Source organism: Podarcis melisellensis (assembly GCF_964234715.1).
Source record: "Podarcis melisellensis genome assembly, chromosome: 18".
Taxonomy (NCBI): domain Eukaryota; kingdom Metazoa; phylum Chordata; class Lepidosauria; order Squamata; family Lacertidae; genus Podarcis; species Podarcis melisellensis.
Genome location: NC_138536.1, coordinates 4,565,908 through 4,707,298, shown reverse-complemented (window position 1 = coordinate 4,707,298; position 141,391 = coordinate 4,565,908). Strand labels below are relative to the sequence as shown.

The following is a 141,391-nucleotide window of genomic DNA, read 5'->3' as shown; positions in this document are numbered from 1 at the left end:
CCTGTAGGCTTGGCCTTTATTGATCTGTTGCAACAGGGTGCTCCCCTCACTTGCAGGAGAGAGGAAGGACCCAGAAAAATGGCATGCAAGGCCTTGTAAAGACTTTTGAAATTACCACCCTGTAGATCAAGACCACCCCCACAAACATCATGCATACATCACAGAAGGGGTGTAACCAAAACCACCCCTCAGATACATCACACCTACATCACAGAAAAGGCAGTCTAAAACAGAAATCTTAATGTTGTTTTTCTCCTGTTGTTGTTTATCTCCTGTCTGGCAGGTTACTTGATTGGATTGCCTGGGGAGCCTGGCCAGTCTTTTGTAATGATAAATACTTAGTTCCTGGGCCAGGTCACAGGCTCACACCCTATTCAAACACAGACATGCCCTTAAGACAGGATTTGTGAAGGAAAAGACAATGGGGAGGCTTTTCCACTTTGACCTTGCAGAGAAAACATTTGCTCAGTTTAGGAATCAAAATGGCTTCAGGTCGGTCTTCCTGTGCTGATCTATGTACGTGCGGTTATGAACATTGCCATATATCTAAGACCTCAAAATTCCTATCACAAAACCAACGCCACCCCCTCCTGCCATCCACAGGGATACAGCCACAACATTGTTCATTTCACAAAATTACAAGGGGGTTGGGAACCACTATGTAAAACCGTACATAAAAGTTTTCTGCTCCACTGCGCCATCTAGTGTTGCATGTTAGTAATGCATAAAAACACTGGGTTTTTTTTTTTTTTTACTAATGTAACTGAGTCCTTGGAGTGTATTTTTCAATGTAATAGAATTTGAAATATTTAACTCTTCCCCCCCACCTTAGTTTTTATTACTTTCGGTTTCCCCTTCTGTTGAAATGTATCAGAAACACAAATAAAACCAACAAGCAAATAAATTGACTGGTTCAGTGTTAGGGCAACTGGAGTGAGCAAGTAAATGGGCGTAAAACATGGGCTTGTATGAAAATACTGTAACCCCATGGCTGCCTCTTTTAGAGTAAACGAGTCAACAAGTAAACGAGTCGCTTGGATAGTTTTATGGATCAGTACAAAAAGTTGCTGGATCTCGAGCATGCCTGCTGCTTCTCCATATCTTATCTTGCCATATAATAAATTGTAAGGGTGTCATCACGCTACTCCAATGGTCTGGCAGCTTCCAGAATGCAGCTTCCTATGCCTGGTGGAAGAGGACCCTATTATCTCCCGATTGGACAACTAAAATGTGCTCTACGTGGGGCTACCTTTGAAGGTGACCCGGAAACTGCAATTAATCCAGAATACGGGAGCTAGACTGGGGACTGGGAGTGGCCGCCGGGACCACATAACACCGGTCCTGAGAGATCTGCATTGGCTCCCAGTACGTCTCCGAGCACAATTCAAAGTGCTGACCTTTAAAGCCCTAAACGGCCCAGTATATACTCCACCTCCATCGTTCTGCCCGGACACTGAGGTCCAGTGCTGAGGACCTTCTGGCGGTTCCCTCATTGCGAGAAGTGAGGTTACAGGGAACCAGACAGAGGGCCTTCTCGGTGGTGGCGCCCGCCCTGTGGAACGCCCTCCCTTCAGATGTAAAGGAAATAAGCAGCTATCTTCTTTTTAAAAGACACTGAAGGCAGCCTGTTTAGGGAAGTTTTTAATATTTAATGCTGTATTGTTTTTAACACTTGATTGGGAGCCGCCCAGAGTGGCTGGGGAAACCCAGCCAGATGGACGGGGTATAAATAATAAATTATTATTATTATTATTATTATTATTATTATTATTGGCGCAATCATGGGGCTGAATGGGAAAGGTGGCAGCACTTCGGACGCAGGGACGGAGCGAAAATGCAACCCAGGAAATCCCACCATGTTCCCTCACCGGAGTCCTTGGTATGGATGGTCAAAATGGTTCCGTTTGTGCTCCCTCCATCGTTGGCGACGGCGATGAAGACCGTCACGGCGGAGCTAGGAGCCAGGCCTTCAATGAGGTAGCCATGTACGGAGCTGTCCAGGACCACCGCCGCTGGAAAACAAGACAAAGGGGCTGCCCCTGAGGCAAGAAGGCGGCTACAAAATGGCTACCAGCTCTGCATCCACACTCAGAGGAGGTTGCGATGCTTTTGAAGACCAGTTGCAAGAAACAGCAATCAGAAGCTGCGCCACGGTTTCCGAACATTTCAGAAGTCAAACTGGAATGGATTAAGTTTGGCGCTTTTGTTTTTGCTATTTATTTTGCGTTTTTGTGGCTTTGTCGGCTCATTGGTTTTTGTGACTGTGTGGAACCCAGTTCAGCTACTGATGGATTGACTGCGTGACTGTGGAAATGGATAAAAGCCCCCCGTCCAAACAATGACTATCATCAGTGCAGGTAAGGGGAAAAAATAAATTTAATTTTTGTCATCTACAACACTGACTTATTTATTTTATAGTGCAGTACAGTCGTACCTCGGGTTAAGTACTTAATTCGTTCTGGAGGTCTGTTCTTAACCTGAAACTGTTCTTAACCTGAAGCACCACTTTAGCTAATGGGACCTCCTGCTGCTACCACGCGATTTCTGTTCTCATCCTGAAGTTCTTAACCCGAGGTAATATTTCTGGGTTAGGGGAGTCTGTAACCTGAAGCGTCTGTAACCTGAAGCGTATGTAACCTGAGGTACCACTGTACATTGATTGTTGCTTACATTTTATGGATCAGTGGTCTCGTTAGATAGTAAAATTAATGTCAAATTGCTGTTTTAGGGGTTGTTTTTAAAAGTCTGGGACGGATTGATCCATTTTGCATTGCTTTCTATGGGAAAGCGTGCCTTGGTTTTGGAACGCTTTGGTTTTGTTCTGCTTGTGCGTGGGGGGGGGGGTCAGCGTTAAAAATATACAACAAAGTTTCTCAAGGAGCTGAGATTTCTGCAGGGGCAACTTAGGCCCTCATCTAGCACCTGAGATCTTTGCGCGAGTTACTTCGACCCATTCAAACATGCCTTTCACATCCTTAAGGGAGGGGTCAGCAAATTTTTTCAGCAGGGGGCCGGTCCACCGTCCCTCAGACCTTGTGGGGGGCCAGACTATACAGTGGTACCTCAGGTTAAGTACTTAATTCGTTCCGGAGGTCCGTTCTTAACCTGAAACTGTTCTTAACTTGAAGCACCACCAGTGGCGTAGCGTGGGTTGTCAGCACCCAGGGCAAGGCAAGTAATTTGCGCCCCCTAACCCATGGATTTTAGCAGGGGGCAGAGAGCTGCGAGTGCAAGCGCGCCCCCCCAGATGTTGCGCCCGGTGCGGCCGGCCCCCCCTGCACCCCCCACGCTACGCCACTGAGCACCACTTTAGCTAATGGTGCCTCCTGCTGCTGCTGTGCCGCCGAAGCACAATTTCTGTTCTCATCCTGAAGCAAAGTTCTTAACCTGAAGCACTATTTCTGGGTTAACGGAGTCTGTAACCTGAGGGACCACTGTATTTTTTGGGGGGGAAATGAACGAATTCCTATGCCCCACAAATAACCCAGAGATGAATTTTAAATAAAAGGACACATTCTACTCATGTAAATATACGCTGATTCCCGGACCGTCCGCAGGCCGGATTGAGAAGGCGATTGGGCCGGATCCGGTCCCCGGGCCTTAGTTTGCCTACCCATGCCTTATGGTCTAGAAACTTGGTGTGTCTTTTAAAAAGCAACCACAGCCACATTTTTTGTGATGGGGGGCGTGTTCCCTGTCAGAACAGAACAAAGCACACTCTTACTTTGCTCGTCTTCCCCCTCTTTTTTGTAGAAGACGGTGTAGTTTCGTATCACCCCTCCGCATTCCTCCAAAGGGAGAATCTCCCACTGCAACTCGACCCGGGACTTCCAGACTCGGACGGGATATAGAGTCGGCGCACGGAGTGGAGCTGGAGAAAGAGGGAAGAAGGAGGGAAAGGGGGAAGAGGGCGAAACATGAGTATCCGTTTATAGACACACAAACTGAACTCTGCATCTACCGTATTTTTCGCCCCATAAGACGCACCTTGTTTTTAGAAGAGGAAAACAAGAAAAAAAATATTCTGAACAAAACAGTGGATGTATGACTTTTGTGGTTCATGCTGTGACCACAGACATGATATGTGATTTGGCGGTGAGTATTTCTCCTCAAGTATAGTAAAAGCTGTGGTTTTCCCAGCAGTGATGTATGGAAGTGAAAGCTGGACCATCAAGAAGGCCGATTGCCAAAGAATGGATGCTTTTGAATTCTGGCGCTGGAGGAGACTCTTGAGAGTCCCATGGACTGCAAGAAGATCCAACCTCTCCATTCTGAAGGAAATCAGCCCTGAGTGCTCACTGGAAGGACAGATCCTGAAGCTGAGGCTCCAAGACTTTGGCCACCTCAGGAGAAGAGAAGACTCCCTGGAAAAGACCCTGATGCTGGGAAAGATGGAGGGCGCAAGGAGAAGGGGACGACGGAGGACGAGATGGTGGGACAGTGTTCTTGAAGCTACCAGCATGAGTTTGACCAAACTGTGGGAGGCAGTGGAAGACAGGAGGGCCTGGCGTGCTCTGGTCCAGGGGGTCACGAAGAGGCGGACACGACTAAACGACTAAACAACAACAACAAATAAGTTTCGATGGGTGGAATAATGGAATACTTTCTGGTCCCACTTACCAATCTGTTTGGAGTAAGCACTGGTTGAACCCGAAGCCCAGATCTTACCGTCTATGAGGGCGAAAACTTTTAGTTCATAGAGCTTTCCTGGCACGATTGTTTCTGGAGACGAATAAAGAGATTCCATAAGAGAGAAATTAGCGCAAAACTGTTGGGTTTCCCTGCTCCCCCCATCACCAGAATTCTTCTGACGCAACCAAGAACCGCATTAGCTTCTTTTGCTGCTGCGTCACACGGTTGTCTCACCTGTAATGAGCGCATGGCCAACGCTCGCTGGCTGATAACTCCAGGATATATCTCTGCCCTCTTTCGCAGGTAGTTGACCCCATTCAAATATGTAGGCTGTGACTGGGTTGCTAGGGAGGGGCCAGCGTAAGAGGAGGCTGTGGTCTCCTGCTGGAGACACCAGGATGGGCAGCGGGGACAGGAGAGCTAGGAGCAAAAAAAAGAAGAGCGTCACGGAATGCTCACCAACACTCCAAAACGTCAGTTTGGTCAGAAGATCCAAAGTTTGGGAGCAACAGCTGAGAAGGCCTTCTCCCTCATTGCCCACCCCCAAGCGTGCCATGGAACAGAGCTTCCCCCCAAAAGTCTCAGGGCCTGTGCAGGTTTGTACAAGGTAAAGGACCCCTGGACGGTTAAGTCCAGTCAAGGGTGACTATGGGGTTGCGGCACTCATCTTGCTTTTGGGCCGAGGGAGCCAGCATTTGTCCGCAGACAGCTTTCCGGGTCGTGTGGCCGGCAGGACTAAACTGCTTCTGGCGCAACGGGACATGTGATGGAAACCAGAGTGCACGGAAACGCTGTTTAGCTTCCCACTGCAGTGGTACCTATTTATCTACTTGCACCGGCGTGCTTTCGAACTGCTAGGTTGGCAGGAGCTGGGAGAGAGCGACAGGAGGTCACTCCATTGTGGGGATTCGAACCGCCAACCTTCTGAACAGCAAGCCCAGGAGGATGGGTGGTTTAGACCACAGCGCCACCCACTTCCCTATGGGAGGATGCGGTCCTTCTGATAGCCTGGGCCTAAGGAATGTGTCCTTGAAGTCTTCTTGCTTGACCAAAGCTCTTGCTGTGCGAATGTGAGGAGAATCCAGCCTACTGAACAAAGATAAAAATGGCATTTCCTGCCCACCTAGCAGTTCGAAAGCACGTCAAAGTGCAAGTAGATAAATAGGTACCACTCTGGCGGGAAGGTAAATGGCGTTTCCGTGCGCTGCTCTGGTTCGCCAGAAGCGGCTTAGTCCTGCTGGCCACATGACCCGGAAGCTGTACGCCGGCTTCCTCGGCCAGTAAAGCGAGATGAGCGCCGCAACCCCAGAGTCGGCCACGACTGGACCTAATGGTCAGGGGTTTCTTTACCTAAAAATGGCATTTGCTGTTCCCCACCCTCCTACTTCACCTTCTTGACTGCCAGATGGCGGAACCACAAGTTTGGTCGGAGGAGACATGCCCACCATGTTGGTGGCCACCACAAGGAACGTAAATTCCTCTCCTGCCGGGAGGAGAAGGCTACACTGCAGGTCTGGAGTGAAGCATTGCAGCATCGCCGGCTCCTCTCTCTTTTGTGAGTGAAGGCTGTATCCCAGAATCTCGCCGTTTGCCTCCTTTGGGGTCAAGGGCTGAAAGGAGGAAGCAAAAGGAAATGTTTGCAACTGTTATAAGAAAAGAAACTGCTCCTTTTCCCCTTTTGTGGAATCCAAGAAAGACCTACATTGCCTCCCAGTTTGTTTCCAAGCACAATTCAATGTGTTGGTGCTGACCTTGAAAGCCATAAACGGCCCAGTATCCCTGAAGGAACGTCTCCACCCCCATCATTCTGCCCGGACACTAAGGTCCAGCACCGAAGGCCTTCTGGCAGTTCCCTCACTGCGAGAAGCCAAGTTACAGGGAACCAGGCACAGGGCCTTCTCGGTGGTGGCGCCCGCCCTGTGGAACACCCTCCCACCAGATGTCAAAGAGAACAACAACTACCAGACTTTTAAAAGACATCTGAAGGAAGCCCTGTTTAGGGAAGCTTTTATCGTTTGATGCATTACTGTATTTTAATATGTTGTTGGAAGCCACCCAGAGTGGCTGGGGAAGTCCAGCCAGATGGGCGGGGTATAAATAATAAATTATTATTATTATTATTGAGTCCTTATGTAGGTTCTCTATTGGTAGGAGAAAATAACAGAGGACAACCAGAGAATATTGAGAAGCAAAGCAGCTAGTAAGCCTGATCTTTATTAAACTGTTGCAACAGGGTCCCCTGCTCACCCCACGCAGGGAGGGAGGAGAGGAATCCAGAACATTGTTGTGCAAGCTCTTATATATACTTTTGAAACTGCCCACCCTGTAGCCCAAGACCACCACCCAAAACATCATGCATACATCACAGAAAGAAGTGGTCTCCAGCAGAAATTTGAGTGTGTTGCTTCCCTCCTGTCTGCCAGGATACCTGATACTTTAATGCCTTATCTGATTGCCTTTTCTGGGTAGCCGGGCCATTCCGTTTACCTTCCCGTCGCAGCAGTACCTATTTATCTACTTGCCCTGGTGTGCTTTCGAACTGCTAGGCGCTGTGGGTTAAACCACAGAGCCTAGGACTTGCCGATCAGAAGGTCAGCGGTTTGAATCCCCACAATGACGGGGTGAGCTCCCATTGCTCGGTCCCTGCTCCTGCCCACCTAGCAGTTCGAAAGCACGTCAAAAGTGCAAGTAGATAAATAGGTACCACTCTGGCGGGAAGGTAAATGGCGTTTCCGTGCGCTGCTCTGGTTCGCCAGAAGCGGCTTAGTCCTGCTGGCCACATGACCCGGAAGCTGTATGCCGGCTCCCTCGGCCAGTAAAGCGAGATGAGCTCCGCAACCCTAGAGTCGGCCACGACTGGACCTTATGGTCAGGGGTCCCTTTACCTTTACTTTACATCATATACACCAAATGCGGCCCTTCGGGACCTCAAGACGCTGACTTTGTGTGGTGAATCTTTCACCCGTCTAGCAACAGGCTTGCGCTCAGACAATGAATTTGGCACCGTGCCGCCTGCACATTCCAGGACCCTTTTACTCCACGGTGTCGGTGCATTGGGCATCGCTCCCTACCTTCCACATGAGGACAACCATTCTGTTTCCATAGCCATCGGCGTGTCCTAATTTTCTCCAAAGAGCTGGCCCTGTCGACGGAACTGCAGCAGAAACAAAACGCCGAGATTCAGTACAGGCCTAGGACCCTCGTACCTACGGGACCACCTCTCCTGGTATGTCCCACGGAGGACCTTACGGTCTTCAAACAAAAACATCTTGGAGGTCCCAGGCCACAGGGAGGTTAGGCTGGCCTCGACCAGAGCCAGGGCCTTTTCGGCTGTGGCCCCGATCTGGTGGAATGCTTTGCCACAAGAGACTAAGACCCTGCAGGACTTGACATCTTTCCGCAGGGCCTGCAAGACAGAGCTGTTCCACCAGGCCTTTGGCCAGGGCACAGCCTGACTCCCTCCTTTGGCAATCTTCACAGAACTCTAGCCCAATGGTAGCCATTAATTTGATTTGAACTGATTTTATAATGAATTGATTTTAGAATGCTGTATTATTTTACTGTTGTGAGCCGCTCTGAGCCCGGCTTCGGCTGGGGAGGGCGGGATATACCGAATTTTTGGCTCTATAAGACGCACCAGACCACAAGACGCATCTAGTTTTTGGAGGAGGAAAACAATAAAAATAATATTCTGAATCTCAGAAGCCAGAACAACAAGAGAGATCGTTGCGCAGTGAAAGCAGCAATCCCTCTGGCTGTTCTGGCTTCTGGGATAGCTGCGCAGCCTGCATTCGCTCCATAAGACGCACACACATTTCCCCTTACCTTTTAGGAGGGAAAAAGTGTGTCTTATAGAGCAAAAAATACAGTAATGAATTGATTTCAGAATGCTGTATTATTTTACTGTTGTTAGCCACTCTGAGCCCAGCTTCGGCTGGGGAGGGCGGGATATAAATAAAATTTTATTATTATTAGATCAGAGAAAACACTTTATTCACCCAGTGTAAACTACAGAATTCTCTCCACCGCCACCCCTGGGAGGCCGTAAATTTGGCCACCAAACTGGGATGACTTTGAAAGAAGATTAGACAAATTCACGGAGGAAAAGGCCAGAGGCTATGTCTCCCAAGTTGGACTCAACAGTTCTTCCTTATACCAGTCACTGGGAGCCGCAGGATGGGAGAGCTGTGTTCGAATCCTGCAGGAGGCAGAAAGAGATACACGACATTATGAAATTAGAGCAGGCACAGGCAAACTCGGCCCTCCAGATGTTTTGGGACTACAGCTCCCATCCTCCCTAGCTAACAGGGCCAGTGGTCAGGGATGATGGGAGTTGTAGTCCCAAAACATCTGGAGGGCCGAGTTTGCCTATGCCTGAATTAGAGGCACAATTGGCCCTCCCATTCTTGCGAGAATCTGAGAGCCCGTGTCGTAGATTCATAGAATTGTAGATGTCAGGGAACTGCCATCGGCTCAGGGGCGAGAGGGGAAAAGCCAAATGGATTACAGAGAGCCCCCAAAGATCGTGGGAAGCAGCTCCTCCTCAGCGGAGGAGAGTAATCACGCCTCCAGTGGAGAGGAGCTTCAGGGCTCGGAGGAGACGAGGCAGTGCCAGGATACTGGCCTGGGCAAAGTGGGGAGGAGAGAGGTACTCCGTTGCCCATGCCCTCCCTGCGCAGTAGGCTTCCGCCCCGAGAGGGGAGGCACAGACTGGGCGTCAAGAAACTACTCTGCTGGGGAAGGTTTAAGGACCGCCCACTCACGGATTCTGCCAGTGAATGAGCCAACTACGGGAGAGTGGCGCTAAAGTTTATTTTGGCATCAAAAACAAGGCTTCACAGCTGAGCAGGGAGGCATTAAAGCCCTAAACGGCCTCGGTCCTGTATCCCTGAAGGAGCGTCTCCACCCCCATCGTTCAGCCCGGACACTGAGATCCAGCGCCGAGGGCCTTCTGGCGGTTCCCTCATTGCGAGAAGTGAGGTTACAGGGAACCAGGCAGAGGGCCTTCTCGGTAGTGGCACCCGCCCTGTGGAACACCCTCTCTTCAGATGTGAAGGAACTAAGCAGTTATCTTCTCTTTAAAAGACATCTGAAGGCAGCCCTGTTCAGGGAAGTTTTTAATATTTAAGGTTGTATTGTTTTTAACACTTGATTGGCAGCCGCCCAGCGTGGCTGGGGGAACTCAGCCAGATGGGCGGGGTATAAATAATAAATTATTAATAATAATAAATTATTATTATTATTATTATTATTATTATTATTATTATTATTATTATTTGCCTACTTGCTCTTGAGCAACCCCTTAACCCCTTGGAACCTTAACAGTAGAGCTGGGAGGGTATCCCAGGGCCATTCAGACCAACCCCCTGCGATGCAGCGTCGCCTCTAAGCATAGCAGAGATACCTTACCTTCGGGCAGGGTCCTCACAAATCTCTCACGGCTCCAGTCACTCCAGAACGGACGCCCGCCGCTGATGGTGAAGGAAACTTCATGGAGATATTTTGCCCTCACTCGGACAGAGTAGTTGGTGAAGGGGGCGACGTGGCAGATGTTTGCGAAGCCAGGGGCATTTTCAGACAATGTAAAATTGACCTTTGCGGGAGGAGAAATATTGGGGAGTGGGGAGCACGCTTTAGTACTTGGTTTGTTTTTAAAGCTGAGCTGCCACTGCAAATTGAGGCGGATGAAAAATCGTATTTTTTGCTCTCTAAGACTCACTTTTCCCCTCCTAAAAAGTAAGGGGAAATGTGTGTGCGTCTTATGGAGCGAATGCAGGCTGCGCAGCTATCCCAGAAGCCAGAACAGCAAGAGGGATTGCTGCTTTCGCTGCCCAGTGATCCCCCTTCCTGTTCTGGCTTCTGAGATTCAGAATATTTTTTTCTTGTTTTCCTCCTCCAAAAACTAGGTGCATCTTGTGGTCTGGTGTGTCTTATAGAGCGAAAAATACGGTACTCTTATTCGGTTGGTAAGTAAAGGCAGATCTACCTGATTTGCCAAATCACAGCCATCCTTTGAAATTGGTACATGTCTGGATTTTGCAACGAGGCCCTCCAACAAAGTAATGCGTACAAAAAAAAGCACTTGATAAGGTAAAGTGTGCCCATAAATGCATGCATTCATGAAAACGGCATGCAAAATGCATTATATTATGTGAAATTGCGTAGCCAAAATGTGAATATTAGGGCGAACGGCTTCCAAAGATTTGTCAGGAGAAATTAGCACTACAGTGCTGATGAGGTTTAATGAGGACTTTAAAAAAAGAAGAAAAGCTGGAATTTAAGACTCGGGACTGGTGTTATATGGTCTTGGTGGCCACTCCCAGCCCCCAGTCTAGCTGCCGCATTCTGGATTAGTTGCAGTTACCAGGTCACCTTCAAAGGGAGCCCCACGTAGAGCGCATGGCAGTAGTCCAAGCGGGAGATAACTAGAACATGCACCCTAACACCCATTTCCATGCCTTTCTGAAGGCAGCCCTGTTTAGGGAAGTTTTTAATATTTGATGTTTTATTCTGTTTTTAATCTTGTTGGGAGCTGCCCAGTGTGGCTGGGGAAGCCCAGCTGGATGGACGGCATATAAATAATAAATTATTATTATTATTACCTTCCTCTAATCTTTCTCAGGATGTGTATACACCATTCATTTAAAGTACATTCACTGCCCTGGGAACCGTACCTTGCCCCTCATAGAGCTACGATTCCCCAGAACCCTCAATAAACTGCAGTTCTCAGGATTCTTAGAGGGCCGTGTGATTTGACTTTGCATGGGATATAGTCAGATTTGCGATACGATACGATAATCTTTATTGTCATTGTCCCATACAGATCAACGAAATTGAAAATCTATGTCAGACATTCAGAAACCAACCAGCCTGCTATCCCAGCTATCCCAGCCTAGTGAGCCCCCTTAAAACTCTGATACCCCATAATTAAATATACTCCCATAGAGACTACCTTAAAAAGGTAAAGGGACCCCTGACCATTAGGTCCAGTCGTGACCGACTCTGGGGTTGTGGCGCTTATCTCGCTTTATTGGCCGAGGGAGCCGGCGTACAGCTTCTGGGTCATGTGGCCAGCAGGACTAAGCCGCTTCTGGCGAACCAGAGCAGCGCACGGAAACGCCGTTTACTTTCCCGCCGGAGTGGTACCTATTTATCTACTTGCACTTTGATGTGCTTTCGAACTGCTAGGTTGGCAGGAGCAGGGACCGAGCAACAGGAGCTCACCCTGTTGCGGGGATTCGAACCGCTGACCTTCTGATCGGCAAGTCCTGGGCTCAGTGGTTTAACCCACAGCGCCACCTGTGTCCCTTACCCTGCGTTTAAAACCAAATCGCATTTGGATAGAAACTGTTTCTCAGGCGGCTAGTCCTAGTCTTTATAACCCTGTACCTTCTTCCAGAAGGCAGAAGCTGAAAGAGATCATTTCTGGGGTGCGCACTATCCTGCACTATTTCTGCAGCTTTCTTATGGCACCTGGAAACGTAGATTTGATCCAAGGTGGGAAGAGTGCACCCAATTATTCTCTCCGCAGTCTGGACAGCATTGTTTCCCCCCCTGGCTGTGCAGCTCCCAAACCACACGGACAGACCATAAGTTAATACACTCTCAACAGTACAATTTGCAAGCCCCCTTGGGGCAGGGACCTGTCTTTCAATCAAACGTCAAGGCACAGAGCGCTACACAAATACGTAGCAACAGATCTGCGCCACAGAAGCCATGGGGCAGGGGATCCTGTTTGCTCACCTGCTTCCAAGTCGTCTCTGCCACATCGCGGAACTGGATCTCGTACTCTGTCTCTAACACAGACAGCACCTCATCGCCGGGGATGTTCCATTCTAGGTAGAAGCACCGCGACTTGTTTGCTTCGGCGATGCTAACCTCAGGTGCGCTCAGTTTCACTAGATGTGGGATGGGAAGAGAAAGTTGTGCAATAATGATAATACAGTGGTCCCTCGGTTCCCAAACTTAATCCTTTCCGGAAGTCTGTTCCAAAACCAAAGCGTTCTAAAACCAAGGCACCCTTACCCATTGAAAGCAATGCAAAATGGATTAATCCGTTCCAGACTTTTAAAAACAACCCCTAAAACAGCAATTTACCAGTAACATGAAATTTACTATCTAACAAGACCACTGAGCCATAAAATGAAAGCAATGAACAATGTACTGTACTATAAAATAAATAAGACAGTATTGATAAAATAAAATCTATTTATCTAGAATCATAGAATCATAGAGTTGGAAGAGACCACAAGCGCCATCGAGTCCAACCCCCTGCCAAGCAGGAAACACCATCAGAGCACTCCTGACATATGGTTGTCAAGCCTCTGCTTAAAGACCTCCAAAGAAGGAGACTCCACCACACTCCTTGGCAGCAAATTCCACTGTCAAAGAGCTCTTACTGTCAGGAAGTTCTTCCTAATGTTTCGGTGGAATCTTCTTTCTGGTAGTTTGGATCCATTGCTCCGTGTCTGCTTCTCTGGAGCAGCAGAAAACAACCTTTCTCCCTCCTCTATGTGACATCCTTTTATATATTTGAACATGGCTATCATATCACCCCTTAACCTCCTCTTCTCCAGGCTAAACATGCCCAGCTCCCTTAGCCGTTCCTCATAAGGCATCGTTTCCAGGCCTTTGACCATTTTGGTTGCCCTCCTCTGGACACGTTCCAGTTTGTCAGTGTCCTTCTTGAACTGTGGTGCCCAGAACTGGACACAGTACTCCAGGTGAGGTCTGACCAGAGCAGAATACAGTGGCACTATTACTTCCCTTGATCTAGATGCTATACTCCTATTGATGCAGCCCAGAATTGCATTGGCTTTTTTAGCTGCCGCGTCACACTGTTGGCTCATGTCAAGTTTGTGGTCAACCAAGACTCCTAGATCCTTATCTAGATATCTCTCTCTTATCTGCACTGATGATAGTCATTGTTTGAATGGGGGGCTTTTATCTATTTCTGCAGTCACACAATCAATCAATCAATCAATCAATCAATCAATCAGTAGCTGAACTGGGTTCCACACAGTCACAAAAACAAGTCACAAAAACGAAGTCACATGCCACAGTTACAAGTTAGTCCCATAAAATGAAGAACAAGTCACAGTAAAAAAAAAACGGAAAAGCCACACGAACAAAAACACACAAAAATAGCGAAAACAAAAGCTCCAAAAATCACCTCTGTGTTGTGTGGGTGCTCAGAACTCAAAAGCTGACAGACTCAACAGGAACCCTCTGATTAGCAGCGGGTGACTCAATTTACAAATGGAACACACTCAACAGGAAGTGGAACATGTTCTGCTTCCAAGGCAAAGTTCACAAACCGGAACACCTACATCCAGGTTTGAAGTGTTCTATTTACACGTTGTTCATAAACTAAGCTGATCTACCTAATTTGCCAAATGACAGCCATCCTTTGAAATTGGTACATGTCTGAATTTTGCAATGCGGCCCTCCAACAAAGTAATGCGTACAGACAAAAAAAGCACTTGATAAGGTAATGTGTCCCTATCAATGCATGCATTCATGAAAATGGCATGCAAAATGCATTATATTATGTGAAATTGCATAGCCAAAACGTGAATATTAGGGCAAATAGTTCCCAGAGATTTGTCAGGAGAAATTAGCACGGCCTAGGACCCTCATACCTACGGGACCGCCTCTCCCGGTATGCCCCACGGAGAGCCTCAAAGTCCATAAATAGCAACACCCTAGTGGTCCCTGGCCCTAAGGAAGTTAGATTAGCTTCAACCAGAGCCAGGGCCTTTTCAACTCTGGCCCCGACTTGGTGGAACGCTCTGTCTCATGAGACCAGGGCCCTGCAGTATCTGATTTCTTTCCGCAGGGCCTGTAAGACAGAGTTGTTCCATCTAGCCTTTGGCTTGGAGCCAATTTGATTCCCTCCCCCTCTTTCTTTTTCCTTTGTCCTTTCTCCTGTGATGAGGCTGCATTTTAATAATATTTTAATGTTTCAATATTTTAATTGTTGTATTTTAATCTTGTTTTTAAGTTATATTCATTCAACTTGTTTTTATTATTGCTTGTTAGCCACCCTGAGCCTGGCTTTGGCTGGGGAGGGCGGGGTATAAATAATAATAATAATAATAATAATAATAATAATAATAATAATAATAATAAAAACAATGCTGATGAGGGTTTGTGAGGACTTAAAATAAATCAATCAAATGGACTGGAACTTAAGACTATAAACTTTAGAAACTGACCCACCTCCTTCCACTCTGATTTTCTCCAGTCAGCAGGAAAGGCGAGAAGACAAGTCTTCTCTTTTTTTAAAATAAATAATTTTTATTCATTTTCCAAACAAATTTTAAACAATCAACAAATTATTTTGCACTCATTCTTCAATTTTTGACTTTCCTCAGTTTCTCTGTCAATCTTTCGTAAAAATTTCTATTTATTGACGCATTTCTAAACATGTTATTGCCCTTCCCAACTCCTTTTCCTCTTACTCTCTTTTTTGCAATATTTCTTACTATCTCACAGAGTCTCTTCAAAACCAACAAGCGTTGTCTGTACATCACATATATTTTTCAGATATTCTGTAAATTTCCCCCAGTCCTCGATAAACTTTTGGTCTTTCTGATATTGAATCTTCCCAGTCAATTTGTCCAATTCTGCATATTCAGTCAATTTCCTTCTCCATTCTTCCACTGTTGGAATTTCTTCCTGTTTCCATCTTTGGGCCAGAAGTATCCTTGCGGCAGTCACTGCATATTGAAACAGTTTACAGTCTCTCTTATTAATTTCGTTTCCTACCATTCCTAATAGAAAGGCCTCTGGTTTTTTAACAAGTCTTCTCAGTGGCTAAAAAGCTCCCCTTTCATGCCGATTGGGTGGCTCTCAGGCAATGGAGGCAGATTCCCTGCTAGAACCCGGTTGCAGAATTAGCAAAGGGGTCTTTCACGCCCTGCCCTGTAACCCTGAACAGCCAGTGGACCAAAGGAGAGGGATCCACTTGTTTTGCCATCTAGCCAACTTGTTCTGCTCAAAGCATCAGGGTGTACTGGTCAAGCAATGACTGGGCAGATCCAGGTTCGAATTCCCTACACAACCATGAAGCTCAGTGGGTAATGGAAGACACCGGGGACACACCCTTTCTCTCTTTTTCAGCCTAGCCTACCTCGCAGTGAAGGAATGGGTTTCCCAAATCTAAAATCTGACTGGGCAGTCAGTCTGAAACGGGCCCCAAAATCCCATTCTCCCTTCTCCAAGGGTGCATTAGCTAAAAACCATTAACTTGAGCTCTTGAGCAAATGTATAACAGGAACCTATCTGTATAAACAGAGCTCTCTCCTTTATCAGTCCGTGACGCCTAATGAATGGCCTTGTCAGTTCCAAAGTGGAGCAGGGATGACACATCTGGGTCTTATCTTACATCCTGACCACACTGACACACAGACCTTGTCAGCCCCCCCCCCGGGAATGGCGCCAGGAGTGCTCTTAGAGTTGGTGACCTTCTTACCCCAAGATAAGGAATACAGGAACAGGAACACCCTTTTATGGTCAAGAGTACAGGAGCAGGAACATCTGTGATGTCAACTTACGTGTATAAGCTTACGTGTCTGGATTCCTGGGGAAGGGGGGAGAGGGTGCCTGGAGGATATATATACTGCATGGAATCTCTCATTTCTTTGGACTTGCTGTGGACTGGCCACGCAAGTGCCTTTCTGCTGCTCCGGAGAGCAGAATAAACTCTTTCTCTGAATCAACCTCTAAAAAGGCTACGGTATTGTTAGGTTGGAGTTTTCCCGAGATTTGCTCTCTAGCATTAAAGAACATGAAGAAGATCTGCAGAAGGGACCTGGAAAAGAGTTAAGAGCCTCGGACATAAGATCTCCAGGTTGATGGACTATATGGAATTGACGGAAAGGACTGGCAGAATCCGAAACCAAGTGAGAGGAGTTGGTGGAAGAAGATTGGAAAATTTAAAGTTTATATATAGAAATATTGTAAAATTAATGAGTGATAGAAAAATGGTGGAATGATATTTTATGGATTTAGCAGAAATGTTATAAGGAGTTAAGCATATATAAGTATTTTAGTTTTAATGGAAAATAAGGTTAAAAAATACGTTATTTATAATATGATAGAGAATAGAGAAAGATGGAAAGGATTTGCTGAAATAATTAGTAGAAGTGGGATACAAAAAGGGAGGTGAGAGGAGGTCGAGGAAACAAGGGAATGAAAGAAAGAGTATCGAAAAGGAGGGATGTATGTTTTTAAATTGTTTTTGTTTTGTTTTATTTAGGGTTAGGGTTAGGGATTCGGTTTTGTTTAGTTTAGTTTAATGTGTTTAGTTCAATGATTTTAGGTTGTGTTTTGTATTGTCTATATATTGTATTGTATTGTCTTTTTTTCTATTGTTATTTTTCCTTTTGTCTTCTTTCCTGTTAAAAGTAATATTTTTTTTTTTTTTAAGGCTACAGCAGGGTTGTTGTGGAGAGGGCAAGGAGACTTTCCTTACTTACCTATGCTCATTCCATGGATGCACATTTCCGGAGCGCTCACTTGGACGCCTCGACTCTCGGCAGTTAGGTTTATTTTGTAGAAAGCAAAGAGGTTCTCCACCGGGACGCCGCATGTGCTGTCTCCCTGGGTGGCGGCACAGCTTCTCGTGTGGCCAAAATCCATTTGACAGCGGCCAGCTTCTCTGGAAAAAATAAACAGGTGGGAGGACTCCTTAGCAGCTGCGGGTTCAAGGGGCAGGGGTGAGCCCCGGAGCCCTCCTTTAGAAATTTCCCAGAATGCCCTATCTGCAGCGTTGCTTCAGGGGATTGTGGGAAATTAAAAAATGGCAGCTCCAAGCTGCTCTGTAGGTAGAGCCTCTGTAGGTAAGAGAAAATTCTTACACCCAGCATGGGGAATCCTGTAGCTTGCCAGATGTTTTGCGGGACTACAGAAAGAGAAACACCATCCCTTATCCCAGCTGGTTGGAGCTGATGAGAGCGGGAGGCCCCAGAACATTTTGTTTTATTAGTTTTGAAAAATGTACAACAGAAAGGATCGATAAAAGTTCTTATCAAAATAAAAATAAACATTCGTTTGTTCTTTGGTTGATACTTGTTTTGTACACCATTCTGAAATTCAATTTACCGTATTTCTCGCTCTATAAGACGCGCCAGACCACAAGACGCAACTAGTTTTTGGAGGATGAAAACAAGAAAAAAAATATTCTGAATTTCAGAAGCCAGAACAGCAAGAGGGATCTCTGCGCAGTGAAAGCAGCAATCCCTCTTGCTGTTCTGGCTTCTGGGATAGCCGTGCAGCCTGCATTCGCTCCATAAGACGCACACACATTTCCCCTTACTTTTTAGGAGGGAAGAAGTGAATCTTATAGAGCAAAAAATATGGTAACATGACCTCCAATCTTCCCATTGTGTTCCGAGTCCTTAAATATGCACTTAATTTTATTTTCAGTCTGCTTTGGATGGGATGGTTTCTCCCTTCCAACCTTTCAATTAAAATTATGGCGGCTATTGTAGCGTACATGAGGATATCCCTAAACTTTTTTGGGATTTCATTACCCATAATTCCTAGCAGGAAGGCTTCGGGTTTTTTAGGGAAGGAACATTTGAAAATGTTGATGAATTCATTGTAAATCGCTCCCCAAAATTGTCCAATCTTTTGACAGTTCCACCATATGTGGATGCATGTACCTTCAGTCTCCAGACACAGTGCCCAGGTTTGCACTGCAGGGAGGTCACTTTTGGCTGATCATGCAGTGTTTTGACTTCACGCTCAGAGGCGCACGCCATTGTCTCCCAAGGTATGGGTGCCAACATTGCTGCAGTTGCCTTGCCAAGGTCAAGGTCAAGGGTCCCTGGACAGTTAAGTCCAGCCAAAGGCGACTATGGGGTTGCGGCGCTCATCTCTCTTTCAGGCCAAGGGAGCCGGCGTTTGTCCTCAGACAGCTTTCTGGGTCATGTGGCCAGCAGGACTAAACCGCTTTTGGCGCATAACGGAAACCAGAGCGCATGGAAACACTCTTTACCTTCCCGCTGCAGTGGTACCTATTTATCTACTCACTCTGGTGTGCTTTCGAACTGCTAGGTTGGCAGGAGCTGGGACAGAGCAATGGGAGCTCACCCCGTCATGGGGATTCGAACTGCCGACCTTCTGATCGGCAAGCCCAGGAGGCTCAGTGGTTTAGACCACAACGCCACCTGCTTGTCTAGCTAAGCATTGAAGGAGAGATTGCTGCTTACAGTGGAACCCAGGTAGACAAAATTGTCAACCACCTCAAGCAATGACAACAATAATATTCCAACGTGCTGATTGTACGACACTGTGTGGTCCTATATCTCTGCCATCCCAGAGGCAGGCAGGAGACTTACTCTGTGATGTGGAGCCTGTATGTAGTTTCAGGACCCATATCCAGCAACGGGTTCCAGTAGCATGTGATGTTTTTAGCCCAGAAGCTGACACAGTATTCAAGCTTCAGGCTCCTTGGAGCCAGTCCTGAGAAATACAAGGAGAAAAATGAAATATAGAAACTTTTACTTATACTCCCCCCGGACACACACCTGGTACCCTCCAAATCATTCAATTCAAATTGTTGGTGCTGACCTTTATCTCCCGCTTGGACTACTGCAATGCGCTCTACGTGGGGCTGCCTTTGAAGGTGAACCAGAAACTACAACTAATCCAGAATGCCGCAGTCAGACTGGTGACTGGGAGCAGCCACCGAGACCATATAACACCAGTCTTGAAAGACCTTGGATCCCAGTACTTTTCCAGGCACAATTCAAAGTGTTGGTGCTGACCTTGAAAGCCTTAAATGGCCCAGTATCCCTGAAGGAGCGTCTCCACCTCCATCGTTCAGCCCAGACACCGGGGTCCATTTCCCGAGGGCCTTCTGGCGGTTCCCTCCCTGCGAGAAGTGAGGTTACAGGGAACCAGGCAGAGGGCCTTCTCGGTGGTGGTGCCTGCCCTGTGGAACGCCCTCCCATCAAGTGTCAAGGAAATAAACAACTATCCGACTTTTAGAAGACATCTGAAGGCATCCCTGTTTAGGGACGTTTTTAATGTCTGATGTTTTGTCGCTTTTTTGTTGTTATTATTAATATTCTGTTGGGAGCTGCCCAGAGTGGTTGGGGAAACCCAGTCAGATGGGCAGGGTATAAATAAATTATCTATTATTATTATTATTATTATTATTATTATTATTATTATTATTATTATACTCCACGCAGTCACAACAGTTCAGCCAATCCATGTCAGAGGCTCTCTGCTGCACAGTTCAGTACTAAATTGTCAGGTGGGTGGGTTGGGTTTCAAATAAGGGAGACTACTATGGATAATTCAGAGCACGCCTTTCCTTTTGGCCTCAGTTTCCTTTTGCGGGATGTTATGTACTGAGTTGAATAGGATCCAGAATGCAGCAGTCTGACTGGTCCTAGAACAATAGGATCCAGAATGCAGCAGTCTGATTGGTCCTAGAACAATAGGGTCCAGAATGCAGCAGTCTGATTGGTCCTAGAACAATAGGATCCAGAATGCAGCAGTCTGATTGGTCCTAGAACAATAGGATCCAGAATGCAGCAGTCTGATTGGTCCTAGAACAATAGGATCCAGAATGCAGCAGTCTGATTGGTCCTAGAACAATAGGATCCAGAATGCAGCAGTCTGACTGGTCCTAGAACAATAGGATCCAGAATGCAGCAGTCTGATTGGTCCTAGAACAATAGGGTCCAGAATGCAGCAGTCTGATTGGTCCTAGAACAATAGGATCCAGAATGCAGCAGTCTGATTGGTCCTAGAACAATAGGATCCAGAATGCAGCAGTCTGATTGGTCCTAGAACAATAGGATCCAGAATGCAGCAGTCTGATTGGTCCTAGAACAATAGGATCCAAAAGGCAGCAGTCTGATTGGTCCTAGAACAATAGGGTCCAGAATGCAGCAGTCCGATTGGTCCTAGAACAATAGGATCCAGAATGCAGCAGTCTGATTGGTCCACAGGAGCCACCGAATCTAGCTCCAGGTGGAGGTGAATCCCCAACCTGATTGGCCTACAGGTGAATCCCGGAATTAGCCAATTATGTGGGGCCCATTGCGTAAATAATGTATATAAAGCAGACATTCTGGGGGAACTTCCATTCCTTGCTACCATGAGCTGAATAAAGAGCATGAAATCCACACTCGACTCTGAGTATATTTCACAGGACAAGCAAATAAATTCCCCCCACCCGCAAACAAGCAGGCGATTGGGCTTTGGTTCGACAAATTCTGTGATCCTAGGCATCGCAATTGCCTCGCTCCCTAGCTAGCCATCCAGATTAATGGGATGATGACCGCAAATTAACCTGGGAGTGTTTTTCTTCCGGAAACGGTGATTAATAATAAACAGGAGAGGGGTGGGAGGTGATTCTGTGTTGTGTATCGGCACAGGGAACAGATGGGAGGATTAACAGGGGGGCGCTGGGGCTGGGGGGGGGGACGACTCAAGAGAACCTGGTGAGGGAAGTTGCAGCGTCAAAGGCCGCTGTTTCCGGAGGTAAGAGCGTGAGCAACAGGCTGGGAAGCCTGATCTGCTTGCTGCCAAACAATTTCATGCCACAAAGTGCATGCGGCTGGAGAACGAGCCGTCGCCAGGGCGAAAGCTGGATCTGCGAGTGAGGCCCTTCGCGAGCACTTTAAAGGGTTTTGTGTGGGGAGCTCTGATTCTGCTAAGGGCATAAAGGTAAAGGTAAAGGGACCCCTGACCGTTAGGTCCAGTCGTGGCTGACTCTGGGGTTGCGACGTTCATCTCGCTTTATTGGCCGAGGGAGCCGGCGTACAGCTTCCGGGTCAGTGGCCAGCAGGACTAAGCCGCTTCTGGCAAACCAGAGCAGCGCACGGAAACACCGTTTACCTTCCCGCCGGAGTGGTACCTATTTATCTACTTGCACTTTGACGTGCTTTCGAACTGCTATGTTGACAGGAGCAGGGACCGAGCAACGGGAGCTCACCCCGTCATTGTGGGGATTCGAACCGCCAACCTTCTGATCGGCAAGTCCTAGGCTCTGTGGTTTAACCCACAGCGCCACCCGCCTCCCCTAAGGGCATATGCAAGACCATATCCAGTCCAACCCCCTCCCTATGTTTCAAAAGCCAAGCCACGGACTCCCTACTTTTGAAAACCATGATATATCTATGGTAGTTTTAGTTATGTGAATGGTGCCACAAACTCCCTTGGGGTCCGCAGACCACCATTTGGGAACCACTGTTCTAGATGAGGTTGCCTGAGTTGGCCAAGCTCATTTGACTGCAGCAAGAAACAGCATTTAGCACCATCAGTCCTGTATTTTGGAACGCTCTGCCAAATTCAGCAGGTGTTCCAACTCTTCAATCCCTGAAGGGGCTGCACTCCCTCTAAAGGAGCAAGTGTGTCAAAAAGCAGAGACATCACCTTGCCGACAAAGGTCCGTATAGTTAAAGCTCTGGTTTTCCCAGTAGTGATGTATGGAAGTGAGAGCTGGACCATAAAGAAGGCTGATCGCCGAAGAATGGATGCTTTTGAATTCTGGTGCTGGAGGAGACTCTGGAGAGTCCCATGGACTGCAAGAAGATCAAACCTCTCCATTCTGAAGGAAATCAGCCCTGAGTGCTCACTGGAAAGACAGATCCTGAAGCTGAGGCTCCAAGACTTTGTCCACCTCAGGAGAAGAGAAGACTCCCTGGGAAAGACCCTGATGTTGGGAAAGATGGAGGGTACAAGGAGAAGGGGACGACGGAGGACGAGATGGTTGGACCGTGTTCTTGAAGCTACCAGCATGAGTTTGACCAAACGGTGGGAGGCAGTGGAAGACAGGACTGCCTGGCGTGCTCTGGTCCAGGGGGTCACGAAGAGGCGGACACGACTAAACGACTAAACAACAATTATCATTAATAATTATACTTCAGAGAAGTGTGGATTTCAAAGGAGAGCTGTGTTTCTGGTTCAGGAACTAGAAGGCTGATTTTGCTCAGCTTATGTGAAAAGCTGCGACCCGAACCAAATTCTCCCCCATACCTGCCCGGAGGGAGCGTTGTACAGATGGAGCAAAAGTTTTGATCCAATCTGTTTACTAGGCATTGAATTGCAGGCCTTTCCAGCCTCGTTGCGGCAGATTTTGCCGCTGATTAATCTCTACACACACACACACCTGCCTGCTCCCGGAAAATCACTCAGAAAGCCCCTTTCCTCTCTGGAGATGGGGTCTGACGGAGGCCGTTCTCCCCAAAGATCTGCAGAGATTGCTGGCTGCTCTCCACCAATTTGCAACCATGGACACAATGTTCTCCTGGCTTTCAGGAAGCAAAACAGAGATGTACGCAACACGGAAGGAGCGTGCCTTGGACAGGGATGGGTTCTGGAGAGTGGGGGCAGTGGCGGCCGCCCTCCCCAGCAGCCCCACATCTGCGCCCGACTAAGTGGGCAAAAGCGTATCGTTTTACACGGCCCGAGCAAAAAATAACCTTTCCAAACCTGTCAACAAAGGCTGGGGGGGGGGGGAGGAGACAGGTCGGAGGTGATGCCACAACTGTGAAGGCTCTTTTCTTGGAGACCTGTTTGCGCCTCCCCTGTGGTGCGGGACAGCGCCTTCCGGCTGAAAGCAATTTTCACCCTCCAGGCTCTGAGTTGGGGGGGACGGACACTGGCTTTCTCAGCCATCAGGGCTGCTTTGGGGGAGTGGGAACATGTGGTCCCAAAGGAAGCAAAGGCGATATGGATAGCACATGGGGGGGTGTTGTAATCACCCAGGGAAAATTCAATCAAAGCAAAACTCAATTTCCCCTCCTCCCGCGGTTTGGCTTGCAAAATGAGCGGGAAGATTTGCAATGCAGACTTTTGGAAGTGAGAGCTGGACCGTAAAGAAGGCTGATGGCCGAAGAATGGATGCTTTTGAATTCTGGTGCTGGAGGAGACTCTTGAGAGTCCCATGGACTGCAAGAAGATCAAACTGATCTGTTCTGAAGGAAATCAGCCCTGAGTGCTCACTGGAAGGACAGATCCTGAAGCTGAGGCTCCAAGACTTTGGCCACCTCAGGAGAAGAGAAGACTCCCTGGAAAAGACCCTGATGCTGGGAAAGATGGAGGGCGCAAGGAGAAGGGGGCGACAGAGGACGAGATGGTTGGATAGTGTTCTCGAAGCTACCAGCATGAGTTTGACCAAACTGCGGGAGGCAGTGGAAGACAAGAGTGCCTGGCGTGCTCTGGTCCAGGGCGTCACGAAGAGGCGGACACAATGAAATGACTAAACAACAAAAGCCTTTGCCAACCTGTTGGCAATGTTGTCAAACTACAACTCCCGGGCTGGCACTGACAGGAGTCATAGTCCAACAATGACCGGAGGGCGCCAGTTGGCGAATGCTGTGCCAAACGAGAGCGAGGACATCGGCTTGAAATAATGGGCATCTGTTAAACCACAGGCTGACTTTCAGCCTCTATTTAAATGATGTTAATTTGCATTCTGGCCTGGTAAACAGCGCCACCTGTCAGCAGCGTGATGTCCCGCTTCAGGGGTACCTATTTATCTACTTGCACTGGCATGCTTTCTAACTGCTAGGTTGGGGACGCGGGGGACGCTTAAGGGATGTGTCCAAGGAAAGGGGGGCAATTGACAGGCCCCCAGCCGGCTCCAGCCCACCGGCTGGCAGCCAGGCGAACAGAAGGGCAAAGAGAGGCCATGTAAAGCGAATTTAAAGGTAAAGGGACCCCTGACCATTAGGTCCAGTCATGACCGACTCTGGGGTTGCGGCGCTCATCTCGCTTTACTGGCCAAGGGACTAAGCCGCTTCTGGTGAACCAGAGCAGTGCACGGAAACACCGTTTACCTTCCTACCTATTTATCTACTTGCACTTTGACATGCTTTCGAACTGCTAGGTTGGCAGGAGCAGGGACTGAGCAACCGGAGCTCACCCCCTCGCGGGGATTCAAACCGCCGACCTTCTGAGGCAAGCCCTGGGCTCTGTGGTTTAACCCACAGCACCACCCGTGTCCCTTTACAGGCATTTTACTCAGCATCAGGACAAACATGTCTGCTTCCCTTCACGTCCAAGCAGCAGGAAGCATAAACAAAGGCTATACACAAACGGAGCTTCCCAGCAAGCTGTGCTGGAGAGTAAACAGGCATGTGACATACAGCAATCATGTCTGTTCCTTTTAAGGTGGAAGGGAACATCAATATCCTAACAGGCGCTGTGGTCTAAACCACTGAGCCTCTTGAGCTTGCCAATCAGAAGATTGGTGGTTTGAATTGCTGCGATGGAGTGAGCTCCCGTTCCATTAGTACAGTGGTGCCCCGCTAGACGAAAGGGTTTTCCGTTTTGGAGGCGCTTCGCAAAACGAATTTCCTTATGGGCTTGCTTCGCAAGACGAAAATGTCTTGCAAGTTCCTGCGGTTTCCCCCCCCCCTTTTCCTAAACCGCTAAGCTGATCCGCTGATAAGCCGCTTAACAGCTGATCGCTAAAAGCCGCTAAACGGCTAATAGCGCTAATCCGCTAAGCTTTCAATGGGTTTGCTTCGCAAGACGGAAAAACCACTAAACGAAGAGCCTCACAGAACGGATTAATTTCGTCTTGCGAGGCACCACTGTAGTTTGAAAGCATGCCAGTGCAAGTAGATAAATAGGTACCACTCCGGCGGGAAGATAAACAGCATTCTGTGCGCTCTGGTTTCCATCACAGTGTCCTGTTGTGCCAGAAGCGGTTTAGTCCTGCTGGCCACATGACCTGGAAAGCTGTCTGCGGACAAATGTCGGCTCCCTCGGCCTGAAAGAGAGATGAGCGCCACCACCCCATAGTCGCCTTTGATTGGACTTAACCGTCATGGGGTCCTTTACCTTTTATATGAAGATGCAAGCATACAGTTGCATTATCTCCATGGAAGATGGAGCAAGCTTGCTTTCTGCTGCTGCCCAATCGCCTTCTCAATCCGGCCCATGGATGGTCCAGGAATCAGCGTGTTTTTACATGAGTAGAATGTGTCCTTTTATTTAAAATAATAATAATAATATTTATACCCCGCCTATCTGGTTGGGTTTCCCCAGCCACTCTGGGCAGCTTCCAACAGAATATTAAAATACAATAACCTATTAAACATTAAACGCTTCCCTATACAGGGCTGCCTTCAGATGTCTTCTAAAAGTCTGGTTGTTCTTGTTCTCTTTGACATCTGGTGGGAGGGCGTTCCACAGGGCGGGTGCCACCACCGAGAAGGCCTTCTGCCTGGTTCCCTGTACTCACAGCGAGGGAACCGCCAGAAGGCCCTTGGCGCTGGACCTCAGTGTCCGGGCAGAACGATGGGGGTGGAGATGCTCCTTCAGGTATACCGGACTGAGGCTGTTTAGGGCTTGAAAGGTCAGCACCAACACTTTGAATTGTGCTCAGAAACATCCCGGGAGCCAATGGAGGTCTTTCAGGACCAGTGTTATATGGTCTTGGCAGCCACTCCCAGTGCCCAGTCTAGCTGCCAGATTCTGGATTAATTGCAGTTACCAGGTCACCTTCAAAGGTAGCCCCGTCTAGAGCGCATTGCAGTAGTCCAAGCAGCAGATAACCAGAGCATGCACCACTCTGGCGAGACAGTCTGCGGGCAGGGAGGGTCTCTGGATTATTTGTGGGGCATAGCACCTCTGAGTTATTTGTGGGGAATAGCAATTCATTTATTTCCCCCCCAAAAATATAGTCCGGCCCCCCACAAGGTCTGAGGGAGAGTGGACCGGCCCAGTGCTGAAAAAGTTTGCTGTCCCCTGGACTAGAGCTTCACGTTCTGCTTCCGTTTCCATGGCATTGCCTTGTTGTTTTCACCTTGCACAGCTCTCGGCGCTTTTCCTTTTTAAATATCATCCGGTTGGTAAATGCTCTAAATTAAAAACAGACAAACACAAAACTGCTTCTGCATCTCTGTTCTTACCTGAGCAGGAGACGGACGTGAGGAAAATCAGTACACATCTCAGAATCAGCTGCATCCTGAAGGTCCCACCAGCTTTGGAGAGATGGCAATGGAGGGATTAACAAGAGCATCTTGTAGAATCATAGAGAGATGGAAGGGTCCCCCAAAGGTCATTTAGCCCAACCCCCTGAAATGTAGGGGCTCAGTTGCACTTTTGTTGTTGTTGCCTGTTGGCACAGGCTGAAGTTGCTTCGAAATGGAAAAGTGGAAGCATGGGAGAGGTTTATTATTGTCTCTGTATAAGTTTTCTGTTTCACAATTTAAAGTACAGTCTTACCTCGGGTTACCGAAGCTTCAGGTTGCGTTTTTTTGGGTAAAAGGTAAAGGGACCCCTGACCATTAGGTCCAGTCGTGGCCGACTCTGGGGTTGCGGCGCTCATCTCGCTTTACTGGTCATGTGGCCAGCAGGACTAAGCCGTTCTGGCAAACCAGAGCAGCGCACGGAAACGCCGTTTACCTTCCCACCAGAGTGGTACCTATTGATCTACTTGCACTTTGACGTGCTTTCGAACTGCTAGGTTGGCAGGAGCAGGGACCGAGCAACGGGAGCTCACCCCGTCATTGCGGGGATTCGAACCGCCGACCTTTTGATCGGCAGGTCCTAGGCTCTGTGGTTTAACCCACAGCGCCACCTGGACCACCAAAACCCAGAAGTACCAGAACGGGTTACTTCTGGGTTTTGGTGGTCACACATGCGCAGAAGCTCTAAATCAGGCTTTGTGCATGTGCAGAAGCGTCAAATCGCAACCTGCACGTGCGCAGGTGCACAGCTGTGGGTTGCGAATGTGCATCCCACACAGATCACGTTCACAACCTGAGTGTCCACTGTACTCATTTTTACATCCTTTAGATACCAATGGGTTCCCTTCTCTTTCCAGGGTTCATTTTTCCATATCACAAATCCCTGCGTATTTTACAGAAACTATACCATTCAGTATTCCATTATTACATCCATCAAAGCTCATTTACACTACAGTGGTACCTCGGGTTACATACGCTTCAGGTTACAGACTCCACTAACCCAGAAATAGTACCTCGGGTTAAGAACTTTGCTTCAGGGTGAGAACAGAAATCGTGCTCCAGTGGCGCGGCAGCAGCGGGAGGCCCCATTAGCTAAAGTGGTGCTTCAGGTTAAGAACAGTTTCAGGTTAAGAACGGATCTCAGGAATGAATTAAGTACTTAACTGGAGGTACCGCTGTATTGAATTTATCTTAACAGCGTTTTCAGCTGTACACAGTCATTTCCCATATATTCATTAAACGTTTTCCAATCTTCTCTAAACACATTTTCTTCTTGTTCTCTTATTCCATATGTTGAGTCTGCAAGCTGCACATATTCCATCAACTTAAGTTGCTACTCTTCTTTGGTTGGGACCTCGCTCGCTTCCCATTTGGGGGCTAACCAAACACAGTAGGTAAAGGTAAAGGGACCCCTGACCATTAGGTCCAGTCGTGGCCGACTCTGGGGTTGCGGTGCTCATCTTGCTTTATTGGCCAAGGGAGCCGGCGTACAGCTTCCAGGTCATGTGGCCAGCAGGACTGAGCCGCTTCTGGCGAACCAGAGCAGCGCACGGAAAGGCCGTTTACCTTCCCGCTGGAGAGATATCTATTTATCTACTTGCACTTTGATGTGCTTTCAAACTGCTAGGTTGGCAGGAGCAGGGACCTCACGCCGTCGCGGGGATTTGAACTGCCGACCTGATCGGCAAGTCCTAGGCTCTGTGGTTTAACCCACAGCGCCACCAAATGCAGTGGTGGAATACACAAACAACCTTTATTTATGAAAGGTTTATTATTGGAGCCAATCAGCCATGGCCTCCTTTTGGGCGGTCCGATCCATCCCGGCTCTTAAAAGACCGCAAGCTTGGCGCGAGTCAACAGTGTGATGCAGCAGCAAAAAAGGCTAATGCTATTCTAGGCTGCATCCATAGGAGTGCAGTGTCCCAGCCAAGGGAAGTCGCAATTCTGATCTATTCTACCTTGGGTCAGACCACATCTGGAATACTGTGTCCAGTTCTGGGCACCCCAATTTAAGAAGGATATTGACAAACTGGAAGGTGTGCAGAACTGGGCTACCAAAATGATGTTTCTCAGGCAGCTAGTCCTAGTCTTTATAACCCTGTACCTTCTTCCAGAAGGCAGAAGCTGAAAGAGATCATTTCCGGGGTGCGCGCTATCCTGCGCTATCTCTGCAGCTTTCTTATGGCACCTGGAAGCACAGATTTGATCCACCACAAATCGACCCCATCCTCTTTTAATGCCATCCAAAGTGGTGGCCCTGTGGCAGGGAGTTCCGCAGGCTAAACACACGCCGCGTGGAGGACTTCCTCTTAACAACTGCGCTGGAAATCGGGTTCGGAACCGCCTCCCGCCCCAGATAATCGCCACACCTTGCAAAATGACGGATAAGCATCGCTAAGAAACCAACTTTACGCACAGAACAGCTCACCGTTTCGTATGCTCTCTCGTACAGCCGCCAGTGCGCTCTTGCGCCGCTTTCAACACCATCCAACTCCCAGCCTGTTGCGTTGGGCTGTTGGCTCCTCTTTTTCTTCCAAATCACGAGACTTTTCGGGGGGGGGGAGCTGTTACCTGTGAGCCGCGAGCCCTGCCGCAGGAGAGATCGCCTTTCCCCACGAAACGAAAGAACAGGTCGCGCTTAGTTCCCGGGTCAAAGGAGGACGCTAAAAACCCTCTTTGCCACGGCAAGAGAGTCTCTCTGCAAAAAATTCAGCGGCCCCGGGGCGGTGGGAATAAATTCTGCACCTTTTCTGAGCATCTAAAACTGGTCCCGGGTTAAACGAAACCCAGCCCCCTCTCAGACTCAGCAAGAAAAATAAGGTTTTGCTCCCATTTAGGGTTAGCCGGTGGTTTTCTTTTCGCCCCCCTCCCGCAGCATCTCATCCCGGGATGACAGGTGAATGGATCGCATTCAGAAAGGTGCTTTTGTAAGATGCATGCTGAAGGGGCGTGGTCTGCGGCTCCGGGCCAATCACAGGGGAGGAGGGGGAGGAGCCCCCCCCAAAAGTTCCTCTCTTCCTTACTATGTAAAATCATAGAATCATTTTTTGTTGTTTGGTCGTTTAGTTGTGTCCGCCTCTTCGTGACCCCCTGGACCAGAGCACGCCAGGCCCTCCTGTCTTCCACTGCCTCCCGCAGTTTGGTCAAACTCATGCTGGTCGCTTCGAGAACACTGTCCCACCATCTCGTCCTCCGTCGTCCCCTTCTCCTTGCGCCCTCCATCTTTCCCAACATCAGGGTCTTTTCCAGGGAGTCTTCTCTTCTCATGAGGTGGCCAAAGTCTTAGAGCCTCAGCTTCACGATCTGTCCTTCCAGTGAGCACTCAGGGCTGATTTCCTTCAGAATGGAGAGGTTTGATCTTCTTGCAGTCCATGGGACTCTCCAGAGTCTCCTCCAGCACCAGAATTCAAAAGCATCCATTCTTCGGCGATCAGCCTTCTTTATGGTCCAGCTCTCACTTCCATACATCAGTACTGAGAAAACCATAGCTTTAACTATACAGACTTTTGTTGGCAAGGCGATGTCTCTGCATAGAATCATAAGTAAAGGTAAAGGGACCCCTGACCATTAGGTCCAGTCGTGACCGACTCTGGGGTTGCGGCGCTCATCTCGCTTTACTGGCCGAGGGAGCCGGAGTACAGCTTCCGGGTCCTGTGGCCAGCAGGACTAAGCCGCTTCTGGCGAACCAGAGCAGCGCACAGAAATGCCATTTTCCTTCTCGCCAGAGCGGTACCTATTTATCTACTTGCACTTGGACGTGCTTTCGAACTGCTAGGTGGGCAGGAGCAGGGACCGAGCAACGGGAGCTCACCCCGTGACGGGGATTCGAACCGCCGACCTTCTGATCGGCAAGCCCTACGCTCTGTGGTTTAACCCACAGGGCCATTTGCGTGGAAAGTTATTTGGTGATTGGTTGTCACAAAGCAGACCGTGCCTGTCTCTCCATCTTCCCACCTCTCTATACAAATACACACCGCTGATTTAATTCGGGGGAGATGCAACCTTTGCTCGTGATATAAATTGCATTCCATTACCCATCATCCTTAAAATATCCTTGATTTCCCTTCTTCTCTTTCCAGGGTTCATTTTACATATCATAAATCCCTGCATATTTTACAAAAAACTAAACCATCCAGTATTCCATTATTACATCCATCAAAACTTATCCACATTGTTGAACCCTCCCAACATTTTCAAGTGTACACAATTTCCCCCCATGTATTCAGTAAACGTTTCCCAATGTTCTCTAAATGTTATTGTTCTCTTATTCTATAAGTTAAGTCTGCAAGCTGGTGCAAGTTCTTTTAAATTGTGTTTAATAGTGTGTTTTGATGCTATAAAGGGACGCGGGTGGCGCTGTGGGTTAAACCACAGAGCCTAGGGCTTGCTGATCAGAAGGTCGGCGCTTCGAATCCCCACAATGACGGGGTGATCTCCTGTTGCTCCGTCCCAACTCCTGCCAGCCTAGCAGTTCGAAAGCACGTCAAAGTGCAAGTAGATAAATAGGTACCGCTCCAGCGGGAAGGAAAACAGTGTTTCTGTGTGCTCTGGTTTCCGTCACGGTGTCCCGTTGCACCAGAAGCAGTTTAGTCCTGCCGGCCACATGATCCGGAAAGCTGTCTGTGAGCAAACACTGGCTCCCTCGGCCTGAAAGCGAGATGAGCGCCGCAACCCCATAGTCGCCTTGGACTGGACTTAGCCATCCAGGGGTCCTTTACCTTTTTAAGTTTTTACCTTAAAGTGGCTTGATATGGCTTGAAATGTACAGCTCAGACGGGACCTTTCAGGAATCTGTTCAGGCTACCGAAGACAGCAGGATATGCAGTGGTACCTCGGGTTAAGAACTTAATCTGTTCCAGAGGTCCGTTCTTAACCTGAAACTGTTCTTAACCTGAGGTACCACTTTAGCTAATGGGGCCTCCTGCTACCACTGTGCAATTTCTGTTCTCATCCTGAAGCAAAGTTCTTAACCTGAGGTACTATTTCTGGGTTAGCGGAGTCTGTAACCTGAAGCGTCTGTAACCTGAGGTACCACTGTATTTTCCACTTAGTGCTGACTTACAGTAGCCAGAACTTTACCTGACAGAGGGGTGTTTTTCTTCCGTTTCTGCGCAGATGTTTTTTTGTTCGTGTTGCCTTAATTATAGCTGCAAATGATTCATTGACAACGCAGACCTGGATGGACTTATAGTGACTCAAAATGGAATCCTACGCTGCACTTAACCTTAGCATCTCCCTCCGACACCACGCCGGCAGAGATTCCCCCTACGCACCTTCCATTGAGAGGCACGAAGACAGCTTAGATTTGAGTGGTTTTAAAAAGCGTTTAGGGATGCGGGCGGCGCTGTGGGTTAAACCACAGAGCCTAGGACTTGCCGATCAGAAGGTCGGTGGTTCGAATCCCCGCAATGACGGGGTGAGCTCCCGTTGCTCAGTCCCTGCTCCTGCCAACCTAGCAGTTCGAAAGCATGTCCAAGTGCAAGTAGATAAATTGGTACCGCTCCGGCGGGAAGGTAAACGGCGTTTCCGTGCGCTGCTCTGGTTCACCAGAAGCGGCTTAGTCCTGCTGGCCACATGACACAGAAGCTGTATGCCGGCTCCCTCGGCCAATAAAGCGAGATGAGCCCAAAACCCCAGAATCGGTCACAACTGGACCTAATGGTCAGGGGTCCCTTTACCTTTAAAAAGCGTTTAAGAAAGCACTGCACATCTTAGGGTAGGAGATTCAAGAGGATGGTCCAGGTGCCATTAATGTAAAACTCGTGCCAACTTTATAGACCCTCCAAGTGTTCCTGTCTTCCAGGGGCGTCCCTGATTTAGAGAAGCCGTCTCACTTTCTGATTTGACCCTGGAATGTCCCACTTTTCCTTCGGACCGTGGTTTTTGACCAGTGTTCCCTGGCATCCTAGGGTGCCTTGAAGGATGGTCAGGGCTGCTGCAGGCAACACTAGCCCATAGCTGTCAACTTACAGATTTGAAAATAAGGGACCAGCAGCCTCGAAAATAAGGGATCAGCAGCCAAAATAAGGGATTTTCCAAGCACAGCTATGTTCAACTTCTGAGCCCCTCCGAGCCAAAGGCAGAAAGCCCAGCCAGCAGCCAAACGAAGCCTCAAGCGGTGGTTCCCACAGCGCAGCAACCCGGCAAAGGGGATGCAGCAAGGAAAACCACCGTCACCTCTCTGCTGGGAAGCGCTGAGCAAAGGCGATTTGATTGGCACAAGGCATGCAAGCTCCACCACCCCCAGTCGTCCTTAGACTCCTTATTGGGTGAGCAACGCAGCCAAGCAACACAGTTGGAGCCTCCCTCCTCCCTGGCCGGCAGCGAGGGAGGAAGGGAGAGGAGCTGCTTCCTTTGAAACCTGGGAAATGTAAGGGTCAATAAGGGACAGCAGCGGGACACGGTGCTGGGATAAGGGACTTTCCTGCCAAATAAGGGACGATTGACAGCTATGCACTGGCTTCTATCCCTCTTTCCTTCCTCTGATGCCCTCTGGCGTCTCTGTCTCCCAAAGGCTTGCACAGCTGTTTTTTTGCAGCAGCCCCGGCTGCAAGCTCCCAGTGCGAATGGCGCCTCTGGGGCTGGCCAGGGGGTGCTGGGCACCAGGAGCTGAGGTGGCCTTGGAGTAAGCAAGCAAGCTAGTCTGTGGCGATCCTGTTTTTGCCAATTCCGTCTTTGACCGTGTAATTGCTGACCTGTGACAGGTGTGTGGGAAGAAGCTAATGTCTCTGGGTGAAGCAAATCAGCGAGGGTTTCTGAACCCCCATGAACATCTCGCTCAACTTCAGCGTCCCTCACCTGTGAATATTTGTGAACATTCCGTGTTGGCCTTTTTGACCGGAGTCATTTATGAACCGCTCTGCTGGCCAGTTTGGTAGAATTTGTTTCCCAGAATTTCAAGGGTGGATTTTCTGCTGCTTCATAAATGGTCTAGGCTGGGGTGGTTGGGAAGAAGGCAACGTCTCTGGGTGAAGCAGAAAATGTGTGAGAGGGGTTTGTGCAAGAGGGAACCACATTTTGAGCTCCTCAGAGGGAAGGCGGGATATAATTGTAATAAATACGTACCAGTGGGAAATTTCTCCTGTTTCGTTACTGGGAGATGCCTGGTTTGGCTTATTTATTTCCAGGTGGCCTTGGGGCCTTCTGCAATGCGCTCTACGTGGGGCTACCTTTGAAGGTGACCCGGAAACTACAACTAATCCAGAACCCGGCAGCTAGACTGGGAGCGGCCACCGAGACCATATAACACCGGTCCTGAAAGACCTACATTGGTTCCCAGTATGTTTCCGAGCACAATTCAAAGTGTTGGTGCTGACCTTGAAAGCCCTAAATGGCCTCGGTCCAGTATAGCTGAAGGAGCATCTCCACCCCCATCGTTCTACCCGGACACTGAGGTCCAGTGCCGAGGGCCTTCTGGTGGTTCCCTCGCTGCGAGAAGCCAAGTTGCAGGGAACCAGGCAGAGGGCCTTCTCGGTGGTGGCACCCACCCTGTGGAACACCCTCCCACCAGATGTCAAAGAGAACAACTACCACCAGACTTTTAGAAGACATCTGAAGGCAGCCCTGTTCAGGGAAGCTTTTAATGTTTGATGTATTATAGTATTTTAATATTTTTTTGGAAGCTGCCCAAAGTGGCTGGGAAGGCCAGCCAGATGGGCAGGGTATAAATAAATTATTATTATTATTATTATTATTATTAAATACGTACCAGTGGGAAATTTCTCCTGTTTTGTTACTGGAAGACACATGGTTTGGCTTATTTATTTTCAGGTGGTCTTGGGGTCTTCTGCTCTCCTTCAGGAGCTTCCGAGGGCGTTGAAGGCCCCCCAGAAACTAGTGGGATTAGGGTAGAAAGTAATTGAGGGGTGGGGAGAGAGAGAGGGGAAGACTCGTACGTGTGACAGACTCCGAGATCTCCCTGTTCCCGGTGACGACAGCCTTCAAATAATGCAACAGAGGAACAGCTTGGAGGGGTTTGCCGGTGTCAAAATACGCACGGAAAATGATGATGCCCTGCTCCCCTCCCCATTTTCCCTTCCAGAGAAACCCCTTACGGCTCCAGAAAGAGGCCTGCTCAGATTGGGTGCCAAAAGGATGCCCGCGAGGTCCCCCTCGAGAGGTTGGAGAAGCAGCAAAGCATAATTCAATGCAAATGAGAACTTATTTGCATTTGCATAACTCTACGATCGCCAGGAAGGGATGTGGGTCAAACCACAGAGCCTAGGACTTGCCGATCAGAAGGTTGGCAGTTTGAATCCCTGCGACGGGGTGAGCTCCCGTTGCTCTGCCCCTGCTCCTGCCCACCTGTCAAAGTGCAAGTAGATAAATAGGTACCGCTCTGGCGGGAAGGTAAACAGCGTTTCCGTGCGCTGCTCTGGTTCGCCAGAAACGGCTTAGGCCTGCTGGCCACATGACCCGGAAGCTGTACGCCGGCTCCATCGGCCAGTAAAGCGAGATGAGCGCCGCAACCCCAGAGTTGGCCACGACTGGACCTAATGGTCAGGGGTCCCTTTACCTTTAAGCACAACTTTGTAACCAAATTACCATTTTAAGCCTGCCTGAACAAAGTTGCTTGTTGTGTGTTACTCTTCCAACAAGTACTCCGAGTGAGTAACTTGTTATTTTCACCTTTCATGAGACGGTTTGTGTGGTGACATGGTCCATGCTCTGGTTATCTCCAGCTTGGGCTACTGCAATGCGCTCTACGTGGGGCTGCCTTTGAAGGTGACCCAGAAACTACAACTAATCCAGAATGTGGCAGCTAGACTGGGGACTGGAAGCAGCCACTGAGACCACATAACATCCGGTCCTGAAAGACCTTGGCTCCCAGTACGTTTCTGAGCACAATTCAAAGTGCTGGTGCTGATCTTGAGAACCCTAAACAGCTTCAGCCCAGTATACCTGAAGGAGCGTCTCCACCCCCATCGTCCAGCCCGGACACTGAGGGCCAGCTCTGAGGGCCTTCTGGCCATTCCCTCCCTGCGAGAAGTGAGGTTACAGGGAACCAGGCAGAGGGCCTTCTCGGTGGTGGCGCCCACCCTGTGGAACGCCCTCCCTTCAAGATATCAAGGAAATAAACAACTATCTGACTTTTAGAAGACATCTGAAAACAGCCCTCTTTAGGGAAGTGTTTAATGTTTGATCTTTTATTGTGTTTTTAGTGTTCTGTTGGGAGCCACCCAGAGTGGCTGGGGAAACCCAGCCAGATGGGCAGGGTATAAATAAGAAGTTGTTGTTGTTTAAAGAGGGAGAAAAGGGGGGGGAAATACCAGGCGAATTCAGTCTGCCTTAAAGCATCCTGGATTATTTAAACCAAAAGGCTTATCCAAGCTGCAAAGGGATGGCACTCTGCTGAACTCACAAACGTTTAGAAGGACGATACCTAATAAATAGTTCCTTTCCTAGCATCTTTTCACATCCCTACAATTATGATACAGTGGTACCTCGGGTTAAGTTCTTAATTCGTTCCGGAGGTCCGTTCTTAACCTGAAACTGTTCTTAACCTGAAGCACCACTTTAGCTAATGGGGCCTCCCGTTGTTGCCACGCCGCCGGAGCACAATTTCTGTTCTCATCCTGAAGCACAGTTCTTAACCCGAGGTACTATTTCTGGGTTAGCGGACTCTGTAACCTGAAGCGTATGTAACACGAGGTACCACTGTATTGGCAAGGTTGGGATGCAACCATTGCCACTTACTCTTTGGAGTAATGAATAAGTTTACGGACAGAGCAGCATCTTATGCAGTGGGTGCAAAGTTTTTCTGGGTTGAGGGCCGGATTCACTTTCTGAGCAGCTTCCCGAGGGCCGAACGCCAATGGAGAGCAGAGCGATGCAATTTTTACCTTTGCACAGAAGGCCACCTTCTACAAATAAACATCCTCCGCATCCATCACCCAGGTGAGGAGGAAGAATGATCAGTTTTTGGAGTCACATTTCCAGCGAGACACAAAAAAACACTTGAGGAGGGGGCAGGGCAGGCGAGGGGCGTGGCCCGTGGAAAGGGGTGTGTCCTGGCAAAAGGGGAGTGGCACCAGGAGAGTACCAAGGGCCAGAGAGTTTTGGAGGGCCACATTCAGCCACTAAGACACCGTAACCCAAGGTTCCACGGTGGTATACCGAAGGATCAAAACGCTTCCCCCTACGTTTGGATACAGCCAGATACCATTTTGAATCAAGATAGCAGATGGGAGCACCAAACCTAACCAAATTTTGCCCCATGGCCCCTTCCGATCTCCTGGCCAAACTTTGCATGACAGTTCCTGGGATTGAGGAGCAGGAGCTCGCCTGCGTTTTGGACGCCGTTGTTGAATCGAGGGGAGGTTTTTTGCTGTTAGAATTCCAGAGCGAAAGAAGAAGAGTTTGGATTTGATATCCCGCTTTATCACTACCCGAAGGAGTCTCAAAGCGGATCACATTCTCCTTTCCCTTCCTCCCCCACAACAAACACTCTGTGAGGTGAGTGAGGCTGAGAGACTTCAGAGAAGTGTGACTGGCCCAAGGTCACCCGGCAGCTGCAGGTGGAGGAGCGGGGAATCGAACCCGGTTCACCAGATTACAAGTCCACCGCTCTTAACCACTACACCACACTGGCTCTCAGCAGAAAGCAACTGCTGCTGGCATTATCTGCGGGAGGAGAAAAAAGTAAATAAAAACTCGACTCTTTCGTCTGTTTTTTCCCCCTCCGTTGTCGTTTCCTCCAACGTAGGCTTTATAATTAATTAAATAAATAAATGAAGGGTATTCAAGGCAGTTTTCACTTCACAGTGGAGAGACCCTTCCGCGCTTCTCACCAGAACGTGTCAATGGCGCGCCCGGGGTGTGGTGTTTCATCGGAATCACACTTCGTTCACGACATCCCTTCCCCTCCCCGAGAGGCGGAAGGAAGGGAAAGAGGAGAGAAAAGCTGTTGGTCTGTCTCTCCCTTTCGTGGAACACCCTGTCGCCCCAAGACACACACATGTTTCCGCGGCATATATATATATCTATCTATATATATCCCGCTTCCCCACAACCTGTAAACAAACATTTTTCTGCGGGGAGAGGGGTGGTGGGAAAGAATACATTTATAAATTAGACATATTAAAATATGAAATTGGGTGGGGGGGGAGAGAGAGAGAAGGGAGAGAAATGAAATAGGAGATAGGTAACAAGATGGCAGAGAGTCGGTGGAGAGAAAGTCTCCTAAAGGTTGCAAGAAAGGATCCCTCAAATAAATAATAAAAAAGGGATATTATGAACAGGTGAGGGTGCTTCGTGGGCAGCTATGTGGGTCGAATTTCACTTCCACCCTTTTTTACAGAGGCTGTTTGGGCAAATGGGGTGGGGAAACATATCCCTGGGTGCAACGCAGTGGACACACACAAACCCATTTTCTTAAAAGTTCCAGGAACCGGAGATCTCCCCGTTCCGTCTGACCACCAGTGTAGTCAATGGAACAGCCGTAAGTTCTGGGACTTTTAGAGGCAGCTGGCCGGGGAAAGGATGTGCAGTTCACACCTGGGTGACTTGAGGAAATGGGCCAGGTACCACTGCGTTTTCACCCCAGGGATGGAGACGTAACTGTTTTCCTAAGGTCTCCTCTATGGTCTATAGGGGAATGCCGAGAGATTTGAGTGGGGGAGAATTGAGTCAAAGGCTCCTTCCCGACCCTGCAAAGGAAATTATGCAACCCTACAGCAGCACCTCTGGCCTGTATCCAGGAAGAAAACTGCACCCCTGAGAGCTGTGAACGGGCTTGTCTGGGGGAAGGTCCAGATTGGACTGGCGTGAACTGAAGGAAGCAAAAGTGGGGGGGGGGTAGGTGGGCAGAGAGGGAAGAGGAAGCAGAAGACTTAAGGCCCGGCGGAATGCGTGGCCCTACTTCAGCTGCAAAATGCTACACCAAAGGAAAGCTGCAAACCAGAGCAGCACGGCTGGTGTTCAAGCCACTAGTCCTCATTGACGCCTGGTAGTCAAGACGGCCACAGGGGCAGCCGACTTGCGAGCGCAGGGTGGTATTAGATACCTGTTGCACAACTCACTTATTGGAGTTTTCCGGCAGCTGCGTCTTCGCCAAGTGCTGTGAATTTTCAAAGTAGGATGCACGTTTGAGTCGCACTAGAGCTGGTGCAACAACACAACGTGCTCCGTTTGATGGGTCTGCGACCATGAGCCCCACATTTAGTAATAAACGAGAACTCTCTAGCTCTCTTAATCTGCCGCCTGACTCCCTGAGCCGGCACGACAATTGTGCAAGACTCTCCCCTGACTTTTGCACGAACCGTGCAACAGGAGGCTCGTTCGCTTACCACGATTGCTGCCGCTAGCACCACACGAGGCCAACGAAGCGCTTATTGGAGCCTGCAACCCATGGCTGCCACCTGGAAACTGCGGGGTGGTGTGTGGGGTGGGGAACCAAGGTTTATGCAGGGAGACGGACACAGGAGAGAGGTTGTCTCCCCACCTTATCAGCTCCCGCAGTTTGGAAGAAAAGCCCCTAGTGGCATGACCAAGAAAGAGTGAATGGCCGGGTGGATGACCGATGCTCAGGGCGAAATTAGGTTAAGGGTATGAATGCTGCCACAAACCACCATCGCTCTGCACCACAAAATGAAAACGATGGGGGGGGGGGAAGGGATATATTGGATTACCAGCAACAGGAAAAGCAGCTTCCCCATGGCTGAGGTTGAGAAAAATGGAAGAAGAGGGAGACAAGGAGGTTTGAATGGCCACGGAGTCCACCCCCATCGTCCTCGTAGTATTTTGCCAGCTGGCCAAACCGGGCAAGGTTGGGGGGACAGGACGGGGCACCTGCTTTTCATGCTCTCTCTCACACACAGAACGCATGTACACCTCCCTCCCCGGAGTCTCAGTTTGGCACTCCAACCGGCGGCCCTGTGCTCCTGTCGCCACCCGACTGCCTCTCTTCCGGCCAAAGCAAACACGCAGATTCTTGCTGGCTTTCGGAAGCCTGACCGCCACGGCGAACGTCAACCCCTGGAGCGCCCCACCCCACACCCCGCCTGAGAGCTGCGGAGTTCTGGCAACAGGGCCTGGGAGCCTTCTTCCGTTCTGCCCCTCCACGTCTTTCCCATCCTGTCACCCGGAAGCCGATGCATCTTCGGAAGGCTGCGACGTGCGGATTACCGTCTTCGCAATGCAGGCTGCTGTTGGAGGAGATGAAGTTTCTCCCTCTGCCCAGAAGGCTGGTCCCGATAAGAGGGTGCCTTAAAAAAAGGCCTGGAGCGGTGTGCTTGCGTAGGGACGAAAGCGGGAGCAGGGTGGCGATTCCACCCACTCTATGGCAAACCAGGACGCGGCCGCAAGGTTTGGCAAAAAGGAACGTCCCCCGCCGCTACTGAAAACGAAACAGAGGTGCCACCACAACTGAAGGTAAGTGCCCAAACCAGCTTGCTCTGCACCTTCAGGACCAGTTGTGTTCCACGTCCGCTCGTGCCGTGCGTGAAAGCTTTCCGCCCCACAGATACAGCTCCTTCTCTAAAAGTGCTCCTGGCAACCCTCTCTATCTCTGCGGCCTCCCGCATTACGCCGGGGGGTTTTCTCGGCTGGCGATGCTGGAAATCCAGCTTGCCCAGCGCAGGGTTGTTGGGGAGGAAGACTTTGTCTGCCCCCTGCATGGCTTTGCCCCCCATCTACAATGGCCCCATGGGGGTCACAGGTTCCCCTCCATCGGCTTTCTCTCTCTCTTTTGCAAAGCTGTGCGAGAGAGTACGACAGAGGCGTTTGGTTTCGCCAGAGGGACGTCGAGCACAGGGGCAGGAAGAGCAGTGGGCGCCCCTTCCGCCCCCTGCGATTTGGAAAAGCGAGGACCCGACGGCTCTTGACCGGCACTCGTGGCCCCGGGGGAGTGTGCGGGGGAAGGGTGACGATAGGCTGACCCGTCTCCGTGTCCCCTCCCCAAAGGGCAATTCCATTCAGTCCTGCCAGAGTCAGCTTTCGTCCATCAGCGGACCCCTACGCAGAGGCTGCAGTCACTGAGACAAGGACTCTGAGTGACCCCTGGGAGCTGGGCAGGCGTGCTGAGTGGCCAGGAAGCTATTTACATCTCCAATGCCGAGGAGGCTGAAATCCGGGACCGATAAGGACACTTGAGCGGGGGCCACCAACGTCTCTGGATCCCTGTCCAGTCCCACGTGGCCGGAAATTAAAGGCAGCCCCTCCGCGACGTTCCCGGGGAGGGTGAAGTCCACGGCAAGGGCATTCCCCGAGCACCGCAGTGGCTCCTGTTTGCCGGCTGCGGCCACCTGGTAGAAGCCGGCTTCGGGGGGGTTCGGCGGGTGCTGCAGGAAAGCGGGCGCCCGGCTGCCGGCGGCGGCTTCCTCGGCAGGGTCGAAGGAACAGTTTGTTTCAGAAGGGGTGCTGTACTCGTAGCCGTGGCCTGACTCACTCGTGCTGCCCAAACTGCACGCTGCGCTCTCGATGCTCAAAGGTTCTGTGCAGGGGGGAAGACACACAAAAGCTTGGTTCACACATCACAGGTACTTGATTTCAACTACTGCACACTCTAAAAACGGGAGTCACCAAGACAGGGCCTTTTCCGTGGCAGTGCCCCAGCTGGGGAATGCCCTCCCCCACAGCAAGGTTGCTACAGTGGTACCTCGGGTTAAGTACCGTATTTTTCTCTTATTTTTCGCTCTATAGATGCACCAGACCACAAGACGCACCTAGTTTTTGGAGGAGGAAAACAAGGGAAAAAAATATTCTGAATCTCAGAAGCCAGAATAGCAAGAGGGATCGCTACACAGTGAAAGCAGCAATCCCTCTTGCTGTTCTGGCTTCTGGGATAGCTGCGCAGCCTGCATTCGCTCCATAAGATGCACACACATTTCCCCTTACTTTTTAGGAGGGGAAAAGTGAGTCTTATAGAGCAAAAAAATACGGTACTTGATTTCAACTACTGTACACTCTAAAAATGGGAGTCACCAAGACAGGGCCTTTTTGGTGGCGATGCCCCAGCTGGGGAATGCCCTCCCCCCTAGCAAGGTTGCAATTTCGGGAGAAAACGGATTTATACTAATTGAACCAAAATATCTTTTGAATTCCCAAAGTCATGTTAGAACATTTTCACCTCCCTCATTTTTGGAATCTGAAAGCTGAAAAATCCAACATGTCCATCACTGTAGGGTGATGACAGCGTTACACTTTCATGATACAGCAGTACCTCATTTTGCGACCGGGATCCGTTCCGGAGCCCCGATCGCTGGCAGAAAAGGACGTTGGACAAAGCGCCGCGGTCTGCGCTTCTGCGTATGCGACAAATCTGGAAGTAACCTGTTCCAGTATTTCTGGGTTTGCTGCAGATGTTCGACAGAATGATACAGTGGTACCTCGGTTTATATACGCTTCAGGTTACATATGCTTCAGGTTACAAACTCCGCTAAGCCAGAAACAGTGCTTCAGGTTAAGAACAGTTTCAGGTTAAGAACAGACCTCCGGAATGGATTAAGTACTTAACCCGAGGTACCACTGTACTTGATATAACAAGAGAGTGATTTGTCATTTTTGCCGGTACTGTTGAGTTACTTGTGCACTGCTTAAAGGTAAAGGGTAAAAGGACCCCTGACCTTTAGATCCAGTTGTGACCGACTCTGGGGTTGCAGCGGTCATCTCGCTTTACTGGCCGAGGGAGTTGGCGTACAGCTTCCGGGTCATGTGGCCAGCAGGACTAAGCCGCTTCTGGCGAACCAGAGCAGCGCACGGAAACGCCGTTGACCTTCCCGCCGGAGCGGTACCTATTTATCTACTTGCACTTTGATGTGCTTTCGAACTGCTAGGTTGGCAGGAGCAGGGACCGAGCAACGGGAGCTCACCCCGTTGCGGGGATTCGAACCGCCGACCTTCTGATCGGCAAGTCCTAGGCTCTGTGGTTTAACCCACAGCACCACCCACACCCCTGTACACTGCTTAGACTACTGAAATTAAGCAGCAGCGTAAGTTGTAGTAAATGACAAATAAACGTGCTTTTCTAGGACTCGGGAGTTTTGAAAGCTGAACAAGGGCAATTCCGACCAGCCTACCTGTGCTTTCGATTGCCAGGTGATCTGGGTTGAAACGAGAGTCAAGGCATCCAGTGGATGATGGGATGGGTGGGGAACCTCGCGAACGACTGGCACTTTCTACTTCGCCACCATCCAAAAAATTGTCCACGTAATCCCTACAGGTGGGAGGCAAGCAAAACAAAACACATTTGTAGATTATGATGTCCTTCTCTGCATTAACCGATTACGGGGTGGGGGGTGGGGGAGTGGTTATCAAGGGGCATCCATTCCCCACATTTTCAGGCCTAAAGGTAAAGGTAAAGGGACCGCTGACCATTAGGTCCAGTCGTGGCCGACTCTGAGGTTGCGGCGCTCATCTCGCTTTACTGGCCGAGGGAGCCGGCGTACAGCTTCTGGGTCATGTGGCCAGCAGGACTAAGCCGCTTCTGGCGAACCAGAGGAGCGCATGGAAATGCCGTTTACCTTTCCACCAGAGCGGTACCTATTTATCTACTTGCACTTTGACATGCTTTTGAACTGCGAGGTTGGCAGGAGCAGGGAGCTCACCCCGTCACGGGGATTCGAACCGCCGACCTTCTGATCGGCAAGTCCTAGGCTCTGTGGTTTAACCCACAGCACCACCCGCGTCCCTATTTTCAGGCCTACACATTTGGAACTACAAGCGGTAACAAACAAACACACTCTGAGAATAGCGCCTGCATGTTTTGCATTCTATATCAGGTTCTACAAATCCTAGTCACTCTTTTTATTTTTAAGAACAGTAATATTAGCTGGGGGGTGCCCTCCTGCAGAGTGGGGAGCAGCCCGCGACCGTGCAGCATGTGTGGCACAGGAAGAGGCAAATATCACCCGTGTCGAAGCAACGATTCTTCAACATCAACTTCGTTGGACTGGTCATGTTGTGCAGATGCCTGATTATCATCTTCCAAAGCAACTACTCTACCCCAAACTTAAGAATGGAAAGCGTAATGCTGGTGGTCAACAAAAGAGGTTGAAAGACTCTCTCAAGGCAAATCTTTAAAAACGTGGTATAAACACCGACAACTGGGAAACAGTGGACTGCGAGTGCTCCAGCTGGAGAACAGCCTTTACCAAAGGTGTCATGGGCTTTGAAGATGCTCGAGCTCAGGACGAAAGGGAGAAATGTGCTAAGAGGAAGGCACGCTTGGCAAACCCTCACCGGGATCAACTCCAGAGCGCACGGAAACACCGTTTACCTTCCCGCCGCAGCAGTACCTCTTTATCTACTTGCACTGGTGTGTTTTCGAACTGCTAGGTTGGCAAGAGCTGAGACAGAGCAATGGGAGCTCACCCCGTCACGGGGATACGAACCGCCGACCTTCTGATCGGAAAGCCCAAGAGGCTCAGTGGTTTAGACCACAGAACCACCTGCGTCCCAGTTGTCCAGGGTGTGTGTGTTGCTCCTCCTGCTAAAGCTAAAATGCTTCCAGATTAAATCTAGGCACCTGCCAGTTTTCCTCTCCAACTTCCAAATCTCTCTCTCCCTCCTTCCTCTCCCTTCTTTCTGCTTCCTAGCTCTTTCTCTCCCTTCTGCTTCCTAGTGTTCCTCTCCCCCCATCTTCCCCTCTCTTGTTTCCTGGCCTTCAGCTCCCTCATTGCTTCTTTGTTCCAGCTCCCCTTCTCCAAATCAAGCCCCCGGGCCTGCGATTCACCCGGTGCTGTGGACACAGGCCCCAGCGCTCCACCCAGCTCCCACGATACTCCAGGGTGGCGGTAGGGGAACATACTTCTTCCTTCCAAACCGCGTCTGCTGGGTAAAGTAGTCGTAGCGCTCCGATTTCTTCCACATGTAATAGTACTCCACACATTCGCCTACCGACCGGGTGCGGACCTGCAGGAAAAAGGGAGGAGAGGGAAAAGGTTAGGACAAGTCACGGCTTCTGGAACACCTCTCAGGAGCGTCGTTTGTGTAGGGATTGCCATACGTCCGGGATTTCGAAGTGACATCCAGGGGCAATTCCCGGAAGGTGGCGGTTTGTCCTGGATCTTTGGCAAGTAAACTGAGAAACTGCGGATTTTTTTGGTGGGAAAAATAAAAAGCTCACCAACTTTGGGGGGGGGGGTCCTGGGTTTTTTTTTTTACTTTTTGAAATATGGCAAATATGGCTTGTGTTAACAGAGCACACGGCCCAGAATCCTATAGGAAGCACTAGGCTTACAAAACATTTTTTTCAAGGGTGGGTGAAGGGGCAGGATGCCCGAGAGATTAATAATCAGGGTGCAAAGGGTTCTCTCCAACAAAAAAGAATAATACTTTACATTTCTGTAGCACACAGGTTACCAATATTTTTAGGCCCATGGGCCCACCTGACTTTGGGGTGTGTGTGTGTGTCATGAAAGCCACCCATAGGGTTGCCAGTTCAGGAGCATCCCAGCCCCTGCGATTTTGGTGCCCAAACTTGAGACCCAAGTTCCCGCTGGGCTGAACCTTGCAAGCTGCATTCAGTCTTCTTAATTAAGCAAAATTGCAAAAGAATAAAGACATTCCAGCCCACCTGAAGGAAAACTTTGTGTCAGCCCTGGAGGTCTTGAGACCGACCCCACCCATCCCCTCCCCTCTCCTAGAGACAGAAATAGAGAAAGCTCATACAGTGGTCCCTCGGGTTAAATACGCTTCAGGTTACAGACTCCGCTAACCCAGAAATAGTACCTCGGGTTAAAAACTTTGCTTCAGGATGAGAACAGAAATTGTGCTCTGGTGGCGCGGCAGCAGCAGGAGGCCCCATTAGCTAAAGTGGTGCTTCAGGTTAAGAACAGTTTCAGGTTAAGAACGGACCTCTGGAACGAATTAAGTACTTAACCCGAGGTACCACTGTACAGTAATACCTTGGATCCCGAATGGATGTTTTGGCTCCCGAACGACTGAACCCAGAATGAGTGTTCCGGTTTGCGAACTTTTTTGGACCCCAAACGTCCGACGGGTCTTCCACAGCGCTTTGGAAGTCGAATGGACTTCCGGAACAGATTCCGTTCGACTTTCGAGGTATGACTGTACACACATACATGCACACTTTATTTTCCAAGGGCCCTGGGTGTGAGACCCAGTACAATTGCTCCGAGCCTTGAAAAGCACATCGAGCTAGAAGCAGAAGTTGCAAACCGTGTCCGTCTCCCAGAAATCCTCCTCCAGCTCTGTGGGCATTTAAAAGGGTTATTCCTCTTTTCCTGGGCTTCACATGTGATTGCAGGGAGACCAGCTGTCCCGGCCGACATACACACGACGGCCAACTACCTTGTTTGCTTGGATGAGGTGGAAGTTCTTTCCGTGGACCCGGAACCCGTGTTCGAAATTTCTGCATTCCTCTTCGCTCCAGGCACAGAGCTCATCTGTAGCGGAGGCAACAAGGGGAATTATTTGTGAGAGACGCCTGCTGAAAGTTTGCAGAACTTCTCCAATAGACGTTTCTCTGTGTGACTGAAGAGTTCTCCATAGCTGTCAACCGTCCCTTATTTGGTGGGAAAGTCCCTTATCCCAGTGCCGTGTCCCGCTGCTGTCCCTTATTGATGATGTCCCTTAAATTTCCCAGGTTTCAAAGGAAGCAGCTCCTCTCCCTCCCTCCCTGCCGGCCAGGGAGGAGGGAGGCTCCAACTGGGTTGCTTGGCTGCGTTGCTCACCCAATAAGGAGTCTGAGAACGACTGGGGGGGTGGAGCTTGCATGCCTTGTGCCAATCAAATCGCCTTTGCTCAGCGCTTCCCAGCGGAGAGGTGATGGTGGTTTTCCTTGCTGCATCCCCTTTGCTGGGTTGCTGTGCTATGGGAACCACCGCTTGAGGCATCAATTGGCTGCTGGCTGGGCTTTCTGCCTTTGGCTCGGAGGGGCTCAGAAGTTGAACATACCTGTGCCCCTTGGAAAATCCCTTATTTTGGCTGCTGATCCCTTATTTTCGAGGCTGCTTATTTTCAAATCTGTAAGTTGACAGCTATGGAGTTCTCCCCGTCCCCACCTCCACTAAGCTCCTTGGAGAGTGTGTTGATACTGTCTCACTTGGAAAAGTCAACAGGGCTGGGGAGGGGGGTTATTCCCTCCACCCCGGAATCTCTCACCTCGAATGACCTTCACGTTGAACCGGAGTCTCCGCAGCGCCTCTTCGGCGTTGAAGTTGCACTTCACCAGTTCGTACAGCGCCTATGGAGCAAAGAGAAGCATGTCTAAGAGAAGCGGGGAACTTCAGCCCAGTCCTGTGGAACACCCTGCCACTAGAGTTCCAGCAGGAACCTTCTGTGACAATTTTTAAAATGCTTGCCGAAAACCTTTCTGTTCCACCAGGCCTATGCAGGAGATTAAGATCACATCCTTCCAAACAGTTAATAGATAACCTGTTGCTAACTTGTTAATGGTTTTATGGTATGTTTTTGTGTTTGTATTGCTGTAATTGCTATAAAAGGGACACAGGTGGCGCTGTGGGTTAAACCACAGAGCCTAAGACTTGCCGATCAGAAGGTCGGCGGTTCGAATCCCCGCGACGGGGTGAGCTCCCGTTGCTCAGTCCCTGCTCCTGCCAACCTAGCAGTTCGAAAGCACATCAAAGTGCAAGTAGATAAATAGGTACCGCTCCGGCGGGAAGGTAAACGGTGTTTCCGTGTGCTGCTCTGGTTCGCCAGAAGCGGCTTAGTCCTGCTGGCCACATGACCTGGAAGCTGTACGCCGGCTCCCTCGGCCAATAAAGCGAGATGAGCGCCGCAACCCCAGAGTCGGCCACGACTGGACCTAATGGTCAGGGGTCCCTTTACCTTTAATTGCTATAAATAATAAAACCATTATTGTTGTTAATTAATTGTCCAACAACAGCTGGGGGCCCAAGTTCGAGAAACACTGCTTTACAGGATACTTTGGGGGAAGACGTGACTGTTTAAAGTGGCATGAAACGGCTTTAAAAATATAGAGTGCAGGTGGGGCCTAAGAAGAGGAAAGAACGGAGCAGACTCAGGCAGAGAGGCGGCAGGCAGACTCTTCTGCGACGGCAAGGGCTGGGGCTCATAGGAGCTTTCAAGCTGGATTTGTATCTCACGGCACACTGCCATCTCACGCGCTGTTTGGGAATGTACACTGAACTCACTTGCTCATTGTCCTTGACCGTGTCCCCGTCTGCAAGGCTGGCGTTCGAGACTTCGTCCCACCTTCTCTTTATGGCTCGGTAAAGAAACTCTTCCACTTCCCTCTCGGGGAGGATGTTTGGGTCCCAAAGAAGCTGGTCGTCGTTTTCGTAGACTGGGAGAGAGGAAACATCGGAGGGCGGGTCTGAGATTGACAACCCTGAGCAAATACTTTTACCTTCCACTGATCCGGCAGGCGTGGGACGTGGGCGGCGCTGTGGGTTAAACCACAGAGCCCAGGGCTTGCCGATCAGAAGGTCGGCGGTTCGAACCCCTGCGACGGGGTGAGCTCCCGTTCCTCGGTCCCTGCTCCTGCCAACCTAGCAGTTCGAAAGCATGTCAAAGTGCAAGTAGATAAATAGGTACTGCTCTGGGGGGAAGGTAAACGGCGTTTCCGTGCGCTGCTCTGGTTCGCCAGAAGCGGCTTAGTCATGCTGGCCACATGATCCGGAAGCTGTACAATAAAGCAAGATGAGCGCTGCAACCCCAGGGTCAGCCACGACTGGACCTAATGGTCAGGGGTCCCCTTTACCTTTTCCTAAACCGGCTGGCGGCCGAGTGACACAGACTGTGGGGCGGACACCCTCCCCTTCAAAGCCACCCCAGAACCAAGTGGGTTGTGGCGACAGGAGGAACGGAAAGGCGCATGCCTCCTCCACCGAGCCCGCTCGCCCACAGGGAATCCCTGCTCATCTGTGGCGACCAGGCGAGGAATCAAATGTGAAGGATGTTTTTATATATATAAAAGTTCCTTCTCTTAGAAAGAGGACGCTGGCATTTCCCAAGGAGCCAAATTCTACTCTCCCTTGGTGCTCTTGGAACACACACACACACACACACACACACAAACACACAAAATGCTGGCTGGGATGAAGATAACGTCCAGAGCATGCCAGGGCCCAATGGATGAAGTTTGCCTACCTTTTTCGCCATGCCTGTTCAGGTGGAGGAGGGGAACAGCCGCCTGGTATTGAGGACCAACCATGATCTCCTGTGAGCAAGATAATAACAAATAACAACAGCAGGATCATTCAATTGGCAGTAGTTGTGTGCCAATCTTTCCTCGCCTCTCCTGTTTCTGGGAGGTAAGCTGGGAGGGGAGAACCTCTTCCATATCTATCTATCTATCTATCTATCTATCTATCTATCTATCTATCTATCTATCTATCTATGTAAAGGTAAAGGGACCCCTGACCATTAGGTCCAGTCACGGCCGACTCTGGGGTTGCGGCGCTCATCTCGCTTTAATGGCCGAGGGAGCCGGCGTACAGCTTCCGGGTCATGTGGCCAGCAGGACTAAGCCGCTTCTGGCGAACCAGAGCAGCGCACGGAAACGCCGTTTACCTTCCCACCGGAGTGGTACCTATTTATCTACTTGCACTTTGACATGCTTTCAAACTGCTAGGTGGGCAGGAGCAGGGACTGAGCAACGGGAGCTCACGCTGTCACAGGGATTCGAACTGCTGACCTTCCAATCGGCAAGTCCTAGGCTCTGTGGTTTAACCCACAGCGCCACCCGCGTCCCATATCTATCTATCTAGATATAGATAACAACAACAACAACAACATTTTATTATTTATACCCTGCCCATCTGGCTGGGTTTCCCCAGCTACCCTGGGCGTCTCCCAACAGAATATTAAAAAAACGATAAAATATCAAACATTAAAAACTCCCCTAAACAGGGCTGCCTTTCAGATGTCTTCTAAAAGTCAGATACAGTTGTTTATTTCCTTGACATCTGATGGGAGGGAGCGGCCACCGAGAAGGCCCTCTGCCTGTTTCCCTGCAACCTCATTTCACGCAGCAAGGGAACCGCCAGAAGGCCCTCGGAGCTGGACCTCAGTGTCTGGGCTGGACAATGGGGGTGGAGACGCTCCTTCGGGGATACTGAGCCGTTTAGGGCTTTAAAGGTCAGCACCAACACTTTGAATTGTGCTCGGAAACGACCTGGGAGCCAATATAGGTCTTTCAGGACTGGTGTTACATGGTCTTGGCAGCCATTCCCCAGTCTAGCTGCTGCATTCTGGATTAGTTGTAGTTTCTGGGTCACCTTCAAAGGTAGCCCCACATAGAGGTCAATAGGCGAGACAGCTTTTTTGTTCCTTGCCCGGAACAGGGGTGATCCCCCAACCATTTTCCTGACTGCTTATTTATCCGTTCCTGAAGGAACGGAAGAAACCGGTGAATGCCGTGAGAGAGGTCCCACCACAAACCTTGGGAAAACCAAGATGGGCAAAGTTTCTAGGAAGTGTTTTAAGTATGATTGTAAGCCAGCAAGGGATCAAAGACCTGCCCCGTAAAACCTAGTCCTACTGAGATCAACCAGATCCTTTCGGTCTCCAATCTGCCTGGTGGAAAAGCCGGTTAGAGATGGGAGAAGGGGCAGCCCCCATATCTATTTAAGATTCAGCAGATCTGCAAAACCTAACCAAGTTGTGAAAACGTCTGCTCAAAAAACAGCCAGAGCCTAATGGGCATTCTCTTGGGAGAAAAGCAATGACAAACCTAGACAGCATCTTAAAAAGCAGAGACATCACCTTGCCAACAAAGGTCCGTATAGTTAAAGCTCTGGTTTTCCCAGTAGTGATGTATGGAAGTGAGAGCTGGACCATCAAGAAGGCTGATCACCAGAGAATTGATGCTTTTGAATTCTGGTGCTGGAGGAGACTCTTGAGAGTCCCATGGACTGCAAGACGATCAAACCTCTCCATTCTGAAGGAAATCAGCCCTGAGTGCTCACTGGAAGGACAGATCCTGAAGCTGAGGCTCCAAGACTTTGGCCACCTCATGAGAAGAGAAGACTTCCTGGAAAAGACCCTGATGCTGGGAAAGATGGAGGGCGCAAGGAGAAGGGGACGACAGAGGACGAGATGGTGGGACAGTGTTCTCGAAGCTACCAGCATGAGTTTGACCGAACTGCGGGAGGCAGTGGAAGACAGGAGTGCCTGGTGTGCTCTGGTCCAGGGGGTCACGAAGAGGCGGACACGACTAAGCGACTAAACAATAACAACAATGGGCAATTGGCTAACAGCACTCCTGAATGTTTCAATACTGGCCAAATACTGTAATAGGTGAAAGAAGCTTCTCTTAGCTTTCCTCTTAGCCAGGGCCCCCTCCCTGTTTCCCACCTGTCCCGGCGGGGGACGGTGAGCACCGGCCACCAGACGCGAAGGCCTACCTTCTTGCATTCGTTGGCGGGGATGGCGTCTTCTTCCGAGTCCTCGGCCGAGAAGGAGGCACACGGGGAGGAGCAGCGGCCTTTGCCTCCATCAGCCAGGAAGTTTGCTTTTTTTTCCGGAAAGGGAGGAAGGTGAAGAGACATGCTCAATGCCTGGAAGGCGTAAGGAGCGCGCGAGAGGGGCCCTGTGTCCGGAGCAGGCCAGAGGCCCTTCAATTCCGCTGTCCTCTTTGCCATAGGGGTTTACTAGAAGCCCGCAGGCAGAGAGCTGGCGAGGTGAACTGGGCCTGAGAGAGACTAGGGTTCAAATCCACCGCACTCGGACACATGAAGCTCACTGGGGGACCCAAGGGGGCTCTCAGCCTAGTCCTCCTTGCAGAGTCGTCGTGGAGATTAAACAGAGAGGAGTACCTGGGAGAGACATGAGCTCAAATCCCCTCCCAGCCACATGAAGCTCACTGGGTTAGCAATGATGGGCTGGTCCCTGCCTCTCCGTATAAGCCTATCTCACAGGGCTGTTGTGGGGATTAAGTGAGGGGGGGGGGGAAGAACCACGTCTGCCCCCTTGAATTCCTTGGGAGGTAAAAAGGTGGGGTATACCACATTTTTTGCTCTGCAAGACTCACTTTTTCCCTCCTAAAAAGTAAGGGGGAATGTGTGTGCATTTTATGGAGCGAATGCAGGCTGCACAGCTATCCCAGAAGCCAGAACAGCAAGAGGGATTGCTGCTTTCGCTGCGCAGAGATCCCTCTTGCTGTTCTGGCTTCTGAGATTCAGAATATTTTTTCCCTTGTTTTCCTCCTCCAAAAACTAGGTGCGTCTTGTGGTCTGGTGCGTCTTATACAGAGAAAAATACAGTAACTATAACGAAGGAAGGAATTTGGGTGCAGACTGCACCTGAATGTGGCATTTCCACTCAGCTTGATGGCTAGCTGCCAGTCTTGTTGCTGCTGCTGTCATTTCATGTGTTTATATGCTGCCTTTTCCCCATTATTATTATTATTATTATTATTATATTACTATTACTTCTCGTGTTTATATCCTGCCTTTCACCCAAGTTAGGATTTGAGGTGGCTCCCCCATAGTTTCAAAGCGTTGTTGTAAAATACAAAGAAACAGAAACAAAACCTGTTAGGAAAGAGCCAGCAATTAATAATAATAATAATAATTTATTTATACCCTGCCCATCTGGCTGGGTTTCCCAAGCCACTCTAGGTGGCTTCCAACTGAATATTAAAAACAATACAGCTTCAAACATTAAAAACTTCCTTAAACAGGGCCGCCTTCTGTTATCTTTTAAAAGTAAAATAGTTGTTTATTTCCTTCACATCTGAAGGGTGGTGGCACCATTCCACAGGGTGGGTGCCACCACCGAGAAGGCCCTCTGTCTGGTTCCCTGTAACCTCACTTCTCGCAATGAGGGAACCGCCAGAAGGCCCTCAGCGCTGGATCTCAGTGTCCGGGCAGAACGATGGGGGTGGAGACGCTCCTTCAGGAATACAGGACCGAGGCCGTTTAGAGCTTTCAAGGTGAGCACCAACACTTTGAATTGTGCTCGGAAACGTACTGGGAGCCAATGCAGATCTCTCAGGATCGGTGTTATGTGATCTCGGTGGCTGCTCCCAGTCCCCAGTCTAGCTGCTGCGTTCTGAATTAGTTGTAGTTTCCGGGTCACTTTTAAAGGTAGCCCCACATGCGGTTCTAGGCCGCATAGAGCTTTAAAGGTCAAAACCAGCACCTTAAACCTGACCATGTACTCCACTGGGAGCCAGTGCAGCTGGTAAAGCACTGGATGAGTGTGATCCCACGGCAAGGACCCCGTAAGGAGCCTCGCCGCGGCATTCTGCACCCGCTGGAGTTTCTGGGTCTGCGAATAATAATAATAATAATAATAATAATAATAATAATAATAATAATTTATTATTTATACCCCGCCCATCTGGCTGGGTTTCCCCAGCCACTCTGGGCGGCTTCCAACAAAACACTAAAATACAATAACCTATTAAACATTAAAAGCTTCTCTAAACTGGGCTGCCTTCAGATGTCTTCTAAACGTTTGGTAGTTATTTTTCTCTTTGACATCTGGTGGGAGGGCGTTCCACAGGGAGGGAGCCACCACCGAGAAGGCCCTCTGCCTGGTTCCCTGTAACCTCACTTCTCGCAGGGAGGGAACCGCCAGAAGGCCCTCGGTGCTGGACCTCAGTGTCCGGGCTGGACGATGGGGGTGGAGACACTCCTTCAGGTATACTGGGCCATTTAGGTCTTTCAAGGTCAGCACCAACACTTTGAATTGTGCTCGGAAACATCCTGGGAGCCAATGTAGGTCTCACAGATGTCAAAGGGAACAACAACTACCAGAGTTTTAGAAGACATCTGAAGGCAGCCCTGTTTAGGGAAGCTTTTAATGTTTGATGCATTACTGTATTTTAATATGCACCTTAGCATCCAGCCGAGAGACGCAAAAGCAGGGGAAGGATCCCCGCTGGCCTTTCCTTTGCGTGTGTGTGAAATACGACTATGCCTTTGCTCCCTTTTTCTCGAGGCATCTACACAGAGAAAACTTACATCCCATCTGGTTGGGGAAAAGGTCTGATGCGTCGTGGGAGGTGACAGAAGGGGTCAGGTCGTCGGCCGAAGACTGTGTCTCCTCTTCTTCTTCCCCAGAAAGCAGGTCCTTCGCTATCTGCTCCTGGCCAGAAGGAAGGAAGGAAGGGTGTTGTTGTTTTTAAATTATTTTATTTTGACAAAGTAGCATTCATTAAAAAATAAGAATAAAAATGTGCACCCCACCACCAAGACCATTCCATTGTAACTATCCAACCTCCCAAAATGTCAACACCTCTTCCAATGGTTTGACCCTTTTCCGTTTTAAAAGTACAAATTCTACATACACCTTCCACATCTCCTCCAAATCATTTCTCCTGTGTATTCCCCGCCTTACCTTAATGGCACATGTTAAGGTAAAGGGACCCCTGACCATTAGGTCCAGTCGCGGCCGACTCTGGGGTTGCAGCAATCATCTCGCTTTATTGGCCAAGGGAGCCGGCATACAGCTTCCAGGTCATGTGGCCAGCAGGACTAAGCCACTTCTGGCGAACCAGAGCAGCGCACAGAAACGCCGTTTACCTTCCCGCCAGATTTATCTACTTGCACTTCTACCTATTTATCTACTTGCACTTTGATGTGTTTTCGAACTGCTAGGTTGGCAGGAGCAGGGACCGAGCAACAGGAGCTCACCCCCTGGTGGGGATTCTAACTGCCGACCTTCTGATCGTCAAGCCCTAGGCTCTGTGGTTTAACCCACTGCGCCACCCGCGTCCCAATGGCACATGTTAATTTATCATTAAGAGCTATAACCCACACCTCTTCATACCATTTTTCCATTTTATATCCTGCTTGCCCCTTCCTCTTCCTAGCTATCATAATTTGTGCAGCTGTCAAGAAAATTTGTGAGCGAGTCTTTCCTAGCCTGCGAACCTTCCATCCCGTCGTAAATTGATAAGAATATTACCTCTGGACTTTCGGTCAGCTTTAACCCAGGTTTTTTTTAAACGCACACACAAACACACCATTATTTTATGATGGAAGCATTGATTTAATATTCGCCTTCTAGCCCCTAAATGGCTTTAGAAATCAGAATTCCCCAACTCGGTGGCTTACGCAACAACTTCCCACTAGTCCCAGCTGGCATGGCCCTTTTAGAGAGAGAACACGGCCATTGGATTCTCCTCCTCCATGAATCTGTCTAATCTTCTTTTAAAGCCATCCAAGATGGCTGCGTCTTGTGGCAGGGAGTTCCATAGTTTAACAGTGTGCTGCGTGAAAAGAGGCTTCCTTTTATCTGCCCTTCCAACACTCGGCTGCGCTGGACGTCCACAGCTTCCCGAGAAAAACTGTTCTCCCCTTGATTCTATAAATTGTATTTTATATATATATATATATATTGCAAACTGCCCTGCGATCTTCAGAGGAAGGGCAGTACAGATCTTTAACAAATAACAATGATGATGGTGATGACGATACAGTGGACCCTCTGGATACGAACTTGATTCGTTCCGGGGGTCCTTAAAGGTAAAGGGACCCCTGACCATTAGGTCCAGTCGTGGCCGACTCTGGGGTTGCAGTGTTCGTCTCGCTTTACTGGCCGAGGGAGCTGGCGTACAGCTTCCGGATATTTGGCCAGCAGGACTAAGCCGCTTCTGGCGAAACAGAGCAGCGCATGGAAACGCCGTTTACCTTCCCGCCGGAATGGTACCTATTTATCTACTTGCACTTTGGCATGCTTTCGAACTGCTAGGTGGGCAGGAGCTGGGACCGAGCAACGGGAGCTCACCCCGTCATTGCGGGGATTCGAACCGCCAACCTTCTGATCGGCAAGTCCTAGGCTCTGTGGTTTAACCCACAGCGCCACCCGTGTCCCTTACGTACCCCGAAAAGCCTGCAACATGAGGCGCCACTTCCGTGCCCGTGTGAAGCATGCTTCTGCGCGTGCAGTGAAACCTGGAAGTATATACTACCGGGCTTGCTGCGTTCGCAACCCGAAAGTTACGTTACCCAAAGGTAGCATAACCCGAGGGTCCACTGTAATAAATACCGTGCCACCTCTTAACTTGCCTTTTCCCTAAGCTAAAAAAGTCCAAACCGCCACACACTTTCCTCATTGGGGAGTCACCCCACAGCCTTTCTGCAAAGGGGAGGGGGCACTTCAAAGGGCTTGTGGGTCCTTGTGCTTCTCCAGTGTTCAAAACTCCCATTGTTCTAGGCGCAATATGCAACAGGGAATTTCATTAGTGCTATCCGTTTCCGAGCTCTGGGCCTAAGATATTAGATTAAAACTGCAGAGTGGAAGGAAAGGAGGAGCTTTTTTCTGCCTCCCTACTTCTAGCTACCGGAGGAGAGACCCTCTTAAGAATATTAGGGGGGTGGACAGGGGAAGGACTAGACAGTGTGAAAAAAACGAACACAATATTTTAGCTGCAGTTCGTTCATTTTCAGCTTTGTATGAGAAGAGAAGACTCCCTGGAAAAGACCCTGATGTTGGGAAAGATGGAGGGCACAAGGAGAAGGGGACGACGGAGCAGGAGATGGTGGGACAGTGTTCTCGAAGCTACAAACATGAGTCTGACCAAACTGCGGGAGGCAGTGGAAGACAGGAGGGCCTGGCATGCTCTGGTCCAGGGGGTCGGACACAACTAAACGACTAAACAACAACAAAAGTATATGTATTAGGACAATCCTTGTTGACAAAGGTCCGTATAGTTAAAGCTAAGGTTTTCCCAGCAGTTATGTATGGAAGTGAGAGCTGGACCATGAAGAAGGCTGATCGCCAAAGAATTGATGCTTTTGAATTCTGGTGCTGGAGGAGACTCTTGAGAGTCCCATGGACTGCAAGAAGATCAAACCTCTCCATTCAGAAGGAAATCAGCCCTGAGTGCTCACTGGAAGGACAGATCCTGAAGCTGAGGCTCCAAGACTTTGGCCACCTCATAAGAGAAGAGAAGACTCCCTGGAAAAGACCCTGATGTTGGGAAAGATGGAGGGCACAAGGAGAAGGGGACGACAGAGGACAAGATGGTGGGACAGTGTTCTTGAAGCTACAAACATGAGTTTGACCAAACTGCGGGAGGCAGTGGAAGACAGGAGTGTCAGGCGTGCTCTGGTCCAGGGGGTCACGAAGAGGCGGACACGACTAAACAACAACAACAACAAATTCTTGTTGCGCCCACCACCTAGGTTTAAGGTGCCATTATCATATCTCGGTTTCTGTCGCTGTGCTTCTCCCCTTAAAGGGGACCCTCATGAGGACTAGGAGCAGGGAAAGGCGGCTGGCAGGGGAAACGGGACTTACCTTATCCAGGGTCATGTCTGGAAGGTTGGGCGAGGCATCGTTGCTCTCGCTGTCCTGCTCGGAGATGGGGTCAGAGGCCTCGTAGCCGTAGAGCGCAAGCAATTCCTCAAACGGCATTTCAGAGTTCTGAAGGGCAGGAGAACTTCGTCAGGAAGGAAAGGGGCTCCCTACCTCCCCCCAAGCTACGCCGGCCGGGCAGAGCATCAAGGGGGCAGACTTGGCAGCTGAACCAGCCTGCATGTCATGGTAAACTATAGGGAGATAGGAAGCTGCCTTGACGCAGTGAGGCTGCTGGACCCACCCAGGGGTGTCATATACAGTGGTACCTCGGGTTAAGTACTTAATTCGTTCCAGAGGTCTGTTCTTAACCTGAAACTGTTCTTAACCTGAAGCACCACTTTAGCTAATGGGGCCTCCCGCTGCCACCAATTTCTGTACTTATCCTGAAGCTAAGTTCTTAACCCGAAGCACTATTTCTGGGTTAGCGGAGTGTGTAACCTGAAGCGTATGTAACATGAAGCGTGTGTAACCCGAGGTATCACTGTAATTTTTTTCTTAAATTTACATCCTTAAGATATCAATGACTTCCCTTCTACTCTTTCCATGGTTCATTTTACATATCATAAATGGTAAAGGGACCCCTGACCATTAGGTCCAGTCGTGGCCGACTCTGGGGTTGCGGCGCTCATCTTGCTTTATTGGCCGAGGGAGCCGGCGTACAGCTTCCGGGTCATGTGGCCAGCAGGACTAAGCCGCTTCTGGCGAACCAGAGCAGCGCACGGAAACGACGTTTACCTTCCCGCCAGAGCGGTACCTATTTATCTACTTGCACTTTGACGTGCTTTCGGACTGCTAGGTTGGCAGGAGCAGGGACCGAGCAACGGGAGCTCACCCCGTCATTGCAGGGATTCGAACCACTGACCTTCTGATCGGCAAGTCCTAGACTCTGTGGTTTAACCCACAGCGCCACCCGCGTCCCACATTTACATGTCATAAATCCCTGCATATTTAGAAAAACTACACCATTCTGTATTCCATTACTGCATCCATCAAAACCTGTCTACACTGTTCAATTCATCTTAATGCTGCAGGCATTTCCAGCTGTACACAGCTATTTCCCTTATATTCAATAAACATTTCCCAATCTTCCCTAAATGTATGTCCTTCTTGTTCTCTTAGTCTATATGTTAAGTCTGCAAGTTGTGTATATTCCGTCAACTTAAGTTGCCATTCTTCTTTAGTCGGGACCTCGCTCGTTTTCTGTTTCTGGGCTAACGAAACACGGGCCACAGTAGTAGCATACATAAATAACCTTTTTTGGAATAACACCACATAACACCAGTCTTGCCCCGGAAGCGGATCGGAATTGGAAGTTAATTTACTTCTGCTTCCCTCCCCACCTTTCCCCTTTCTTTCTCTTCCCTCCTTTTCCTTCATCCTTTTTTTTTCTATCTCTCTCTGGACTCAGCTGCAAAGAGAATGTTTTAAGCGTGTTTTACGTGCATTACACAAATGGGACACGCAATTGCGAGCTTAATTGCAAATTCAATATACTGTATTTTTCTAAGCGTTTTTTTAAAAAGCATCTTCATCATGTTTTTTGTACGCGTCTAGATTCCACCTCTATCACTCTTTTTTGGTTTGGGCTTGTGTTTTTATTTAGATTAGCCTTTCGATAAAAACACCGTATTTTTTGCTCTCTAAGATGCACCAGACCATAAGACGCACCTAGTTTTTGGAGGAGGAAAACAAGAAAAAAAATATTCTGAGTCTCAGAAGCCAGAACAGCAAGAGGGATCTCTGCGCAGCGAAAGCAGCGATCCCTCTTGCTGTTCTGGCTTCTGGGATAGCTGCGCAGCCTGCATTCGCTCCATAAGACGCACACACACATTTCCCCTTACTTTTTAGGAGGGGGAAAATGAGTCTTATAGAGCAAAAAATACGGTATATTTGACGATAACCTTTGTACAGTCATACCTCTTGTTACGTTCGGTTCAGGTTATGTTCTTTCAGGATACATCCTTCGCCGGAAGTAATGGAATGGGTGACTTCCGGGCTTCGCCACTTGTGCATGCGCAGATGCTCAAAATGACGTCACGCGCATGCACAGAAGCGGTGAATTGCGACCCGCGCGGACGCGGATTGTGTTCTGCTCAGGTTGCGAACGGGGCTCCGGAACAGGGGGTTGACTGTATTTCTTTTTCCAAACTTTAATAAAATCTATTCAAAAGAGAGGGAGAAAAAGCAAACATAAAGTGCCTTACCTGGGAGGCATTGAAGCTCTTCTCTGGCTCCTCCAAAGGCTTCGCTTTCCCCTGTGTGTGTTCCTGCCGCTGATCTTCCTCAGTCTCTTCCCGTACCCCGTAGTTCTGGGAAAGGATCTCAGCCAGGTTGAAGCGGTGGTCACCTGAGCCCATAGACACCACTGCATGGAGCAACGGTTGGAACAATTAAGCAGCTTCATTTCGAAGAACGCTCCTCACACGAGCGGCGACATAGCACCAGGGCTGGGAGGTAAATCTCCTGCCTGGCTGTTTTATTGATTAAAAAAGGGGGTGTTGCTTTTGCAAAACGACCCTTCGCCGTAGCCGCCATGGCAAGGGAAATTTGCAGCAAAATACAGTAGCAAATTTGCAGCCGTGCATATACAGTCGTGCCTTGGATCTCAAACGCCTTGGCTCCTGAACAAATCGGCTCCCCAACGAACGAAACCCGGAAGTAAGTGTTCCGGTTTTTGGAAGCCGAATGTCCGGCACGGCTTCAAATTGGCTGTAGGAGCTTCCTGCAGCCAATCACAAGCCGTGCTTTGGTTTCCGAACGTTTTAGAAGTAGGACGGACTTCCGGAATGGATTCCGTTCGACTTCCAAGGTGCGACTGTATAGCGATGGTTGAAATATGCAGCAAAATATAGCAAAAGTTGAAAAAGAAATCTTAAAAGGAGAGGGTTAGTCGAGTCAATCTAAACATAGATCAAAACAACCGTCTGATGTTGGGCACCTTTCTTAGGGGAGGTGATTCTGCAAGGCGTGGGGCCACCACAGAAAAGGCTCTGATACCAACACCAGCGCTAGGGTACCAATCCATCTCTTACCAAAGGGCTGTGTTAGAAACTCAGATAATATAAGCTAATTGTCAAATGCCACCTTGAACTTTTATGTTTGCCACAATGGAATGTCTAGACGTTTCCCCCCGAAAATGAAATCTCTTCTTCTTCCTTTCATTTATATGAAATGAAGGCTTTTTATTTAGGGGGGGGGGAATCGTTAAAGCAGCTTGCAACACAACTTTAAATAAAACCCAAAATAAAACAAATTCAGTCTTCAAGGAAGATATTTCAGATCCTTCTCTAAGCGACATTTTGCTTTCCTCATACTTGTTTACCTACTTACCGTATTTTTCGCTCTATAGGACGCACTTTCCCCCCTCCAAAAATGAAGGGGAAATGTGTGTGCGTCCTATGGAGCGAATGCAAGCTCCTTGGCTTCAGTGATAGCAATGCGAAGCCTCTGAAGCGCAGAGGGAGCGCTCCCTCCGTGCTCCGGAGGCTACGCATTGCTTTCGCTGAAGCCTGGAGAGCGAGAGGGGTCAGTGCGCAACGACCCCTCTCGCTCTCCAGGCTTCAGGGATAGCTGCCACGAATTCCCGCTGCGCTCCACAGGCTTCAGGTTCCTTTTGCTGAAGCCGGGAGAGCAAGACTCTCCTGGCTTCAGCAGAGAGGGAGATCTGCGCAGCGCCCCTTCAGCCAAGTGGGAGGAGAAATGGAAGGGGCTCCGTATCTCCTGCTGCTTCGCTGAAGGGGCACTGAGCAGAGAGGGGGAGAATTTTTTCCCCTTGTTCTCCCTCTCTAAAACAAGGTGCGTCCTATGGTCCGGTGCGTCCTATAGAGCGAAAAATACGGTGATTTATAGAACTGCACCCTAGCAGAAGGACTCTAGGAAGCCCGTGGGGTATAGTGATTAGAGTGTCAAACTAGGACCTGGGAGATCAGGGTTCGAATCCGCCTTCCATCATGGAGCTCACTGGGTGAGCTTGGAGTCAGTTCACAGCCTCCTAACCTACCTCACAGGGTCTTTGTAGGGAGTAACTGAGGAGGGGGGAGTGAGCCATGTACACCTTGGAGAAAGGAGTGGGAGAGAAATGCAATAAATAAGTTCTTCTCGTGATCTGCTTAAGAACGCTGAAGGGGCCAGCCAGACGGAGACGTCAGTTGCCAACCCAGCACCCAGAGATCTCCACGTGTTTGCAGTTGGACCCGTGTCAGCCGCAGAACACACCTGGCTAATGTCTAACACTGTCCCTAATCTAAGAGGAGGAATTCCCCCTGTCTCGGGAGGAACTGTAAACGGGCTACCTTTGAAGGTGACCCGGGAACTACAACTAATCCAGAATGCGGCAGCCAGACTGGGGACTGCGAGCGGCCGCCAAGATAATATAACACCAGTCCTGAAAGACCTACACTGGCTCCCAGTATGTTTCCGAGCACAATTCAAAGTGTTGGTGCTGACCTTTAAAGCCCTAAACGGCCTCGGCCCAGTATACCTAAAGGAGCGTCTCCACCTCCATCGTTCTGCCCGGACACTGAGGTCCAGTGCCGAGGGCCTTCTGGTGGTTCCCTCACTGTGAGAAGCCAAGTTACAGGGAACCAGGCAGAGGGCCTTCTCGGTGGTGGCGCCCGCCCTGTGGAATGCCCTCCCATCAGATGTCAAAGAGAAAAACAACTACCAAACTTTTAGAAGACATCTGAAGGCAGCCCTGTTTAGGGAAGCTTTTAATGTTTAATAAATTGTATTTTAATGTTTTGTTGGAAGCCACCCAAAGTGGCTGGGGAAACCCAGCCAGATGGGCGGGGTATAAATAATAAATTATTATTATTATTATTATTATTATTATTATTATTATTATTAGAGACATTCTTCCATCTCTTGCATTCCTCCATTTCAGGAAAGGGGAAAGCCTTTTCTGAACAGGGAGTAGGGAGCCCGACAAGGTCCTCACCCTGGTTCAGAGCCGATGGAAACCAGGGACAAGGTGGATGAATACAGGGCGGATGCTCAGCAACCCACCTTCCCGCAGAGGTGAGAGCCAGGTGACGGAGGAGGGGGGAAAGGCAGAGGTCCTGCAGCACCTGGGGTGCTAGGTAGATTCAAGATCTCCGTACCTGCCGTGGTATGAAGGCTGGGTCTCCCAGGACATAAGTTCCGTGCAGGGTAGGACACAATCCTTGGACTCTGCCTCCCAACTGAGGCCTTAAAAAAGAAAAGCAGGACACATGGTTAGTATTTATCTATGCCTTTCTAGGATTCAAAGGGACGTGGGTGGCACTGTGGGTTAAACCACAGAGCCTAGGACTTGCCGATCAGAAGGTCGGCGGTTTGAATCCCCGCAACGGGGTGAGCTCTCGTTGCTCGGTCCCTGCTCCTGCCAACCTAGCAGTTCGAAAGCATGTCAAAGTACAATTAGATAATTGGTAACACTCTGGCGGGAAGGCGTCCGGCCGTGCCATAAGAAAACAGCCGTTGAGGTTGTGACCCTTCCTCATTTTCTCCTTTTTGTCCCCCTCCTCCAACCATCCGGTTCTCCGCCACCTTCCATAGTAAAGGGACCCCTGACCATTAGGTCCAGTCGTGGCCGACTCTGGAGTTGCGCACTCATCTCGCTCTATAGGCCGAAGGAGCCGGCGTTTGTCCGCAGACAGCTTCCGGGTCATGTGGCCAGCATGACTAAGCCGCTTCTGGCGAACCAGAGCAGCGCACGGAAACGCCATTTACCTTCCTGCTGGAGCGGTACCTATTTATCTACTTGCACTTTGACGTGCTTTCGAACTGCTAGGTTGGCCGCAGTTGGCAGCCACCTTCCCTGCCCCAGTCTTAATCCTCCACCGTTCCTTCACAATACAGTGGTACCTCGGGTTAAGTACTTAATTCGTTCCGGAGGTCCGTTCATAACCCAAAACTGTTCTTAACCTTAACCACTTTAGCTAATGGGGCCTCCTGCTGCTGCCGGAGCACAATTTCTGTTCTTAAGCCGAGGTACTATTTCTGGGTTAGCGGAGTCTGTAAACTGAAGCGTCTGTAACCCGAGGTACCACTGTAGTCAATGGGCCTGAGCGGTTTTAAGAAGCGCACGAAGGAAACAGTCACCTTGCTGCAGAAGGGCACCGACATCAAAAGCTGCCCAGCCCAGAGTGGGCATGTCGCAGGGCGCACCTTGCCCTCTTAAGCAGAGAGAGCTTATGCAGAGATGGAGCGCCGGATTTTACAAGGCAACCATGGGAATAAGAGCTCCCTGCCTACCAGGAAAACTTTGCAAAGGAGGCTGCCTCCCAACTTCAAGGAAGGCACTCAATATGTGCTGCAATGCGCTAGTCCCTAGTGTCTCATTAGTGGCCGGCGGTGTATTCTCACTAGAGACCACCCTGTCTGCTTGCGGAAAGAATCCAATGGATGCCAAGAAAGGGAGTCGGAACAAGAGTTTCGACCTGAGAGTTTCCATGAGAGGCTCTCCTCTTCTCAGAGCAGGGGCTGGGGTTTCTTGGCAGCTATTTTATTTATTTATTGACGTTATCCCCCCACTTTTATTTGGAAAGGCTGGTGGTGACTCCAAACTAGACATGCACCATATCTGAATAGTGGAAATCCTGTAAAAACTCTTCCTCGCAGAATATTTCCTCCAACGTGCGATATTTTCCTCCCCCCCCCCCCAATTTTTTTTATTAGTTTTCACAATATTATAAACAAACACATAAAACAGACAAACATAAATCATAGCCTTGTTGAAAATGACAGTTATTAACTTTGTTAAGTGACTTCCTCGCTTCCCCTTGGTTGAATTTCATTGCATGTCCTTCTAACGGTTTTCCAAATCCCAATTTTTATGAAATTTAACTTCAACATTAATATCCTTAGATGTTCACCTTATGGAATTAAACATATTACCGTATTTTTTTGCTCTATAAGACGCACCAGACCACAAGACGCACCTAGTTTTTGGAGGAGGAAAACAAGAAAAAAAATATTCTGAATCTCAGAAGCCAGAACAGCAAGAGGGATCGCTGCGCAGTGAAAGCAGCAATCCCTCTTGCTGTTCTGGCTTCTGGGATAGCTGCGCAGCCTGCATTCGCTCCATAAGACGCACACACATTTCCCCTTACTTTTTAGGAGGGAAAAAAGTGAGTCTTATTAGAGCAAAAAATACGGTAATTCATCACTTAACATAAATAAAATCATAAGCCCATTAAGTATCTGCAAACTAACGTGCGATATTTTCCAAGGATCCATTACTAATATATCCTTGCTTTCTTTTTTTCAACAGAAGTCGAGATTCCAGGGCTTCTATTGCAGAATCACCACCGAGGGGGGAAATCCCACCAAAATGCTACCAGTTACAGCTCATCTCCCCTTCTTTGTAAATTTATGGGGGAGGGAAAGCGACTAATAATTAAGACCCTGGCTTTGAACACTTTGCATGCACATTTTTTTAGGGCACATCTGATTTCTGTAACTTCCGAGGTGCTGGAGCAGTTCTTAATATTGCGCTTTCAAAACTAATATTGTGTTTAAATGGCTGTAACCCACCCTGGGAACTTATGATTTTAAATTGTGATTAAAAATAACGAACCATGATTCAGACAACCAAAACGATGAGAAGGTTCTGGGGACAAACTCTTAACTTGGTGATCATTTAGTGCTTATCAGCGGTGGTGGCAGATTTCAGAAGAGTCTTGGGTCAGATACCCTGAGCTGAGGCTCCCTTCCCGAGTTAAAAGCAGTGTTAGACACTCATATATAAGCTAGGCGCCAAATGGCTCCTTAAACCTGAGTTAAAGGTAAAGGGACCCCTGAACATTAGGTCCAGTCGTGGCCGACTCTGGGGTTGCGGTGCTCATCTCGCTTTATTGGCCGAGGGAGCCGGCGTACAGCTTCCGGGTCATGTGGCCAGCAGGACTAAGCCACTTCTGGCGAACCAGAGCAGCTCATGGAAACGCCTTCTACCTTCCCACTGGAGTGGTACCTATTTATCTACTTGCACTTTGACGTGCTTTCGAACTGCTAGGTTGGCAGGAGCTGGGACTGAGCAATGGGAGCTCACCCTGTCGCGGGGATTTGAACCACCGACCTTCTGATCGGCAAGTCCTAGGCTCTGTGGTTTAACCCACAGCGTCACCCGCGTCCCTTAAACCAGGGTTACAAAACGGAACACCCAGTTGCCATTTGGGGGGCTGGGCAGCTCAAAAGTTGTCTTTTTCAATACGACTTTTTGGCTCCCAAAATTCATTCTGATTGTGCGCGTGAAATATAACAGATAGAAATTCTACAGGGTGGGGTACGATTGTGTGGAAATGGTCCAGATCCAAGTTACCCCCAGACAGGCACCTCCAGGTGGTGGAGACGTCAGGCCTCCGGCCATCCTGGCAGCTGGGCATCTTCCCTTAGTCACAAGTGGCCAATAGTAAAGGTAAAGGGACCCCTGACCATTAGGTCCAGTCGTGGCCGACTCTGGGGTTGTGGCGCTCATCTCGCTTTATTGTCCGAGGGAGCCGGCATACAGCTTCCGGGTCATGTGGCCAGCAGGACTAAGCCGCTTCTGGCGAACCAGAGCAGCGCACGGAAACGGCGTTTACCTTCCCGCCGGAGCGGTACCTATTGATCTACTTGCACTTTGACGTGCTTTCGAACTGCTAGGTTGGCAGGAGCAGGGACCGAGCAACGGGAGCTCACCCCGTCATTGCGGGGATTCGAACCACGACCTTCTGATCAGCAAGCGCTAGGCTCTGTGGTTTAACCCACAGCGCCACCTGGGCCTCCAGGTGCAAAACCACAGAAGGGAGGAGAGTTGCCTTCCGGTCCTGTAGACATCTGCTTGGCCCTTGTGAGGAAAAAGGATGCTGGAGCAAATGGACCACTAGCCTGATCCAGTAGGCTCTTCTTATGTTCTTATGAGAGGCACAGGGCAAGCGGGGTGTATTAAAACATCTCCTCACTCTAGCATTTCCTTGCTTCCATGTTCCATTGGATCACCTGAATGCAGCCCCTGTGCTTCTGTCTTCATTTGAAAACAACAAAGCGATTTCCCTTCCACTACTGATGTGGTAGGGAACTTCCAGATAATGTGGGACTCCAATTCCCATCAGTCTCGGTCAGCATTGCTAACGGTCGGGGATGATAGGAGTTGTAGTCCAGCAACAAACCTAGATAGCATCTTAAAAAGTAGAGACATCAACTTGCCAACAAAGGTCCGTATAGTTCAAGTTCTGGTTTTCCCAGTAGTGATGTATGGAAGTGAGAGCTGGACCTTAAGGAAGGCTAATCGCCAAAGAATTGATGCTTTTGAATTCTGGTGCTGGAGGAGACTCTGGAGAGTCCCATGGACTGCAAGAAGATCAAACATCTCCATTCTGAAGGAAACCAGCCCTGAGTGCTCACTGGAAGGAGAGATCCTGAAGCTGAGGCTCCAAGACTTTGGCCACCTCATGAGAAGAGAAGACTCCCTGGAAAAGACCCTGATGTTGGGAAAGATGATCCTGATTCCCGAAGGAGTAGGATCCAGAAACGACAACCATTTCCCCCCACTCTGTTTCCATGGACCTCTTGAAGCACTTTTACAGCAACAACCAGCACGGGACAAAGAGGGTGATGATGGGCCCTTGATGCCACACAATGTTAGCATTCTCATGGACATCGAGGTTCCACCAGAGATGACTTCCAAAACCTACAAAGTTGGCCCAACCTCAGCCACAACACCCTCCCTCTGGAAATCTTTATCCCACTTCGGGAGGCCTTACAGCAGGGGTGTCAAAGTGGTGCCTTCCACATTTTTTTGGGGGGGGGGGACTACAACTCCCATCATCCCGGTCCACTGCCGCACTAACAGAGGACGATGAGATTTGTAGTCCCCACAACTTCCGTAAGGTATTAATTGGCTGCCCATGCCTTGGAGGACCAAACATGTGTATGTCTGTGTTTTCCAGGGGGAGCACATGGAACCAGTGGTGCAATTTGGCACCCAAATCAGAAGCATGGGTAGAGTCCATTTTCAAGAACCGACGCGACCCCTGTGTTTACACCTGCGTTCTGCACACCCCAAAAAAACTTAGGGAGAGCAAATGTACAGGGCACAGAACCAACAACGGCAACTTTTAAGTGAAACACTCACAATCCAACGTGATTGTACGACTTAATAATAATATTTACATGCCGCCCATCTGACTTCCTCCATTATCACCTATTTTCTGTTTCTGGTGACCAAACAAAAAAAGAAATTCCTCTACCATTTTCTAATCATCGCTTCTCAGTCATATTTCCATACGATCTCGGCCTCCAACTGTACCCCCCCCCCCACAAACGCCTGCAACCATCAAGGCAGGCCCCCCCAAACATGACCCACCAGCAGCAGCTTCCAGCAAGGGGTCCCAAACAAAGTTGGTTTGACCCTTCGAAAGCACCTGCAGTTTAACACCACCCTTAATTCTTCGCAGACCTAGTTGCATTAGGGTTCAGCCCCCAAGTGTCACAAGCCATCACAACATTTGTTTCATTGCACCTTGCTCGATAAGTCACTTTGGGGTGTTTTGGGGGTTTGGGGGTGGGATGTGATATATATGCACATTTATCGGGCCTTAAATCACTCTTGAGGGTGGCGCTGTGGGTTAAACCACAGAGCCTAGGGCTTGCCCATCAGAAGGTCGGCGGTTCGAATCCCCACAACGGGGTGAGCTCCCGTCGCTCGGTCCCTGCCAACCTAGCAGTTCGAAAACACGTCAAAGTGCAAGTAGATAAATAGGTACCACTCCGGCGGGAAGGTAAACGGCGTTTCCGTGCGCTGCTCTGGTTCGCCAGAAGTGGCCTAGTCCTGCTGGCCACATGACCCAAAAGCTGTACGCCGGCTCCCTCGGCCAATAAAGCGAGATGAACGCCACAACCCCAGAGTCGGCCACGACTGGACCTAATGGTCAGGGGTCCCTTTACCTTTTAAATCACTCATGGGATGTTGCCTACTGCCTCCTTAGCCTCAGGTATGCCTCTACCACTTCCCACACCGATCGCTTTCTGCCCCCCAATTCCAGCCTCTGTTGCACCACCCCCTAGCCCCCAAAGCAGCAAAATATTCTCCACCAACGACACTCCCAAATTTGCCCTTTTGTATAAAAAGTCAATCATGCCTCTTCCAGAATCCACTGCCAGATAGACTCTTAATTGCACCCTTCCCCAGTATGGCTTTTTTCAGGGTCGTTCCCGTTATTTCCTCATCCCCCCCCAAAAAGCATGGCAATTCGAACTCATAACCTCGGTCCAGCCACACCCCTTGAAACTCCTCTCAAGTCGCATGAACTTGACCCCACAAGTGCTGCAGTGCGACCCTCGAAGTCTCGGCTGGCCCCGAAAGACCCCAAATTTGTTCCCTCCAGAGCTCCAGCTGTTTTCGTTGCTCTCCTGTGCAACCCCAAAAGCTTGCTCTATGCAACCCCCAAAATTGCACCGTCTCTACCAGCAACCTCCCCTGTGGCCTAGCAGACTGCCCCCCCAAAAACCCCCTCTGCAAAGCCAAGTCCTTACAGGTATAATCTGCATGCACCCCACAAAATTCCAGCTGCTGCTGCACAGCCACTACTTAACCCCCCAAAAATATCCAATGCAAAGTTCCGCACACACCACTCATAAAAACACACTTCTCTGAACCCCTAAATCTTTGCTAGGCTTCACCCCAAAACCCAAATTGTCTCCGTAGCTGTCAGCTGCCCCCTAAGCCATCGCTGCCCCCCATAAACGTATCCGCAGCCCAACAGCACCCCAAAACCGAACCCCCACAAAAAAGTCCAGCCGCTTCACAACTAGCAGAACCCCAAAGTTTTTGTTGCCCCCCAAGAAAAGCCCACCCCCCATTCCTGCACCCCAAAGTTTTTACTGAGACCTCCCCCCCAAAAAGAAAACACATTCCTGATTTCTCATAGCCGGGGGCTGCACCCCCAAATCGTTGCAGCGCCCCAGAAAGACCCCCTGGGAGCCCCAAACTTGTCACGTCGTCGACACTCCTGGGCCCCCTAAGTGTGGGCTGGACCCCCTAAAAGTGTGGGTTGGACCCCCACCCCCCCAAAAAAAACTCCAGCTGCCAAATCCAGCCCCAGAAAAGTCACAACTGCTCCATCCTCGCCCCTGCACCCCAGTGCTGACCCCCCCTCAAAAATCAACCCCCCCAAATAAGAGGCACGGCTTCACCTGCCTACCTGGAAGAAGACCCCCCCCCAAAAAAAACCACACACACACCCCACCACTTCTCCCTCAAGCAGCCCCCCCCCAGAACAAATGCAATGCCCACCCCACCCCCCACCTCGGTGCCCCCCTCTCCCTTTTTGGGGTGGGGAGGGGGGTGGAGGAGAGACCCGACTTTTTTCTCTCGCCCCCCCCCCGCGCTTGACACTCAAACACACACTCACCTCCGCCATAGCCGAGAGTGCGAACGGCCGAGGGGGGGGGGAGAGCCCCGGATGTGGAGCCGCCCGCTGATTGGCTCCTACGCGCAGGAGATGGAAGGGGGAGGGGGGAGGAGGCAAGAGGGAAGGGAGGAGGGGGGTAGATTCTGGGGGGGGGGAAGGAGGGAGGGAGGGAGGCGGGAGGGGAAGGCGCGAGGCAGGTGAGGGAGGAGGCAGGTGGGGTGAAAAGGGAGGCGAAGGGTTAAATATGGGGAGAAGTGAGGTAAAATGTGGGGGGAGCGGGGGGAAAGTGGGGAGGCTGAGGGGAAATGCGAGGTGGGGTGAAAAGGGAAATATGGGGAGAAGTGAGGTAAAATGTGGGGGGAGCGGGGGGAAAGTGGGGAGGCTGAGGGGAAATGCGAGGTGGGGTGAAAAGGGAAATATGGGGAGAAGTGAGGTAAAATGTGGGGGGAGCGGGGGGAAAGTGGGGAGGCTGAGGGGAAATGCGAGGTGGGGTGAAAAGGGAAATATGGGGAGAAGTGAGGTAAAATGTGGGGGGAGCGGGGGGAAAGTGGGGAGGCTGAGGGGAAATGCGAGGTGGGGTGAAAAGGGAAATATGGGGAGAAGTGAGGTAAAATGTGGGGGGAGCGGGGGGAAAGTGGGGAGGCTGAGGGGAAATGCGAGGTGGGGTGAAAAGGGAAATATGGGGAGAAGTGAGGTAAAATGTGGGGGGAGCGGGGGGGAAAGTGGGGAGGCTGAGGTGAAATGCGAGGTGGGGTGAAAAGGGAGGCGAAGGGTTAAATATGGGGAGAAGTGAGGTAAAATGTGGGGGGAGCGGGGGGGAAGTGGGGAGGCTGAGGTGAAATGCGAGGTGGGGTGAAAAGGGAGGCGAAGGGTTAAATGTGGGGAGAAGTGAGGTAAAATGTGGGGGAGCGGGGGGGGAAGTGGGGAGGCTGAGGTGAAATGCGAGGTGGGGTGAAAAGGGAGGCGAAGGGTTAAATGTGGGGAGAAGTGAGGTAAAATGGGGGAGCGGGGGGAAAGTGGGGAGGCTGAGGTGAAATGCGAGCTGGGGTGAAAAGGGAGGCGAAGGGTTAAATGTGGGGAGAAGTGAGGTAAAATGTGGGGGGAGCGGGGGGAAAGTGGGGAGGCTGAGGTGAAATGCGAGGTGGGGTGAAAAGGGAGGCGAAGGGTTAAATATGGGGAGAAGTGAGGTAAAATGTGGGGGAGAGGGGGGGAAGTGGGGAGGCTGAGGTGAAATGCGAGGTGGGGTGAAAAGGGAGGCGAAGGGTTAAATATGGGGAGAAGTGAGGTAAAATGTGGGGGGAGCGGGGGGGGGGAAAGTGGGGAGGCTGAGGTGAAATGCGAGGTGGGGTGAAAAGGGAAATATGGGGAGAACTGAGGTAAAATGTGGGGGGAGCGGGGGGGAAAGTGGGGAGGCTGAGGTGAAATGCGAGGTGGGGTGAAAAGGGAAGCGAAGGGTTAAATATGGGGAGAAGTGAGGTAAAATGTGGGGGGAGCGGGGGGCAAGTGGGGAGGCTGAGGGGAAATGCGAGGTGGGGTGAAAAGGGAAGCGAAGGGTTAAATATGGGGAGAAGTGAGGTAAAATGTGGGGGGAGAGGGGGGAAGTGGGGAGGCTGAGGTGAAATGCGAGGTGGGGTGAAAAGGGAGGCGAAGGGTTAAATATGGGGAGAAGTGAGGTAAAATGTGGGGGGAACGGGGGGGGGGGAAGTGGGGAGGCTGAGGTGAAATGCGAGGTGGGGTGAAAAGGGAGGCGAAGGGTTAAATATGGGGAGAAGTGAGGTAAAATGTGGGGGGAGAGGGGGGGAAGTGGGGAGGCTGAGGTGAAATGCGAGGTGGGGTGAAAAGGGAGGCGAAGGGTTAAATATGGGGAGAAGTGAGGTAAAATGTGGGGGGAACGGGGGGGGGAAAGTGGGGAGGCTGAGGTGAAATGCGAGGTGGGGTGAAAAGGGAAATATGGGGAGAACTGAGGTAAAATGTGGGGGGAGCGGGGGAAGTGGGGAGGCTGAGGTGAAATGCGAGGTGGGGTGAAAAGGGAAGCGAAGGGTTAAATATGGGGAGAAGTGAGGTAAAATGTGGGGGGGAGGGAAGAAAAGTGGGAATGTGAGGGGAAAGTGGGGAGGCTGAGGTAAAATGCGAGGTGGGGTGAAAAGGGAAGCAAAGGGTTAAATATGGGGAGAAGTGAGGTAAAATGTGGGGGGAGCGGGGGGGGAGGTGGGGAGGCTGAGGTGAAATGCGAGGTGGGGTGAAAAGGGAAGCGAAGGGTTAAATATGGGGAGAAGTGAGGTAAAATGTGGGGGAGCGGGGGGGGAAGTGGGGAGGCTGAGGTGAAATGCGAGGTGGGGTGAAAAGGGAGGCGAAGGGTTAAATATGGGGAGAAGTGAGGTAAAATGTGGGGGAGCGGGGGGGGAAGTGGGGAGGCTGAGGTGAAATGCGAGGTGGGGTGAAAAGGGAGGCGAAGGGTTAAATATGGGGAGAAGTGAGGTAAAATGTGGGGGGAGCGGGGGGGGAAAGTGGGGAGGCTGAGGTGAAATGCGAGGTGGGGTGAAAAGGGAGGCGAAGGGTTAAATATGGGGAGAAGTGAGGTAAAATGTGGGGGAGAGGGGGGGGAAGTGGGGAGGCTGAGGTGAAATGCGAGGTGGGGTGAAAAGGGAGGCGAAGGGTTAAATATGGGGAGAAGTGAGGTAAAATGTGGGGGAGAGGGGGGGGAAGTGGGGAGGCTGAGGTGAAATGCGAGGTGGGGTGAAAAGGGAGGCGAAGGGTTAAATATGGGGAGAAGTGAGGTAAAATGTGGGGAGAGGGGGGGAAGTGGGGAGGCTGAGGTGAAATGCGAGGTGGGGTGAGAGGGGAAGCGAAGGGGTAAATATGGGGAGAAGTGAGGTAAAATGTGGGGGGAGCGGGGGGGAAGTGGGGAGGCTGAGGTGAAATGCGAGGTGGGGTGAAAAGGGAAATATGGGGAGAACTGAGGTAAAATAGGGGATGGGGGAAATGGGAATGTGAGGGGCAAGTGGGGAGGCTGAGGGGAAAGGGGAAGCCAAGGGGGTGGATGTGGGGGGGGCTGAGGTAAAACGTGGGGAGGGCGTGGGGATGAGAGAGAAGTGGGTGAAATGCGAGGTGGGGTGAAAAGGGAAATGAAGGGGTAACTATGGGGAGAACTGAGGTAAAAAGTGGGGATGAGAGGGAAAAGTGGGGAGGACTGAGATAAAACGTGGGGGGGGAGTGGGGATGAAAGGGGAAAGTGGGGAGGCTGAAGTGAAATGCGAGGTGGGGTGAAAGGGGAAATATGGGGAGAACTGAGGTAAAATAGGGGATGGAAGGGGAAGCGAAGGGGTAAATATGGGGAGAATTGAGGTAAAATTTGGGGGGAGGAAAAAAGTGGGAATGTGAGGGAAAAGTGGGGAGACTAAGGTAAAATGCGATGTGGGGTGAGAGGGGAAGCGAAGGGGTGGATGTGGGGAGAACTGAGGTAAAATGGGGGGTGGGGGGAAAGTGGGGAAGCTGAGGCAAAATGCGAGGGAGGGTGGAAGGGGAAATGAAGGGGCAAATATGGGGAGAACTGAGGTAAAATGTGGGGTGGGAGGGGGAAAGTGAGAATGTGAGAAAAGTGGGGAGGCAGAGGTAAAATGCGAGGTGGGGCAAAAGGGGAAATGTTGCTGCTTTAAATGTCTAGGGCAGAGACAGCCTCTTGCTCACTCCAAAGCAGACTAAAAAATGAACAGACTCTAAGCAGGACTAAGCGGGCAGGTGTGGGGGACTCCCTGGTCCTGAATGGGGTCACTGTGCCCCCCAAAGGACCAGGTGTGCGCAGCCTGGGAGTCATTTCGGACTCTCAGCTGTCCATGGAGGCGCAGGTCAAATCTGTGTCCAGGGCAGCTCCATCTGGTCCGCAGGATGAGACCCTCCCTGCCCGCGGACTGTCTGGCCAGAGTGGTGCATGCTCTGGTTATCTCTTGCCTGGACTACTGCCATGTGCTCTACGTGGGGCTGCCTTTGAAGGTGAGCCGGAAACTGCAACTAATCCAGAATGCGGCAGCTAGACTGGTGACTGGGAGCGGCCGCCGAGACCACATAACACCGGTCTTGAAAGACCTCCATTGGCTCCCAGGACGTTTCCGAGCACAATTCAAAGTGTTGGTGCTGACCTTGAAAGCCCTAAACAGCCTCGGTCCAGAATACCTGAAGGAGCGTCTCCACCCCCATTGTTTTGCCCAGACACTGAGGTCCAGCACTGAGGGCCTTCTGGCGGTTCCCTCCCTGTGAGGTTACAGGGAACCAGGCAGAGGGCCTTCTCGGTGGTGGCACCCACCCTATGGAACACCCTCCCTCCAGATGTCAAAGAAAAAAATAACTACCAAACTTTTAGAAGACCTCTGAAGGCAGCCCTGTTTAGGGAAGCTTTTAATGTTTAATAGGTTATTGTATTTTAGTGGTTTGTTGGAAGCCGCCCAGAGTGGCTGGGGAAACCCAGCCAGATGGGCGGGGTATAAATTATTTATTATTATTATTATTATTAGTAGTAGTAGTAGTAGTAGTAGTATTAGCTTTCTGGTTTCAAACTGGCAACTAATCCATCCAATTTGGACTCTTGCAGATTAACCCATTAAGCTGAGAAAAGCCGACAGGTGCAGTTCTTACTGATACGCCTATGGGACTCTCTGCCACATGATGCCGTGACGGCCTTTTAAACACAGCTGGCTCTTTCAATGGCAAAGTTTTTATCAGTGGTTGCAAGAACCAATGATCCCTATCTTTCGAACAAAATGCTTATTTAACCTGGAGGTAGGCTGTATGAATTTTGTAACGATTTGTTGGGTCTCTGGACCGTAATAAAGACTGATTGATTGATTGATCAATGGATTGGACCACAGGCTTTGCTTTTCGAAGGGGTCGAGAGATAAAAAAATACTTCTTTACATGATACAGAACTCAGGTGCCGAAACCCCGATGGAGCAGAAAAGACTATGGATGCGACCATGGCTGCGCAGATGTTATTGGCCCAGAGATGGAAAGAAGATCAAGTTCCTACCAGAGAAGAATGGTGGATTCTTCCATCATGGAACTGAGGGCAGGTAATCGGTCTCTTGTGTGGACTTGCTAGACTCCAGTCCTGTTTAGCTTCAGGAAAATTTCCTCTGGTGACTTCAGACTATGTCCTGAAACATCGGGTTTTATCAAATGCTAGTCCTGTGCAGAGTAGACCTTTTGAAATGGATGGATAACTTGGAATAGAACCCATTATGATGAAGAGCTAGAGTTCTAAGAGATGAGGGGAAAGTAAAAGGTGAGAGGCGAATCCAAATAATGTGGAAATAGAAATAAGAGAGGTGTCCGAGGCAGTGATAGGCAGTTCTCATTTCATTAAAACAAAAGACGGGAGTTCAGAACTCTTATGTCTAATCCAAGTCATTTGGAACCCGATACGGCCGTTTTTGTGAGTGAGAAGATGGTACTTTACACATGCTCAGAAGCACTTCATATCTGTGCCTTGTCTGCAAGATACCCTTGCGTTTGGCATTGAGCCCCATCATTCAGGAAGCATATTGACAGCTTGGAAAGAAAAAAAGGTAAATGGACCCCTGACCATTAGGTCCAGTTGTGGCCGACTCTGGGGTTGCAGCACTCATCTCGCTTTATTGGCTGAGGGAGCTGGCGTACAGCTTCCGGGTCATGTGGCCAGCAGGACTAAGCTGCTTCTGGCGAACCAGAGCAACGCATGGAAACGCCGTTTACCTTCCCGCCGGACCTATTTATCTACTTGCACTTTGACGTGCTTTCAAACTGCTAGGTTGGCAGGAGCAGAGAGCTCACTCCGTTGCAGGGATTCGAACCGCCAACCTTCTGATCGGCAAGTCCTAGACTCTTTGGTTTAACCCACAGCGCCACCCGCATCCCTTTGGAAAGAAACACGCACGTAAAATCCAGTGACGACTTTTCAAAACCATCAAAAACCAGATGCTGGAGACACAAGGTTATAGCATGTGTTGGCCCCATTCTGAGTAGACCCATTAGAAATAATAAGCATCACTAACTTAGGTCCGTTAATTTCTTTTTAAAATTAGATCACAACATCTATCAACATCCTACACACATAAAGTATCCCACCCTAACCCAGAAGATGGGAGTTTAGACAACACATCCAGAATAACATCCCCAAACCACAGAAAGTTCCTATCCCAGACAACGAGAAGTTTATGCAGTTTGTATTAACCAAAAAGCTTTATACTGTGTGGGTAGCTCTCTCTTCACTTTTAGCCATGCCCATAACAAAGCTGTACCAGACAATTGCAAAAGCGTCTTTATGCTTCAAACTTTTTGCCGATTTTATTTTGTTAATTCAATTCCCCCCCCCCCACAAGTGCTATTTTGTGAACATAATTTTCTCGTACTGGTTTGCCAAAGAAAAACACCTTCCAAATTCAACCACTACCTTTGGTTATTACCGGTATGAGCCTGGCCACTACTAAAAGAGAAATTGTTAGAGGTTTGAACTGTAGGTTAGTATTAAGGTAGAGGTAAAGGGACCCCTGACCATTTTGTCCAGTCGTGACCGACTCTGGGGTTGTGGCGCTCATCTCGCTTTACTGGCCAAGGGAGCCGGCATACAGCTTCCGGGTCATGTGGCCAGCATGACTAAGCCGCTTCTGGCAAACCAGAGCAGCGCATGGAAAAGCCGTTTACCTTCCCGCCAGAGCAGTACCTATTTATCTACTTGCACTTTGATGTGCTTTCAAACTGCTAGGTTGGCAGGAGCAGGGACGGAGCGACGGGAGCTCACCCCGTTGCGGGGATTCGAACCGCCGACCTTCTGATCGGCAAGTCTTAGGCTCTGTGGTTTAACCCACAGTGCCACCCACGTCCCACAAGTTAGTATTATCTCCCGCTAAAAGATTGCATTATTTTCAGTGAGTTTACCCCGTGCATAACTTAGTTGGATACAACCCAAAGCAAACAGAATAAATAATAAGTAAACATAGATGTGTATCACTTCTCAACACCTCGAGCACGGTGCTTAGCAGTGGAATCTATTTGGCTGTGACTCAAGCAAAAGGAGAGAGGACAGCAGCAAAACATCTGTATGAAGTAAACCATAGCAAGGGGAGTTCCTTAAAGAACCAGATACATTTAAGCTAGAGAAAACCAGGCTCAAGGAGAAATGGGTGAATCAGATTTCCAAATTCTGAAAAATGCATCTTATAGGACGGGGATGGGGTGGAAACTGTTTGCTTGATTCACTTTGGGCAGGACAAGAATCGATCGGTAATGCAACATGCAAGGATTTAGATTCCAAGGTCCAGTTGCCACTTTTGAAAAAGGTTCTGGGCCAGACTTCAATTTTTTCTTAGTTGCCCATGTATACTTGCCCATGTTCTTATGACATGGAGGCGGATCTAGGGAGATGCGCAGATCAAAGCCAGGATCTGATCTGACGGGGTCATTATATAAGTAAAAGGTAAAGGACCCTGGACAGTTAAATCCAGTGAAAGGCAACTATGGGGTTGCGGCACTCATCGCTTTCAGGCCAAGGGAGCTGGCGTTTGTCCACAGACGGCTTTCTGGGTCATGTTGGCAGCAGGACTAAACCACATCTGGCATAACAGGACACCGTGACGAAAACCAGAGTGCATGGAAATGCCATTTAGCTTCCCTCTGTAGCAGTACCTATTTATCTACTTGCGCTGGCGTGCTTTCGAACTGCTAGGTTGGCAGGAGCTGGGACCGAGCAACGGGAGCTCACCCCGTCGCGGGGATTCAAACCGCTGACCTGATCAGCAAGCCCAAGAGGCTCAGTGTACTTAAATGATGGAACTGTGGTGGAGCCTAGAAGGGCTGTACTGCTGCTTGCTCCCCAATGACCTTGACCACAAGGTGTACACATGTGCAGACGAGGAGGGCTTTGTCCTGAATCCCACTGCCTGGTCCCAAGAGATGTGGCCAGACACCAACAGAAGTGCAAAATGACAAGAGTAGTACCTGGGGCAAACAAAGCAAAATTATATGCTACTATATAATCTCACAGCTGGTATTGGAGGGCAAGTGGGGCAGTGCTCCTGTCACAAGATGCATTAATTCAGAGCCACGACAGCTCATCCTTTGATGAAACCTGTTCCCTGCAGGCCAGAGATGCAGCAGGCCACAACCAAATAAACGAAAAGTCCCACAACCAAATAAACGAAATACATCATGGCTTCTTTTCCAGGTCCGAGAGGTCTGGGATCCTTTAATTTGAAATCGAGGAACAGTAGCGTTTACATAACTCAAGCCACTTTGCCTCTTTTCCTCACCGGGCGGCTGATTTCGAGAATGCGAGGAGAAGGAACGTATTGGAGAGCCGCCTTGGAAACCTGGAGTGGATCACGTTTGTCAAACGTGTAGATCTTGGGTTTGGAGAGCTCATCATACTTTGCCGCTCCAGCAGGATGGTGGATTAGTTTTCTATGTGGCTCTGTAGGAGTGAACCAAAAGAGAAGCAACAATGGCTAAATTCTGCTAACCCAGAAATAGTGCTTCAGGTTAAGAACTTTGCTTCAGGATGAGAACAGAAATTGTGCTTCGGCAGCACGGCAGCAGCGGGAGGCCCCATTAGCTAAAGTGGTGCTTCAGGTTAAGAACAGTTTCAGGTTAAGAACGGACCTCCGGAACGAATTAAGTACTTAACCCAAGGTACCACTGTACTCAGGTGTGTGCCTTACAGCTGAGGGTGAGATGCAAGGCAAGTAGTTTTAAAAGTTAGGTGGGAGGTGCCCCCCCTCAACCAGAAACAAAAGTCTTCCAAGTTGGCATCTGCAATCTGACTGCCGACGGCTTTTCTCTCAGGGCAGGGGGTGTGCAGGTAGCCATTCCCACACCGCTCGGCTGTCAGAAGGGGGATCTCGGAAGCCGGTGGGAGCCCTGCTACCAATGCACTTAGGCACCTGTGTTTGTACAGCAATATTCCCATGTTCCTCATCTTCTAAAAATGGGAAGGTTTATTGTTTAAGTGAGCGGCAGGGTGGCACAGCCTCCCCACCCGCTTACGTATCCCAGAGGAGCCGCAGCTAGACTTGTCTGGAGACTAAGCTATCGTCGTCATTAGCAGGAAGGTGGAAACGTATCTCTTACTCTTTGGAACGGAGGGCAGAGTCCGTGGTATGGCTAGAGCAATTATCCTTTGCGTGGGAACAGCGGCCAGTGCTCCTTTGCTCACCTGAAGATGAGAGACAAAGGACAGAGGAAGAGCTGACTGGATCAGGCCAATAACCCATCAATCCCAGTGTCCCGTTATCACTGTGTCCAGCCTGCTGTTTCTAGCAACTGGTATTCCAACTGTGGAGGCAGAGCCAACTCAGCTCCATAAACTTGCCAAATCCCCATTTAAAGCCACCTACCATAAATAGGTCCCGCTCCGGCGGGAAGTTAAACGGCGTTTCCGTGTGCTGCTCTGGTTTGCCAGAAGCGGCTTAGTCCTGCTGGCCACATGACCCGGAAGCTGTACGCCGGCTCCCTCGGCCAATAAAGCGAGATGAGCACCGCAACCCCAGAGTTGGCCACGACTGGACCTAATGGTCGGGCCCCTTTACCTTACTTTACCGTATTTTTGGGGATGCGGGTGGCACTGTGGGTTAAACCACAGAGCCTAGGGCTTGCCAATCAGAAGGTCGGTGGTTCGAATCCCCGCGACGGGGTGAGCTCCCGTTGTTCGGTCCCTGCTCCTGCCCACCTAGCAGTTCGAAAGCGCAAAGTGCAAGTAGATAAATAGGTACCACTCCATCAGGAAGGTAAACGGCGTTTCCGTGCGCTGCTCTGGTTCGCCAGAAGCGGCTTAGTCCTGCTGGCCACATGACCCGGAAGCTGTACGCCGGCTCGCTCGGCCAATAAAGTGAGATGAGCGCCGCAACCCCAGAGTCGTTCACGACTGGACCTAATGGTCAGGGGTCCCTTTACCTTTACCATATTTTTCTGTGTATAAGACACCCTCCATGTACAAGACAACCCCCATTTGTTTTGAACCCAAAATAAAGAACCCATGCTTTTAGACCTCAAACAGAACGTCTTTGATATAGCAACCCCCCAAGATTGCCCCAAGTCAGGCATAGGTAAACTCTGCCCTCCAGATGTTTTGGGACTACAACTCCCATCATCCCTGACCACTGGTCCTGTTAGCTAGGGATGATGCCTGCCCCAAGTTGTTGAGCTCTTTTTTTGAGATTGCCCAGGGGCTCCAACGCCCTGCACCCCCCATAATATATTAAAGCATCAGCAGTGGTCACCCTGTAATGTCTGGCAGAACTCTGTGCTCTGGTTGATAAGTGGATTGGCGATTTTGGCAGCTTCTTCATGGCAGCCGCAGGAACCCCTGACTGCACATGAGACCACCCCAAATTTTTGGGAATTCACCCTATACCAAGAATTATTTACCAAAATTTTTATTCTTTTTGTAAACCACTCTTGAAGGGTTTTTAAATGAAAGAAGTGGAGAGCCGCCACTTAAAAGGACTGTTCTCTTGATGCCACCTTCCATGCTGAGGGCACATGAAAAAGGTCTTCAGATGACAATTTATAGTATAAGTTATACCATATGGGGGACGCGGGTGGCGCTGTGGGTTAAACCACAGAGCCTAGGGCTTGCCGATCAGAAGGTTGGCGGTTCAAATCCCCGCAATGGGGTGAGCTCCCGTTGCTCAGTCCCTGCTCCTGCCAACCTAGCAGTTCGAAAGCACAACAAAGTGCAAGTAGATAAATAGGTACCACTCCGGTGGGAAAGTAAACGGTATTTCCGTGCGCTGCTCTGGTTCGCCAGAAGCAGCTTAGTCATGCTGGCCACATGACCCGGAAGCTGTACTCCCTCGGCCAGTAAAGCGAGATAAGCGCCGCAACCCCAGAATCGGTCACGACTGGACCTAATGGTCAGGGGTCCCTTTACCTTTACTTTTATACCATATGGAGGAAAGGAGAATTCATTCTACAACAGCGCCAAGACCAGGTTGGTAGGGGCTTTATTAAATGGTCTCCTTGGAGGCCTCCCCAATTTTCAAGTGGTTCATCTAAATAAATGCTTCGGTACCACTGAACCAAACAACGAACAAGTATGCCAGAAGCAGCTGCCCCTTGGCCAGGAATAATAGAATTGTAGAGTTGGAAAGGGACCCAAAGGAGCATCCAGTCCAACCCCCCCCCTTGCAATGCTAGAATCACAGTTAAGGTAGCAGGCCGGCCAGGGATATACATACCAACGGATATAGGGGACGGTTTATTTCCCAGGCAGACCGGTAAGGCCGGGGCTGTGCCAGTTCTATCAGCCTTGAAGACGCCTTCACCTTTAGGGCTGCAGCTTTTACCGGCCACGCAGCAGTGGGTCTGGATTAGGGGGAGAATATATTAGGAATTTAGCAATCTAGTAAGAAGAAGAAGAAAAGCCCGCCCACACCTGCAAAAGTCAAGAAGCGTAAGGCAAGTTAAAGCAGTCTTTGTGGCACTTTGTGGCAAATCCCCAACTAGGGACTAGTTTACCTTGTCCTATGTATTCAGAGGGACACGGGTGGCGCTGTGGGTTTAACCACAGAGCCTAGGACTTGCCGATCAGAAGGTCGGCGGTTCAAATCCCCGTGACGGGGTGAGCTCCCATTGCTCAGTCCCAGCTCCTGCCAACCTAGCAGTTCGAAAGCACATCAAAGTGCAAGTAGATAAATAGGTACCGCTCCGGCGGGAAGGTAAACGGCGTTTCCATGCACTGCTCTGGTTCGCCAGAAGCGGCTTAGTCCTGCTGGCCACATGACCTAGAAGCTGTACTCCAGTTCCCTCTTATTAAGTGAGATGAGTGCCACAACCCCTGAGTCGCCCACGACTGGACCTAATGGTCAGGGGTCCCTTTACCTTAACTTTATGAAGAGGATTTGCCCCCTCAATGTGGCTGTTGTTACAGAGGGAACTAAGGCAAAAAACCTAACTGTCTGACTCTGATTCTGTTACATAGAAACCAGGCTTAAATTTGTCCCCTGAACAGAACAAAGTCGTCACAACCAAAACTTGGTGACCTGCAGGTGTTTCTTCGTGGTGGCCCCCTGATTATGCAATAACCTTCCCAGAAAGGCTTGCCTGATGCCCACTCCATAATCTCTTACAGTGGGAATATTTTTCTGTTGCTCCTTGATTCTTCCACCAAGCCCTACAAGGGCATTTTAGCTGCTGTGTCTATGCTGGGTTTGAGGGTTACTTACCTGTATTACCGTTTATCCTTTTTATTACTTATAATTGATTTCATTGTCCAAAACATTGGCATGAATTTTAACAGCCCTGTAAATCACCCAGAGGTAAATGAGATGCAATGGGCAAAAAAAAAAGTTTCCGCCCACCCAGTATGTGTTTTGTTCGGGTGATTTTTGGGTCTGGTTACATTCTCTCCCTACCTGTCCCCGCTGTAGTCTGAATTGACCTTTTTGGATCGAGACAGGACTTCCTGCCGGGGAGTTAAGACTGCAAAAGAACAGGTGGAGGAAGAAAGGTAAATAGATGTGAACATTGATATAGCCTTGCCAGAATACGATCAGATTAGCCCATCTGCGCCAAGAACATCATCTTCTCCCCTAGCTTGACATTAGGGGGGTGGGAGAGAAATTTGATTCCTTTTTCATTTAAGGGCAAGCCTCTCTTATTAATTCACCCCTTTTCCAAAACAACACGCAAACACAGCCCTCCTTCCAAAATTTGCACTTTTGCGAATTTTGCAATGCAGTTCTCCAACCAAGAAAAGCATACAGAAAAATTCATGTGCTAGAACCGGAAATAGCTTGCAGATACTTAATGGGCTTAGGATTTTATTTATGTTAAGTGATGAATTAATACGTTTAATTATATAAGGTGAAGATTTAAGGATGTTAATATTTAAGTTAAATTTCATAAAAATTGGGATTTGGAAAACTGTTAAAAGGACAGGCAATGTAACTCAACCAAGGTGAAGCCACTTAACAAAGTTAACTGTAATTTTCAATAAGGCTATGATTTATGTTTTTTATGTTTGTCTTGTGTGTTTGTTTGTTTATAACATTGTGAAAACCAGTAAAATTTTTGGAAAGAAAAAAAGAAAAGAAAAATTCATGTGCTAGGATAAAGCATGCGCAAGACCACATGTTAAAACAGTTCAATTCTTTTCTTAACTTGCCTGGAACTGTTATTCTAGGCTGCGCCTTAGGTATCTTATCTACCCAGTATACAGAAGGCCTGCGGAAAGAGAAAGGAGGGAGAGATGGTTAGAGATGAGTTGGCAGAATATCTCCCTCTCCTGCAATTGTGACACCTATCCTGCTGCTCCCTTCGTGTCAAGAACAGGCCAGTCCACTTCCGCTCGGCCTCTGTTCTGGTGTTTATCTGCCCTCACCCTTTTAGTAGTAATGAATATTAATTTACAAAGCCCTGATCAACTTAGGCCCGGGGGCACCTCAGGGTAGGGTTGCCACCCATCCCTAGAAAAATGAGCATCCTTTTTCTTTTCACATATTCAAGCTCCTCCTCCTCCTCCTGCAAATTGTGCAAGGAGGGCGGGTCCGGTGGGGAGATCACCGAAAACACCTGCGGCAGCATCGACGGTCATTCCCTGAATTGGCAGGGCCCGTTCAACAACAACAAGCAACCCAGTCCTGTGGAACTTCCTTTTCAACCTTTTAAACGCCTGCTGGAAACTTTCCTGTTCTGCCAGGCTTGTGCAGACAGTGAAGACATAGCTGTCAACCGTCCCTTATTTGGCGGGAAAGTCCCTTATCCCAGCGCCGTTTCCTGCTGCTGTCCCTTATTGATGATGTCTCTTAAATTTCCCGGGTTTCAAAGGAAGCAGCTCCTCTCCCTCCCTCCCTCCCCGCCAGCCAGGGAGGAGGGAGGCTCCAACTGTGTTGCTTGGCTCCCAATAAGAAGTCTAAGAACGACGGGGGGGTGGAGCTTGCATGCCTTGTGCCGATCAAATCGGCCGCCTTGCCTGGGGACTCGCCTTTGCTCAGCGCTTCCCAGCGGAGAGGTGACGGTGGTTTTCCTTGCTGCATCCCCTTTGCCGGGTTGCTGCGCTGTGGGAACCACCGCTTGAGGCTTCGTTTGGCTGCTGGCTGGGCTTTCTGCCTTTGGCTCGGAGGGGCTCAGAAGTTGAACATAGCTGTGCTCTGAAAATCCCTTATTTTGGCTGCTGATCCCTTATTTTCGAGGCTGCTGGTCCCTTATTTTCAAATCTGTAAGTTGACAGCTATGAGTGAAGAACGCATCGTTTCATCTGATTTTTACATTTCTGTGTGGTATTTGCTGTCTAATGTGAAATTGTTGTAAACTGCTCTGATGAAAAGTGCTGGTAAGGGAGGGATGGGCAGACCTCCTCCCTCCAGCCCATAGACCTCGCCTGGCAATGCCATTTCACCAAAACTGTGGGCACCTCCCATCATACACGACGTCAGGTGCTGGGCAGTTAGAGGTTCAGCAGCCAGTGAATGATCAAGAACCTTAAGGTGTGCCCCATATCAGTGCCAGATTTACCTATAGGCTAAACAAGCTATAGCTGAGGGCCCCACTCTCTTGCCCACCGCCCATGTAAAGGGAAAAAAAACCCTGGATGTACATTTTCAAAATATAAGATAAAAAACAAAATAAAACCTACATACAGCAACAGCATTTTGTGTTGTGTAGGCTCCTAGGATGTAAGTCATGGGCCCCGCCTGCTAGCCTGCTCCCTAAAATATCACTGGTTTGCTCATTTCTATATAGAGGGTGGCTACATTCTGCATAAGGGATGCGGGTGGCACTGTGGGTTAAACCACAGAGCCTAGGACTTGCCGATCAGAAGGTTGGCGGTTCGAATCCCCGCGAAGGGGTGAGCTCCTGTTGCTCGGTCCCTGCTCCTGCCAACCTAGCCGTTCAAAAGCACGTCAAAGTGCAAGTAGATCAATAGGTACCGCTCCGGCGGGAAGGTAAACGGTGTTTCTGTGTGCTGCTCTGGTTCGCCAGAAGTGGCTTAGTCATGCTGGCCACATGACCCGGAAGCTGTCTGCGGACAAACGCCGGCTCCCTCGGCCAATAAAGCGAGATGAGCGCCACAACCCCAGTGTCGGTCACGACTGGACCTAATGGTTAGGGGTCCCTTTACCTTTACATTCTGCATGGACTGGTTGCATGGCCACATGTGCAAATGGCTTGAGATACCTATGAGGTCCATCAATGACCATATACCATATATTCAACTCACACAAAAAGCAACAATTTGTTGTTGACAAAGGATAGCTGGACATAGAAAGGGCCCCATTACCTTCAGTAGCTTAGGGCCTCGTCAAACCTAAATCCGGCCCTGCCCCTGATTCTGCCTTGGCAAGGGAAGTTTGCATGACAAAGTCCTTGATCCTCGGAGTAGTCTAACCTTCAATCTCTCTTCCCAGGAAACACTGGGAATTGCAGCTGTACAATTTGGATCTCCCAACAACTTTCAGCACTCGTAAGAAACTATACAGCTCCCAAGATTCGCTGAGCCATGGTTCTCCAGAGTGGAAGACCTTCATGCAGTGCATAGTTCAACTATGGACCTCACTTCCACAAATTGCAGGGATGGCGGCCACCAACTTGGATGGCTTTGAAAGAGGATTGGACCAAGTCAAGGGGGGACAAGTCTGTCAGTGTCTCCTCGCCACAATGGCTCTGCTCTGCCTCCACAAGTCAGAGGCACTGATGCTTCAGAACACCATTTGCCAGAAGCTACAGGAGGCAAGAGGGACGTAGGTGGCGCTGTGGGTTAAACCACAGAGCCTAGGACTTACCGATCAGAAGGTTGGTGGTTCAAATCCCCGTGACAGTGTGAGCTTCCATTGCTCAGTCCCTGCTCCTGCCAACCTAGCAGTTCAAAAGCACACCGGTGCAAGTAGATCAATAGGTACCGCTCTGGCGAGAAGGTAAACGGCGTTTCCGTGCGCTGCTCTGGTTCGCCAGAAGCGGCTTAGTCCTGCTGGCCACATGACCCGACTGGACCTAACGGTCAGGGGTCCCTTTACCTTTCAGGAAGTGAGAGTGCTTTTGTATGTGCCGATCCAGCAGGACTCTTAACATTCTCTAAATGCACATTGCAAAAAAGGCCACAGCGCAATTTAGCTGGATGCAACCTTGGAAATTAAAACTATAATGGCAGTTGATCCTGCTGGGGTTGAGAGGTCTAGCAACCAGGTTCTTACCTGCAGAAGACGGTTTGGTGGATAATTTTCGGCTGGGCAAGGATGCTGGTGCGGTCTTGCTTCTGAATCCATTCCGGAGGCATGAGTTGACAGGGAACCTGACTCTGGAGACCTCCAGATCACCCAACAGGCAGACTAAGCATGTGGTTTAGAGTGCCAGCAAAAACAAGAGATAATTTTCTTGAAATATGTAAGTTGATTGATTGATTTCCCCAGACAACCAAAAATTACATAGTAGCAAACAAAACCTACAGAGCAAATCTTGAATGTGAGTTTAGTCCCAATAATACTTTTTGATGTCAGAGACAGCAGTGTGGAAGGCCAAAGGAAACAATTTATAATGGTTTAAGCTAGCGACCAAGTGTTACATTTGTTATCAGGGACGGGAGTGGAGAGGTGGCGGCATTGATGAGTAAGAATGAGTGCATCTGTCAATTTCGGTTTCTCATTTCCCCAAACTTCACTTCCACATTTCTGCAGCAATTTGCAATTTGATAATAAAAGAACTCCTAAAAATCACCAACGTTTTAGAGCAAATTCCCCCAAATTTTGCAGGTTTTACAGGGTGTTTTACAGCTTCAGCAATTCTGGGGAGGTGGGATGTGAATCACAAATCTAGCAAGCCCACCAATGCCATTTTATAAGTCTACCTAGAAACTGTCATAGGTATAAACCTTATATTAATCATATATATTTGAAACTATATACTGTACAGTACTGTGTATTATTTGAAAATATTGATACTGACCATCACCACTAGGGGGCAGCCCTGGCCAAAATATGCACACTGTGTTTTATTTTCAAGCTGACTCTGTTCTGCCATGACCACAGTGCGGGAATTAGTCCTAATCTATAGATAGGAATTATTTGTGCAACAGGAGGTGAACTGACTTGATACTCACCTCCTGGGCAAATGTGCCGATCAGAAGGTATCTCTAATCTACCAGATCTCACACTTCTGAAATAGTCATCCGACACAGTCCTTAACTAAAGAAAGAAAGAAAGAAAGAGGAGAGGGGGAAGAGAGAAAAAGTTTAAAACCAAATTTTCATTTCGTACATTTTGAGAGAAAACAAATAGAATTTTCACGTGCCGCTCCCCAGATTAAAGTGAAATAGATTCAGCCGCCTTGAGAAATAAGAGTCACAACTTTCCTCACTCTGCTTGGGGACATAGGAACCTGCCTTTTTTCAGTAAATATTTGGTATTATTATCAAGCCCTGTAATGTCTGCACTGGCTGGCAGCAGCTCTCCAGGGTTTCAGGCAAGGGGACATTTCCAGCCCCACCTGGAGATGCCTTGGGGTGGGGGGGCAACATTTGTTAAGGATGCAGAGAGTTGCTGAGAGACCCTGGTTTCCCTCATACTGTAGCCTTTTTTAGGCTTTGCCCTCGGGTGGGAAGAGTGTTGCACCGGGGAAAGGGAGTAGGAGTCAAACAGACACTCAAGGGGAAATTTTCAGAGAAGAAGCTTTATTTCTACCCTCCGGGCTGGTAGAAGGAGCAAGTGTGATAGATTCACAAACAAGCACAAGTTCACAGTCATTTGCACAGAGCATATATTCCCTCCAGTTCCCTCCCCTTTCTCCTCCTCCTCAGGAGTCCTGCCCCATGATGAGTTTCCTGAGCATGAACAGAAAGCTCCTGTCTTTGGGACTCTTGGCGCCCTTCCCAGGAAAGGGGGATGAGAAACCAAGGGGGCGGAGGAGCCTTGGGGTTCAGCGTGTCCAAGATGTGTTGCAACTAGAGTGAGATAAGAGTCAGTTCCCAGGCTTGCCTTATGCTTGGCATTGACAAAAGCAACATTTTGCCTATGCAACAGCATCTTGTCAGAAGAGCAGAGAAAAGCCGTTTTGGATTTTGGGAAGAGAGAAAGGGGAAATTTGGTTTTGAGGCCTAGGGTGACTTTGGGCCTAGGTGGGGCACCTGTCCTCACCTCCTTCAATACAATTCCCAGACTTCCCTTCGAAGAGGGATTGGTTGTTAAACCACACTGGCAACTGTAGAGATGGATAGGAGAAGCCACTGGGGGAAGCTGAGACCAACAAGGATGCCAAGAGTTGTTGGGGGTGGTTAAAAATCTGGGAACTATGGGAATTGCAGCTCGGGGGCGGGGGCTGAGGTCTCTGAACGTCTCTCAGCACCCACAACAAACGATGCACTACCTAGGTTTATTTGGGGGGGGGGAGCAGTGGCTGCTTAAAGTGGTTTAAATATATAGTCCCCCCTTTTCTTTCCAGCCTTGGTTCCCCTCCCCACATATCCCTTCAAGATACTAGCCTGTCCCGAGTCTATCCATGGCTCAACAGAGTGCATCAGTGCTAGCATCTGTTGCCATGGAGATGGTGACAGCGTCTTCCGTTGCCAGGGAAACCCCTTTGGACCAAATACCTAGCTGGCAACGGGAACATTAGAAGGATGCCTTGCCGGATCAGACAAAACGGTCTGTCCTGCCCAGCCTTTCCTAAACTTGTGCCCTCTTGATGTTTAGGACTGGGACTCCCAGCCCGGCGCAACCTAACCAGAGCTGGAGACCCAGGGTCGCCTTCCTCTTCATACTTGTCAGCTTGTCAACTCCTCAAATTGTGGTGCCCAGATTTAGATACAGTACTCCAGGCGTGGTCTGACAAGGGCAGAAGTGAGCCGTGAAAGCTCGCTGGGTGACTTTGGGCCAGTCACCATCTCTTAGCCTAACTGCCATGGTCCAGTCTAGGGGCAATCGAAGTCCCGGCTGAGGATGTCGGAACCAGGGACAAGATGGCGGGGTGGGAGCAGGAACAAGAGTTCAGAAGCCAGGGGTCCGAGGGTCAGGAAGCAGGGAGTCATGAAGTCAAGGGTCCGAGGGTCGAGGAGCAAGGAGTCATGAAGTCAAGGGTCCGAGGTTCAAGAAGAAAAGAGTCACGAAGTCAAGGATCCGAGGGTCGAGAAGCAAGGAGTCACGAAGTCGAGGGTCGAGGAGCAAGGAGCAAGGAGTCACAAAGTCAAGGGTCTGAGGGTCGAGGAGCAAGGAGTCACAAAGTCAAGGGTCCGAGGTTCAAGAAGCAAGGAGTCACAAAGTCAAGGGTCTGAGGGTCGAGAAGCAAGGAGTCACGAAGTCAAGGGTCCAAGGTTCAAGAAGCAAAGAGTCACGAAGTCAAGGGTCTGAGGGTCGAGGAGCAAGGAATCACAAAGTCAAGGGTCCGAGGTTTGAGAAGCAAGGAGTCACGAAGTCAAGGATCTGAGGGTCGAGAAGCAAGGAGTCAAGAAGCCGAGGTCCGAGGATCAGAAAGCAAGAAGCCAAACACAGCAAGGCAGGAAACATGTTGCTGTGGCAAAGAGCCGAAGGGAAATGCTGACCTTATATCCCTTCCCGGTTCTTGCCACCAGGTGCTGTGAGTTACCAATCGACCTCACCTGTGCGGCCGCACCTTGCCTCTCCAGAACAAACTTAGGAAGGCCCCAGTCCTGCGAAGCCCTACTGGTCCCAGGGCCTGGCTCTTGCACTCACTCCTGACACTAACCTACCTCACAAGGTTGTTGTGAGGAGGGGAATTGTGTACACCGCCTTGAGATCCGTGGAATAAAAAGGTCTATAAATGGTATAATAATTTGGAGTGCGGCAGTACCCATGCTTGGAATTCCCTGCCCTTTGACATCGCTGACCTTATCCCCCCTATTTCTATTCTTTCTATCTATCTATCTATCTATCTATCTATCTATCTATCTATCTATCTATCTTACAGCTGTGTTGCATACTCAAACAAAACCAAAGAAAGACAACTCTCTACTCTAGAGATAATCTGCAGGGCACAATGTAGGAATCAGGGCCTTCAGGGTGGTGGCACCTGCCCTGGTGTCCTTTGCCACCTACCAAAGACCTTTTTCTTTCATCAAGCCATTCAAGTGAAGCTCTCTCCCTTCATCTGCACTGGAATTGTTTGAAAGACTTTGGCATCATTTTATTGCTTGCCTCTTCCCCCTTAGGCTCCCTTCAGGGTGGGGGTGTAAAGGCAGGGTATCCATTTAATAAAATTAATAACATGACACATTTTTATGTGTGCGTTATTTTCACGAAGGCGGTGTTTCCGAACACGAGGGTTGCCCGGGACACTGGCGGTCTGCAGAGTCATCCCAAGAGGTTCATATCCTTTCCCCCTGCTTTCAAATAAGAATGAGAATTCCCTCCCATTGTTCCAGTGGAAGGAAATGAACGGAACTGAATCGCACCAGCTTTTGGCATGGCAAATGGCAGAGAGGGTGTTGCAGCGGAGGAAACAGGAAATCCAGGATCCGGTCTTCCTCTGAGATTGGAGCTCTACTTCGAGGGTCCCGGGACACCAGGGCCCATAATTTCATTTGCCCTTTGGTTAAGCTTTGGACTACAGGGGTGAGAGGGACGCGGGTGGTGCTGTGGTCTAAACCACAAAGCCTAGGGCTTGCTGATCAGAAATTCGGCGGTTCAAATCGCCACAATGGGGTGAGCTCCTGTTGCTCTGTCCCTGCTCCTGTCAACCTAGCAGTTCGAAAGCATGTCAAAGTGCAAGTAGATAGATAGGTACCACTCTGGCGGGAAGGTCAACGGCTTTTCTGTGCGCTGCTCTGGTTCGCCAGAAGCGGCTTCGTCATGCTGGCCACATGACCTGGAAACTGTATGCCGGCTCCCTCAGCCAATAAAGCGAGATGAGCGCCGCAACCCCAGAGTCGTCCGCGACTGGACCTAACAGTCAGGGGTCCTTCCAGTAGCACCTTAAAGACCAACTAAGTTAGTTCTTGGTATGAGCTTTCGTGTGCATGTATCTGAAGAATCTGACGTATCTGAAGAAGTGTGCATGCACACGAAAGCTCATACCAAGAACTAACTTAGTTGGTCTTTAAGGTGCTACTGGAAGGAATTTTTTTTGTTTTGACTATGGCAGAGCAACACGGCTACCTATCTGTAGTCAGGGGTCCCTTTATCTTTATTAATGCTCACTCCATGAATTTGTCTAAATTCCTTTCAGAGCCATCCAAGTTGGTGGCCTTCGCTGCCGCTTGTAGAAGGTCCATAGATTTAACTATGTGTTGCATCAAAATAAAATCCTTTAAAAAAAATCTGTCCCAGATCTGTTGAGCTGAGGTGCCCAGAACGGTGCCCAGAATTCCAAACGTGGCCAACAGCCTAGATTTTTATAGCAGCCTTGATGATATTGGCGATTTTCTTTTCAGTTCCTTCCCTAACAATCCCTAGCATAGTTAGTTCTTGGTATGAGCTTTCGTGTGCATGCACACTTCTTCAGATACTGTGTATCTGAAGAAGTGTGCATGCACACGAAAGCTCATACCAAGAACTAACTTAGTTGGTCTTTAAGGTGCTACTGGAAGGAATTTTTTTTTGTTTTTGACTATGGCAGACCAACACGGCTACCTATCTGTAATCCCTAGCATGTAATTTGCTGCATAGCCAATCAACGACATCATCAAGCAATGAACCCGGCTCAGTGACTGCCAGTTCATACTCCAGGAGCATATATGTGAAATTATGATTTATTTATTTTTTAAACCCAGTTTTAATCCCAATATAAGGGACACGGGTGGCGCTGTGGGTTAAACCACGGAGCCTAGGACTTGCTGATCAGAAGGTCAGCGGTTCGAATCCCCGTGACAGAGTGAGCTCCCGTTGCTCAGTCCCTGCTCCTGCCAACCTAGCAGTTCGAAAACACCTCAAAGTGCAAGTAGATCAATAGGTACCGCTCCGGCGGGAAAGTAAACGGCATTTCCGTGCGCTGCTCTGGTTTGCCAGAAGCAGCTTAGTCCTGCTGGCCACGTGACCCGGAAGCTGTCTGCGGACAAATGCCGGCTCCCTTGGCCAATAAAGCAAGATGAGCGCCAGCCACAACCCAAGTCGGTCACGACTGGACCTAATGGTCAGGGGTCCCTTTATCTTTACCTTTAAACCCAATTCACATAACACTTGTTCACAACAAATTGCATTTGCCATTTTATTCCCCATTTGCTGAGCTTGTAAAGGTCCTATCTAGGACGTCTAGGACTTCGGCTTAAAGAGAGCTATGCTTGCAAATGATCTGGGTGCTGCTACTGAGCTCGGATTCAAGTTACAAGGAAGGCAATTACGACTGGAAATCAGGAATAACATCCTGACGTTGAGAGCTGCTCAAGAGTGTAATGGATTCCCTCAGAAGGTGCTGGACTCTCCGTCCTTGGAGGATTTCAAGCAGAGGTTGGATGACCTGAATTTCAATTTAAGCAGAGGTTGGATGTGCCTGAATTTTAATTTAAGCAGCACAGCCAAATCTTTCGGTTGTTAACAGCGCTTGGGTAGAATCCTGTCTCCATTAGAGGAGGCCTAATAAGTCTAGCATCAGGGGTGGGAGCAGAGAGAGAGAGACAGAGATCCCTCTTATTCTCTTTCGGAGCAAAGAAAAAAAAGCTTTCCGTGGCCATTCTGAATATTCATTGCTTCACAATGAATATTCAGATAATGGATTTGGCAGCACAGAGATCTCCAATAGGGAATTCATTACGCCAAGGAGGCTCTGTGCTGGGGCTGATTATTATGGCCTGGGGAGGCGGCATCTCACAACCAGCTTATGACGCGGCATGAATATGACATCCGATGTACTTCTGGTGTGCAGGGGCAAGATGCATTTTCACAGAACCGTGGCGTTGTAAAGTGCCATCAAGGATCATCTAGTCCAACCCCCTTGATCTATTCCCAGGTGTGTGCTCTATGGAGAAGTTGCAGCAACAGGCAGCCACTCTCCAGGTCCACCAGTTGACGTACCTTTCTGCGACGGACTCTGCGCATGCAGCCGGAGACTGTGCCTGCATGGTAACTGCCTCTGCTCACCCCTTTTCAGACCCCTCGTGGTTCTGGGAGGCAGTGGTGCAGGAAAAGGTTGGAAAGCCCCTGGCCCTTCACTTGCCTGGCCTGCCTCTTCCTCCTCATCTTCTGAACCTCCCCCTGCCTCCGACTCTTGTTTCCTGGTCCCCACAAACCACAGTCCCCTTTCTCCCCGAGTCAGACTCCAGCCCCACACTCATCAGTGTCCCTGACAATAAGATGCATAAATATTAAGGAGGTAAAGGTAAAAGGACCCCCTGGCCATTAGGTCCAGTCATGGCCGACTCTGGGGTTGCGGCGCTCATCTCGCTTTACTGGCCGAGGGAGCCGGCGTACAGCTTCCGGGTCATGTGGCCAGCAGGACTAAGCCGCTTCTGGCGAACCAGAGCAGCACACGGAAACGCCGTTTGCCTTCCCGCCAGAGTGGTACCTATTTATCTATTTGCACTGGCATGCTTTTGAACTGGTAGGTTGGCGGGAGCAGGGACCGAGCAACGGGAGCTCACCCCGTCATTGCGGGGATTCGAACCACCGACCTTCTGATCGGCAAGTCCTAGGCTCTGTGGTTTAACCCACAGCGCCACCCGCGTCCCTAATATTATGGAGAATTGCATATAAAAATGTGTGTATTAGGAGAAGTTCTCACTGACAAATCTTAGTGAGTTGTTTTTTTTAATAGATATATTACTGAAGAAATGTGGAGAAGGGGGGTGGAATGAGAAACAGAGAAACCCTTTATCTACCGCTGAGCTCTGAGCTTCTTCCTCCAGAAGGCTTCTATTCAACCAGGCATCTTCTGGAAGTGCCGACCAGTAGCTGTGCAATAGCAGGTCCCTTGCTGGGCCGCCAGGGGGCAGCGAAACTTCACCCTTAAAACGGAAGACACCCAGGCACTTCCAAGCGATGTCACTGTCGCAAGGGCGACCCGAGATGAAACCAATGGCGGTTTGCCCCACAGACAATCTGGGCACTGCCCAAACCTCCTTATCCTTCTTTGTGTTCCTTGTGACGACGTTTGCCTGCTTGCTTCCCTTCCTTCTCACGCGCGCTTCATCGGAACGTTCATGATGTCATGGCCAACCTGGTTGCGTAGCTTGTGACATCATCTTTTCTAGCCAATCGGTGGATTCGCCTGTGTGGCAAATCGGAGCGCCGGCTAGACTTGCCCTCTGCCATAACTGCACAGCCCTACAGTGGTACCTCGGGTTACATACGCTTCAGGTTACAGACTCCGCTAACCCAGAAATAGTACCTTGGGTTAAGAACTTTGCTTCAAGATGAGAACAGAAATCGTGCTCCGGCGGCGTGGCAGCAGCAGGAGGCCCCATCAGCTAAAGTGGTGCTTCAGGTTAAGAACAGTTTCAGGTTAAGAACGGACCTCCGGAACGAATTAAGTACGTAACCAGAGGTACCACTGTATTCAACTTTGCATTTAGCACCGCAACATTAAACCCGTTCGCTGTGTGTTTTCCTGCTGGCTTCGGTTCGTAGATATGACTATTGACTGAGGAAACGGTTTTGGTCTTTTTTTTGTTAATTGACTTAAGAATATTATACAGACAGCAAAACAAAGAAGTCTAAGTTAACATTGCCTTCTACTGATAAGAAATAATAATATTACAATAATGAAAATACTCAAAATTCACTTCCCCTTTTGAACTTCTGTTCTGGTTACAATATATTACGATTCTATAAGAATCTATTATATCCTTTGCTTTCCCATATATTATTTTATTTCCCAAATTCAACCTAACCCTCCCCTCCTCCCCATTACCTGTGCGAGATCTTCCCAACATATTATTTTTTTTCTAGCTGCTTTAACAAAATAAAATAACATGAAAACTGGGCAGCTCCCAACACACAATAAAACATCAAACTTCCCTGAACAGGGCTGCCTTCAGATGTCTTCTAAAAGTCAGATAGCTGTTTATTTCCTTGGCATCTGATGGGAGGGCGTTCCACAGGGTGGGCGCCACCACCGAGAAGGCCCTCTGCCTGGTTCCCTGCAACCTCACTTCTCGCAGGGTGGGAACCACCAGAAGGCCCTCGGAGCTGGACCTCAGTGTTTGCCAGTGTCAGTGGCTGAGCAATGGGAATGGAGATGCTCCTTCATGTTTCCTGGGCTGAGGCCATTTAGGGGTTTAAAGGTCAACACCAACACTGGGATCGCTGATCGCTGAAGAATGGTTGCTTTTGAATTCTGGTGCTGGAGGAGACTCTTGAGAGTCCCATGGACTGCAAGAAGATCAAACCTCTCCATTTGGAAGGAAATCAGCCCTGAGTGCTCACTGGAAGGACAGATCCTGAAGCTGAGGCTCCAAGACTTTGGCCACCTCAGGAGAAGAGAAGACTCCCTGGAAAAGACCCTGATGCTGGGAAAGATGGGGGGCGCAAGGAGAAGGGGACGACAGAGGACGAGATGGTGGGACAGTGTTCTCGAAGCTGCCAGCATGAGTTTGACCAAAGTGCGGGAGGCAGTGGAAGACAGGAGGGCCTGGCGTGCTCTGGTCCAGGGGGTCACGAAGAGTCGGACATGACTAAATGAATGAACAACAACAATGTGTTTCCTCGAAGCGAGGTGAGGAGGAATAAAAACAGGTCCACTCTTTCTGCCAGCTCCATTCCTGTGCATCTTTCAGGATTAAAACTAATTAGTTCTCCTACACACACAGACACACACACAGAGATAGAGAGACAGGAGCAACCCCAGAGGAAATTTGATAACCACACAAGCACACAAAGCCCGAGTCACTGCTATCAGTGGCAAGAGAAAGGCACTTGATAGAGATCTTAATGGGTTCTTTGTGAAGTCTTAACTGTCATCCTGAAGGAGAGAGATTTTGATTTTAGAGCCAGGCCTGATTTCCTTTGGCTCAAGGGGGGGAGGGAGAGAGACAGGGGTCACCTGTTTTTGCAATTGAGTGTTGGATCTCACTATTTCGGCAGCAAACCGCTGTCATAAGACTTTAAGGTCTCAAATATATAAATGAAACGTTCACAAATTTACAAGTCAAACACATACTTACTTGTTGTTGTTGTTGAGTCGTATAGTCGTGTCCGACTCTTCGTGCCCCCCTGGACCAGAGCACGCCAGGCACTCTTGTCTTCCACTGCCTCCCGCAGTTTGGTCAAACTCATGCTGGTATCTTCGAGAACCCTGTCCCACCATCTCGTCCTCTGTCGTCCCCTTCTCCTTGTGCCCTCCATCTTTCCCAACATCAGGGTCTTTTCCAGGGAGTCTTCTCTTCTCCTGAGTTGGCCAAAGTCTTGGAGCCTCAGCTTCAGGATCTGTCCTTCCAGTGAGCACTCAGGGCCGATTTCCTTCAGAATGGAGAGGTTTGATCTTCTTGCAGTCCATGGGACTCTCAAGAGTCTCCTCCAGCACCAGAATTCAAAAGCATCCATTCTTCGGCCATCAGCCTTCTTTATGGACCAGCTCTCTCTTCCATACATCACTACTGGGAAAACCATAGCTTTAAATATACGAACACATACATACAGTAAGTCTATAAACCACGTGTCTGAAATAGTACAGGAGAGCCATTTTTACTCTCTCAGTGACGTCAAATATTCCTCTGCACTAAGGGAGGCAAATGGGGAAAGCCTTCCCATTGTCTTTTTGCTTACAAATCCTGTATTAAGGGCGTATTTGTGTATGAATAGGGTGAGCCTGTGACCTGGACTCAGGAACTAAAAGTATTTACCATCACAAAAGAATGCCCAGGCTGCCCAGGTAATGCAATCAGTGACCATTATCAGGTATCCTGGCAGACAGGATTTCTTCCGCAGACCGCCTCCTTCTGTGATGTATACGTGGTGTTTTAGGGGGCGGTCTTGGGCTACAGGGTGGCCAATTTCAAAAGGGCTTGCGCACCAATGTTCTGGGTTCTCTCCTCCATCCTGCGTGGGATGAGCAAGGACCCTGTTGCAACAGTTTAATAAAGATCAGGCTTACTAGCTGCTTTGCTTCTCAACAGTCTCTGGTTGGCCTCTGTTGTTTTCTCTTACTGATAGGGAACCGACTTAAGGACTCTATATGTGCTCTTGGATACCCCATTAGGGAAAAGGAACAGGTTTTTCTTAAAACACCACTGATATTTACAATATGAAACTCAAAGTATTTTTTTCTATGCCTATCTCTCTCTCAGGTGAAGGTCCTGTGTGAGTGTCTGGAGGCGTTTGGAGGATGGATGGCAGCTAACAGATTGAGGGTTGAATCCTGGCAAGACAGAAGGACTGTTTTGGGGGGACAGGGGGCAGGTGGGTGTGGGGGACTCCCTGGTCCTGAATGGGATCACTGTGCCCCTGAAGGACCAGCTGCGCAGCCTGGGAGTCATTCTGGACTCACAGCTGTCCATGGAAGCGCAGGTCAATTCTGTGTCCAGGGCAGATGTCTATCAGCTCCATCTGCTATGCAGGATGAGACCCTACCTGCCTGCAGACTGCCTCATACAAATATGCTAATCAGTAAGTTTTCTAAATCTTTCACAAATCTATTCTAAACACAACGAATAGGTAAAGGTAAAGGGACCCCTGACCATTAGGTCCAGTCGTGGCCGACTCTGGGGTTGCGGCGCTCATCTCACTTTACTGGCCGAGGGAGCCAGCGTACAGCTTCCGCGTCATGTGGCCAGCAGGACTAAGCCGCTTCTGACGAACCAGAGCAGCACACGGAGACGCCGTTTACCTTCCCGACGGAGTGGTACCTGTTTATCTACTTGCACTGGCGTGCTTTCGAACTGCTAGGTTGGCAGGAGCAGAGACTGAGCAACGGGAGCTCACCCCATCATTGCGGGGATTCGAACCGCCGACCTTCGGATCGGCAAGTCCTAGGCTCTGTGGTTTAACCCACAGCGCCACCTGCGTCCCTTAAACACAACCAATACCTTACACTTAATCTTTGTCTACATAAATAATTGTTTAAGCATTTCCATTGTTTCTGGGTTATATTTTTGTCTTATTAAATCAGTCAGCTTTGTTGTCAAATGAGGAGCAGCTCCTTGGAGGAAACTGGTGAGATAAAATTGCAAAAATAAATGCAAACTAGCAAGCCAGAAGGAAAGCACATCTAGATCTGCTTATTTTCATTCCAGTGCGGGCCCCGTGCTGCAGAATGACTTTAAGGCGAATGTGAAGAAGCCATCGCCGCTATCAAATGGCGATTTGGAGCAAGAGGCCTTTGAAGCCAGCAAGCGACGGAGATACCCTTACTCTCAGACGCCGGTTTGAACTTCTCAGTGTGGAAGTAAATGACTTGTTTCCATGGGAACTGGGAACAGGAAGAAACTTTTCTTATCATCTCTCTCTCTGCATGTGTGGCTTCGCCTCTCTGCTTTTTATTCCTATTCCGGCGGGCAAAAAACAGAGGCAGGTGGATGACAAAACAGAAAGGTTAACAGGTACTTCAGGTGCTCAGCTCCAAGTTTCCTCTCTCGTCTCGGTTTGTTTGTACGTTTCGGGGGTTTTTTAGGGGGCGGGGGAAAGCAAGGGGGATTGTTCTGACGCTCGCCAACAAAAGAACCCCTAGCAAGCCCATCTCTGAAAGAAAAGGAGCCATAGGAATAATAGCAATAATCCCAGAGTAGCAGCTCGAGACCTGAGAATCTTTTCATCGCTGCAAAATCCGGCACCGAAGAGGGGAGGGAGGGGGAGGGAGGGAGCAAGGGGGGGTCACCTATTTTTGCAATTGAGCGTTGGACCTCACTATTTCGGCAGCAAACCGCTGTCATAAGACTTTAAGGTCTCAAATATATGAATGAAATGTTCTCAAATTTACAAGTCAAGCACATACATACAGTAAGTCTATAAACCACGTGTCTGAAATAGTACCGGAGAGCCAGTTCGACTCTCCCAGTGACCTCAAATATTCCTCTGCACTAAGGGAGGCAAATGGGGAAAGCCTTCCCAGTTGTCTTGTTGTCTTTTTGCTTACAAATCCTGTCTTGAGGGCATATTTGTGTATGAATAGGGTGAGCCTGTGAGCTGGACTCAGGAACTAAAAGTATTTGCCATCACAAAAGAATGCCCAGGCTGCCCAGGTAATGCAATCAGTGACCATTATCAGGTATCCTGGCAGACAGGATTTCTGCTGCAGATCGCCTCCTTCTGTGAAGTATGCGTGATGTTTTAGGGGGCGGTCTTGGGCTACAGGGCGGGCAATTTCAAAAGGGCTTGCGCACCAATGTTCTGGGTTCTCTCCTCCATCCTGCGTGGGATGAGCAAGGACCCTGTTTCAACAGTTTAATAAAGATCAGGCTTACTAGCTGCTTTGCTTCTCAATAGTCTCTGGTTGGCCTCTGTGCAGGGCGTAAAGGTTTGGGCTATGGCTGGAGGCCAGGAGAAAATTAAAAACGAGGAGATCCAATGGGGATTTGAAGCCCCATTGCGTCTCTGACCTATTAGCGGCTCAGTCTCTCCCGCAGAGGCAGCCTGATGGAATATGGGGAGATCCAAAACCTCCACTGACTTGCGGGATGTCCTCAGAAGAAGAAGAGAAGAGTTTGGACTTGATATCCCGCTTTATCACCACCCTAAGGATTCTCAAAGCAGCTAACATTCTCCTTTCCCTTCCTCCCCCACAACAAACACTCTGTGAGGTGAGTGGGGCTGCGAGACTTCAGAGAAGTGTGACTGGCCCAAGATCACCCAGCAGCTGCAGGTGGAGGAGCGGGGAATCGAACCCGGTTCACCAGATTACGAGACTACCGCTCTTAACCACTACACCACACTGGCTCAGGAGTAAATACTACACAAATTCAGAGTGGAGTCCCAAAGGCAATTGGAAGGCACCTTCTGTTCCCTCATTTCCTGCAGCCAAGCTGGTGCCCAGCTTTGAAGTTGGGGCTACCTTTGAAGGTGACCCGGAAACTACAGCTAATCCAGAATGCAGCAGCTAGACAGGTGACTGGGCGTGGCCGCCGAGACCAGGTGCGCAGCCTGGGAGTCATTTTGGAATCACAGCTGACCATGGAGGCGCAGGTCAATTCTGTGTCCAGGGCGGCTGTCTACCAGCTCCATCTGGTACGCAGGATGAGACCCTCCCTGCCCGCGGACTGTCTTGCCAGAGTGGTGCATGCTCTGGTTATCTCCCGCTTGGACTACTGCAATGCGCTCTACGTGGGGCTACCTTTGAAGGTGACCAGGAAACTACAACTAATTCAGAATGTGACAGCTAGCCTGAGGATTTTGAGCGGCCGCCAAGACCATATAACACCGGTCCTGAAAGACCTACATTGGCTCCCAGTACGTTTCCGAGTATAATTCAATGTGTTGGTGCTGACCTTCAAAGCCCTAAACGGCCCAGTATCCCTGAAGGAGCGTCTCCACCCCCATCGTTCTGCCCGGACACTGAGGTCCAGCGCTGAGGGCCTTCTGGCGGTTCCCTCATTGCGAGAAGTGAGGTTGCAGGGAACCAGGCAGAGGGCCTTCTCGGTGGTGGCGCCCGCCCTGTGGAACGCCCTCCCATCAGATGTCAATGAAATAAACAACTGTCTGACTTTTAGAAGACATCTGAAGGCAGCCTTGTTTAGGGAAGTTTTTAATGGTTGATGTTTTATTTTATTTTTTAAATATTCTGTTGGGAGCTGCCCAGAGTGGCTGGAGAGGCCTGGCCAGATGGGTGGGGTATAAGTAAGAAATTATTATTATTATTATTATTATTGCCTGGACTCATTGAAAGCTGGGGGAAGGGCTACAATGAGCCTGTTCAAATCTGGGGTCTCCTGGGGCAGAATTCACTGTTTAGTGGTCATTCAGTTACATGGAAAGGGGCAACTGGGGGCAGGGTCATGCCCCCCCACTCCAACCTTCATATACAGTGGTACCTCAGGTTACATACACTTCAGGTTACAGACTCCGCTAACCCAGAAATAGTGCTTCAGGTTAAGAACTTTGCTTCAGGGTGAGAACAGAAATCGTGCTCTGGCGGCACGGTGGCAGCCGGAGGCCCTATTAGCTAAAGTGGTGCTTCAGGTTAAGAACAGTTCCAGGTTAAGTACGAACCTCCAGAACGAATCAAGTACCGTATTTTTCGCTCTATAAGACGCACCAGACCACAAGACGCACCTAGTTTTTGGAGGAGGAAAACAAGAAAAAAAATATTCTGAATCTCAGAAGCCAGAAGAGCAAGAGGGATCGCTGCGCAGTGAAAGCAGCAATCCCTCTTGCTGTTCTGGCTTCTGGGATAGCTGTGCAGCCTGCATTCGGTCCGTAAGACGCGCACACATTTCCCCTTACTTTTTAGGAGGGGGAAAGGGAGTCTTATAGAACAAAAAATACGGTACTTAACCCGAGGTACCACTGCATGGAGATTTGTATTGAGGATAACCTTTCAACCTCCTGAATTTAACTTCTTGGCCTTCTCATTATTATTAATTTTTTTGATAACTTTGATTTTTATTTTATTTTTTTTCTCCCCCCAAATTGCTGGAGGCTTTCATCAAACACCGCACCCCTCCCAATCCGTTCAGTTTTAATTACCCTGCAAAGCGCCTTTGTGGCACCCAATTAACTGCGATGCTATTTGGCGGGTGATCGGCCGAGACGGGATAATTAGCGGACGCCGGGCAACTGCGTGTGGGTCGGGGGTCGGCAGAGGTTGTGAGAGGGACAGGAGGGCGCAATTAATGGAAATTTCATAAAGGTCAACAGCTGGGGGCATCTCGTTCCGCCCTGCGCAATTGTTGCAAAGGTCGGGAACAGAGCGAGATGAGGGTTAATTCCGCCTCCAGTGTTTAGCCCAGCAGCGCCTCCTGATGGTGGGGCCGGGAACTGCTTCCTGCCCTTGCGAGAGAGGGAGGAGAGACCTTCCGAGGTTACAGGTTTGCTCTACTGGATCTTAACTGTTGCAGGAACCCCTCCCCATCATTCAGTTTGTACAAACACAACACACACTCACACACGACATAGGCAGCGTTTGTGTTATCAATTCATAGTACATCGGATTTACACCGGTCCACTTCTATTTTGTTGTCTTTGTCCATGGAGTTTTCTTGGCAGGGATACTGGAGTGGCTTGCCGGTTCCAGTGAGAGCTGGACCATCAAGAAGGCTGATCGCCGAAGAATGGATGCTTTTGAATTATGGTGCTGGAGGAGACTCTAGAGGTGGTGGTTAAATAGCAGAGTTGTCCCTACCTAGACAGCATCTTAAAAAGCAGAGACATCACCTTGCCAACAAAGGTCCGTATAGTTCAAGCTCTGGTTTTCCCAGTAGTGATGTAGGGAAGTGAGAGCTGGACCATCAAGAAGGCTGATCGCTGAAGAATGGATGCTTTTGAATTCTGGTGCTGGAGGAGACTCTGGAGAGTCCCATGGACTGCAAGAAGATCAAACCTCTCCATTTGGAAGGAAATCAGCCCTGAGTGCTCACTGGAAGGACAGATCCTGAAGCTGAGGCTCCAAGACTTTGGCCACCTCAGGAGAAGAGAAGACTCCCTGGAAAAGACCCTGATGCTGGGAAAGATGGAGGGCACAAGGAGAAGGGGACGACGGAGGACGAGATGGTGGGACAGTGTTACCAGCATGAAGCTACCAGCATGAGTTTGACCAAACTGCGGGAGGCAGTGGAAGACAGGAGTGCCTGGCATGCTGTGTTCCAGGGGGTCACGAAGAGGCGGACACGACTAAACAACTAAACAACAACAACAACTCTTTTATTTTGTTCCTTGAAGGAAGGACTATCAAAGGGGGACGGTTTGATACAGGACGGCCAGAATCCCTTAAGCATACCAACACGTACTCAGGAGCCCTACCCAGTTGGCATGACAACCTTGATGGTCCCAGACAGAAGACCATCAAGATCACAAAGGACTTGCATATGGGAGTGGATTCAACATGGACTGGAACAAAGGACAATGATCAGATCTTCCCTCTGGGGGCAGGGAACTGCCAGCTCCCCTCTGGAAATGACTCATGGGGAGGGGGAAAGGAGGAACCAGCCAGGTGACAAGATGCTCAGGTTACCTCCACAACTCAGTGGCATAGCGTGGGGGGTGCAGGGGGGCGGCCGCACCGGGCGCAACATCTGGGGGTAGGGTTAGGGGGCGCAAATCCATGGGTTAGGGGTGTGCAAATTACTTGCCTTGCTCCGGGTGCTGACAACCCACGCTACACCACTGCCACAACTCCTCCTTCAACCCCTCCTTTTTCTGATGTAGTTGTGATGTAGTTCTAGGGGTGTAGTTTGGGGGATTAGTAACTAATAAAAGTTGAGGTCTTCTTTTGTTTGGGGCTTCCATCTTCTTCCACCTTGTGGCAGGTGGGAGTCCTGTCGCGACCGTCTTCAATAAAGACCAAGCCTACTGGCTGCTGTTTTGCTCTGGTATTCCTGGCTGGTGTCCTTGTTTTTTTATCCAAGGGAGCTCTCTGATTTCTCTGTTAACACATAAAAAAGGGCCCATTTTGTTTCCCAGAGCAGCCCGTCGAATGTTTCCCAGATCTCCACAAGCATGGCGACGAAGGACACATCACTCCACGCCATAGCTGTCAACGTTTCCCTTTTCTAAGGGAAATTCCCTTTTTGCAAATATGATTCCTCGCAAGAAAAGGGAAAAGTTGACAGCTATGGGTCAAGGCTCCCTTCTCTCCAATGTTGAGTCAGGGGACGGATTTGATGAGGCCCTAAGCTCCTGAAGGTAATGGGCCCTTTATATGTCCAGCTGTCCTTTGCCAACATCAAATTGCCGCTGTTTTTTGTGTTGAATATATGCTATATGGCACGCACGTCCAACAGGTAGATCGTGATCCACTGGTAGATCACTGGACATCTGTGGTAGATCACTGGTAGATCACCGGCTCCCCCCCAAAGCAGCTCAACAATTTTGGCTCTCCCCTAAAAAAGCAAAACATTTTAGCCCTGCAACCACTCCCCAAAACTGTGCTTTCCTTCTTTCGTAAAAAAAGCTCAGTGGTACAGTGGTACCTCGGGTTAAGAACTTAATTCGTTCTGGAGGTCCATTCTTAACCTGAAACTGTTCTTAACCTGAGGTACCACTTTAGCTAATGGGGCCTCCTGCTGCCGCAAACACGATTTCTGTTCTCATCCTGAAGCAAAGTTCTTAACCCAAGGTACTATTTCCGGGTTAGTGGAGTCTGTAACCTGAAGTGTCTGTAATCTGAAGAGTCTGTAACCCGAGGTACCACTGTATGACCTGAACCCCTAAAAAATGGACCTTTCTCTTCCCTAACAAAAGCCTAACAACTTTGACCCGGATCCCTAAGAAACGGGCCTTCCTCCTTCTTAAAAAAAAACCTCAACTTTGACCTGAACCCCCCAAACTGCTTTCCCTTCTGCACTGACCAAAGGCAGATTTTCACATACTCCATATCAAGCCCGTTTGTGTGCCTGCAACCAAGGGGTAATGGTAAAGGTAAAGGGACCCCTGACCATTAGGTCCAGTCGTGGCCGACTCTGGGGTTGCGGCGCTCATCTCGCTTTATTGGCCGAGGGAGCCGGCGTACAGCTTCCGGGTCATGTGGCCAGCAGGACTAAGCCGCTTCTGGCGAACCAGAGCAGTGCACGGAAACGCCATTTACCTTCCCGCCGGAGTGGTACCTATTTATCTACTTGCACTGGTGTGCTTTTGAACTGCTAGGTGGGCAGGAGCAGGGACCGAGCAACGGGCGCTCACCCCGTGGCGGGGATTCGAACTGCCGACCTTCTGATCAGCAAGTCCTAGGCTCTGTGGTTTAACCCACAGATTCAATGGACCACATTCTCTTTACTCAGCAGACCTCGCCAACGGATGCTGACCAAAATGTTGGACCTCTGACCCACAATACCGAGAATTCAATTGAGGCAGATCGGGACAAAGATATTGCCGCTTCATTCGCTTCCTTTTTAGCCACAATTTTACCCAAAAGGGTTCCCAGCGAACTATCCTTTCGGGGAACAGACAGGGCGAAGCAGAACATACATCTAAGTGCACACAATCACAGCGTGGCCTTATGACCTCTGACAGCTTCACCCTTGTCCTTTTAATTCTCCCACTGACTTGAAATGTTTTATACTGCGATGCCAGTAAAGATACTTGATTAAATTGGAGGGGGGAAAACAACAACAACAACAATTTATTATTTATACCCCGCCAATCTGGTTGGGTTTCCCCAGCTACTCTGGGCGGCTTCCAACAAAACGCTAAAATACAATACAGCGGTACCTCGCAAGACGAATGCCTCAGAAGACGAAAAACTCGCAAGACGAAAGAGTTTTTCGTTTTTTGAGTTGCTTCGCAAGACGAATTTCCCTATGGGCTTACTTCGCAAGACAAAAACGTCTTGCGAGTTTGTTTCCTTTTTCTTAAAACCGCTTGAAGAGGTGCAGTTGCGACTTGACCGTGCTTTGCAAGACGAAAAGACTCGCAAGACGAAAAGACTCGCGGAACGAATTAATTTCGTCTTGCGAGGTACCACTGTAACCTATTAGACATTAAAAGCTTCCCTAAACAGGGCTGCCTTCAGGTGTCTTCTAAAAGTTTGGTAGTTATTTTTCACTTTGGCATCTGGTGGGAGGGTGTTCCACAGGGCAGGTGCCACTTCCAAGAAGGCCCTCTGCCTGGTTCCCTGTAACTTGGCTTCTCGCAGCGAGGGAACCGCCAGAAGGCCCTCGGGACTGGACCTCAGTGTCCGGGCAGAACGATGGGGGTGGAGATGCTCCTTCAGGTCTACTGGACTGAGGCCGTTTGGGGTTTTAAAGGTCAGCACCAACACTTTGAATTGTGCTCGGTAACGTACTGGGAGCCAATGTAGGTCCTTCAGGACTGGTGTTATGTGGTCTCGGCGGCCACTCCCAGTCCCCAGTCTAGCTGCTGCATTCTGGATTAGTTGTAGTTTCTGGGTCACCTTCAAAGGCAGCCCCACATAGAGCGCATTGCAGTAGTCCATGGAACTCCCTGGCACATGTGACTGTGGAGGCAGAGGATAGCCATTGTGGCTGGTAGCTGCTGAAAGCCTTCTCCTCTTTGAATGTGCCCAGTCCTCTTTCAAAGCCTTGCAAGTCGGTAACAATCCCCGACTCCTGCCGGAAGGAGTTCCACAGTTCAACGATGCACCAAGTGAAAGCATTTTATTTTCTCGGTCCCGAATCTTCTGTTTCTGGTCACCGCGTCCTCTTTTTATTTTCCTTTCCTCTTTGCCTGCCGTGCAAAAGTCGCAATTCGCACCCGCCTGCCATGGCCATGCTTTTAAATGGGCCTGAATTGTCCCTGTAGATGCAACCTGGAGATTGATAGAAAGGACACAATCAAGAGTTCTCAGTGACTCATGCTTCAGGGGTCATTAAAGCACTTTGCACAATCCCCGAGACTTGAGTTTGAAAGTGCTAACTCTGCTCTCTCCTGTGTCCAACCTCTCAGTCCATTATGGCCTCTCCCCCCCCCCAAGACCAGCTTCAAACACCCCACACACTTTCTATTTTAAGAGTCAAGGGCAATGGCGACGGAAGGAAAAGGAATGTGATTTTGTTTGGACTGAAAGGCGGACGTAGGCAATTCGCGCTCTCCGAAGCAATGTGTGAATCCAAATGGCAGACGTCCTTTGAAATTCACCATTCCCCGAGGTCCTCCAGTGCAAAATTGCATAGAGCTACGGCTAGGCTTCAGCGAAATGCAGATATTAGTAAAAAATACCGTATTTTTCGCTCTATAAGACGCACCAGACCACAAGACGCACCTCGTTTTTGGAGGAGGAAAACAAGAAAAAATATATTCTGAATCTCAGAAGCCAAAACAGCAAGAGGGATCGCTGTGCAGTGAAAGCAGCAATCCCTCTTGCTGTTCTGGCTTCTGGGATAGCTGCACAGCCTGCATTCACTCCGTAAGATGCACACACATTTCCCCTTACTTTTTAGGAGGGAAAAAGTGAATCTTATAGAGCAAAAAATACGGTAATAATAATGCAAGAATGTGTTATGGTAAGGAAACGGGCTTTGGGGAAATCTGTATATTAAGCAAGAATGCATATGGAAATGTCTACGTTGGGAACATAAGAGAATCATAGACTTGGAAGGGAACCCAAAGGCCATCTAGCCCAAGAATCACAGGTAAAATATCCCACCCAAACTCACTTTTAAAACCTGCAAGGGAGGAGAGTCCACTGCCTTTTGAAGGGGTCTGTTGCACCGTCGAACAGCTCCTACTGCCAGAAAGTTCTTCTCGGTGTTTAAACAGAATATCCTTTTTTGTAACTTGAAGCCATTGGTACAGGTCTTACTCTCCGGAGCAGGAGAAAACAAGCTTATTCCTTCCATCTGTAGGCTTTGGGGGTGCTGGGTTCTGAGCCCAGAAAGGGGGACTGCCTGTAAGATTTGGGCATTTGCACCTGTGCGTTCATCTGGACAGGTGGATCAATGGGAAGTCCTGGCCAAAGGGATACACCGTATTTTTTGCTCTATAAGACTCACTTTTAACCTCCTAAAAAGTAAGGGGAAATTTGTGTGCGTCTTATGGAGCGAATGCAGGCTGCGCAGCGATCCCTCTTGCTGTTCTGGCTTCTGAGATTCAGAATATTTTTTTCCTTGTTTTCCTCCTTCAAAAACTAGGTGCGTCTTGTGGTCTGGTGCGTCTTATAGAGCGAAAAATACGGTAGGCTGCTGTAATGGGAAAAGGGGGCTGCTCGTGCGTAAGCGTTTAAAGCCTCCAAGCTTTACCATCAGTTCCTAAACTTTCCCAGTCCGAGGAGCCATGGGTGCGTGGCTACCTCAATCGCTGGCAGAATCCGTCAGTGGGCGTTTCCGGAATTTACTCCAACATAAGAGTTCCTTGACAGAAACTCTTCTTCTGGATTCTCTGCGTGACAGTTTCCTCCGCGGAGTGGGCGTCCCCAGCGGAGGTCCTGAGCCCTCCCCGCTATTCTCACTGGAAACATCTTGGAGCCCTTCCTCCGATTGAGTTTCTGCAGGAACTCTCCCTCTCCCCCTACTGGTTCCTTCCTCCGCATCCGAAGCTCTCCTAGCCTCCTTGAGCCCTTCCACCACCTGACTCTCCAATGGCAGTTCCCTGACAGCTGCTTTGCGAACAAAGGATGTACCAATGTTTGCTCGGGGCACGAATAAACCGTCTCCTTGCAGCAGTGTCTGTCTTGCATTTGCAAAGGCTAGGAGACCTGCCAGGCTGTTTTTCTGTAAGTCTACAGCAGGGGTCAGCAAACTTTTCCAGCAGGGGGCCGGTCCACCGTCCCTCAGACCTTGTGGGGGGGGGGGCCGGACTATATTTTGAAAAAAAAAATGAATGAATTCCTATGCCCCACAAATAACCCAGAGATGCATTTTATATAAAAGGACATGTAAAAACACGCTGATTCCTGGATCAGTCCAGTCTGTAGGCTGGATTTAGAAGGTGATTGGGCCGGATCCGGCCCCCGGGCCTTAGGTTTACAGTTATAAAGCACCAGAACCGATCACCCTGATTTCTTTGGCACCCTCCTTATTTTGGATTCCCTTTGGGCATGCGGTTCAGAATGGGGGTGGGGTGTTGAATTTTTTTGCAGTGCCAATGCAGTATATGGGGAAAGAAAAAGACAGTAAAATTTTGATCACCCCTGAACCAGACTGCATCTACAGTAGATATACTTTGTAACTAAGTGAGCCTCCAGGGATGTGAACTGATGGTGTGAGTAAACTTATTTTGTATACTTAAAAGAATAAACACACCACAATATTGTTTAAAGGGGGATATAAGGGAACTTTGTTGTTGTTGTTGAGTCGTTTAGTCGTGTCCGACTCTTGGTGACCCCCTGGACCAGTGACTTCCACTGCCTCCCGCAGTTTGGTCAAACTCATGCTGGTAGCTTCAAGAACACTGTCCCACCATCTGTGGGAACCACGAAGCTCGAGGCTTCGTTTGGCTGCTGGCTGGGCTTTCTGCCTTTGGCTCGGAGGGGCTCAGAAGTTGAACATACCTGTGTCCGGAAAATCCCTTATTTTGGCTGCCGATCCCTTATTTTCGAGGTTGCTGGTCCTTTATTTTCAAATCTGTAAGTTGACAGCTATGCAAAGGGACAGCCGCGTGCATATATCTGAGTCAAATGAAAGAGAGAATTTCTCCCTTAATAAAATAAATGAGACGGAGAGAGGAAATCCAGGCTGAGTGAGCAACGGCGCTCATTTGCACCTCTGTGTTAAACGACTCGGAAGCAGCAAGCCTGCCAGGCTCAGCTAATTGGCTGAGAGACTAAAATAGGAAACGTTCAGACGAAAGCTACCCTTTGCTCTTTCTCCCATGCGATTCTGAGAACCTTTTACCTGTTTGGAGGGCTTGGACAATGGTGTACACAGCGGCCCCCTCTTTCCCATGACTTATATCACACAGAGGGGACAGCTGCGAAGGAGGAAGTCACAGAACCCCAAAGGGCCATCTATCTTTGTAAAAAAAAAAAAAAAGCTTATGTATATATGCTATGACTGCGGCTCATGTTTTGTTAGCCCCAAAATGGAAAACGAGCGAGGTCCCAGCTAAAGAAGAACGGCAGCTTAACTTGACAGAATATGCACAGCTCACAGACTTAACATTTAGTAGAATAAGAGAAGCAGAAGAACATAGGTTTAGAGAAGATTGGAAAACCTTTATTGAGTATATGGGAAATAATTGTGTACAGCTGAAAATGCTGGCAGAATCAACAGTGTAAATAAGTTTTGATGGATGCTATGATGGAATACTTGAAGGGTATAGATTTGTAAAATATGCAGGGATTTATGATATGCAAAATGAACCATGGAAAGAGAAGAAGGGAAGTCGTTGATACCTTAAAGGTAAAGGGACCCCTGACCATTAGGTCCAGTCGTGACCGACTCTGGGGTTGCGGTGCTCATCTCGCTTTACTGGCCAAGGGAGCCGGCGTACAGCTTCCGGGTCGTGTGGCCAGCATGACCAAGCCGCTTCTGGCATACCAGAGCAGCGCACGGAAACGCCATTTACCTTCCCGCCGGAGTGGTACCTATTTATCTACTTGCACTTTGACGTGCTTTCGAACTGCTAGGTTGGCAGGAGCAGGGACCGAGCAGCAGAAGCTCACCCTGTCACAGGGATTCGAACCGCCGACCTTCGGATCGGCAAGTCCTAGGCTCTGTGGTTTAACCCACAGCACCACACACGTCCCCTGTTGATATCTTAAGGATGTATAGATGAGTATTTTAAATTGTAAAACAGAAAATTATATGCAAACAAATCCCCACTCCACCAAGAAGATGACTGGGTGACCATAGAGCCAGCCACACTGAGTCTTAGTTTAACCTACCTCAGAGGGTTGTTGTAGGCATTCAGCGAGGTGGCGGAGAGAAACTACGTACGGCACCCCATGTCACGGTCCGGTTTACGGGTGGACGAACCCCCAGCTGAGGACGTTGGGACCGGGGCAAGATGGCAGGGTGGAAGCAGGAACAAGAGTCCAGAAGCCAGGGGTACGAGCATCAGGAAGCAGGGAGTCATGAAGTCAAGTGTCCGAGGGTCAAGAAGCAAGGAGTCATGACGTCAAGTGCAGCAAGGCAGGGAATGTGTTGCTGTGGCAAAGAGCTGAAGGGAAATGCTGACCTTATATCCCTTCCCGGCTCTTGCCACCAGGTGAAGTGAGTTACCAATCGGCCTCACCTGTGCGGCCGTGCCTTGCCTCTTCAGAACAAACTTAGGAAGGCCCCAGTCCTGCGAAGCCCTACTGGTCACAGGGCCTGGCTCCTGCACGCACTCCTGACACCCTGGGCAACTTGGAGGAAAGGAGGGGCATTCAATGTGCAAATTAGAAATATGTTACAGTGGTGCCCCGCAAGACGAATGCCTCGCAAGACGGAAAACCCGCTAGACGAAAGGGTTTTCCATTTTGGAGGTGCTTCGCAAAACAAATTTCCTATGGGCTTGCTTCGCAAGACGAAAATGTCTTGCAAGTTCCTGCGGGGTTTTTTTCCCTCCCCCCCCCTTTTCCCCAAGCCGCTAAGCCGCTTAACAGCTGATCCGCTAAGCCGCTAAGCCGCTTATCAGCTGATCCGTTAAGCCGCTTATCAGCTGATCCGCTAAGCCGCTCATAGCGCTAATCCACTAAGCCGCTAATGGGCTTGCTTTGCAAGACGAAAAAACCGCAAGATGAAGAGACTCGCGGAGCGGATTCTTTTCGTCTTGTGAGGCACCACTGTATTGCCACCCGCCAAACTCAGTTTGTGCCTCCGGTGGTGCAATCAATGCCCATTGAGGGCAGTCCAGAGGAGATCAGGGCCGTCTTACCCATAGGTGCTGGGGGTGTGGGGCACCCAGGCACCGGGCTCTAAGGGTCGCCAGGCCGAAAGTCCAGGGCCCGAGAGTTGTGTCCGGGTAAGAGCCCGCCCATCGGTTGGAGCAGCGCAGAGGGCTCTACTGCTGCGGGCGGCTCTTTGCCACAAGTTCGAGGGTGACCGAGCCAGCAAGACGCTGAGGTGGGTGGCAAGCTCCACCTCCCTGTGCGCCTGGGACTGGGCAAACTGGGGGGGGGCGCAGGGCAGATCTTTGCACCCCTGCGCCGCATATGATTAAGACAGCCCTGGAGAAGATACAAGCCCGGCTTGAGTCTCAATCCACGCTAGGACACCTCCCTCGGTTGGAGTCGATACAGCCGACAAATTCTCCAAACTTTCCCAAAGAAAAGTGGGCACTTTAGCAGAAGCGGAGGTTGAAAAATGGGCTGTGTGTGTGTGTGTGTGTGTGTGCGCGTGCGCGCGAGAGAGGAGCATTTGCCACAGCAGTGTACCAACAAGAGGTCAGGAGCGGCAGCGTCACTTAGCAAAGCTGTGAAATAGCAAGTCTTCACAGGAGTCGCAATCTATTTCCAGACTTAAAGAAAGGATCTGACAAGCAGCTGGCAAATGCTTTGCCCAGAGGTGGGTTTCGGAGCCGCTTGAAATGTGAAAATAATTGTGCTGCTCAAAGCTCACCACGACACGACGCCTAACCGGGGAGGGCGGGGTACAAACTAATTATTATTATTATTATTATTATTATTATTATTATTATTATTATCTCACCCCTGACTCTCGACCAGTGATTCCCAACCTTTTTTGGGTCATGCCCCAACTAAGCATCTCTAAACTCCTGATGCCCCCCCCCCCCGCCACGACATATAACAGTCGTGCCTTGGTTTTCAAACAGCTTAGCTCCTGAACGTTTTGGCTCCTGAACTCCGCAAACCCGGAAGTGAGTGTTCCGGTTTGCGAACTATTTTTGGGAAGCCAAACCTCCGACGGGCCTTCTGATTGGTTGCAGGAGTTTCCTGCAGGAGCTTCCTGCAAACGGGATCCGTTCCAGAGCCCCGTTCGCATCCTGAGTAGAACGTAACACATGACTGTGCATCTGTGGGTTGTGTTTCGCTGCTTCCGTGCATGCGTGTGACAGCATTTTGAGCGTCTGCGCATGCTCGAGCGGTGAAACACGTTCCGTTACTTCCTGGCCGCCTCAGAGCACATAACTTGAAAACGCTCAACCTGAAGCATATTTAACCCGAAGTATGACTGTAACTCAAGGGACACGGGTGGCGCTGTGGGTTAAACCACAAAGCCTAGGACTTGCCGATCAGAAGGTCGGTGGTTTGAATCCCGTGATGCGGTGAGCACCCGCTGCTCAGTCCCTGCTCCTGCCAATCTAGCAGTTTCAAAAGCAGGTCAAAGTGCAAGTAGATAAATAGGTACCGCTCCGGCGGGAAGGTAAACGGCGTTTCCGTTCGCTGCTCTGGTTCGCCAGAAGCGGCTTAGTCCTGCTGGCCACACGACCCGGAAGCTGTACACCGGCTCCCTCGGCCAATAAAGTGAGATGAGCGCCGCAACCCCAGAGTCGGCCACAACTGGACCTAATGGTCAGGGGTCCCTTGACCTTTATGACTGTAACTCATTCTCGAATTGCCCCCCCCCCGCAAAAATCAACCCCCCCCATTGGGAACCACAGCTCTAGACGGACCTGTCCAAACTCCAGATCCTGAATCTGGATCAACCCCTTTCTGCCCCACTGCCCTGACTCCATTCTCTGCCCTCCCCGGCCTCCAACTCTCTGAGCACTTGACTCCGACACTCTCCCACCCAAAACAAAAAAGGAGACAGCAACCAGCGCCAGAACTAATTTCTGAGGGCAAGCATCGGAAGGAACACACCAAAGCGCACGTAATTCCAGAGGCCACATTTGCAGGAACGTTCCCGCTTGGGTGACCTTTGTCTTTGCACGTCAACCGTAAGTCCCGCCAGGTGGGTGTTGACACCTGTTCTGTGATCTGGGGGCCCCTCGGTTCGCTTGTGGGCAAAGAAGCATGTCGCAGCATGGAAGGGGGTGGCAGCAGGGTGTGTGTGTGTGTGGTGGAAGCGCCACACGCCGGAGCGAGTATCAAAGAGACATCTGCCAAGCGGGCGACGAGGGGCTGCTGGCGAAGATTGTCTTTGGCTGCTTCTCCGGGGAAACCACTGTCTCCCTCGTGCCGGCCTGAAGAACGATGGAGGAGAGAGGGAAATAAGCGACTCTGACTCTCTCTCTCTCTCTCTCTCTCTCTCTCTCTCTCTCTCTCTCTCTCTCTCTCCATGTGCTAAAGAAAGATCTCTCTAGGAAGAGGAGGATCTCGCCCATCTGCTAATAGGAATGACAGCTACAAGGACTCGTTAATTTTGACACGACGAGCGGGGCTGTCAGTTCAAAGGAATACAACCGCCAACACCCTTCCCTCCAGTCCTGCAATACAGGGGTACCTCGGTTCTCAAACTTAATCCGTCCCGGAAGTCCGTTCCAAAACCAAAGCGTTCCAAAACTGAGGCGCGCTTTCCCATAGAAAGCAATGCAAAACGGATTAATCCGTTCCAGACTTTTCAAAACAACCCCTAAAACAGCAGCTTGACACAGATTTTGCTATTGAACGAGACCGTCGATCCATAAAATGAAAGCAATGAATGACGTACTGCAGTCACACAATCAATCAATCAGTAGCTGAACTGGGTTCCACGCAGTCACAGAAGCGAAACAAAAAAGAGCCACAAAAATGCGAAATAAATAGAAAAACAGACAGTGTGGCACTCAAATCAGAAGCGTAACACTCAAAACAGAACACGTTTGGCTTCCAAAAAAAGTTCACAAACTGGAACACTTACTTCCGGGTCTGCAGTGTTTGGGTTCCAAGCTGTTTGAGTACCAAGGCATTTGAGAACCAAGGTACGACTGTACTTTGCAAAAGCTCCTGCTTTTGAAACCATTAAGAGCTAAGAACCTTGGAAGAGGCTGCAGGATCAGGCCTGTCCCGTCCGTCATCCTATCCCCCAGAGTGGCCGACTGTGCCATCCTTAGCCTTCACCCAAACCTCTTCTAAAGCTGTCCAGGTTGTGTCCTGTGGCAGTGAGTTCCGCAGTTTATCTCTCTGCTGCGCGAAGGAGGACTTGGCTTTGTCTGTCCTGAATCTTCCAACATTTCGCGAGTTCCGAGTGTTACGAGAGAGGGAGAAAAAGCTTCCCTACGTCCACACTGTCCCCGCCATGCATAATTATTAAGCTTTTAAATTGTTTGTTTGTTTTTTTGTAAATCACACTTGTTGCTCCACTTGCCTTTGCCTCTGGCTCTGCTAACGAACACAACTTCCTCAGCGTGGAATGCGGACCTCCAGTTCAGAAATGTCCTCTGCCTCACATTTATGGAAACAGAGCAAAAAGAAAGAAAAAAGAACTGAAGATCCCCAGTGATATCTGGGTAAATAATATTTGGAATGTAACTCTATCAGAATGCCTTAGTCACCATGTTGTTGTTGAGTCATTTAGTGGTGTCCGCCTCTTCGTGACCCCCTGGACCAGAGCACGCCAGGCCCTCCTGTCTTCCACTGCCTCCCGCAGTTTGGTCAAACTCATGCTGGTATCTTCGAGAACACTGTCCCACCATCTCGTCCTCTGTCGTCCCCTTCTCCTTGTTTTTTTTTTTTTAAAGATATTTATTAAGATTTTATAGACAAAAAAGGTTACAGAATAAAAAGAGAAAAAATAAGAATAAAAAGAAAAAAGTACAAAAATACAGATTAACAAATACAAAATACATAGAAAAAATTATAAATGAAAAATAAAAAACAAATCAGTCTTTTCATATCTTATGTGTCATTTACTTATTTTCCTGACTTCCTCACGCCTCCCTTTTTTGTATTCCAATTCACATGGTTAATTCAGCAAATCCTTACCCTCTTGGTTTTTATCTTAATTTTGTATCTTAACATATTAAGCTTATGTATATGTTAAGCTTAATACGTCCCCTTCTCCTTATGCCCTCCAACTTTCCCAACATCAGGGTCTTTTCCAGGGAGTCTTCTCTTCTCCTGAGGCGGCCAAAGTCTTGGAGCCTCAGCTTCAGGATCTGTCCTTCCAGGGAGCACTCAGGGCTGATTTCCTTCAGAACGGAGAGGTTGGATCTTCTTGCAGTCCATGGGACTCTCAAGAGTCTCCTCCAGCACCAGAATTCAAAAGCATCCATTCTTCGGCGATCTGCCTTCTTTATGGTCCAGCTCTCACTTCCATACATCACTACTGGGAAAACCAGAGCTTTTACTATACGGACCTTTGTCGGCAAGGTGATGTCTCTGCTTTTTAAGATGCTGTCTAGGTTTGTCATTGCTTTAAGGCACTTGAAAGATAGACAATTTTGGTGAGACTCGGGTTCCGGTTTCCCCCCTTTATACATGAGACAGAAGATGCTTTTATTCCACAACACACGAAGCTCTGTGGAGAGGATACTTGAATTGACGACGCATAAATAAACGTATTGCTTGCGTACTGTGTACCGCATATGGAACTTAATAAGAATGTACGACTGGACAAGTGACTGTAGTCATATGTTGGCCTTTGTATTTACATGAAAGCCAGTGAAAATTATTTGGATTTTTAAAAAGAAAAGAAGAACAAGAGAGGAAGCCACAAGCAGGCAGGTCAGAGTCATTTTTAGTTAATAGCCTCCGCTTGGAAAGCTCATTCCAGACTCCGCAAGAGTTGTGCATCTTTAAAACAAACAAACCCCAGCTCCCACTTAAAACAGCCTTCCTGTGCCATCCTTGTGTTTGTGTGTTGGCTCAGGGGGCAAAGGGCATAGGTGGTCATCAGTTCTCTGCCAAGGCTCCCCGCTTGTTGAAATCGCTCCGTTCGCTGCCCTCTGCGGAGCAGGAAAACGAAACTCACCTCTGTCCTTTGCAGTACAGTGGTGCCTCGGGTTAAGTACTTAATTCGTTCTGGTGGTCCGTTCTTAACCTGAAACTGTTCTTAACCTGAAGCACCACTTTAGCTAATGGGGCCTCCTGCTGCTGCTGCCACCACACCGCCGGTACACGATTTCTGTTCTCATCCTGAAGCAAAGTTCTTAACCTGAAGCACTATTTCTGGGTTAGCGGAGTGTGTAACCTGAAGCGTATGTAACCCGAGGTACCACTGTAGTTGTTTATTTCCTTGACACCTGATGGGAGAGCGTTCCACAGGGCAGGCGCCACCACCGAGAAGGCCCTCTGCCTGGTTCCCTGTAACCTCACTTCTCAAAGGGAGGGAACCGCCAGAAGACCCTCGGAGCTGGACCTCAGTGTCTGGGCTGAATGATGGGAATGGAGATCAAATGAAAGGAGCATTCAGACCATATAACACCGGTCTTGTAAGACCTACATTGGCTCCCAGTAATTTTCCAAGCACAATTCAAAGGGCTGGTGCTGACCTTGAAAGCCCTAAATGGCCACTGTCCAGTATCCCTGAAGGAGCATCTCCACTGCCATCGTCCAGCCCAGAAGTCCAGCTCTGAGGGCCTTCTGGCAGTTCCCTCCCTGCGAGAAGCAAAGTTACAGGGAACCAGGCAGAGGGCCTTCTTGGTGGTGGCGCCCTCCCATCAGATGTCAAGGTCATAAAGAACTTTCTGACTTTTAGAAGACATCTGAAGGCAGCCCTGTTTAGGGAAATTTTTAATGTTTGATGTTTTATCATGTTTTTAATATTCTGTTGGAGCTGCCCAGAGTGGCTGGGGAAACCCAGCCAGATGGGCGGGGTCTAAATATATTGCTATTGCTCCTGGTATGCCCCGCGGAGGACCTTAAGGTCCACAAAAGACAACATTTTGGAGGTCCCAGGTCGCAAGGTGGTTAGATTGGTCTCGACAAGGGCCAGGGCCTTTTCAGTACTGGCCCCGTCTTGGTGGAACGCTCTGTCACAAGAGACTAGGGCTCTGCGGGACTTGACATCTTTCCGCAGGGCCTGCAAGACAGAGCTGTTCCGCCTGGCCTTTGGTTTGGACTCAGTCTGACCCTTATGTTTCCCTCCCCTTATGGTTTTGATCTATGGGCTACTTTTAAAATGTGGCTGCATTTTAAATTGGTTTTTTCTTTTTCTTTTCCCCCTATCATGTTTTTTACTGTGATTTTATTGGTGTTAGCCACCCTGAGCCCGGCTCTGGCCGGGGAGGGCGGGGTATAAATAATAATTATTATTATTACTATTGCTATTGTTATAAAAGGCTCAGTACCAATAAAAATTAAGGCAGATTTGCCGCTGGTAACTTTCTGCCCCTCTTCCTCCAGTGACAACACTCTTTGTGTTTTTGTTCAATTCATGCCTTCCTCTCTCCCGATTACAATTTCGAAGCAGCCCTAATAAAATTATAATAATACCAAATGCTGCCTCCTCCACCCTCCACCTCGGCGCTGGAGCCATGGAAACCAGATCACATAACACCTGTGCTTTGGACTGAACCGTTGCTCAGTCTCTGGGTCTGTGGAGCGGCCGTAATTAAATATACATATAAACAGAGCACGGGGGGGAAAGCTGGGTTTGGTGGGAGGTGGCATAGATTGAGGCTGGAGAGAAGCCAAAAAAATCAGGAGGGGGGAGCAGCCCCTGGTCTGGATTTATTTGCTTTGTGGAGCATCAGCAATGGAGTAAGGAGAAGAACCCCCCCCTAAAAAACCCCCACTCACACCTGCAGCAAAAACATCTGTAGGGAAGAGGAAATAGACATCTATAGAGAAGCTTGTTCCCTTCCAGATTAACCATAATTCCCAGTTTTCTTGCTTTATACATAAAAACGTAAGGTTGTCGTCACGTAGGATTTGTAGTGCTGTAAGAGAATCCTGGAATTGCGTGAAGTCGGAAGCTGTAGGTCAACGGTCAGCAAACTTTCCGTGCTGGTCCACTGTCCCTCACACCTTGTGGGGGGCCGGACTATATGGGGGGGGGGATGAACGGATTCCTATGCCCCACAAATAACCCAGAGATGCATTTTAAATAACAGGACACATTCTACTCAGGTAAAAGCACGCTGATTCCCGGACCGTCAGCGGGCCGGATTGAGAAGGCGATTGGGCCGGATCCAGCCCACGGGCCTTCATTTGCCTACCCATGCTGTAGGTGGTTAATGTGGGGCTTGACTTGCAGAGTTTGCAGCGCCACAGGCCCATGTCATCTTTTCTAAAAAGAATGGGTGGCATTTGGGAATGTGCGATACAAGGCAAACTGCGCAGGCACTGATTTCGGGCGTGCATGAAATTCATCGGTTTCACACTTACGGCGTTTTACTGTTGTCGTTCCCTGACCAGATGCTCATGGGCACCCACAAAAGGAGGCTACATGCCAAGGGTCATGAGAATTTGCACTTACAGAAACAATACACAAACGGTAAACACTTTGTTGGACCTTTGCCAACAAAGGTCCGTATAGTTCAAGCTCTGGTTTTCCCAGTAGTGATGTATGGAAGTGAGAGCTGGACCATCAAGAAGGCTGATCGCCAAAGAATGGATGCTTTTGAATTCTGGTGCTGGAGGAGACTCTTGAGAGTCCCATGGACTGCAAGAAGATCCAACCTCTCCATTCTGAAGGAAATCAGCCCTGAGTGCTCACTGGAAGGACAGATCCTGAAGCTGAGGCTCCAAGACTTTGGCCACCTCAGGAGAAGAGAAGACTCCCTGGAAAAGACCCTGATGTTGGGAAAGATGGAGGGCGCAAGGAGAAGGGGACGACAGAGGATGAGATGGTGGGACAGTGTTCTCGAAGCTACCAGCATGAGTTTGACCAAACTGCGGGAGGCAGTGGAAGACAGGAGGGCCTGGCGTGCTCTGATCCTGGGGGTCACCAAGAGGCGGACCTGACCAAATGACTCAACAACAACAAAAAACACAGCTGCATTTTCAAAGCCCACTCCTCCCTTTGCTGTGAAATGCCCTTCTCTCCACCAAAAATGCACACACAAAACTGCAAAAAAAAGCATGCCTAAAATTGCATATAGATGAGTGAATGTAATATGCAAAAATGCCTTCTAGTAGTACAGTGGTACCTCGGGTTACATACGCTTCAGGTTACAGACTCCACTAACCCAGAAATAGTATCTCAGGTTAAGAACTTTGCTTCAGGATGAGAACAGAAATTGTGTGGCTGCAGCAAGAGGCCCCATTAGCTAAAGTGGTGCTTCAGGTTAGGAACAGTTTCAGGTTAAGAACGGACCACCGGAACGAATTAAGTACTTAACCCGAGGTACCACTGTATGGGATAGAACAGGATTCTGTACTCAATGGGCCTCATCCAGCAGCCTCTTCTGATGTTATGCTCATCCTCAAGACACAACAAGAATGACAGCAATACACATATTAACTTGTTCCTTTGTGATGCTGCCCACAAATGTTCTTTATTCTCTTCTTCCTATGGGCTAATTTGTCCCCCGCTCAGATCCCAGCCTCGGTTGGCAAAACTCACAGTGCCGGGCCTCAAAAGGCGAGTGACCGCACCGCGGAGAGTTCCCCCGCTTTTCTTCCTTCGTGAATGGACTTTAATTTCCATTGATGAGGGCTTGCTGATGTTTTGCTGGCCCAGACGCCGCTTTAAACGTATCATTAGCTCCGGCGGCCAGATGAATGCTGCGCTTTTGTTGGGTCTTAATGGAGGCCGCCTAACGAAAGAGAGAGAATTTGAAGCAGGGTGGAGACCAGAGACGGAGGCTTGAATGAGGACAACGTCTGGAGCAACGACTCATCAAGAGAGGCCAACACCACCCCGTTCTCCTTCCTGTCCTCTGACGGGCAGATCACGAGAGGCAGCGGCGTTAGAAGAACCTCAAAGTTTGACCAAGTAATAGGTAGATGTTGTTGTCGTTTAGTCGTGTCTGCCTCTTCGTGACCCCCTGGACCAGAGCACGCCAGGCCCTTCTGTCTTCCACTGCCTCCCGCAGTTTGGTCAGACTCATGCTGGTAGCTTCGAGAACACTGTCCCACCATCACGTCCTCCGTCGTCCCCTTCTCCTTGCGCCCTCCATCTTTCCCAACATCAGGGTCTTTTCCAGGGAGTCTTCTCTTCTCACGAGGTGGCCAAAGAACACCAGGCACTCCTGTCTTCCACTGCCTCCCGCAGTTTGGTCAAACTCATGCTGGTAGCTTCAAGAACACTGTCCCACCATCTCGTCCTCCGTCGTCCCCTTCTCCTTGTGCCCTCCATCTTTCCCAACATCAGGGTCTTTTCCAGGGAGTCTTCTCTTCTCCTGAGGTGGCCAAAGTCTTGGAGCCTCAGCTTCAGGATCTGACCTTCCAGTGAGCACTCAGGGCTGATTTCCTTCAGAATGGATGCGTTTGATCTTCTTGCAGTCCATGGGACTCTCAAGAGTCTCCTCCAGCACCAGAATTCAAAACCATCCATTCTTCGGCGATCAGCCTTCTTTATGGAATAGGTAGATAGAGTCCACCAACTCTAATGGGGGTCTCCTTCACTGCCAAACAGCTCTTATTGTCGGAAAGTTGTTCCAAATGTTTCGTCGGAATCTCCTTTCTTGCAACTTGAAGCCCTGGGTTCGAGTCCTGCCCTCCAGAGCAGGAGAAAGCAAGCACGCTCCTTCTTCCATGTGACAGACCTTAAGACATTTGAAGTTGGCTCTCCTCTCTGTAGTCCAATATGAGCCCATCGAGCCCAACCAGGCAGAGGGCCTTCTCGGTGGTGGCGCCCGCCCTGTGGAACGCCCTCCCATCAGATGTCAAGGAAATAAACAACTATCTGACTTTTAGGAGACATCTGAAGGCAGCCCTGTTTAGGGAAGTTTTTAATGTTTGATGTTTGATTGTATTTTTAATATTCTGTTGGGAGCCGCCCAGAGTGGCTGGGGAAACCCAGCCAGATGGGCGGGGTGTAAATATATTATTATTATTATTATTATTATTATTATTATTATTATTATTATTATATTGGGATGACCCACAGTCCTCAACCTCATTCCAGGGATTTCGCCTGTCTCTCATTTCCCCTCGCTTAGGGTTCATTTCCCCATTTATTTGTTCATCAAGTGTGCATAGCTGCCCTTCTTCTTCAGATCTCAGGGCGGTTTCATAACATAAAACTGCAATATAAAAACCACAAAACACTAGATAGCTCGGTTGGTTAGAGCATGGTGCCGACAACACCCAAGGTTGCAGGTTCGATACCCGTATGGGACCGCTGCAATACCTCTGCATTGCAGGGGTGAGACTAAATGATCATAGGTTCCCTTTAAATTCCACGATTCTCTGAAAATAAATAGTAAAAATAATATCAACACGACACATTTAAAAGGGCACCAGATGTCCTTCAGCCAAAGGCCTGGTTGAAGAGGAACATTTTCAACTCGTGCGGTGCCTAAAAATATATAATGATGGCGCCAGGTGAATCTCCCTGGAGAGATCATTCCACGAATGGGGAGCCACTGCAGAGAAGGCCCCGTTCTCGTGTTGCCACCCTCCGGACCTCTCGAGGAGGAGGCACATGAAGAAGGGCCACAGAGGATGATCTCAGGGTCCGGGTAGGTTCATATGGGGTTTTGCAGTCCTGAGCCGTTTAAGGCTTTATGAGTCAAAATCAGCACTTTGAATTGGGCCCGGAAACTAATTGGCAGCCAGTGCAGCAAGGCCAGGATTGGTGCGATATGCTCAAACGGTCTTGCATAATTCTACATAACTTTGCACACAAAAGAGAAAGAAAGAAAGAAATACACACCAGTATTTCGGAATGAATTTATCCAAAAGGAGCCCATTATTGCAACCAATCTTACCATATCTAACGCTGTCTCTTTTTTCCGGTATGTCCTTTTCGCCAATCTAGGTATTTTTGTGTGCTCTCAACACCCCCCCCCCCCATACATGCAAGGCTAGGCTAACAAACCTCATTGCAAAATTCGGGGGGGGAGTGCTGGCTGGGCTTCGATTCTCCGATTGTTTTAGGAAGCGAGGAGCTGGGAGTTTTGCATTAAAAAGCTGAACTGAATTCCTCTCCCAACCTCTGTAGAAGGGCAAAATTGACACACACACCCCAAAAAAACCCCCAAGTAACCACATTGCAGATCCCAGTCCTGTTCCTGCCAACTGAATTATAGAATCCTAGAGTTGGAAGAGACCACAAGGGCCATCGAGTCCAACCCCCTGCCAAGCAGGAAACACCATCAGAGCACTCCTGACATATGGTTGTCAAGCCTCTGCTTCAAGACCTCCAAAGAAGGAGACTCCACCACACTCCTTGGCAGCAAATTCCACTGTCGAACAGATCTTACTGTCAGGAAGTTCTTCCTAATGTTGAGGTGGAATCTTCTTTCTTGTAGTTTGGATCCATTGCTCCGTGTCCGCTTCTCTGGAGCAGCAGAAAACAACCTTTCTCCCTCCTCTATGTGACATCCTTTTATATATTTGAACATGGCTATCATATCACCCCTTCACCTCCTCTTCTCCAGGCTAAACATGCCCAGCATTTGGTTTGAGGATGAACCTGGCAGCGATGGGGGCCCCAGAACACCCCAAGACCAGAAAGCAAATTTTTTTCCCTCTTGGCCAGGAGCCCAAACAGCCATCTGTTCGTTTGGTATGCAGCGACGGAACGCCAACAGCCTTCCACTCAGCTCTCTGTAATTGGGGGCGGTTTTTTTTCTGCTGGTATACCTGTAAGCACCTGAGTAGGGGGAAGAGACGAGAAACCTGTTATTATTCCACAGATGCCTTGCCAGTTCCCACCTTCTATCTGTACACCTCCCCCTGCCACAATTTGTGCAGGTTGAAAGGGATGGGGGGGGGGAGTGAGTTCCAGCCATATGGTTCGATGTTTCTGCAATGCACCTTGGCTCTTTTTAAACTTTTTTTTTTACTTTTAAAAATCATCTCTCCATCTGATCGATGTGGCCTGTTCTGTGTGGAAAAAAGGGGTCTTGCTTTGCCTCTTCTCTGCAAGGAAGTTTGAAGGTTTATTTATTCAGCCGTCTTAGATTTACGTGCGTCTGCGTGCCTCTGAGCATGTGAAGAGAGTGAACTTTTTAGTACAGAGGACAGGAAAGGAAGAGGTGAGCTGGTTGGGATTTCTCAAATCTTACGTGGGTGTCAGGCATCAGGGAATCCTAGCCCTCTCATGGTGCGATGCCAAGAAGCCTCAGTCCAGTATACCTGAAGGAGCATCTCCACCCCCATCGCCCAGCCCAGACACTGAGGTCCAGCTCCGAGGGACTTCTGGCGGTTCCCTCCCTGTGAGACGAGAAGCTACAGGGAACCAGGCAGAGGGCCTTCTTGGTGGTGGCGCCCGGCCTGTGGAACGCCCTCCCACCAGATGTCAAAGAGAAAAATAACTACCAAACGTTTAGAAGACATCTGAAGGCAGCTCTGTTTAGAGAAGCTTTTAATGTTTAATAGGTTATTGTATTTTAGTGTTTTGTTGGAAGCCGCCCAGAGTGGCTGGGGAAACCCAGCCAGATGGGCGGGGTATAAATAATAAATTATTATTATTATTATTATTATTCGCAGACCCAGAAACGGGTTCCTTGCCATGGGATCACACTCATCCACTGCTTTTCCAGCTGCACTGGCTCCCAGTGGAGTACAGGGTCAGGTTTAAGGTGCTGGTTTTGACCTTTAAAGCCCTATGCGGCCTAGAACCCATGTACCTACGGGACCACCTCTCCTGGTATGCCTCGCGGAGGACCTTAAGGTCCACAAACAACAACAGAGGTCCCGGGTCGCAAGGTGGTTAGATTGGTCTCAACTAGGGCCAGGGCCTTTTCAGTACTGGCCCCGACTTGGTGGAACGCTCTGTCACAAGAGACCAGGGCCCTGCGGGACTCGACATCTTGTGTGTTTCTTGTCTCTGCAGTCATTCCTCTCTGGATCCTTTCTAACTGGCTTAACCTTTTCTGCGGTTGCCCAGGGGGAAACCATGATGAAGCGACCAGTGTCAACTCCAGTTTACGCTCAGTCCTCCTGATTCACAGCAGGGGTGAACAATGAGGTCCGGCCTCTTTGCAACGTCTTTTACAAACGCATGGGCTGCCACGATTTCTCTCTCTGTCTCTCTTTGAGTAGAATGTGTGCTTTGATTTAAAATGCATCTCTGGGGTATTTGTGGGGCATAGGAATTCATTCTTTCCCTCCCCAAAATATAGTCCGGCCCCCCACAAGGTCTGAGGGACAGTGGACTGGCCCCCTGCTGAAAAGGTTTGCTGACCCCTGGTGTAGATCGTCCTGAGCCAGATAGACCTGGGAGAACTCAAGTCAGTAGAGAATGAGTCTCTTAAATTCAGGGTTGCGGGTTTGGGCCCCATCGTCAGATTTCTGTGTGGCCGTGGGTTGGACTAGATAACTTTAGTGGTCCCTTCCAACTCTATCACTCTAAGGCCAAACATTGTATCAATATACAGTGGTACCTCGGGTTAAGTACTTAATTTGTTCCGGAGGTCCGTTCTTAACCTGAAACTGTTCTTAAACTGAAGCGCCACTTTAGCTAATGGGGCCTCCTGCTGCTGCCGCACCGCCGGAGCCCGATTTCTGTTCTCATCCTGAAGCAGAGTTCTTAACCTGAAGCACTATTTCTGGGTTAGCGGAGTCTGTAACCTGAAGCGTATGTAACCTGAAGTGTATGTAACCCGAGGTACCACTGTACAAGGAAGCTCCCTATGCTTTTCCAGTGGTAACGGGTTAAGTACGGTACTTAATTCGTTCCGGAGGTCCGTTCTTAACCTGAAACTGTTCTTAACCTGAAGCACCACTTTAGCTAATGGGGCCTCCTGCTGCTGCTGTGCCGCTGGAGCAGGATTTCTGTTCTCATCCTGAAGCAAAGTTCTTAACCTGAAGCACTATTTCTGGGTTAGCAGAGTCTGTAACCTGAAGTGTATGTAACCTGAAGCATATGTAACCCGAGGAACCACTGTACTCGTGGTGTTCAAATGAGCGCCGGAATGCGTAAAAAGAGGGGATCCACACCGAAGGTTGTGCTCAAATGTGTTGATGGGATGTGCGTCTGTTCGCTCCCTCACCCCCCAGCCTGGCACAAATTTATTGCATTCCTCTCAGAAGTCTCTCTGTCCAAAAGGCTTCTGCAGCGAGAGTCAAATGAAGGAGACTCTGAAAAGAAAAGAAAAACGAATAACAAAAAGCAATCGGAGTTCTTGATCGTCCAAATGCCTTTTTGTTGCTGTGCGGTTTCGGAAGATGATAAAACACAGCGCAACTTGAGCAGAGGAGCAGAGGCTAGCAGAATAATGAGTTTTCGTTTGCAAATAGTTTTTTTTTTTAAAAAAAGGAATAAGAAAAAGGACAAACCGCCCAAGCTCGTTGGGTCAGCCCTGGGGAAGGAAGAAAGATCTCAGAGGACAGCGTCGGTTGTTGTGGTACCCGGTTGCCATGACAACCTGCAGGCCCTGGATATGGTCTAGAGCATCAGCTTCCGGTTGCTATGGCAGCGAGCCCGGACCATTCTAGAACTGGTGGCCGCTTGCGCATACCCCCATCCAGGGGAGATGCAGCCACAGGTTTTCCCCCCTGCCTTTTTTTTAAAAAAAGCATAATTTGAACAGCCAAGCACCAGTTTTTTCGACCCTGTGCCTGTTTTTGAGAGGGTTGTTTTGTTTCGTTTTGTTGCTTTAAGTGAAGACAACGGGTTATCTCTTTTAAAAGAAAAAAAATACTAAGCGTACCTTTTAAAACAATAATTATAGGTAGCTGATGCAGACATCAAAGGTAAAGAATTTAGGGATAATCAAGTTACCCAGATCATGCCAAAGCGTTAGCAAAGCGTGTCGGAATTAAATATAAAAAAGGCACGAAAAACCACAAAGGTGTCTTAAATCGTTAAAGTTCTCCCAAGCACAGAGGCACAGGAGAATGGAGAAAAAATATGTGGGTTTTCTTTTAAAGGAAATAAAGAGGAATTTTAAAAAAGAGGATTTGTCCCTAAAACTAAATGCAGACATTCTCGCATATCCAATCATTCCAGTCTCCTTGGGAAAGGGTTTGTCGGTCTTATCTCTATGGGATGGGATACCTCTTGAGCTTGCGCCGTGACGTCTTCATTTATGACATCCCTGTTCCGACAGACTTTCCCAGCTGGATAATTGGCTCTTGCCACGAGTGTCTATTTGGTGTGGTTTTAAAATCATAGATTTGCAAGGGACACCCGAAGCTCATCCAGTCCAACCCACTGCAATGCAGGAATCTCAATTAAAGAACCCAGGACAGATGGCCATCCAAGCTCTGCTTAAACACCACCCAGGAAGGGGAGTCCACCACGGTCGAACAGCTCTGACTGTCAGAAAGACGTTGAGTCGGAATCCTCTTCCTTGTAACTTGAAGCCACGGGTTCGAGTCCTGCCCTCCAGAGCAGGAGAAAACAAGCATGCTCCCTCCTCCGTGTGGCAGCCCTTCAGATATTTTAAGGTTAGCTCTCATATCTCCTCTTTTCCAGGCTAGACATACCCAGCTCCTTCGACCGTTCCTCATCAGGCTTGGTTTCCAGACCCTTGATCATCTCGGTCGCCTTCCTCTGCCCATCTTCCAGCTTATCAACATCCTTCTTAAATTCTGGTGCCCAGAACTGGACACAGTATTCCAGGTGTGGTCTGACCAAGGCAGAATAGAGCGGGACTATCTAGCCCCCTGGATGGGCTAGAACCACGAACAGCTTGACACGCTAACCTATTCCACCATGGAAGCCTATTTTGTGTGAATTGGATTGGTTGTTTTCTCACTTTTTTGGAGGGGAAGATTTTATTAAGGTGCTCGTGCAAAAGATCATAATAAACTGAAGATGGTGATGAGTAATGATAATAAGTGCCAATTTAAAAAAATATCTCTCCCCAATCACTAACTGCGTCTGACAAATTTTACTGTTAGGACAGTGTTTAACAGTCCAGAGGTCCTTTACCTTTTTTACCTTTGTTGCTGTTGAGTTGTTTAGTCGTGTCCAACTCTTGGTGACCCCCTGGACCAGAGCACGCCAGGCCCTCCTGTCTTCCACTGCCTCCCGCAGTTTGGTCAAACTCATGCTGGTAGCTTCAAGAACACTGTCCCACCATCTCGTCCTCTGTCGTACCCTTCTCCTTGCGCCCTCCATCTTTCCCAACATCAGGGCCTTTTCCAGGGAGTCTTCTCTTCTCCTGAGGTGGCCAAAGTCTTGGAGCCTCAGCTTCAGGATCTGTCCTTCCAGTGAGCACTCAGGGCTGATTTCCCTCAGAATGGAGAGGTTTGATCTTCTTACAGTCCATGGGACTCTCAAGAGTCTCCTCCAGCACCATAATTCAAAAGCATCCATTCTTCGGTGATCAGCCTTCTTTATGGTCCAGCTCTCCCTTCCATACATCACTACTGGGAAGACCATAGCTTGAACTATACGGACCTTTATTGGCAAGGTGAGGTCTCTACTTTTTAAGATACTGCCTCCTGACCACACACTGTATTAAGACGGACTTTGCCTGTCCAGAATCTTCCAGCATACAGCTTCGTTAGATGACCCCAAGATTTAATATTATGAAGGAGAAAAGGTTTTCTCCACACCTGGGATAATTCTGCGCATGTCTCCTCTTATCGTCAGTAAAGGTTTCTCAAGCAACAGCAGACGGGGAGTCAGATTGTGCCTGTTGCCCGAAGCCAGCTCCCCACAGAGCACGTCCTTGGGGATTCCGCCATCATCATTAAACAGGTGGGGCCCTCACTGAAAAGGCCCCGTACAACAATGCTGTAGCTGGTGGGTTCTGGACTGTTCCTTTATTATTATTATTCTTATTAAATTTATTTACAGTAGTACCTCAGGTTACATACGCTTCAGGTTACAGACTCCGCTAACCCAGAAATAGTGCTTCAGGTTAAGAACTTTGCTTCAGGATGAGAACAGAAATCATGCTCCAGTGGCGCAGAAGCAGCGGGAGGCCCCATTAGCTAAAGTGGTGCTTCAGGTTAAGAACAGTTTCAGGTTAAGAACGGACCTCCGGAACGAATTAAGTACTTAACCCGAGGTACCACTGTATTTGGTTTTTCAAATTAAATTTTTTCAGAGATATGTCAAACATAAATAATAAAAACAAGATTTGTGGGTCCTGTTATTAATCATTTCTTCCTGCACCTTTTATGATCGTCCAAATCTTTTACATCTCCATTGTGTCCAGAATTCACCCTTAAACTACAAGCGATATTCCAGTCCTACTACCAATTTTAACTGTTTACAATGGTCTTTAGGTTATAAATTTTCCCTATTCCTTATTAAAATTTTGGTCTTCCTGATTTCTGATTCTTCTAGTCATTTTAGCCATTTCTGCATAATCCATCAACTTCATCTGCTATTATTGTATCGTAGGGACTTTGTCTTTTTTCCATCTCTGGGCCAATAACATCCGCGCAGCCGTGGTCGCGAACATAAATACCGGTAGTCTTTTCCGCTCCCTTGGGATTTCGGCACTTGATTTCAGACTGTTTCAGTTCAGCCTCAGGCAGAAAGACTAAAAGATCGCCTCAGCCCTTAAACGCTCACGCCAAACCACCCATCTTTTTGCAAAAGGAAAAGGAAATTTAAAAGAACGGCAAAAGCTTTTATCTTCGTCCTCGTTGGTAGGTTGTAATTAAGTTCTATTTGCATCTCGCTTACAATTTCCCTTTCTGCCATTTCTGAGAGCCGGCAAGCGAGAGGCGAGAGCGCGGGAAATGCGTCCCCTGCAGCTGGCTGTCAAAAATGGCAAATATTTCACCCTGGGTAGGAAAAGATTGGGTGGCGCTGTGGGTTAAACCACAGAGCCTAGGACTTGCCGATCAGAAGGTCGGTGGTTCGAATCCCCACCAGGGGGTGTGCTCCCGTTGCTCGGTCCCTGCTCCTGCCAACCTAGCAGTTCGAAAGCACCTCAAAGTGCAAGTAGATCAATAGGTACCACTCCGTCGGGAAAGTAAACGGTGTTTCCGTGCGCTGCTCTGGTTCGCCAGAAGCGGCTTAGTCCTGCTGGCCACATGACCCGGAAGCTGTACGCCGGCTCCCTCGGCCAATAAAGTGAGATGAGCGCCGCAACCCCAGAGTCGGTCACGACTGGACCTAATGGTCAGGGGTCCCTTTACCTTAGGAAAAGATTGTCCCCTTGCAGCCCAATGTTTACCTATCCCAAACCTGATGTCATATATGATGTCAGGGGTAGAGTGTTTCGGTACTTGGTAGGAAACTACCATGCAAGTTCTATCAAGCTAATTATTATTATTATTATTATTATTATTATTATTATTATTATTATTATGTATCAGCTTCAATTCCCCCCTGCTGGCCTTTCCAGATAGGGCTGGGGGTGACTCTGCCCAAACCCCTAGACCCTGCCCATCTGGCTGCTTTATAATTTTATAAATCATGCTGTTTTATAATAGGATGATGATAATAACAATAATAATGATAATGATAGCTTATGACTTATATTCCCGCCCATTCCCAGCCGCTTTGGACAGCCCCCAACAGAATATTGAAAACACAATAAAATATCAAACATTAAAAGCTTCCCTAAACAGGGCTGCCTTCAGATGTCTCCTAAAAGCCAGATAGTTGTTTATTTCCCTGACATCGGATGGGAGGGCGCTACCACCGAGAAGGCCCTGTGCCTGGTTCCCCATAACCTCGCTTCTCGCAGGGAGGGAAACGCCAGAAGGCACTCGGAGCTGGACCTCAGTGTCCGGGCTGAACGATGGGGGTGGAGATGCTCCTTCAGGTATACTGGGCCGAGGCTGTTTAGGGCTTTCAAGGTCAGCACCAACACTTTAAATTATGCTCGGAAACGTACTGGCCTAATTTGGCCAGATACTCCTCGTCCCTGTTCTTGAGATGTTTAAGAACACCCCTCCTTTGCAGGTCACCTCTCACAAGGTGCCCCTCACCTCTTACAAAGTTTATCTTACTTGTACCTCATCTCTTGCAAAGCTTATCTCCTTTGCATCTCACCTCTTGCAAAGTTTATCTTACTTGCACCTCACCTCTTGCAAAGCTTATCTCCTTTGCATCTCACCTCTTGCAAAATTTATCTTACTTGCACCTCACCTCTTGCAAAGCTTATCTCCTTTGCATCTCACCTCTTGCAAAGTTTATCTTACTTGCACCTCACCTCTTGCAAAGCTTATCTCCTTTTCATCTCACCTCTTGCAAAGTTTATCTTACTTGCACCTCACCTCTTGCAAAGCTTATCCTATTTGCCCCGCCGAGATTACGTAGGGAACCTGTGGAGTCCGTCATTTGACGGGGAACAAAAACAAGCCACGATGTGGCAACGAGGAAGAGCAAAAATGCAAGGCAAAGACACTTTTCCTCTTCGAGGTACAGCTCACTGCTAACCAGAGGGATGGAGCTGGCAGCCACGATGCCTGGGGTGCATATGCAAAAAGAGAAGGATGAAAACACACAGCAGACGCGGTTCCCAGCAGCAACCCCCCTGCATTATTTATCCGTATTAACGTTTCTTAAAGGCAAATTAAGGAACTTGGGCGGGGGTGGGGGGGTGGGAAGAGAAACGAGCCCCAAACGAAAACAGTGATTAGGCAGTCGCAAGAGTCTGGTGGCGAGAAAACGTCAAGGGGAAGCCGGGATGAGTTTGGGTTGGCATGAAATCTCTAAGTGGAACCGTTTGCGCCACGAGCTGTCAAAACAGTGCGGCGAGACGGCGAAGCAGCGGGACGCATTATTGCCCCCCCCCCCCGCTTGCAGAAATTTGGGATGGATCCCTTAGCAACTCCTGCAGGAGTGACAAAAGAACACAACACGAGGTTGCTGGACCAGGGCAAAAAAAGTTCAGCATCCAAGGAGGGCTGGATTTAGGTTTGATGAGGCCCTAATCCAGATATAAGCAAACTCCGGCCCTCCAGATGTATGGGACTACAATTCCCATCATCCCTGACCTCTGGTCCTGTTAGCTAGGGATGATGGGAATTGTAGTCCCAAACATCTGGAGGGCTGGAGTTTGTCTAGGCATGCCCTAAGCTACTGAAGGTAATGGGGCCCTTTCTATGTCCAGCTGTCCTTTGTCAACAACAAATTGCCACTGTTTTGTGTTGAATATATGCTATATGGCCATTTATGGGCCTCAAAGGAATCTCAAGCCATTTGCCCATGTGGCCATGCAACCAGTCCATGCATAATGTAAAGGTAAAGGGACCCTGACCATTAGGTCCAGTCGTGGCCGACTCTGGGGTTACGGCACTCATCTCGCTTTACTGGCCGAGGGAGCCGGCGTACAGCTTCCGGGTCATGTGGCCAGCAGGACTAAGCCACTACTGGCGAACCAGAGCAGTGCACGGAAACACCGTTTACCTTCCCGCCGGAGCGGTACCTATTTATCTACTTGCACTTTGACGTGCTTTTGAACTGCTAGGTTGGCAGGAGCAGGGACCGAGCAACGGGAGCTCACCCCGTCATTGCGGGGATTTGAACCGCCGATCTTCTAATTGGCAAGTTCTAGGCTCTGTGGTTTAACCCACAGCTCCACCTGTGTCCCATGCAGAATGTCGGCACCCTATTTATAGAAAGCAGTAAACCAGTGATATTTTAGGGAGCAGGCTAGCAGGCGGGGCCTATGACTTACTTCCTAGGACCCTACACAACACAAAACACCATTTACCTTCCCGTCGCAGTGGTACCTATTTATCTACTTGCACTGGCGTGCTTTCAAACTGCTAGGTTGGCAGGAGCTAGGATGCAGCAATGGGATCTCGCTCCGTCGCAGGGATTCGAACCGCCGACCTCCCAATCGGCAAGCCCAAGAGGCTCAGGGGTTTAGACCACAGCGGCATCGTGACATGCGCGTTTCGGAAGGCACTGCTACCCAGACCAGTCCGCATTGGCTTGATTTTCATGCGCAGAGCATTTAACCAGGCCTTGACCTTGTTTGTTATGTTTAACAATTCCCGGCTTGATTATTTACTTTGCATTTTAAAATATGTGGCAATCCGCTTCCTGGACGGTTTTTGTTTTGTTTTGTTCTTTTGTTTTACCCAGAGCAGAAATCTATGAAATGCATACATAAGTAGTTCTGTTAGATCTGCTCTAGCATAGCAGAAATCTGGGCAGTCGTGTGGGGGGGGGGGACTGTTGGATGGGTCTACAGGTGGGCGGATAGGTGTGTGGGTGGATGAGGGGTGGGGGAGGCACAGAGAGTGGCAAAACACTCACTCGCTCATCCTCAGTGGAGCAGTCAGCAAGAAAGGAAAAAGGAAAGGAAAAGAGGTGAAATTGAAATCAATCTTTGCTAGCCACAGAAGGATCACCTGGAAAGAGAAGGGGACACAGAGGTCCCGGAAGAGATGAGGTGCTTTGATCTACATATTTTTTGCTCTATAAGACTCACTTTCCCCCTCCTAAAAAGTAAGGGGAAATGTGTGTGCGTCTTATGGAGGCTGCGCAGCTATCCCAGAAGCCAGAACAGCAAGAGGGATTGCTGCTTTCACTGCGCAGCGATCCCTCTTGCTGTTCTGGCTTCTGAGATTCAGAATATTTTTTTCCTTGTTTTCCTCCTCCAAAAACTAGGCGCGTCTTGTGGTCCGGTGCGTCTTATAGAGCGAAAAATACGGTGGGAGAGTTTCCACCGCACCCCAGTTTGCGGGTGTCTTGGGGGACCCTAACCGATGTCAGTACGGAGTCTGGAGGTATCTGCAGTGGCGAGAAGGCACCTAACTTCCAGGTTAGAGCGCTCTGTCTCTCACACACACCCTTTGTCCTTGGGGAGGGAAATCTGATGTTTCCTTTGGCTCCCTAAGATACGCTCCCGGGGGCCACAGGATTGCAGGGTGAACGATCTTACCGTGGCCCCCGCCAGACACTCCCAGGTTTTTCTATGGCCCTCAAAACATCTTCGCAGGGGCCATAGGATTACAGGCTCAAGGGTCATACTGTGGCCCCTGGGATACCCTCCCAGGTTTTTTGTGTGGCCCTTGCAGCATTCTGTCAGGGGCCACAGGATTGCAGGGTTAATGGTGTTACCGTGGCTCTCCAAACACACTTCCAGAGGCCATAAGATTGCAGCATTAATATTTTTATGCGGGGGGAGAGGGGGCTTTTGATGCTAACGTTTCCTCAAAATGCTGTCAGCCTGCCTGCTGAATCTAGGGACCCATTCTGCCCAGAATATTCCCATTCCCTGCAGACATCCACCCAGGGAATATCTCAGCCCTGAGGTCTGCAGGGAAGCATTTGACGGCGATGCCAGAATTTTCGTTTCATCGCTTTGCTGTTAGTATTAGGAATGAATTCCACCCAGCCTTTGTTGAGATCTCTTTCGGGGCTGGAACATAAGGCTCGGTCTCTCTCTCTCTCCCCCCGTTTCTGCACACAATCGCACCCCAAGACGCCACTAGGAGCCAAGCAGATATAGAATCCCAACAAGCCTATTTGTTGAGCCAGGAATCTTAGGGGGAAAACAACAACAAGGCACAGAACCCAAGATACGCAGCACATTTGAAATCCATTTTTTTGAAAAGACAGATGGAAATCGGCTCTCCCCGAGCCCAGTATGCTGCCAGAAATGAGCATGATTGACAGCCGCCCAAGAAGTTGATCTAAGGTCCCGCCCTGCTTATCATTCTCTCTGCAAGTGCTAAGGAGGTGGAAAGGATACAGGGAGAAGGACCTCAGGAGACCAGGGCCAGATTTATGTATAGGCTAAGTAGCATGCGGGTGGTGCTGTGGGTTAAACCACAGAGCCTAGGGCTTGCCGATCAGAAGGTTGGCGGTTTGAATCCCCGCAATGACGGGGTGAGCTCCCGTTGCTCGGTCCCTGCTCCTGCCAACCTAGCAGTTCGAAAGCACGTCAAAGTGCAAGTAGATAAATAGGTACCACTCCGGCGGGAAGGTAAACGGTGTTTCCGTGCGCTGCTCTGGTTCGCCACGGCAAACCCAGAAGTATTTTACCTGGTCTTGCTACGTGCTCATGAGCAGAAGCGGTCCTCAGGTCGCAGAAACCTCGAGATCCGACCGCACCTCTGGAACAGATCCCGTCCACAAGTGCAGGTACCACTGTATAAATTTATAACGAAACCAAATACATATCTGTATGGTGAGATGCTTCCAGCCAGTGTAGGCAATATTGAACTAGATGGACTTGGTAAACGGCAGGTTTTTTTTTTATATATATCCCCAAATGTAGATGATGAGGGCTTTTCAAAAGGTTTTGGTCAGGCAGCAGTAAACCTGGACTATCCTTGCTTATTTATTTCTGTCATATTCTTTTTGGCTTGTCGGTGCTGTCAGGTATCAAAGGGCAGTGTTTGAGCTTGAATCTCAATCGCCCACAAAATTTTGCCCTTTCTCCCTGCCTTGCTGTTTATTATATCATAGCCACATGCCACCCACTCAAACTTCTAACCATCTCCTTATATACGAAAGTTGAAGGTGCAGCTAAAGAGAAGGACCTTGTTCTTGTAAAATGTTTTGTTGTTGTTGTCGTTTAGTGACTCCATGGACCAGAGCACGCCAGGCCCTCCTGTCTTCCACTGCCTCCCACAGTTTGGTCAAACTCATGCTGGCAGCTTCGAGAACACTATCCAACCATCTTGTCCTCTGTCGCCCCCTTCTCCTTGTGCCCTCCATCTTTCCCAGCATCAGGGTCTTTTCCAGGGAGTCTTCTCTTCTCATGAGGTGGCCAAAGTCTTGGAGCCTCAGCTTCAGGATCTGTCCTTCCAGTGAGCACTCAGGGCTGATTTCCTTCAGAATGGAGAGGTTGGATCTTCTTGCAGTCCATGGGACTCTCAAGAGTCTCTTCCAGCACCAGAATTCAAAAGCATCCATTCTTCGGCGATCAGCCTTCTTTATGGTCCAGCTCTCACTTCCATACATCACTACTGGGAAAACCAGAGCTTTTACTATACGGACCTTTGTTGGCAAGGTGATGTCTCTAAACCTGGACTATCCTTGCTTATTCGTTTCTGTCATTTTTTTCCTGACTTGTTGGTGCTTTCGGTTATCAAAGGGCAGTGTTTGAGCTTGAATCTCAATCTCCCACAAAATTTTACCCTCTCTCCCTGCCTCGCTGTTTCTTATATCATAGCCACATGCCACCCACTCAAACTTCTAACCATCTCTTTATATACAAAAGTTGAAGGTGCAGCTAAGGAGAAGGGCCTTTTCTTGTAAAATGTTACATCTATCTTTTCCCTGTTGCTGTTCTCCCTCATTCCTCAATCACAGACAGAATTAATTGCCACACACAAGGATATGGTTTGAGTGCCTCACTTGTAGTTTTTATAAATCACTTAATGTGTCGACATGAATGGAAGTTATGAATATTGCAGTTGTTGTATAAGTGATTATTATTTCAACCAGAATGTAGCTGAAATTAAGATTTTGGAACGCAGAAATAAAGAAAACCATCAAACCATTAATTTGAACTCGCGGGGATTGGGGGAGGTGACCTAAATTATATAATTTGGTATTTGAATGATTGGTATTAGCAGTGGGGGTTTTTTCCTAATAAAAAGTTTAGGGGTACTCTCATTGTGAATCAAGAAAAATCACCATTTTATAGTTCAAATTGGGGGAAAATAAATACAGTAAATGGATATTAGGGAAAGTAGTGGAACTGACGATTCACAGTGCTATTCAACGGAACTAACGATTCACCGTTACTAGAGAAGAAATTAATTTTTTGATAGTCCCACTCTATTCTGCCTTGGTCAGACCACACCTGGAATACTGTGTCCAGTTCTGGGTACCAGAATTTAAGAAGGATGTTGACCAGCTGGAAGATGGGCAGAGGAAGGCGACCAAGATGATCAAGGGTCTGGAAACCAAGCCTGGTCGAAGGAGCTGGGTATGTCTAGCCTGGAAAAGAGGAGATATGAGAGCTAACCTTAAAATATCTGAAGATCTGCCACACGGAGGAGGGAGCATGCTTGTTTTCTCATTCTCTGGAGGGCAGGACTCGAACACGTGGCTTCAAGTTACAAGGAAGATGATTCCGACTCAACATCTTTCTGACAGTCAGAGCAGTTAGACCGTGGTGGACTCCCCTTCCTGGGTGGTGTTTAAGCAGAGCTTGGATGGCCATCTGTCCTGGGTGCTTTAGCTGAGATTCCTGCATTGCAGCGGGTTGGAATAGATGACCTTTGGGTCCCCCCCAAGTCTAAGATGCTATGAATCTTCCAGCAGGTGTGTTCCACGGTGCAACATCTCCCCAGCCTTATCCCTCTGAGTTCGGTGTCCTGAGCGAGGAAGGTGGTGGTTAAGTAGCAGAGTTGTCCCTACCTAGACAGCATCTTAAAAAGCAGAGACATCACCTTGCCGACAAAGGTCCGTATAGTTAAAGCTATGGTTTTCCCAGTAGTGATGTATGGAAGTGAGAGCTAGACCATAAAGAAGGCTGATCGCCGAAGAATGGATGCTTTTGAATTCTGGTGCTGGAGGAGACTCTTGAGAGTCACATGGACTGCAAGAAGATCAAACTTCTCCATTCTTAAGGAAATCAGCCCTGAGTGCTCACTGGAAGGACAGATCCTGAAGCTGAGGCTCCAAGACTTTGTCCACCTCATGAGAAGAGAAGACTCCCTGGAAAAGACCCTGATGTTGGGAAAGATGGAGGGCGCAAGGAGAAGGGGACGACGGAGGACGGGATGGTGGGACAGTGTTCTTGAAGCTACCAGCATGAGTTTGACCAAACTGCGGGAGGCAGTGGAGGACAGGAGGGCCTGGTGTGCTCTGGTCCAGGGGGTCACGAAGAGGCGGACATGACTAAACAACAACAAGTGCATTTTCCCTGGGGGTTTCTGGCTGGTCGCTCGTAGCAAGAAATGTCAGAATCGGCACAGCTCTTCGTCCATCCGTCCAGCGTTCCAGGCCACTCTCTCATCCCTCTTTGTTTCCGACCACTTATCCCCTCCCCCACCCCCACGCTCTCTCATCCATTGCCCCCCTCCTCTCCCCCCAAAAAATCTGTGTCAAAAGTTGCTATGGGAACCTATTACCCTCTCGAGGCCTGGCGGTTTTTTCTCCCGAGCGTTGATTAGACCGTCCACTTCCCCTGCTCCCAGGGAAAGCTCCCCCAACTCAACATCTCGCAATCTGGGCCAAACACCCTCTGCGCTGCGGAAGAGAAGAAGAAGAAGAAGAAGAAGAAGAAGAAGAAGAAGAAGAAGAAGAAGAAGAAGAAGAAGAAGAAGGAGAAGGAGAAGAAGAAGAAGAAAATCACCATCAAGGGAAGCCTGTAGCTTTCCGAGTGCTTGGGCGTAGCTTTTAATAGAGTTCGCAGAGTTCGCAGGGTGAAACATCGATTTGGCTTCACTGCAGCATCTGGGATTATCAGTTGGCTGCTAGTGGGTGTTTTCTATGGGGGGGAGTTTGAAGGGACTCCAGAGCAGGCTTGCCGATCAGAAGATCGGCGGTTCGAATCGCCACGACGGGGTGAGCTCCCGTTGCTCGGTCCCTGCTCCTGCCCACCTAGCAGTTCGAAAGCACGTCAAAGTGCAAGGAGATAAATAGGTACCGCTCCGGCGGGAAAGTAAATGGTGTTTCCGTGCGCTGCTCTGGTTCACCAGAAGCGGCTTGGTCATGCTGGCCACATGACCCGGAAGCTGTACGCCAGTTCCCTTGGCCAATAAAGCGAGATGAGCGCCGCAACCCCAGAGTCGGCCTCGACTGGACCTAATGGTCAGGCGTCCCTTTACCTTTTTAAGAAGTCTCAAAGCAGCTAACAATCTCCTTTCCCTTCCTCCCCCACAACAAACGCTCTGTGAGGTGAATGGGGCTGAGAGACTTCAGAGAAGTGTGACTAGCCCAAGGTCACCCAGCAGCTGCATGTGGAGGAGTGGGGAAGCGAACCCGATTCACCAGATTACAAGCCCACCGCTTTTAACCACTACACCGCACTGGATCTCTGGGAGCAGAGGCATCCCAATGTAACAAACTCATTGTCAGGGAACTGCCATCGGAGCCAGAGGTGGAAGGAAGGCTCTGGAGGGATGCCGGAGAGGGTCCCAGTAGGGAGAGAGGCAGCCCATCTGCTGGGGAAGGAAATCAGCGTAACACCAGTGGAGAAGGGGGGCAGATGGGGGAATCGGCGAGGGGGCTCCAGGACTCCTCGCCGGAGACCAGCGGGGAGAGCACGGGTCCTCCGCTGCCCACACCCTCCCTGCGCAGAAGACTTCCACGCAGGGAGAGTAGGCGGAGACTAGGCGTCAAAGAACTTCTTTGCTGGAAGAAGTTCAAGAAACGCCCACTGACGGATTCTGCCAGCGATTGAGACAGCCACGGGTGAGAGGCTGTCCAGACAGAAAGGGTTCACCCAGGTAACCTAGCCAGGAGTGGCGACAACTTACGCACGAGCAACCCCTAGAACCATTACACTCATCTTTGCTGGGCGGAGAGATTTTGGCACGATGGGTGCCCATCACACCCGTGGCGTTGGCTTGGCTGCCGGCGTCAGTTTCGAAAGAATCCGAAGACCAGAGGAGGACGCATTTTCACATTGCCTCGAGGATGCTTCAGTCGGAAAACGGGCCGTCAACATTACCCATAATACTTGGAAGCCAGGATTTTCCACGAGCCAGGCAGCCTCAATTTCCTCCGCCGGCAAAGAGAGCATCTCTTGGCTCCCTCCCCACAAAGTGGATGTGCGGTGCAAGCGAGCATCCGAGAACATCGACCTTCTGGGCGTCTCGGCGTCAAGAGCCTAACAATTCACAGAAGCACCACTTGATGTGAGAGAGAAAGACGGGCTCCCATTAAACCTCCCCTCTCGCTGGTTTCACGTCTCAGACATTCCTGACACAGCCGAGCGAAGATAGACCAGTGGACCCATTGCTATGCTGAGTCGAAGGATCGCGCCGTGGGAATCGGGATCGGGGTCTGGGGGTGTTAACGGAGAAATCCAAGGGCTCCCTTGGACAAAAAGCAAAGACACCCAGCAGGAATATTGGAGCAAAAGAGCTGCCATCAGGTGGAACAAGATGGAAGCCCCGAACAAAAGAGAAACCAAGCTTTTATTAGCTGCTGATCCCCATGTTTTTTGGGACACGGGTGGCGCTGTGGGTTAAACCACAGAGCCCAGGACTTGCCGATCAGAAGGTCGGCAGTTCGAATCCCTGCGACGGGGTGAGCTCCCGTTGCTCGGTCCCTGCTCCTGCCAACCTAGCAGTTCGAAAGCACGTCAAAGTGCAAGTAGATAAATAGGTACCGCTCCTGCGGGAAGGTAAACAGTGTTTCCGTGCGCTGCTCTGGTTCGCCAGAAGCGGCTTAGTCCTGCTGGCCACATGACCCGGAAGCTGTATGCCGGCTCCCTCGGCCAATAAAGCGAGATGAACGCCGTACCCCCAAAGTCGGTCATGACTGGACCTAATGATCAGGGGCCCCTTTACCTTTTTAATCCCCATGTTACACCCCCAAACCACATCACTAATACATTATGGTTACATACACAAAAAAGGTAAAGGTAAAGGACCCCTGACAATTCAGTCACAGACGACTCTGGGGTTTCGGCGCTCGTCTCGCTTTACAGGCCGAGGGCCCCGGCGTTTGTCCACAGACAGTTATTCCGGGTCATGTGGCCAGCATGACTAAGCTGCTTCTGGCAAAACCAGAGCAGCGCACGGAAATACCGTTTACCTACCCGCCAGAGTGGTACCTATTTATCTACTTGCGCTGGTGTGCTTGCGAACTGCTAGGTTGGCAGGAGCTGGGACTGAGCTAGGACCCCGTCATGGGGATTCGAACCACCGACCTTCTGATCACGCACACACAAACCTACTACATATTTTGGAAAGTACAGTGGTACCTCGGAAGTCGAACGGAATCCGTTCCGGAAATCCGTTCGACTTCCAAAACTTTTGGAAACCAAAGCCCAGCTTCTGATTGGCTGCAAGAAGCTCCTGCAGCCAATAGGAAGCTGAGTTGGACATTCGGGTTCCAAAGAACATTCGCAAGCCAGAACACTCACTTCTGGGTTTGCGGCGTCCAGGAGCCAAAACGTTAGACTCGCAAGGCGTCCAGGATTCCAGGTACGACTGTACAGTGGTACCTTGGTTTACAACCATAATCCGTTCCGGAGGTCCGTTTGTAAACCAAAACAGGTTTGCAAAAAAGCTGGCCAGAATGCAATGCAGCCCCCGTCCTGGAAAAAAGAGCAGGGAAGCAATTTCAACTGCGACCTTCCTGCAATTTGGGTGTCAAAGGGAGTTCTCTGAGACCCTCGTAGCCAGCAGGTCGCTGTAAAGAGGAGCTCCTTCCTTACGTTTCGACGGCACGGCAAAGACTTGCAGGGGGCAACAGCGCAGATTCAATTAACTTCTGTTTTCCTCGCCAGAGCACAGCAGGAGCCTCAAATCGGTTCTCTAAAAACAGGCAGAAGACGGACAGCAGCGGCGCGGGGAGGCGTGTGTTTCAAAAGGCAGGAGGCGGATAGGGGGAGACGTTTGCCAGCAGGGTTCTACGAGTGGCCCAGTTTGCTCGTGCGCATGTGAACATGGCTTGGGGCACTGGTGAGATGAAATCAGAAACCGGGACGGCTCCTGTGATTCCGGGACTGTCCCTGGAAAACGGGGACACTTAGAAGGTATGGAGTCAGATGGGGGTTTCAGGTCCAGACCTGGCTGTATGTCAAACTTGGAGGGGGGGTTTCAGGTCTGGGGGCCAAACACAGCTCTCTCTCTGGCCCTCAAGATTCTCCTTTGCACTGAGGGCCTTCTGGTAGTTCCCTCGCTGCGAGAAGCTACGTTACAGGGAACCAGGCAGAGGGCCTTCTCGGTGGTGGTGCCCTCCCTGTGGAACGCCCTCCCACCAGATGTCAAAGAGAACAACAACTACCAGACTTTTAGAAGACACCTGAAGGCACCCCTGTTTAGGGAAGCTTTTAATGTTTGATGGATTACTGTATTTTAACATTTTGTTGTTTATTATTTATACCCCACCCATCTGGCTGGGCTTCCCCAGCCACTCTGGGTGGCTTCCAACAAAATATTAAAATACAATAATCCATCAAACATCAAAAGCTTCCCTAAACAGTGCCTTCAGATGCTTCTAAAAGTCAGATAGCTGTTTATTTCCTTGGCATCTGGCAGGAGGGCTTTCCACGGGGCGGGTGCCACCACCGAGAAGGCCCTCTTCCTGGTTCCCTGTGACTTGGCTTCTCGCCATGAGGGAACTGCCAGAAGGCCCTCGGAGCTGGACCTCAGTGTCTGGGCTGAATGATAGGGGTGGAGACACTCCTTCAGGTATACAGGGCCATTTAGGGCTTTCAAGGTCAGCACCAACACTTTGAATTGTGCTCGGAAATGTCCTGGGAGCCAATGTAGATCTTTCAGGACCGGTGTTATGTGGTCCTGGTGGCCGCTCTCAGTCACCAGTCTAGTTGCTGCAGCCTGGATTAGTTCTAGTTTCCGTGTCACCTTCAAAGGGAGCCCCACGCGGAGCACATGGCAGTAGTCCAAGCGGGAGATAACCAGAGCATGGACCACTCGGGCAAGACAGTCTGTGGGCAGGGAGGGTCTCATCCTGCGCACCGGGTGGAGCTGATAAACCACTGCCCTGGTCTCACCCTGCTTTCAAGGTCAGCACCAACAGTTTGAATTGTGCGCGGAAACATACCTCCAAGTCTTTACTGCTCCCCCACTTCAGACGGCTTCAGATCACCTCAGTGACAGAGACCGGCTGGGGGAAGAGGGCTAGGCTTTGCAGAGGCAAAACCTAGATGAAATTCAGACTGCTGTGATCCTCTCTAGACCCGGAGAAATAAGAAAACGCACACACCAGCCTGTCCGAGTTGACAGGGTGAGCTCTGTACATGTGCAGCCAGTGTGATACAACAGACCACAGGCCTTTTTATTCCCCACAGGGAATTTTAAGCCACTGGAAGAAAATCCTGGCGGCTCAGCTGCAAATCCCCCTTATCTTGTTATTGAAATCCCCAAACCTGAAGCGCCAGCATAGCTGGGATCTGATGTTGTGAAGAAGAGCTGTTGTTGAGTGCCTGGAGGCGGTTGGAGGAGGGATGGCAGCTAACAGATTGAGGTTGAATCCTGACAAGACAGAAGTACAGTTTTGGGGGGACAGGAGGCGGGCAGGTGTGGGAGACTCCCTGGTCCTGAATGGGGCAACTGTGTCCCTGATGGATCAGGTGC

The 141,391-nt window shown here is 49.4% G+C and overlaps 3 protein-coding genes and 3 long non-coding RNA genes across 8 annotated transcripts in view; 2 read left to right on the top strand and 4 right to left on the bottom strand.

Annotated features, from left to right (window-relative positions):
• Window positions 1-26,685, bottom strand: part of LOC309360719 (interleukin-6 receptor subunit beta-like) — a 33,768-nt gene extending 7,083 nt beyond the window's left edge. The window contains exons 1-11 of one of the 2 annotated variants that reach the window (XM_081895503.1): window positions 26,526-26,685; window positions 18,981-19,104; window positions 17,115-17,296; window positions 12,376-12,530; window positions 10,042-10,225; window positions 7,704-7,786; window positions 6,023-6,242; window positions 4,867-5,052; window positions 4,621-4,722; window positions 3,725-3,871; window positions 1,869-2,012 (exon numbers count right to left, since the gene is read on the bottom strand). In XM_081895503.1, the coding sequence (XP_081751629.1) occupies window positions 1,869-2,012; window positions 3,725-3,871; window positions 4,621-4,722; window positions 4,867-5,052; window positions 6,023-6,242; window positions 7,704-7,786; window positions 10,042-10,225; window positions 12,376-12,530; window positions 17,115-17,296; window positions 18,981-19,104; window positions 26,526-26,580 (1,582 nt within the window). In that variant the 5' untranslated portion in view covers window positions 26,581-26,685. The remainder of the gene's footprint in view (window positions 1-1,868; window positions 2,013-3,724; window positions 3,872-4,620; window positions 4,723-4,866; window positions 5,053-6,022; window positions 6,243-7,703; window positions 7,787-10,041; window positions 10,226-12,375; window positions 12,531-17,114; window positions 17,297-18,980; window positions 19,105-26,525) is intronic. The other variant, XM_081895504.1, reaches the window with a different exon arrangement.
• A 12,400-nt stretch (window positions 26,686-39,085) lies between these two features.
• Window positions 39,086-69,226, bottom strand: MIER2 (MIER family member 2). 2 transcript variants are annotated; one of them, XM_081895634.1, is made up of 13 exons: window positions 69,158-69,226; window positions 61,886-61,973; window positions 58,991-59,151; window positions 56,727-56,852; window positions 53,444-53,561; window positions 50,879-50,985; window positions 48,621-48,690; window positions 47,663-47,814; window positions 46,650-46,731; window positions 45,837-45,931; window positions 44,332-44,435; window positions 42,602-42,738; window positions 39,086-41,016 (listed from the first exon to the last, which is right to left on the bottom strand). In XM_081895634.1, the coding sequence occupies exons 1-13, from the start codon at window positions 69,164-69,166 to the stop codon at window positions 40,556-40,558; spliced, it is 1,710 nt and encodes a 569-aa protein (XP_081751760.1). In that variant the 5' UTR covers window positions 69,167-69,226; the 3' UTR covers window positions 39,086-40,555. The 2 variants fall into 2 exon arrangements, with proteins under 2 accessions (XP_081751760.1, XP_081751759.1); XM_081895633.1 differs by having other exon boundaries at window positions 39,087-41,016; window positions 53,444-53,567; window positions 69,158-69,225.
• Window positions 69,227-77,337: 8,111 nt separating this feature from the next.
• On the bottom strand, window positions 77,338-81,848 carry SPMAP2 (sperm microtubule associated protein 2). Its single transcript, XM_081895959.1, has 4 exons — window positions 81,535-81,848; window positions 80,359-80,485; window positions 78,251-78,335; window positions 77,338-77,594 (listed from the first exon to the last, which is right to left on the bottom strand). The coding sequence occupies exons 1-4, from the start codon at window positions 81,645-81,647 to the stop codon at window positions 77,407-77,409; spliced, it is 513 nt and encodes a 170-aa protein (XP_081752085.1). The 5' UTR covers window positions 81,648-81,848; the 3' UTR covers window positions 77,338-77,406.
• Window positions 81,849-82,254: 406 nt separating this feature from the next.
• Window positions 82,255-86,332, bottom strand: LOC309361001. Its single transcript, XR_014164272.1, has 3 exons — window positions 86,214-86,332; window positions 85,312-85,446; window positions 82,255-82,345 (listed from the first exon to the last, which is right to left on the bottom strand). It is a non-coding gene; the product is annotated as an uncharacterized lncRNA (long non-coding RNA).
• Window positions 86,333-87,579: 1,247 nt separating this feature from the next.
• LOC309361040 lies at window positions 87,580-89,333 on the top strand. Its single transcript, XR_014164325.1, has 2 exons — window positions 87,580-87,753; window positions 89,033-89,333. It is a non-coding gene; the product is annotated as an uncharacterized lncRNA (long non-coding RNA).
• A 34,381-nt stretch (window positions 89,334-123,714) lies between these two features.
• Window positions 123,715-141,391, top strand: part of LOC309361047 — a 190,604-nt gene continuing 172,927 nt past the window's right edge. Inside the window, exon 1 of the long non-coding RNA XR_014164332.1 lies at window positions 123,715-123,928. This is a non-coding gene — a long non-coding RNA (uncharacterized lncRNA). The remainder of the gene's footprint in view (window positions 123,929-141,391) is intronic.

What these genes read in the sequence shown, in the direction of transcription:
- SPMAP2 (XM_081895959.1), bottom strand. Translation starts at nt 81,647, where the DNA reads ATGTTCACATCTATTTACCTTTCTTCCTCCACCTGTTCTTTTGCAGTC. An exon ending in TCAGACTACAGCGGGGACAG is followed by an intron (nt 80,486 to 81,534) that starts GTAGGGAGAGAA and finishes CCCCTAATCCAG; the next exon opens with ACCCACTGCTGCGTGGCCGG. An exon ending in TCTGCCCTCCGTTCCAAAGA is followed by an intron (nt 77,595 to 78,250) that starts GTAAGAGATACG and finishes TCACTCCTACAG; the next exon opens with AGCCACATAGAAAACTAATC.
- MIER2 (XM_081895633.1), bottom strand. An exon ending in CGGTCAAGGACAATGAGCAA is followed by an intron (nt 46,732 to 47,662) that starts GTGAGTTCAGTG and finishes TTTGCTCCATAG; the next exon opens with GCGCTGTACGAACTGGTGAA. An exon ending in ACCTCATCCAAGCAAACAAG is followed by an intron (nt 44,436 to 45,836) that starts GTAGTTGGCCGT and finishes TTTTTCCTGCAG; the next exon opens with GTCCGCACCCGGTCGGTAGG.